At 37.0% G+C, this 144,179-nt stretch overlaps 6 protein-coding genes and 1 non-coding gene across 8 annotated transcripts; 6 read left to right on the top strand and 1 right to left on the bottom strand.

The window, feature by feature from the left end:
* Window positions 1–6,776: 6,776 nt before the first annotated feature.
* Window positions 6,777–24,377, top strand: LOC145787678 (uncharacterized). The gene is made up of 8 exons (XM_082599473.1): window positions 6,777–6,980; window positions 8,689–9,544; window positions 9,877–9,935; window positions 16,470–16,571; window positions 16,738–16,846; window positions 20,667–20,779; window positions 20,925–21,369; window positions 22,349–24,377. The coding sequence occupies exons 1-8, from the start codon at window positions 6,891–6,893 to the stop codon at window positions 22,357–22,359; spliced, it is 1,785 nt and encodes a 594-aa protein (XP_082455599.1). The 5' UTR covers window positions 6,777–6,890; the 3' UTR covers window positions 22,360–24,377.
* A 1,076-nt stretch (window positions 24,378–25,453) lies between these two features.
* LOC145787632 (uncharacterized) lies at window positions 25,454–42,835 on the bottom strand. Of its 2 annotated transcripts, XM_082599412.1 has the most exons (4): window positions 42,363–42,835; window positions 29,865–29,871; window positions 28,560–28,779; window positions 25,454–27,730 (listed from the first exon to the last, which is right to left on the bottom strand). In XM_082599412.1, exons 1-4 carry the CDS (start codon window positions 42,790–42,792, stop codon window positions 27,530–27,532), a joined length of 858 nt encoding a protein of 285 aa, XP_082455538.1. In that variant the 5' UTR covers window positions 42,793–42,835; the 3' UTR covers window positions 25,454–27,529. The 2 variants fall into 2 exon arrangements, with proteins under 2 accessions (XP_082455538.1, XP_082455537.1); XM_082599411.1 differs by lacking the exon at window positions 29,865–29,871 and having other exon boundaries at window positions 28,560–28,789.
* Window positions 35,456–35,557, top strand: LOC145788018 (U6 spliceosomal RNA). Its single transcript, XR_014291479.1, has one exon. It is a non-coding gene; the product is annotated as a U6 spliceosomal RNA (small nuclear RNA).
* An 11,133-nt stretch (window positions 42,836–53,968) lies between the features above and the next one.
* Window positions 53,969–59,422, top strand: LOC145787932 (uncharacterized). Its single transcript, XM_082599770.1, has 3 exons — window positions 53,969–54,809; window positions 57,179–57,292; window positions 57,729–59,422. Exons 1-3 carry the CDS (start codon window positions 53,969–53,971, stop codon window positions 58,085–58,087), a joined length of 1,314 nt encoding a protein of 437 aa, XP_082455896.1. The 3' UTR covers window positions 58,088–59,422.
* A 12,054-nt stretch (window positions 59,423–71,476) lies between these two features.
* LOC145787933 (uncharacterized) lies at window positions 71,477–75,526 on the top strand. Its single transcript, XM_082599771.1, has 3 exons — window positions 71,477–71,564; window positions 72,165–72,258; window positions 73,199–75,526. The coding sequence occupies exons 1-3, from the start codon at window positions 71,477–71,479 to the stop codon at window positions 75,138–75,140; spliced, it is 2,124 nt and encodes a 707-aa protein (XP_082455897.1). The 3' UTR covers window positions 75,141–75,526.
* A 14,526-nt stretch (window positions 75,527–90,052) lies between these two features.
* Window positions 90,053–108,767, top strand: LOC145787319 (proton-coupled zinc antiporter SLC30A2-like). Its single transcript, XM_082599041.1, has 10 exons — window positions 90,053–90,272; window positions 92,078–92,679; window positions 93,307–93,456; window positions 98,380–98,526; window positions 99,391–99,544; window positions 100,301–100,425; window positions 101,158–101,264; window positions 102,388–102,493; window positions 103,291–103,425; window positions 104,327–108,767. Exons 1-10 carry the CDS (start codon window positions 90,166–90,168, stop codon window positions 104,464–104,466), a joined length of 1,773 nt encoding a protein of 590 aa, XP_082455167.1. The 5' UTR covers window positions 90,053–90,165; the 3' UTR covers window positions 104,467–108,767.
* A 19,459-nt stretch (window positions 108,768–128,226) lies between these two features.
* LOC145787934 (G-protein coupled receptor 84-like) lies at window positions 128,227–129,755 on the top strand. The gene is made up of 4 exons (XM_082599772.1): window positions 128,227–128,335; window positions 128,547–128,598; window positions 128,874–128,983; window positions 129,608–129,755. The coding sequence occupies exons 2-4, from the start codon at window positions 128,575–128,577 to the stop codon at window positions 129,753–129,755; spliced, it is 282 nt and encodes a 93-aa protein (XP_082455898.1). The 5' UTR covers window positions 128,227–128,335; window positions 128,547–128,574.
* The last annotated feature ends 14,424 nt before the right edge of the window (window positions 129,756–144,179 follow it).

Raw genomic sequence — 144,179 nt, forward strand, 5'->3', positions numbered from 1 at the left:
TGACCTGGCTTTCCATAATCTGCCATGAAATTTGAACAATCTATTGAAAACGAAAAAAGAAGATAATTTTTCTATCACATCGGTGTTTAACACGCAGTTTGGTTTGAGGCTATACGATTGGTTAAATGGTTATACTGTACAATGAGTGTACATGGTATTCATAATACCATTAAATGCGAACTTCACACTTCTACAAACATGTTGCGAAATTTCTTTTGCTTGATTTTGATGCTAATGATTTCTGCAATTTCCCTTGTGAGGTCCCATGATAGGTCTGAGCTGCAGTGGTAAAACCATGGCTAACAAAGCCAAATATATTTTCTGAGTCACTTGTCCTTTATGAAAAGCTTTGCAGTTGACTTTGAAAATATTAGCAGTGATTCAAAATCCTTAAGTTTGTAGTTTTTGCTGAAAAGCTTGTAATGTTCAAAATAAATTCTTTTGGTTGCAAAAAGTAAAAAAGAACCGATCTGCTTGCTGGGATTGCTTCATCAAAGGTCTTATTTAAATTAATGAAGAAATTAAAAAACACTGCAACAAGTGTAAGTCAGTTGGAACAAGACTTTTATTTGTAAGAAATAAAAATATAAGTCTTCTTTTGTAAGCTTGGGATGGTTTAAGTGAGATTGAGTTGGTAGCAAGATGTTTACAACCACTAACAGTCGAAGTCGGAACAAACTTATCTTACGCAACCTTGACTCCGTAATTTTCTAACAATCCTCAACACAACACGAGCCATTTTCTTCCCGACACCAACACTCTGAAAATCAAGGTTCAAAGCAGGGGTTCCCAACCTGGGGGCCATGGCCCCCTAGTGGGCCATGAGTCTTTATCAAAGGGGCCATGGAAAAATTTGAAAAACAAGCTCAACCATCACATTAACTGCATAGTGCATATGTAATAGCTAATTAATGTACTATCATGTTTAATGTGTGTTGTATTTATATCATTTTATCATTCTAACCACCGGTTACTGCACAAAGTTAAACAAGTTTTTTAATTAAAATGACGTTTCTTAATTTTTTCAAAAGGTTGAAAAAATAGGGGGGCAATTGATTTTTCAAAATTTTCAAAGGGTGTCACGATGTAAAAAAGGTTGGGAACCCCTGATTTAAAGGCTACAGGAAGCTGCATAATCTTTTCAAAATAATGAAATATCTAACAAAAGAGAAGGTGAATCTGTTAATTGAGTCACAACTCCCGATAGAGTAAAGGCAAAGAACTCATAGCGATGTGTACAATTTCGAAAAGTCTGTTGTAGCCTAATTTAGTCCAACGTTTAACTAACAATCTAGAACATGACTCATTCAAGTAAAAAGATCGATGAAGCGTTGAATAATTACATTTGCTAAAATATCTTCTTTTTAATGGAATGGCTGGTGTAGTTCTCATTTACGCATTTTTATAATTCAATCATTTTTGTGGGATGCGTTATCTTCGAAAACAACAACAAATATTCATGCCTGTGCTTTTTGAAGGACAATGGATCTTCAGAAATGTAATTTTAAATGATATGTACAACTGTGCAGTACTCAGAAGCTTTGGCAAGGGGTTCAAGGGGTACTTTTGAACTCGGGCCCGGGGTGATTTTAGCAGGCTGGGAACTCGAAAAAAAACACAGCATATTTTGGTGCTATGGTGCGTCATGGGTGCGTTTACATCTAATCTATTTTGTCTTTGATAACATTTTTGCTTTTTCGTAGAAAACTATCTCTTTTTTCAATGCACCAACTAATATTTTTGTGGTTTTTCTTCCTGACAAAGGTATTGTTTTTTCTTCTTTTAAAGGTGTTTTGTTTGATGCCATGAGGTTGGTGAAAATCTTACTGGTACCTGACCGAAAATATCCTCTCAACGGGCTGGCAATAGCCAAGTAATAACCTTGGCGACTGCTTGGAAAATATAAACAACAACAAAGAACTCTTTGAAGCACACTTTTCAATATACTGTGTTGTTGTTGTAGTTCGAATAGAGGCAACAGGGATTAATTCAATTCCAAATTTTTCTCACAGCAATAGCAAACATGTGACAAACCTCGGTTGTCGAGCGTTGTTGTTGTAATATTTATGATTGTTTCAACGTAACCAAGCATGTAATCTACAGTTTTAAAACAATTTGTACATAAACAGACACAAGAACAGTTTCCTTTATCATGCTTAATGTTCTCTCAAGTGAAAAAAACACACCAGACACCACTCTGGTCCAGTTTTGATGACTCAATCACTTGAGTTTTGAAGAATGTTGGCTATTAGGCAATCGACTAATCTGAATCAAGTAATTTGCTGACTAAAAATGTTATATGTCAACAGTTTTTATGGGGTGGGCGTCTTTCATATTGAATGGTTAATGTACTTAGCAACCTTTCATTGCGGTGATTTAAACTGAGTTACTACTCGTACTTGACCAATACTGTGGTCAAAGTCAATTAAAACCGTAGTGCTCGAGTTATTCAGGGTTTCGAAGTGATTGGATTTCGCGACAGTTATCTTATAACGCAGTCAGGCGTGCCCTTTGTCCATTGATAAATTTTACATCTAAGATGGTCTGTGAACCACTCAAGATTTAAAGCGAATGCAAACCATAAATTGTAAAAGAATAGCAAACATACAGCGAAAGCATCGTTCGTAGTGAAAGCGAGAGAGACAATGAATACAGCATAGGCTTGCCGACGGCTATACTCTAATAATAATTTCCGAAAGTTATAAACACTCTGTTGTTTGTGCTTTAAACCTTTAGCGCTTGGCTCCGTGGTCTCAGAGAATCTTGCAAGTAAATATGTGTGGAATGCAACAAGTTTGACGTTGGGCTCTTTTCTCGTAGGGAAACGCTAAATGGCAAAATCCTGATGGATTTGTGGCTGCCACATCAAGCAAGCAAGCAACTTCTGAGAAAGCTAGAAGAAAAAAGGCAATTCGATGCCCAATTGGAAGCTAAAAAGAAACAATTAATCGATGGTGCAGTGAAATGCACTCAGGGCGGGGCTTGTTGTTGATGATGCTGACGGCATCAGATGAGGAGTCAACTACTACAAAAGCATATTGCGTAACAACAGCATTTCTGTAATTAAACAGGGCAATAAAAAGGAACAGTGAGCGTGCTGCACAAATTTTGTGACAGCCGCCACCACAGTTAAGCGTAGTCCTCGGCAGAATCCTCAGTTTGACGATAAAAAAATGATCAGAACATTAATATGTTGTTTTCTTCAAGGAATTTTCGACATTCAGTTAAATTCAGTTATGATCAAGGTAGTTTCTATTCATTTGATGCTTGCGTTTGTGCCCGAAAAGATTAAATGTATTGGAAGATATAAAGTCCACAGCAAGAATTTGTGATCTCATACAAAGACTTGTTGTGTATTTGTAGTGAAACTTTGTTTTTCATCACCCACGGTAGCTTGTAGAATGCATGCGAGTTGAGAAAGAGAATGGATTGGTCTTGGTAGCAATGAATTATTATGAAAAACCCTTTTTGTAAAATTATTGCTGAATCGACAAGATCACCCAAAACCGTGATACGAATGCTAAGAGTTTGTGTAGAAGTATGATAAATTGCAGACAACCTATCCTTCGGTTGATAGTGCAAAAACTTCAGGCTTCCTTTAATTCAACATAATACTTGGCTTTATTGCATTAGTAGCGTTAAAACGGTGTAAAAAAAACTTTTCTGGTTCCGATGATCCGTTGGTTTGGCTGTGTCTTTGACAGGATACTTTAATGGTATGTCTGAAGGTGGACTGGTTGACTTTCTTTTTCCTTCACTTAATCCAAACCTTCAACTAAACATCACAAGATGTATACAGTGACAATCTGCTTTTATTTCGACTTTTCGTCAATCAGACACGACTGACTTTTTCAAGGGGCTAGACCAGGTAGTGACTAGGTCGTGTCTGATTGACGAAACGTCGGAATAAAAGCAGATTGTCACTATATACATCTTTTAATAGTTTAGCTTAATTTGCACCAGTAGAACATCTCATATTATTTAATTTAATGCCTGGTGAACAGCCTCATTTAAGTTTCAACAATTATATTGATATGTTAAGTATCTTTGTTTCATCTCTTATTTGTACTCCAATAGGTACCAGAAGCAAAATCTGTCATTTTCAGACGTTGAATCAATGTAAAAAGGACGGATTTTGCTTTCAAGGTGGGACTGCTTGAATTCAGTGCAGATAAATCAACCACATTATTGAAGCGCTCTCACTTTCAGAATGCAAATTCTGTTTTTTACGCAGATTCAGCGTCTAAAGATGTACAATACAATCAATATGAAAGAGCCTGGTTTTCTGTTTGAGGTTTAACTTATCTGATGTCTTCAGTAAAGTTTTCATAAAGCTCAATTGTAGATCAGCTTAGAAGCAGAAGTACAGTAGTTTTTTGTAGCACTTTTATTGGAGTTTCAACTGTCGGATTCCGTGTTATCCGGCACAGATTTCTACATTCACGCTAGCAAAATTGTTTTTTGCATTGATTCAACGTCCATGTGTTGGGTACACATGCTTTTTTGCTTTTCCATTCTTTTTCGATGGGTACCTCGCATACTCTCGCTAAACCGACCTTATTTGACAAAGCGATTTAGGTCGGATTATCTAGGTTTGATTGTGTAGAATTGGATGACGTCAGCGGCAAAACTATATACAAAGCAGATTTACAATGACGTTATAATCGGCGACTTCACACAGCAAATCCGTCATTTTTACATTGATTTAACGTCTGCAGACGAAATGCAACACAATTCAAATGATTTTGCTGTCGGAGCTGTTAAATCATGTCCTTGCATCAGATTTTGTTAGCTTTCTCCTTAGTTTGCAAATGTTAACCAGATTATGATGTAATGTTTTAATCATATGCGTAGTAGCTGTGCGTAATGCGCTTGCGGTTCGTCTATTTTACGTATTTTTGAAATCTTCAACATGGCGGCTTTTGCAGTGGGGCAAGCGTTTTTGATGCGTCTCAGTGTATTGGGTAATTCATGATCAGATACAGTTGCAATTTTTAAGGAAGGCTTTTGTTAGCCAGGTATTTTATTGTTTGTGTAAGCTTACGATTGGTGGATTCCATTGCATGCTCTAGGACAGGTCTAGGGCAGCACCGATCCTTCTGCAGTTTAAATCCAATTAAGATTTGGGAAGCACTGATTTTTCTATTACCTGCAGTCTTGTAGAGCATGTGGTCTACTTAGTTTTGAACATTAGATGAGCAAAATGTGGATACGAGGCTGTTTGCTGTTGTGGTTAATCGAATCTGCAAGTGTGTAAAACTGGGTTTTCTTTTTGGTTTCATTAAGGTTAAACATTATCAATAAGTGTGGCTAGTGAAACCGTTTTCGTATGTTTTTGACAAACTTGCGTTTGATCCACTTCTGTTATGACCCCCATCAGCAAGTGGCCTGCTTTGTTGGCTAGGACTTTGGCTTGTTTTGCAGTTTAGCAATGAAAATTAAAAACAAGTGCACAATTCCGTCATTTCACGTTGCTTTCCCTGATTCGACCTTCCAAAGAAGTTCAATGGTTATAAGATTGTACGGCACAATATTGATATACAACTAGAAAGAATGCGATATCTTGTCAACATGTTAGACACTGACTAACTGAATTACTTTCATAGCCTTGGTATGCCGTTCAGTTGCAAAGCATGTGAAGCCGAAGTAAGCTTCCGCAAATTAGCGCAAAAACCACGCCCACACAACTCTCTACGAAGATATTTTCATGACGTAACTTTCAATGAATCAGGCCGCATTGCCCAATGCCTGATTCATTACTGTTTCTTTCTTTGCAAGAAATTGTCTTGTATTGCCAGATAGCGATGATAGATAAATAACTAGAATTTTTTTTGGTTGTGTTGTTGCAAATTGTCCACTAAGCGTGTTTCTGTTTGCAACATGAAGAAATTTCTGCGTGATTCACTGCGATCACTTGACAAGTGTAAGCCTAATTTGGTTTAGATACAGTATTACAAATTTTGCGTCGTCACAAAATCTGCAAAGGCAAGCATAAATTGCTCACGTGACTTAATTTTTTGTGGTATACTCCTTGGGCTTCAATTACGTCATCGTTGTTATTCAGTTAGCCGTGTAATTGCTATTGATTTTTGCTTGCTTTTAGTACGCTCTATGCCATGGATATTGTTGCCTAGTTGAATGTCTAGCTTAAAACTTGATTAAGATAGACTTCCTCAGTTGCCAGAAGTCGTTTACAGATCTTGGTCTATTTATGTTGTAATTATCATACAGAGATATTTTCTTACTCTCAGTCGTTTCCGTATAGCTTGCTGAGCGCAGTTTGATATCTCGTCGTGCGATGTTGTAGCAACGTAGCATTCTTTTGTATTGTATTAGTAAGACAAGGGCGGTGTGATCAAAGAAGTGTTGGAATTTTTTCAACAAATTTGAAATTCCTTTTCGTTTTCTTGATTGGAAGTTAATAGGCTTGTCAAGTTGGACAAACACGAAGCATTAAAATATTAATGCCATTCTTCTGTTTCAGACTATACTGTTTCTTGAAATGGATGGTACAGATCGATTTCTGGATTCGATTCAGAGATTCTCAGCCAGAAGATCGGTTCTTTTCACATGGATTCAATGTCCACAGACGTTGAATCCATATGAAAAAGGTCTTATTTGCGGCTGGGTAGCTTCAATTAAAAGGCTGTACACCAGTGATTTAATATTTTTCAAATGTTAAGCCGCTTCTCAGCCAGCAAGAGTTGAAAGTCGTTTCGAGCATGGCTCAATCCAACAGAAATTTGTATTTCTTTTACAATGTTTTTCAGCTTTTATGTCGAGCACCGCAATATTTCTTAGCAATAAAAAAGAAACATTTTGCCTTGTTGGACGGCTTATTTGTGTTTATTAATTTGCAACAGTTTTTAGTTTTGTAATACACACACACCATGGGAAATATTTCTAGCAAGAGAGCTCATTATGACGTCAATGAATCAGTAAAAGAAGCCCCTTCCAATGAAGCTCAGATCACAGCAATTGTAAGTATGCTATCGATTTCGGTAACTATATTTCTTGTATGTAAACATGGCACAACTGCTTCAGTTACCTTTGGTGACCCTGTGTATTGGACACAGCAACACATTTCATGAAGCCACTTTTGTGGTCTTTCATGTGGCTTGAAATACCACTTCAGGTATTAAATATCAAAAGTAATTCCATTAAACGAGATCAATCGATTTTAATGGGCTATAAATTACTTATTGGCTTGCATCCGATTATTGCGCTTCGAGAATCGAAGAATTGAAAACCCAATACTCAACAAAAGAGGTCAACCCACGAAAGCAATTGATCAAAATTATCCAAGTTAGTTTGATAGACAACACACATACACATCGGCGGTCACTAATGAGATAGCAGCGTCAGGTTTCACAATATCGTCAAACCTACGACTTCAACCATAAGAAAATAGCCAAAATTTAATCAATGCAATTTGAGTACAAACTTTGCCAACAATTGCATGTTATGGAGAATGGTATGATAGGGTAAAATTTGGGCAGAATCGTAGCTAAGAAGTTAGGTGAATGATAACCATATGGAAGAGTAACAGTGGTTACAGACCGGTTAGGGAACTACGTCTTGGATAGAAAAATAGTATTTCTAGATTGTATCAGCTTCGCCTCAATGGCATTCCGACCACAAGCAGTGGCCAGTGTTGTCTAATTATTTTACTTCACTTGCCCTCCCCCCTGGCCCACCATTGCTTTCGGTACTGTCGGTAGGTTGACCTGCTACAAAGTTAAGATTTGGTTTTACACATTGCGTCTGTGCTTTTATTAAACCTTATGACGCTGAAAATGAGGTTTAGTATATACTGTACACTTACCACAAATAAAGTGACTGCGTTCTTCTGGTGACTAGAGGCTGCTAGGTTACCTCCTGATATGGGTAATGCATTGCTTTTATTACCGACGTTTCGTCAGTCAGCACGACTGTCTTCAGTCAGAACGACTATCACCCTTAACATCACGAGGTAATCTACTAACTAGCTTATAGTCACTAGAAGAACGCAAGTCACTTTATTTATCAGATGCCTGGTGAACAGTTGCACTCTGTTTTTACACTTACTATATTGGTGTGCTGGGCATGCAAATATTTCCCACTAATTGTTGAGTGTTGAGAAAATTACCACTTTTCGTGAGTGGTGTTGGGAAAAACCACATAGTAATTAAGACAACTTGAAGCGAAAATTTTCATTGAATTGAACTAAAATTCTAATGTGCAAAGACGCTTTGAGATACTCCCATAGCTATTGCGCATATCAAGCCAAGCCTTTGTGGTTAGTGGAGATATGTTTCTATCATTTTTAGTTTCAAAAAGGGGACACCAGATTATTTTAGTCAACACTAATACACACCTAAGTAAAGGCATTTACCGGATAATATTTCCTCGCTGCACGTAGGGACACTTTTTACGTAACCAATATGCAGTAGAGCTTGCACCATTGCAAAAAATGAAGTTTTCTAAAGGAGAGTATTCAACATGCACATTAGAAGCATAAAATTTCTTGTTTAGGCGTTGCCTAATTTTCCCCCAGTTTGCCTTACCAAGAAGCCCTTAGTACACTACAGCAGACCAAGTATTTCCCACTTTTATATTTCTTGCGTATTCTGCTTATGACTTGCATACTGAGGGGTTTTGTATCACGCGTAGACCACGATATAAAACTAAATAACATTTTATTTTCAGGAAAAACCTAATGGCGATCTGACGGATAGCGGAGAAAACGGAAAACCAGTGGAGGTGGAAGTTGTCAATGAAAACGGAACAAGTCCTCAACACGACGAATCGAAAAAGACAAAAGTTTTCTCCAAATTTAAGTTCCCAAGCTTTCCCCTTGGAAAAAAAGCTGCTACCAAAACTCCTCCAGCTGAAGAAAGTGCTAAAAATAAGGTTGAGGAAGAGAAAACTGATGCGGCTGCCGACAAAGAAGAGCCACAGAAAGACACTGAATCTGCACCTGATCAAGCTTCTGAAAAACAGGAGGAAGATACTTCAGAAATTCCAAAAGAAACAACCGAAGAAACGATGAATACGGAAGAAAACAAAGACACTGCAGCTGAACCAGAAACGACAGAGGAACCAGTCCAAGACGAAGACGAAATCAAAGAAGCTCCAACTGAAGAAGCTAAGGAAGAAGTCAAATCAGATGAAGATAAAGACGAAGCCCAAGCTCCCGCTGAAGAAGAAAGTAGTCCAAGGAAGTTCGGTAAGAATTTAAAGAGAATGTTTTCCGGCACGATCGCTAACATCAAGAGAAAGACATCTGGTAAAAAAACAAATAAAGATGAATCCGAGGAAAAAGTCGAAGAAACCCAAGAAGCAAGTCAAGAAAGCCTCGAGAAGAGCGGTGAAAATGAAGAGGCCGCAGCAAAACTGGAAAGTCCCACCGACGAAGTAACGGAGGACCCAGCAGAGAAACCTGAAGAAGAGCAGAAAACTCCCGATGCAGAAGAATCCCCGGCCGAGTCTAATCAGGAGAAACAAGAGGAAGATGCCAAACCTGCCGATAAAGAACCTTCAAAAGAAGCTCCAACAGAGGAAGGTAAATAAAATTTAAACTTGTATGAACGGAAAAGGCAGCGATTGCTTAAAATCTCCGCCATTTATTTGTAATAAGTTAGATTTTAATTCCATGACAGTCCACGTCGCAAATTGGTGACTTTGTTACCTTATCAAGGTTTTCATCTGTGTTGAGGTGATGTGGTGTGAATCAACTTGAGCTGAGTAGATGGCGTTGGACTAACATTTTTATGTTAAAAAACGAGCTTTATTTAGAAAGAGCAAAATTATTTCGTTTTCTTGTCAATAACCTACAGAACTTTACAATAATATATACATTTTACATTTAATTTCATTACGAAATTTTGTTTACAGAGAAGCCTGGATTCTTTGTTTCTCTAAAAAACATCTTTAGACGAAAGAGCACCAAAAAAGTGAGTGACTTTCACATACGCTTGTAAGGTTACCTAGTTTCGAAAATTCGCCTCACACACATTAGCGTTTTCACAAGGTAAATTTAGTATTAGGTAAATTATCCTGAGACAAATATCTTACTTTCGTACAAGGTACTGTGCACTTTAATGGGTTAGTGGTAGTGGGGTATGTCTACAAGTTGGTTGGCTGAATGGCTGACAAGTTGCATTTGTGGTACAGTACTGAGATTTTGCCATTAGTACGCTATGTTTACCAAGAGTCATTTGTTCATCTGTCAGCTTTCTCGGTAATGAAAGAATTCAATTTGATGGTCAGGCGTGGTTAGTATTTGCTGGAAAAAAGTACTTACGTTGCTTCAGCGTAAAGTACTTCAAATTTAAAGGCAAACTTGCAAACGTTGTCATGACGGCTTTATCTTGTCCCGCGAGAGGCGGACATTCCTTCGCACTGGTTTGTCGTTTGGAGTGATGGGACTGCCTGCACGTCCGCAACAACGAAAACAAACTACATGTTTTCCAATCTAACTGCATTCAAACCGTGTTGCAAGAGCCCACATAACATTGAAAGTAATCATTTTACCACACCACAATCATGGTTTGTCACTAATAGGAAAAGCGTTTCTTTGCCAACAATTTTGGCATACCATTCTTACATCAAGCCGGTGGCAGCGATATCCTTTTATAGTGACGTGATTTCTTTGAATGATCCGTCATAGGATTACGCACGAATGGTAGCCTATTAGCATATTTACTTTTTACGTCTGATTACACGTGACTTCATATTTGCGGCCAGGATGAAGTCATCAAGTTGGCTTAGGTCTAATCCGCCATGTAATTTTATTTACTTCGCCAGTTGTGGTTGAGACTTCAAAATTCAGTACACTTGCGCTCTTGTTGTTCAATGGTAGGCTACTGTTGCTCGACACTGACATCCAAGTTGTAAATCAATTTATATTTCATTTACTTGAACGGGTTACAAACTTGAATAAAGTCAGATGTTAGGTTTAAAGTTAAAGTTTAAATGATATGTTCAAACTTCTAAGTCTGATTTTAGCACGGCGTTTGCTTTTGGCTTGTGTTTTGTGACATCTTTCACACTTACCATTTAGAAATTCAATTCAAATCGGTGGTTCGCAAAAGAAAGAAGGTCATGAACCCTCTTGAAATCTTGTAGAGAAATTTATCATGTTCATATGCTTGCACAACATTAACCTGATATACATTTTAGATTTTTCGTTGCGGTGTATCGTTTCAATTGCCACTCAAACTAATGTGTTTAGCCGCTCTATTACAGGGATGGCACAACTCCATTTATACAACTCCATTACACAATTAAACCACAATTCAACTAATCCGCTGGCGTGTCTATTACATTGTGGTTTGGCTAAATTAAATGGCACCGCGACCTGCTGTGACTTGCTATTCCCTTGGTTTCAAAGCAGTAGCGATTGTATTGTCCAGAACCTTGACAACGATACTGCTGTCATCAGGTCATTGCCATTGTGCTCCACTGAGCAGGGTTGTCAGACAGGTTTTGAGAAAAAGAGCCAAACAATGTCAAAAAAAGGGCCAAACTGGGTAAAAAACAGCCAAATTGTTCAATAACGTTGTCATTAACGTTATAATACATAATAACGTTAACAACGTCAATAACGTTACAACATTACAACAACACAGTCTACATGCTACAAGAACAATTCCAAATCTTCATCTTCTACAGTGTTTCCACTCGAATCTTTGGCATTGGCATAAACATTGTCAGCTAAACACTGTCTAAAAAATCGTAATAACACTTAACACTTTTCAGTCCCAATTTCCGAAAGAGATTTATTTAAAAAGCTAGTTTGATAGTATGTGCCAACTGCTTCCAAAAAGATCCAAATATTGAAAACAAAGGGCCAAGGGGCCAAACAATTTTTTTTGCGCCAACTACCTCTAAAAAGGGCCAAATTTGTGAAATTTGGCCCCAAAAGGGCCAATCTGGCAAGCCTGCCACTTAGATCAAACTTGAAATTAAGTTTGAGGATAACTGTTCATTTGTTCTTGTTGATTGTTTGTCTGAAAAATCAATTCTTTGAGGTGCTGCCAAAAAGCAGATCATTATTGAGTTCTTTCAACGTCGCAATTCAATTTTTAAAATCACATTTAATTTTTGTAATCCGCCACATTGCTACCGTGTGCGGTAGCTCGACGACTGCACAACGTGGGAAAGTTTATAATTTACTACAGTTGTGTTATCATCCAAGACATTCCAAAGTGATCTTTTTCTAAACACGTTTCCTATTCTCCTTAAAATAATAACAAATTGAGTCGACCATCCACACACACCCTGCTAGATGTCATTGTTTACATTTTTTTAACGTTAGCAGCTGTTGAATAAATACAAAAAATGACTGACTTACTGGGTAGGTCTGGGTTTGAAGCAATTTTGCACAAGCAAAATTGATCGCAATAAAAGGGAAATAAAACAGAATGCCCGTCTCGATTTGGATGCTAATTGACTACGTGAAGAAACTGCTTGAACCGCAGTCATCAGTCTTGTCACACTAAACAAACTGACTTTTTGACTGGCAGCACTTAAATAAAATGTCAGTGCACAAATAGTGATAAATTTTTCTTGACGGTTTAAGACTTTAAGTGAAAGCTATCAAAGGCAACAAAAAAAACAAGAAAATTTATGTTCGCATGCAAATAGTTAATTTAACGTTGTAAAAGAGTTAAGGTGCTTGCAAATTCAACTGACACATCGATTGGGACAATACGTTTATGCCTGCAGAGTTCTGTTTTGTATCAAAATCATTCGGTTTTGGGTTTAATTGACAAAGCCAGTAGACCACCGATTCCACCGGTCGTTATATAGCTAACCGTAACAATTTATAGCAACTAAATACGACTTAATTTGGTTGGAAACTGCAAAGGCTGATCAAATGATTGTTATTCGATACATGCAATTATTCAAACTACCATTCTTCTTCACCAACCAAAGTCGCTATTGCATCGTTTTAAGCTTTTCAGACGTTGAAAAGTTTAGTTACAATTTGACTGGTTCGGTAGATACCTCGTAATTACCAAAGCTTCTGAAGTAGCAATTAACTCCATGTTCCTGAGCAGTCCATGCTATCTACTGTACTCTTGCCGGGATAACATTGAATGCCCACTTTCGTTTAAATACTGTCATTGATCTGGAAGTGTGTCGTCAGAACAAATTTAGCAGTGGTCCCCATCCTTGTGTCTATTTCAGTGACATCACTAAATTTCAACATTTTAATGTTGCTTGACAAGTCCGGGTCTGTATACATATCTCCTCTTGCAGGAAAGTATGCTGCTTATTTACATATCAAAGTTTTCAGATGAAGACAAAAGATCTAAATTCGTGTTTTTCACATTAAACTTCTATTCAGTTAAAACTATTACGAAAATTTCTTCAATTCACTTGCCATTGCTGACACAAAATGTGCATAACTGGTACCGTTGTTTTTTATATTTCTTTGCTAAAACTTGACGGGGATACTAATCCAAGAAAAAATGAGTAAAGCCACTGGCCAAGTTGTCATAGTTAAATACCGGTGCTTTGAAAGATTTCAATTTGCACAAGTGTGCTCCATATGAAAACGGAGCGGTCATCGATTTTTAATGCAGTTTGACATCTTTGATGCAGCTGGCGACGAAATGCGAATAACTTGTTTGCATAAACGGGTACACATTGCTTCTGCTTCAATGACCGAAATCTGGTTAACACATCGAAAAATTATAAGAAACAAAACAAAACTGAGTTAAAACTTGATGTCAAACACATTAGCTCAATGTGTGTTAAATGTTGCATCTTAACAAAAGACTCACGTTGCGCGACGTTTACGCGATGTTGACGACTGTAGGTGAACTTGAGCTTCGATATTTGCTGTCAAACATTAGAATTTCGCTTTTCAGTAGGCTAGTCTGCAGGAGTTAATTACGAATCGGAACCAAGCGGCGTTTGTGGAATGTGCAGCACGGAATGTGCAAGCCACTTCGTGCCATTGAACATCTTTTTGACGTTAAATGTACGACAGTATGGGTTGCGCAATTCAAGTTTAGAGTTTTCACAACTTTGAGAGTTGTATTTGCTCAACAGTTTCAAGCGGAAGCTACAAACTAAGGCGTTTTACAAACGTTGCAATCGATTTTTTAGTCCCCAAGATGGCTATAGTGTGTTGTGAGTGGTTTCTCCAGGTTTGCGGAATTGTTGAATTTAAGACATCCAGGAGTTTTGTAGTGGAGTGCTATAAAATCCCTAGACATTAAACTTCTGCATAAAATTGATGTACGGTAGCAAGTGCTACGCTCGCTTAACTTTGCTGTAGAGGAGATCATGCTATCGGCAATTTTGTATTTATCATCAGCACTAACTTGTTGCAGTGGAAATGACTGATTAAGCCATACGCGATTTAAAAGGTGCTTTTAAAGGGCCTTATCAACTACTGCTTCAACGTATTCATTTTCTGATATGTTGACGTTTAGAGATTGACTCGGGAGATTTCTTTTCTGGTTTCAAGCAGCGCCTCAATTAGACTTCCTTGCGTACTGACAGGTCAGCTTAAAACTTGACTATGCGGTTATTAACATCTCGAGTGTAAGTGACCAAACGTTTTTTAATCGCATTTTTATCGCCAAAACAGTTGCAGGTCGCACGTAAGCCACGTTTGAAGTCGACCACTTGGCTGCATATCTTTGCGTGACACATTTTATCTTTTCCTAACGTTATATTTCAGTAAAACAGCGGCTGTCAGATGGAAACGTGCGGCAAAGTAGGTCAGATAGTAGGAAATTGTATTTAGACCTAGTGTGGTGCTTTTAAAACTGGAATTTTAATCTATGTGTGACATAGCTGTGGTTGAGCACTTATGACGTAGATGAATATGATCAGGCAATAATTTTTGACAGCTTCTGCTGCACTGGCAAAAAGTTTACTTCACTGCACACAACAATATGAAATCACAAATATTAGTGTCGGCCGCGATTTACACCACAAACAGGAAAACACACCTACAAAAGTTTTTTGGAGCAATTGCTGCAATTTCTCTTACCGGGAGAAAGACTCTCTTTTTGTTGCTTCACCACAATGTGTAGTATTTTAATTCACCGCAAAAACAAACCACGATTTAAATGCTTTTGGTAATCCTATGCCTGCTTGATATGCTCCACTAATTCTAAAGGGTGTTTCGGCTTGGGTATGACATCTTTTTCGAATTCTTAATTTTAACTTTACGGCATAAGTTATCGCAAGATCTATAACAACAAAACAATTTTGTCCATCAACGAAGCGCTGCAGGGCTTTTAAAAATGAACTTAAGTGAAAACCTAGTTATTTGGTGGCTCAACAAAGTTCCCTCGTTGTGCACAAGTATGCATGTGTGAACTCCCAAAACTGAGCAAACATTGAAGCATACACAGCTCTGCAATTGTCGCAACCTTTCTCTTCTGAGAACCTTGCTTGTGTCACTTTGTTTTTGAAGTTGTAAACTAATTTCAGTGAGTTTATAATCGACCCACGCATTGTTTTCTGTGAAAGCAGATGCTTTTCAATAGCTTACTTAGTCGGTGCAGCATTGGAAGAGTTTTAAACAATCTTTAAGTGGTAAATGCATCTTTGATTTTAATGGCGGCCTGATGTAAACTTCACTTTTTTAATTTTTTCCCTCTATGAAAGGAGGTTATTTACAATATAACACACGTTTCGTTTTGAAAGTTAGAAAATTTTGTTTTGCCGTGGCTTTCAAATGAAGCTATTTGATTTTCGCTAAGACTTACGTCTGTTGAGCACATATGTTTTGAGCGATTTTCCTGATTTCAGCTTTCGATCTTAAAAAAAAAAGGTTTAAACACCAAGGTTTCAAAGTTTCAAAAGTACAGATTTGTAATAGGACTTTGGACGTCCAAAACGCTATTGCAATGCGATTCTTGACAGAACAAAATTAGAAAAAGGTTCCTTTTGTTAAAGCGCCTTGGGTCTGGGCCTGCATCATGCATACGCGCACATTCTTTGCTCAAAATATGTCAAGAATTTTTTCTGTTTCTTTGTCATCAGTTTTAAAATGTGACGTAACTACAGTGTTCGGGTAGGCATTACGTCATTCAGAGGCTAAGAATGTGGGTTAAATTCTTTTGTGACTCACAATTGAACGGTCTTTGTTTAGGCGTTTAAAATTTTAGTTTTTGCATGGTTTTTGAAAAGTAATCTTGGGATGTTTCAAACATTGTTTTATCAAAATCTTTGAAAAATTTAGCCTATTCTGAACGGTTTTAAAATCCTCATTAAAGTGAGTGATATTAGATCTGCACATCTCAACGATAGAATGTATGTTGAATTGAATTCATCGTACAATGCACACGAATGTTTCTTAAGAGGCAGAGGATGGCGCAGCGGATAAGCACTCGCTTTTCAATAAATAAATGATCTTAGTTCTACCATCGACTTAATGCTGGTTGTTCCTGCGAATGACAAAACTTCAAGTAATAACGAAAATCTTAAACTTAGTGATTTTATATTTCATTCAGGAAGAAGAGAAACCATCAGAGGAAACAGTTCAAGAAGAGCCTGCCAAGGAAGAGGTTGCAGAAGAAGAATCCTCTCAAGCTAAGGAAGAAACGCCAAATGAGGTACCGGTATTTCACTTTTTGGATTGCCTTTGCTTACGAAGAAATCTAGCAACGCCTAGTTATGCAGTTTCTAAATTCAACCCTCGCTTTTTGATCATTGCCTGTCAACAACTGATTGTCGCTGTAGCCTAACCGGTATGTTTGATAAAAAAAAACTCTGTTACAGGAGACTAAAGATGAAGAGCCTACTGAAGATGATGCTCCAAAAGATGAAGGAACATCTGCAGTGCCAGTTGTCGTCGAAACTGAAGAACAAACTGAAGAAGCACCTGCAGGTAAAGCAAATGCCTGACATTCACTAAAAACCTTCAGCATTCAGTCATTTGGTTCTATTTTACGTCAGCGTCATCGGTGGCGTATGCACGGAGGGAGATAACATTAAGCCATGTCACACCCCCTCTTCCCAGAGTATGAATCTTATATCTGTAATTTACTGTGTTAACCGTAAAACAGCGACATAATCAGGTAAAAACATCGAAAGTTCATATTGCGCCAATCGATAGGTTACCTTAAAACTTGCGCAGGTCATGAGATTAAAGTATTGCTATTTTTAAAATTATCAATTGCATGTGATACTCCCCTCCCACCTCCGTAACAAAAGCTTGCGTATGCCTGTGGTTGTATCAGTGTTTAATTAAGTGATTAACTTTCTGAGCGCTTGTTGATTCGCGTGTTTAAGTTCGTATTCATATTCTATTTACCTAAGACTCATAATGTGCAACATGTTTCAGTGCAAACTAATAAATTAATTGTTTTCAATTTGATTTGGGAAAGGTGTTTGGGCCTAGGTCAAACGTTTGCTGATTGCTGCAATCTAAAAAGCGGTTTTGGTCTAATTTTTAGTGCAGAAATAGTGCTAGCAATCTGGGTTTTTTTTTTCGCCGAGACTTTTTGGTCATTTGTCCGAAATGACTTGAAAAAATTCGGTCAATTTTATTTATTTCGGTCATTTTTAATCATTTTTGGTCATATATAGTCAATTGACTATATATTTTTTTGGACATTTTGACCGAATTGACTAGGCCTATATTTTTTTTCGGACATTTTGCTAAAAAGTCGGTCAATGACCGATAAATGACCGAAAAAAAAAACCCAGCTAGCAATCTTACCTGTGCCATTTTAGTTTTTTAGTTTGAACAAATATTAGCCTGTTTATTTTGAAATTCGTGTTTCGGGTAATATTCGTGGTTAGGTAAATCACTGTACTAGACTAAATTCTTTACTGTTTTGCGGCAGAAGTGGCTGTTTTACCACCAGAAAGCTGAAGTGGGCCAGGTACCCAGAAGGGGGCCCGGTACTTTACCATCTGCCAACTGAAATGGCTGTTTTAACCTCTGGTGGCAATTCCTTTAGATCTGATTATATTAAGATTTAGATAATGTTTGAACTCGCGGGGAATTTTTTAAATCCGGGGCCATTTAAATATTCTGGGCCCGGGTCCAAAAGTACCACCTAGACCCCCCTGTCAACGCCCCTGCTTAAGCCTTTGGTTGTACTGTAGGTTACTGTTAGCTTGTTTTTCGGACAGAAACCGTTTTTTGTGCCACACTATTGTAAATACTATATGATCATTTTTTACCAACCAGCCTGCAAAGCTTTTAAAAGGTGAACACTGAACAGTTTATGGAATCAGAAAAAAACTTTGTCGGGGTTTGGCGCATCTCGTTTTCTAGAAAGTCTTATCGATCATCTGTATTTTGTAAACATACACTGCAGATAGACTGGCGCTCTTGCGTTGAGTAATAAAGGACTTTTAGCCGGCAAACCAGCCCTTCATTGCATTGATAGAACGTCTGCAGACGGACTGATTTGCATGGTATTGGTTAATGAAAGCAAGAGATGGAAAGTTTTGTAAGTTAATAATCTCTTCAGGCTTTACTTATCCTTTCCAGCGCACTTGTGTGGCCTGTTGAAACAAACGCACGTTCTTTTAAGACGAATCTGATTGAAATAAGATTATTTATCACCAAAGTAAAGATACGCTTATGATGGGAATTCAAACTGGACCATTTGGCTATAACTCAATGCGAGAAATAGGCTCTTTGATCTGTTTAGCTTGCCAGAGAAAAGTAGTAAGCCCCAATTCTCCTGTCAGCGACCTCCTGCGACGTAATTAGGATATTTTTTTGGTTTGCTGTAAATGTTGTCGATTTTGGTTCAAGTCGCGAACGTACAACTAACTATAATGAAGTTTTGCGACGTTTGCCCAAGAACAATGAAACAAGAGAATCGTCATTTGCCTCTTGTGATGGCTCTACGATGCATTTGCCTTCGAGCAAAAGTTATAAATTACCAAACATAGCAGGTTTCTCTTGCTGCAGTCAATCCTGGTTTGATCAAGCAAGTTGCAGTTGAAATGCAGTTTGTGTTTGCAACCTGTAATAAGTTTTAGGTGGTTTCCAATCATCGTACACTGACAGTCTGGACATTTTGGAAAGGAAGCCACTTTAACATGAAGAAATTCAGCTGAAACCACGAACCAATCAGAACATGTTATAAGAGGCTACCATCCAAGTGTGATCTTCCTAGCACTCAGCCGGAGAGTTACCGTAGGCTAATTCTTGTTGAGCTTTATTTAGTAGTAACAGAAGAAAAGCCTAATGGTAGGAGTGGTAATCGAACCCATGTCATGGAAATGACCACTTTCTAGCCCTAACCTTTAAGCCAACCAGCTGACAGAGAATTTACCACTCGCGTTGCTTTGGATAATCTTTTCGCCCTTTTTCACGTCAGGGAAAATGTAGCATGTGATAGGTTCATTGGTTCGAGGTTTCAATGACAATGGCTGAATTTTTTAAAGTGGACACTACCTTTAAGAAGGGTCTTCTGTCACATGAAGTTAAATACCAGACACCGCATTGCATGACCAAACATGATCAAGCTCGTTGGGTTTCAAATCAGTTCGTCTTAAGTTCGATTCCCTGTGTTGATGTGTTTTTAGAACAAAACATTTTGCTTTTTCGTTCATATTAATGTTTTGTTTTCGAAAGCAATGTAGTCAAACAGATTGTTAAATGACTGGAAAAGTGACGCAGATTTCGGTAGAGCTAATGCCCGTGAACAAAATGCACATCTTTGCCATTAACCTGAACATTTGTCTTTGTTAGCGCAGAACACCTATGCAACGTCATCACTTTGGTTTACAATTTCATGAAATGAATGTTTCGGGTTTTCAGCATTTCCTAAAAAGTTGCGGTTTACAAACCACCTACTCGTGCAAATGTTTCAGGTGGCAACCTGCAAAAACATTTACATGTTAAGTGGCTTTTAAACACAAGGCAACTCATTGCCCTCCCCGCGTTGTGGAGCCAGATTATGTTCAGCAAGCAAAACATCTCCGATATGGCTATTTAAGCCCCTTTTCTATGACCGGTTACTCGTTTTTAATGGTTATGTATTTTCCAACAACTCATGCTTCATACTAAATCTTTAAACATTTTGTAGATGTCTAAGAATAAAGTATGCCATTAGTACGTATGGGCCAAAAATATTGCAGAGCAAAACCGATGAAATAAACAAACTTCCCGCTTTCCGTATGGTTTTTGCAATTGCAACTTTATGCGGTTATCGCTTTCATTCTTCCAGGAAGTTCGTTTTATTATCGTCAATTCTTGTTTACTGACAAGCTTTGCTTTAACTGGATTACGCAATTTTAACATTGCCTTACGAATTATTCCTCATCTTCCTAGCCTTCGTCAAATGATGAATTGTTTTGTTACCCGCAGAGTTTGTTGAATGTTGTTTTGACTTGCCATCAAGTTCGCTATGCAATCTTGTACTTCAGTTTTCTATTGTATTTTACTGTTTTTTTGTTCGCTTCGGCACACCTATATATCTCCTGGTTAACAAATCAGTTGAAGGCCTGTAGAGTAGACATTAAATCTTCCGATTTGCTTGCAGGGCTAGTAGTTTCCAAGTTGTTATCCATCAAACGTTTTTGCACCAAACAAACGACCAGTACACTAATTTATTGGGGAGATACATTTCAAGTCATGGATTACATAACTATACCGTAGCGTATTTTGTATTGATTTAAAGCTTGGATCTAGCCTTGTGATCGTGATCGCCATCAGTCAATATTTTTACGTGTTACAGCCGCTTTATCAGAAGAAGCCGCTACTCCTGAAGAAGCCGATACTCCTGAAGTCGATACTCCTGAAGCCACTGCTCCTGAAGAAGCCGCTACTCTTGAAGAAGCCCAAGAACCGGTATGTGTATCCTTTCGTCTTTGATGTGTCCGTTGTCCTATGTTGTATTTCATGCTTAATTTTTTTGCATTAGTTGCATGCTCATCTACTTCACGCACGCAAATGCTTGCTATCACAGCTTTGCAAACAAAATAACGTTTTTCAGACCCCTGAAGAAAAGACCGATAACGAATCTGAGCAACAAAGCGCTCCGGAGGTGACCGAAGATTCGGAAAAACCATCTGAAGTTAAGGAGGAACCGGAACAAGCTTTTGCATCTGAACCTGAATCTTCCACTGCGGAAGCACCGAAGGAGACCGTGTCTGAAAACGAACCAAGCCAAGAAGAACAAGAGGTTGAGAAAGTTGCTGATAAACCCGATGCAGAAAAATCCGAGGAGCCGGAACAAAAAGAGGATGCAAATGAGCAAGCTCCAGCTGTTGAAAAGAAGACGTCAGAACCTGAGCAAACCGAAGAATCGATCCAAGCAGATCAACCAAAAGAAGCTGAAGAAGCTACGTTCGAAAAGCAGAGTGAAGAAACTTCAAAAGCAACTGAGCAGACCCAGTCGTCAGATATTGAACAATCCCCGTCTACTGAGCCAACGCAAGGTGAGAGGCAAAGTCAATGATAATGATAATGGTACTGACTGACTACAACCAACTGACAGTAAGAACTTCTTTTCAATTAATGTAAGGCATGATTAGAAAATGAATTGATTATTTCGACGCATGCCTGTATTTTCCTTGACAGCAGATGATTTTTTACAATACTTTGTAAAAAATTGCAAATGCATTGAATTGATTGCAGCATGTATCACCACCAAATAAACTTTATTTAGCCTATGTCGTAGTCACTTTCGATGGTTATGCTATTTTGGCCATGCTCGATTTTCACGGAAAATTTGCTCATCCACGATACGCATAAACAGCTTTCCTGGGGTTCTTTCTTGGATAAATCCCGTCTAGAGACATGTTCGTCTGCTCGAAACTCACATAGTTGGTCCTCTTTATACGCACAGTTTCCGACTATTCCATTTCAAGATAAATTAGAGTTTCGATTCAGGAAAGAATAACATAGACTCGAAGCGTTAAACTTTTAGGTTGTTTATTTACATCAAAAAGTCAAAACTTTAACTGCACCACACTTCACCGTGCCTCGTCACTAATCTCTTGCTTCGCCATCTAGGCTTCAACATAACTTAGTTGCCTACCCAATGCAAAACGGTTTCGGATAGGTGAAAACCATCCTTATTAAAGCACAGTTGTTTTTGATGAAGACAAAAATGTGCATTGATCACAACCTACAGTGTGCTCGACTGTGCAGAATCGAGACCAAGCAGCGCATCATTTTTGGGGTTTCTGCTGACTTGTCGTTGAATGTGTTTTGTGGAAAAAAACTTGGTAGAAACATGTGTGACAGACAATCTGGACCCCTTTGATATATTACACAGCGTATGTATTATTGAGTCAAATGCCCCCAATGGGTCTATTTTTGCCATGTCTTTATTTCACATACCTCGTATTACTCCCATTTCGAGTCCTAGTTTTGCTAATCTTATTATCCATTCATACCATTATGTTTTTGCAGAAACCTCATAACTGAAAGCCTTTGCGTGGATGACAAGGATTAATAGTTGAACAAACTTTATTTTGGAAGACGGAATGGATATGCCTTTCAGTGTTTACATCCGTCTTTTGCGAAAACTGTCAAGATTCTTTCAACTTATCGACTAAATGAACGTGTTAACGATGAGGACAAAAGATTTGCAAAACATCTGAATCAAGGAACACCGTTGGTGTGTGCCCAACATTATTGTTAGAATTGTTTCAAGTTGCTTTAGTGCTTGACACCCGTTATCATGGACGATCTGTTTACGGTTTAAAACGTCGAAGTAAAATCCTTTTCAAGGTACTAACGCACCATGTTGCATATTACTCGTTGTGAAGTTGTGATGTGTGGTCCAGATTTGGACAATGTTTTGGAGGTACCAGATTACTAACTGTTTAATTTTATTGTTTTGGGTCGCTTGTACCGCGCTTTTTATTGGTTGCTTTTCAAGTCCAAATATTCAGAGACTGCCAAGCCTTTCAACTACGTCGTTGTGTTTTGTCCATGTGCTTACGCAAATTCGCCAAGTTGTATATTTTTTCAAAGAGTGCTTTGTATTCTGCAACAGCCGGTATGTGATTTCCAAAGATGCCTTTGATAGACACAACAGCAGTGCCAGTCATCAACAGTCTTTTCTTCGTTTCAACGTTTGCCCATGCGCACTGGGGAACAAAGTGCATTGACCGGAGAGCTTTCTGAATAGAACCTGCGGGGGCTCGGGAGAGTTAAATTTTTGTGTCGTGTTTGCATGAACTTGCTCAGGCAATGGTAAGAAAATTCCAGGAGTGGAGTCGGGCGAAAAATGTACGACTCCAACTCTTTGGTTTACAACTGGTCTACTTTGGTTTCAGTGTTGCCAGATGTTGGAGGGTTGCCAGATTTTTTATTTTTGTTTTTCAGTTTTTAAATTTAATTTCTTAGGTTGTCATTGAAATTGAAACGGCGACTTTCATAAGAAAACATACTTCTGTTTTTCGGTAAAGTTGTAGAACTCAGTACGGAAAACAAATATAATTTTGAAAATATTACAAACAAATCTTATTTATCATTTTGTATCGAGTCGGAGTCGGCCTTTTTTTAACGATCCTGACTCCGGACATGCCAAAATCCTTCCGACTCCGGAGCCCTGGAAAACACAGTTGGATTAATTTGAGGGATCCATTTTTCCGCCTATTGCAAACCCGAAAAATCTTTTCAGTTTACACCATTACATTTCTGCATTTGTAAGTTTTATATCTTCGTTGTGCAAATATGTATAAACTAACGTAACTACTAAAACAGTTATTCGTTTTCTTTTCTGTCAATGCGTTTTGACCAATCTCTTCGGCAACACTTTTTTGATATGTTCTAATTTCAAAACACTGCTCCGATTACGAATTGTATTAGAGTTGCAAGTGATACGTAAATCTGCACGCATTGCAAGTTGCAACTGCTGGTTAACGTGTGAGCCATCGCCTGGTAAAGCCAATTTGTAAGCCTGGTTAATAGTCGTTTGCTGTCGGAATGAAAGCAATTTCTCTTTTTTTGCGTTGTCTTCATCTTGTTTAAATAACATTTGCCTGGTGAATTAACGGTTTTCAATATTTTTTTTTGTATCGTCCATCCTCGTGATCATTTGCTTACTCCTTTTTTTTTAAACCGAGGACCCCAAGAAAGTAGCGAATATTTTAAACAAAGGTCTGCTTTAATTTACCATTGTTTGTCACGTAGTAATGCAAGATCATCTACGCCCACTTACGGCAGTTGAGTTTTTTACAATTTATTTTCGTCGACGCGTTGATGCTGGTGACTAAATTAACATTTGTTGAATTGACTGAAGCAATGCAATTTTCAGGCGTTATTGATTTATTAACAGTACCCTATTGTTTTTTGTAGTGTGTATAGTGTATACTTACATGCATACATACAGCACAATGCAGTTTATGCTGATTCACACGTAATAAAAGATCATTCTGTTAAAATAAGTTTGAAACCACTTGACTTGATAGGATAAGCTTTATTCCTCATGCTGATGGTTTGGTAGATTAACGCATTACTTGCTATCAAAGAAATGAAAGCCAAAGCAGCATTGGTTAAACTCTCCGCGAGTGCACTTGGGAGCAGTGTACCTGCCCAAACAGCAAGACTGGTAATGGCCAGGGCCGGATTTAGCTGATGGGGGGCCCGGGGCACTTAGATCGGGGGGCCCCCGTGCAAAAATTTTTTTCGCGTCTACGGCGCGAAAAACCATCTCGACGTCTACGGTAGCATCAGTCCAGTACTGCACAGCATTTTGCAGAAACTTTAAAGGCCAAAAGGAAAAAAATCACATTTTTTTCCACATAGGGGGCCCTTCAAAAGTCGGGGGGCCCGGGGCAACTGCCCCCTCTGCCCCCCCCCCTAAATCCGAGCCTGGTGATGGCTATCCAGCGGAAATTTGGTCATTTGAAAAAATAAGTCACATTATTGGGTGTGATCCTTGGTAGCTTGACCAGCATCAGTTTCAACAAGTTTGCGTAACAGATTAAGTGTCACAGCTCTCTACCTCTTACATGTAAATGTAGCCTGTCGTGGGGCTACGCATTGATTGCAATCCTCTTTGGTTATGATTAGGATTGACGTTTCAATCAAATGGTTTAGCAAAGATTTTTTGCATTTTTCTTGAATGAATAGACTTCAACCAAGCTTGAAATGTTTTAATTTTGTGCTACTAGGGCCGAGGTTTAATCGTTTTGCAGAATCCTGTACTGAATCCTGTCCAGAATCCTGTACTGCACTGGAAGGCTATTAGAGAGAAGCCAGTCTTAGCTTTCTCAATCTATGACACAGACCTTTCACTCGCTCAGGTGGTGGAACCATTGATATGGTCTGCGATCTGTCCCTCAGCATAACACTCACAAGCATAGCAAGATTTCTTTTTTGATTGGCTGAAAGAATAACTTCCACTGAGCTCACAGAACAATTACAAATATTGGCTCTTTGTTTACTGTCCTGTTTGAGTGATTACTAAGTTATATTCCTAAGCTATCAGCATATGGACATCTCATGTTTGACTGCTGCGTGGATGAGTGGTAAGAACCCAGGTACGACTTTCGACATTGAGAGCGAACTGTATTTGAATGTAATAGCTTACTACTCAGTAACAAGTACGGTACACCAATAAGACATTAAAATGACTTTTGAACTTCCACAATCATGAAACTTCTTAACCGAAGAAAAGTAAGAGATAGTTGCAATAGTTTGATAAACTCAAAACGTAAAGTTTCATGCAGCACTTCTACATTGAAAATATTAATTTGCATGAGATACTTTTACTATAGTTAAAATCTTATTTATTTTTTGAAAGACAACTCCAGATGCAATAAACACATAAAAAAATGATCACAACGGGCAATACATTGAAAGAATATCAAACAATGCAATATATTCGACAAGTAATGTGGTACTTGAAGCTAACATGATTAACAGTAAAATATCGTAGAAATATAAAAAACAGTAAACAGTACCACATTTCTGTCAGTCAAGCATGACTACTATCAACAGTGAAAAGAAACGGGTGTATCGTGTATAATATTCAGTTTAACCACAAAAAGTAATAGCAAACTATGAATAACGTTCTGTGGGCCTTACTAGCCTTTTCAAAAACGTATTTTTCGATGGCACTGTAAACGTAGTAGCCTACGAAAACAGCTGCGTAGCCAGCACAAAATTTCGGGGAGGCAAATAAGTATTTATGCAAATGTGAAGGAGCCCGTAAAGAAGTCACCAAAGTGGGAGAACCCATAGGGGGTGTGGGGAAGATTTTTGGGGAAATTTTGAAAAATACTTTAAAGCTGCGCATTTTGAGTCAGCCTACCGCCCTGAATCAATAATAAAATTTTGCCAAATGATGCTGTAGCAGAGTGTAAAATTTTTATTTGAAATATTTCCGGGGGGTAATTGTCCCCTTTGGCCCCCTGACTACGTCCCTGTAGGCTACGTAGATATATATTGATTGAGAAATTACAGTTTAAAAATTATTTGTTGGCAAATTTTGTTATTTCAATAGCTTTGAAATAATAAAAATAAGTCATTGAAAAGACTCTGTTAGTTTATGTGAGTTATGAAACATTTTAAGAGTGTTTGAAGCCATGTAATTCACGAATTTTTTGCAAGATTGTTGTGTTCAGGTGATATGCTGTAAGACCCACCGAACATTTTTGACTAAATGCAATCCAACAAAAATTGAATCACTATTTAAAATAGCTTCAAAGGCCCACAGGAAAATGACGACTATTAGAAAATTTTTAGAAAAATGACGACTATTAGAATTAGAAACAACTTTCATTTAAGGAAACAGAAACTTCTTGTCTCGTTTAGACATTGAATTCAAGCATGAAAGAATCACGAAGTTGATTTGTTACAGTCATGGTTGGTTGCATACAAACTGAAGAACGCGTTACTGCTCACCTTTTTGAAACACTAGGTGGCGGTGTTGCATGGTAAAGAGTGATTTCTGCTGTTTTAATCAAGTGCAGACAAACACCAAGATAGTTATTTGTTTTTAAAGTACAGCAGTAATCGTTTTTATTCAAAAAATCATTTGTTATTCTGGCAGCACCTTGACTGGTTAACCGCAAGGTTGTTCGGTGCTGCCAGACCTTTCTATTGCTATATTTTGATTTTTATGTAATTTTGTTTCTTTTTCTCGACTACTAGCCTATTAGGAAGGCAAATAAAACAAACTCCTCTCTCTCCCTCTCTTGTGATTAGCTTGGTAACTGCATTTCCTACTATGATCCGCCAAGTCGCTGCCTTACCGGTGGCAGAGACTCGAAGGTTGTTCGATCATCACAAAAGTTGAAAAATTTATCTTCAACATGCAAATTAATTGTTGAACTTATTTTTTCACACAAAATGTTTCTGCTAGGGTCATTCATTGTATCATACGGCGAGGCTGATGCAAAACAATTAAGCTAGTTAGATGTTCGTCCTCATTTGACCTTAAAAATATGAGAGGAGGAAGTCATTTATTAAACTTTTCTTGCCTGAGACCTTTTTGACTTTCTTCCCTCCTGTCAGTCACATAGTTCCCTCTAGAGCTGTCAGTTTGAAAATATGAAGACTTTCAAAATTTCGTCTTGGAACGTTTAAACGTTGTCAGGTATTCTCGGAGAGTCAAACGTCCAACCCTACAGCGACTTACAGAACTGAAATGTGACTAGGTGCAGAAGACAACGACGAAATATTGTGTATTGCGGAGTGGGATAAATTTATTTCCTCTCCTTTCTGGTGTAGCTCACGTGGCATGTGCTGAATTGATGACTGGCTATGTCGGTGACCGAACGAGACTTGAGATTTTATAGGATTTTCTCTCTGACCATTGGCAGTGACATGATGACTCTGAAAGAAACAGGTTTTAAAGTTTTACAAAAAGCTGTTATAATATATTGTTTCAATCTTCAGTCGAATCGTTTTGCAAGTTTACACTAGGTAGCCTAAAAAAGGTCTAACAAAAGGCTCGTGCATCATTATTTGGTTACTAGATCTGGATGTAAATAAGCACTGATCGACTGTAAAATGAAAGTCATGTTTAGAAAAGCTTTAGCCTATATTTATCATTTCTTAGTGTTCCATTTCATTAAACTCATGTTTAACAAGCAAGTATGGTAGGATCAATAATACGGCAATGGCAACAATACAATCCGCCCATTAGCTCAGTGGTTACGCGCCCGGCTCAAGATCACGCGGCGCAAGTTCGACTCTCGTGGCGTGCGCTTGAGCAACGCACTTCAGGCTGATGCTCTCCATTTAGCGGCACCTAGCGAATGGAATAATTCCCCGGCAACAATCGGAACACTTCACTCTGCCAATCTCGGTAACCGATCCTGGGTCAAGAGCCTCAACAAGTATGCGAAACTACCAGGAATAACCTATCAAAGGCTTTATCAGTCCGATAATAAAGATTCAAAACTAAACCAAGCAGTGAATATAGATTTCTAAAAAGTATAAGATATAACATGTTGATAAGCTGCAATTGCATCAGGCTTTGTCTTTCAAAGTTTTGAAATTTAACAACACGCTCAAGGAAACCATATCATTTTTTAAAAACAAATGCTGTGCTTTTGTTTATTTGGAATTTTATGTTTACTTTATCTGTGCCTGGAAAGGAGAGAGATCATCTCTAACTCACAATGTAATGTAAGTTGCATTGCAGGCTATTTGGTCTCACCTGCTGGGAATCTCTAATTTCTCGTTGCTTGATCTTTTTATCTTTTACTCGTCTGTTTTGAAACCAGATTTTCACTTGTCTGTCTGATAACTTCAAATCACGGGCGATAAGTTCTCGCTTTTGTCGAGTGATGAAGTTGCTAGTTCTGTATTCTTGTTCCAAATTGTTGATTTGAGACTTGCTATACGGCTGCCTCTTCTTTCTTGTTCTTTGCATTTGACTCATAGCAACTGTAATTCGTAAAAAAGTATGGTTTATAGAGATTTTTAGGCTTAAACAGAGCGCTGAATTAAAATGTTTTAAAGTACTGGAAAGCAATATCCATGAGGGTGAAACCTAAAGAGAATCTGGCCTAGAAACCGCCTTTCAGGTAAGCTGATTATAAAATTTCATCTTTTTGTTACTTATAGTTTACACCAAAGTATTTATATGCAACAAAATTTATCAGTGGGCCCTTGTCAACTGCATATTTTTCTTCCCTACTGATACCAATCTTTAGTATTATCACTACTTTTCAACGTAAACTTACGCAAAGTGCCATTTATTTTGGTGCGTATGTGTTCAAAGTAGTTTCAATGGCCACATTGAGGTGTCGCAAACAGGCATCTAGAACATAGCCTACCACTGACTCACATGGACAGCTTCTGAGTTTTTCACAATAACCACCACTAGAGTTTTCTATGCAAGACGGTATTGGAAATTAAGTTCAAATCAATGTATTACATCAAAAGTGTTAATACGTAAGGGTGAACCACGCCGTGTTTACAAAATAGCCTACTGGCTATTCAAAATAAAACAAAGTCGCAAGATTGATAGCAGAACATTTCGTTGGTACAGGATGCGAAGGTATAGGATACTTTACAAGCAACAATTTACTTTAATTTTTCAGCAGATGTGCGAACGCAGGCGTCACAAATCTGAATTGGTTGAATTGATGAGAGACTTCTGTCTGTTAACGTCACATCTCTTGGCAAATGCAAATCAAATATTTATGTGATGCGACGACGCTGGAATCACTATCCAGAAAAAAAATCCTTCATTTTTACATTGGTTCAACTTCAACAACTTACCCAGATTTACTGTCTGGGTAAGTTGTCTCCCAACTTAATGAATTACTTTGAACACATCAACGACAGATTTTCTCTAAAGCTACAACATTACAAATGTTTGACACTCCTAGAACATGCCACCAACAAAAGTAAGGAGTGTGCACTTTTAGTTGAGATGTTGCTTAGTTGTCCACAATCTGAGCATTTGTTATGACACCATTTTAAAGTTTCAATGTTGCTCCATTAATAAAACAACTAAAACCCTAGCCTTAAACCAAACGTTAAATCAAATAGAAAAAGTAATGATGAAGTAGTATGGTGTATTCAAAGAGTTGTTTACTAGTTGTCGTTCTGCAACTGCTTAGGTTTTCTGGAGACTTGTTTTAATTTTATATCATATCATGTGCAGTGCATCATGTGCAGTGCATGCACATTGTGCACTATATTATCCTGGTATATCTTTATTGGTTCACGACGCAAAAAAGAACACGATCAGTGCCACAAATAAAGTGTTTGAGGTGATCCGGCTGGAGTCAAACCAAGATCCGTCACTGCACTTGTGTGACTAAATTATAAGCGAGACTATGTTAGCGAGATCGTACACAAAATCGTTCGATGACGCATGAGATTACATAACAAATCAGCACTCAAAAATGTGGGTTAGGGTTTCGCAGAAGGTATTTTTATGCCTGACAAAAAGCCATGTTGTATCTTTTTTGGCTTGTGTACCTTTCAGTTTTGAATAATCAGATGCATGTCCATAAAAATACACAAAAAAACAGAGAAAACACGCTCGAAACTATGTAAGCAAAAATTTTCCGCCAGCCAGTGTGTGCGATGCATAAATCAATTTTAAATGTAACTGTTGAATTTGTGACAAAATTAACACACAATTAGAACATATAAAAATATCAGAAAAAACACCTATCAAAAGCGTCAGGGCACCTGCTGTCCAAACAAGGCTAGAAGTGTACGAAGACATAAACCTTGCCATAAAAATTGAGATCAGAAAAGAGAACACCTGCGCCTTTTGAATGCCCTCTCATAGGTATGGTCGTAACTACGCGATAAAATGGTGCATTCGCGACGGCAAACATCATGAAATTGGAAATTTAATCAAATGGTTAAATCAACTGGAGGAAACAAAGAGGAATTTTATTAAATTTGTTCTTTAGTGCTATAATATGAGTGTAAAATTAAGTCAATCAATTCCATCACTTTATCATTCGCTTTGTTCTTTCTTGTGACATGTCAGCCATGTTTCAGCTAACAACAACTAGCTTACAGTGCCACAAAATTTCAAAGACGCATTTCTAAAGCGACAACTTAACAACAAACTATTTAAAAAATGTTCAACGCTTTTTGATGTTAAAGGTATTTTTGTATAAGTAAATAAAGCTTTCTGCGCGTTTTCGCTGATCTTGAAGTACTGAAAGTGAAAAACACCAGTCGGTTGCAATGAACGTTAATTCCACTGGACTTTTCAAGGTCTCAGAATCAGCATTACCACAATTCACCAAACCAGTTAAAAAATAACTTGCAGCAATAAGTTAGACCAGGGGTCACCAACCTTTTTTGCATGCGGGCCACTTTGGCACTAAGGAGAGCTGTGGCGAGCCGCACTAATAAAATGTTAGGTAGGTTGACTCTTATGCTGGAAAAGAACGCATTTCGTACCCAGTATCCAGCGTTACATGTTGTTCATATTTATGTTAGAATACCGTAGCAACAAAATTAATCGAACAACGCTACTGCCAGGCCAAGCTCCTTTTACAACACTTTTGACTTTTTTAACAATGCCTAATAAATAGAGGCCACTTGTTTTGTGCACTTATAGCGAGGCGAGCGGTTTCATCAGAATATTCATCGCCAAGCAAGAGTGGTGTTGTTACTTCGCTTCGCAAAAGATATCTTACAATTAACAGTTTCAGTAAACAAGAAAATGTTTGACACATCGCAATACAGGCAACAATAGTGACCTGCCAACATATCAGCGAAAAATAGGCTCCAATAACAGGGAAAAAGAAACCAGGTAGGCCTACCATCTTCTCTCGTGTTGTCGCTATATGTCAAGGCATCCGTTGGTTAACCACTGCCTGGTGTCGTCATCGATGGAAACTAGGCCTTCCATACCATGAGGAGGTCTGTACAGCCGGCAATCCTTGATAATGTGTGCTGCCGTCTGCATTTCACCACACTCACAAGCAGCACTCTCTGCCGACGAAAGCAAGTACCGCCACGTGGCCGCACCCGCAAGTACCGACTTTGGGAAACTAAACTTGCTACAACTGTCGCTATAAAGTTATGCGGAAGAACAATCATCAGAATGGCACCAGTGCAGTATGGCAGAATGGCACCAGTCAGTAACATACGAAATTATACAAAATACGTATGCGAAACGAAGCTTGTCAAACAAGAGCTAATGAGACTGTTCAGCGCAGGGTGGGTAGGGAAATGCCCTTTTCAAGGCACGGCAGTGCTCGCACTGTCGAAAAGTACCGACGACCCACCGTACTGCAGCTGAACACCGAGGGCATCACGGCCAGCAAGCTCAACATCATCGAGCACCTGGCCACCAAGCATCAAGCCCTCATCATCCTCCTCCAGGAGACTCACTGTACATCTGTGGATAAGTTGGTAATAACCAACTTCACACTCGCAGGCGCAACATGCAGCAGGAAACACGGCCTCGCCACGTTTGTCCATGACCGGCTGAGCTGGTCCTTGGTTGACCAATCCCAAGCTCAATCGGAGATCGAGTGGCTTTGTGTAGATGTAGCAGGCTACAACATCGTCAATGTCTACAAGCCCCCACCTTCGCGGATAACATCAACAGCCATCCCAGTGTTCCCCCACCCCAGCCTCTACGCTGGCGATTTTAACTGCCACCACACTGACTGGGGCTACAACTCCATCAACAACGACGGAGAAAGTCTGGCCGCTTGGGCAACCAACAACAACCTCGCCCTCTTATACAATCCCAAGGGCGCACCGAGCTTCCACTCCGGTCGTTGGAACACTGGCACGAACCTAGACCTGGCTTTCGCAAGTGATGACCCCGATGATCGCCAGCCGGACAGACGTGTGCTAGAGAAGTTCCCAAGGTCTCAACACCGACCCTCGCTAATCACGGCCCTCTTGCTCGCCACACCTATTCCGAGCAAGCCTGTCAAGCGATGGAACTTCAGAAAGGCCGATTGGGAATACTACAGCTTCCTCACAAACGAAGCTACGCAGTACCTCCCATCCCCACACACCATCAAAGTGGATGAAGCCTACCAGGACTTCTGTGATGCAATCATATCTGCGGCAAAAGACTCCATCCCGCGAGGTCGACGGAAAAACTACATACCTTGCTGGGATGTGGAGTGCGACAGGCTCTACCGCGACTTCCTCCGTTCCCCCCAGGGCACCGCCACCACCAACTCAGCAACAGCCCTGCTGGCAAGACTGGATTCAAAGAGGAAGAAGCGCTGGACAGAAGCCATAGACTCAATCGACTTCACGCACTCCAGCCGCACAGCATGGAGTACACTCAACAACCTCACTGGCAGATCACGTGCCTCTCGTCGCCAATGCCCCATCTCAGCAAATTCCATCGCCTCACAACTTGTGAAAAATGGAGTGCACAGAACGAGAGACCGTAAATTAGACAAGTCCGTCCTCAAGGAAATGACGGACCTCTGGAAGGTCCCAACACCTGTCGAGGGCAACATCTCTGGTGAGTTTACCCCAGAAGAATTTGCCTCCGCCCTCCAGCACCTAAAGCCAGGCAAATCCCCGGGCCTTGACCACCTATGCCCGGAACTAATACTCCAAGCTGCCCCCTCTATGAGGTCCTGGTTAAAAGACTTCCTTTCCTGCTGCTTGCGCCACCTGCGCATCCCAAGAATCTGGAGAAGAGCCCTAGTGGTTGCAGTCCCAAAGCCGAAGAAGCCCCCAGGGGATCCGAAGAGCTACCGCCCCATCTCTCTGCTCTGTATCCCCTTCAAGATACTCGAGAGACTTATCTACGCCCGTGTCGAACCGATAATAGACCCTCAGCTCCCTCGGGAACAAGCCGGCTTTCGCCACGGAAGATCAACCGTAGACCAGGTCACTTTGATGACCCAAGACATCGAGGACAGCTTCTCGGCAAAAAAGAAGGCTGGCGCCGTGTTTGTCGATCTCACGGCTGCCTACGACACTGTATGGCACAGCGGCCTTACCTGCAAACTACTCCGTCTCCTTCCTGACAGGCACATGGTCCATATGATTATGGAACTTGTGCAAAACCGCAGTTTTACCCTTTCCACCGGTAGCGGCCGACGAAGTAGACTTCGTCGACTCAGGAACGGCGTCCCACAGGGCTCTGTCCTGGCTCCCCTCCTCTTTAACACTTACATCTACGACCTGCCTGACACCATCTCCAGGAAGTATGCTTATGCAGACGATCTGGCTCTCCTGCATCCAGCCGGAGATTGGCAGTCAATGGAGAGGAACCTAAGCCAGGACATGTCAACTATATCAACATATCTCCAGAAATGGAAGCTACAGCTCAGCAAGGCAAAGACAGTGTCGGCGGCCTTCCATTTAAACAACAAGGAAGCAAAACGTGAGATCAACGTTACCACCGATGACGAACACCTCCCCTACTGCGCCGAACCTACCTACCTCGGCGTAACCCTGGACAGGTCACTCACGTACCGACGACACCTGGAGTCACTGCGCAAAAAACTATCTGCGCGCGTTGCACTTTTGAGGCGGCTGGCGGGTTCCGGCTGGGGAGCTGATGCGAAAACCCTTCGCACAGCTACCTTGGCCCTCGTCCATTCTACCGCTGAGTACTGCGCACCAGTGTGGTGCCGCAGCTCTCACACCCGCCACATTGACACCGCCATCAATGACGCACTACGCACTGTGACTGGATGCCTGCGTCCCACTCCAACGGACTGCCTTCCCATCCTTGCAGGCATCCAACCTGCTGAGCTTCGCCGCAAAGGAGCCATGATTTCCCTTGCTCGTCGCGCACTGGACCCCGACCACCTCCTCCACAGTACACTCCAGCGCCTACCTGGAGGACAGCAGCGACTGAAATCAAGACGCCCATTTGTGCCCGCCGCACGACAGCTTCTGAACAACGTTGAAGATCTTGGAATAAGTGCGGCACACTGGACGAACTACACATGGAACATGGAGTGGCAAAACAACACCTCCCGACTCCGTGATTTCCTACCCGACATCGATCCCCACCCTCCGGGAATGTCCCTCGCAAGACTTGCGTGGGTCCGGCTTAACCGCCTACGAACCGGCGTCGGTCGCTTTCGTTCAGACATGTGCAGATGGGGTCTGGCTCCCTCACCGCGATGCGAGTGTGGCGCCACAGACCAAACAGTAGATCATGTCGTCCATGACTGCCCAATCCATCAACCACCACATGGAACGCTTGGACTGAAGGCCCTGGATGACGAAACTGTCGAGTGGCTGATGACATCATGCCCAAGCATATAGTCCGGAAGAACAGCTCATACGACGAAGAAGAAGAATGGCACCCCCAGACCAAGCACAGCGCCCTTGTCAGGGCGAACAGCACCAGCTGTTGTAGGTCGACCATTCTGCAACTAAATGTTGAAGGCACCACCAACGCTAAACTAGACATCATCACACCAGGTACCATTGAAACAAACGCTTGTGAAAATCACCGAAAAATCGTAATTTATGAACAGTCTTCCCTCGAAAAAAGCAATGAGTTGGTTTTTCATCCTTTTTTGTGAGAATCTATAAAACCGTCTTTCTTTTATTATAGACAACTGTCACTTGCGGTGCTCATCAGCGTGGCAAGAATTTGTTGATTAACAACATTTTGCAGTACTTGCTTCGGCAGTACATATACTATAATTGGAACGATACAGATTAGCATGGCTCCTGCGCAAGGATGACACGCAAAATCGTGAAGCGTTCCATATTTCTTAAAAAAAAAACGTTTTGCAGTAGGCCTACTAAGCTAAATATTTTCATAATACAATCAGAAAAAGTCTCTAAATTTAAATGTAATATATTGTAAATTTATTATAAATTGAGTTGGCACACCGACCCATTTTGCCAACAAAAACTTGCATAAAGAGAACACTGCTCGTGAAACACAATAACGGTGAAACTCGCACTAGTGTTTACATGACAATTGCAAACTTAAAATAAGCAACCCTATGCTCACAGACAATTTCAAAATTCGAAAACAGACGTTTTAATCAACCGCTGGGACAGTGTGGCTGGACATCGCATTGGAATAACTTTAAGCAACCCCCACCTAGAACTATAATCTGATTGGTCGGTCGGTGGAATCGTATGCAATGCGAAAATATGCTTCCAGGAAAGTATTTTTTGCCTTCGTGCTCTTTAACTCCCTCAAGAAAAGTATTTTTGGTTATGCTTGTACGCTGATACCTTCCGCGGGCCGCAGCGATACAGCGTGGCAGGCCGCATGCGGCCCGCGGGCCGCCATGTGGTGACCCCTGAGTTAGACTTTTCAGAATAAAATTGTATGACCTAAACGTCGGGGATATAAAAAGAGGTAAGATGAGTTTCGCTTACGGAACCTATTGATTCTGCAGAGACAGGGGTGCGTTGAAAATATAGTGTTGCAAATCATAATGCTACTAAATTTTCAGCACAACCTTCTATCGTAACCAATTTCAGCTAATTTTCTAGACAGAAATTTACCTCCTAAAACAAGTTTAAAATAGCACAATTAATCAAAAGCGGTAAATTTTGCATCTTATGCTTCTAGCAATTCCAAACAAAACCTCAATCATTACTAGGAAACAATTGAAGAAATTGTGCATTAGTTCTAGGCAGATGTTTGAAATATTGAAATAGAATATTGGAAGGCATAGTTGTTGCCCAAAACCATAATAACAAGAGAGAACATCTTAAAAAGCCATAAAATAGTTAGCAAATTTGATAGCTTGTTTGAAGTTTTATGACCCCAAGAGAAAGTATTGCGCGTATTTGCTCTTGCAGTTTATGAGCTGTGTCAGACTACATTCCAAGGTCAGGCTTTTGGTTGGTCTGTAGGCTATTTCAAATTATCTCTTATTATTTTTCATTCTGTAACTGCCATACTTTTGAGCTGATTCAGCAAGCAGTTTCTTATGATTCCATCAACGTTTTGGTGCATACTGATATTAAGTTTGATATGCGAAGTATTTTCACACGTTGAATCAAATATAGATTCATTGCTGTAAAAATATATCGCTTTATATATAGCCTTTGCCAACAATGGATAGGTTAGTAATAAGTTTATGACAAAACAAAAAAAGAAATACTTCTTTGCAAGAATACGTACGACACTAATTTATTTTTGTCCTTGTAAAAAGTAACAAAATGGAATTGTTATTCACATGCAGAAATATTTTATTCCTTGGCAGACAAAACATTGTGTCATGTGCGAATATTGTAATGTCACACCTGCAAGTTTGAGCAATGCAAAAACATGAAAACGCCTTAAAATTTTTGGGCAACATTAAAACATAAAAATTTGTTCATATAAACATCAGTTGTGCATAAAGATTCAAACCTTATTTTGTACGAATCGACTTTAGCCGGAAAATCAATCTTATTTCCAACGTCTGAAGTCGTAGACTCTATGTCGCAAAGGACTAATTCACTTGCTGGGACACAGATGAAATTGATCAGAGAGTTTTAATCATTTCGATATCGAAAATGCGTCAAAAATTATGCCGAAAATAATCTTTACATGCAGTCAAACCGCATGACAGTGGAAAGGCTCATAACAAGTTGGTAGCTCAACGACCGCAATAACGTAAATACTCTAGTAACTAAAGATAGAAATTTGGCAAGACCACACACAGCTATTTTGGGCTTTATTGTTCCAATAGCTCATTTATCATAATAAAAAAATTGCTATCATTGTATTTATTGTCGCTTGTCAAGTCTTCATATTATAGCAAAGCATTTCAGGTATAGAAAAGTCCGGAACCGCAACCAAGTATGAAGTGTAGGCTTTGTGAAAAGGCCGATTCGAAACCCTTCCATGTCACAAGTCTTTTAAAATAATCAGTTACCACCAAAAAAACATTTGAATATTTTGATCACCAAATGCAAAAATTTCAAAAACAGCAATGCTTTTAAAATAGTAATTTTTATTTCACCGCTATATCAATTTTCATTATTTAATATCATCTTATTGCAAATTTCTTCTTCATCTTCCTAAAAAGTTTGTCAGTTGTGACGTCCCCAATGAGTCAAGTTACAGGGCGTTTGAATGAGGTTTTGTATTACTCTTAAAAAGATCGTGAAAGTCACAAAATGATTTGAATAAATATTTAATCGAATTCCATTAAATTTTGATCATCGTCCGATTTTTTATTTTGTCGTAAGTTTTTTTTAATTGATCGTAAAACTCAACCACTGCTAAAGCTTAATTCAAAGCTTTTAAAACGATTACAGTACGGTATAAATTAAATAAAATTAGATGGGTAATTGTAGTCTCTGAAGCGTTGAAAATTGCAGAGAAACAGTGGTTTCACGATTTCAATACTGCGACGCAAATGACACAAAATGTTGGACGTGAAAGAGAAGTGTCCACGATTGGAACATTTAAAACTCTTCTCGTCTAGATAGATTTCTGTTGTACAGTGGGTGAAAGTAATTGGTTTGTAAGGCATTACCAATTTGTACCCTTTTAGTGGTTTAAAGTGACCATTAAAGGTTTGTTAAGATGAGCACTTGATACAGTAAAAATGAATTTGTTACTTTTTTGTGATCAATAAAATCAGTTTCAAATGTAGTCTACACTGAAAGGGACATTACGTCATGGAGCGCTCAGCTTTACCTTTCCGACAACGTTAGAAGGGTAATTGGTAATTTCACAATTTTTTTACGTCTCGCTTTTTTACGTCAACAGAAAAACCTTGAATTACTTTAAAACCAACTTCACTGCTCTCATAGAACCCATAAAAAGTAGGCTACATAGTTTTATAAATCAGGACAAAACATAACCCTTCTAATGTGGTGAATAAACAAAAAGCGGATGTAGTTTTGCATTTTCATGATCTAAAATCGTTGCCTGCACAGGCTACACCCCACAGCAAGGTCAAGAGTAATTTGTTGATCCACAAAAAGTTTGTGAAAATTGAGAACATTGATTAGCATTTAACCACACAATCGAAACACAATTATGAATCTTATTAGCGGGTATTTTAGTTTCGGCACATCACATTTGCACAACACAAAAATTTTCATAATGCAGGCTATCTGGGACTGCTGCCTTTATAACAACTAGCATACGGAGTTCCACTTGCACAATGCTGTTAAATCAAACGTGTCGATGTTTTTATTTTGAGTCATTTGCTACACTTCATCCCAAATCAGTCAATGGCAGATCAAGGGGGATCGTCTCCCCCTAAAACACGGTAGAGTAACTTTATTCACGGTGTATTTGTAAAGTCGGATTAACGTAGAAATTACACATCATTGTGTATTGTTAAAATCGCTTCCTTAAAGCTACTTGCTGGGTTCGCCTCTGCAATTTGTGGTGTCCGCATGGTAATCTACATTCTACTCAGCAAAGCTATTAGTGCTCTGAACAAGCAATCTTTGTACGGTTTGTTCAAAGTGCAACGCAGCAGCCATTGTTTTTCTTTCGATACAAGAAGAAACACAACAGTTGATGCTGCTTCATATCCTTAACCACCCATTACCAGTGAATGATCCGGCGTTGTTTAAAAAATAATTATTTTTTGAAAGCGATGTCCTGGCTGACATTATAAGATTTTGGTGCGATGCCAGGTTAAGAGAGATGTTGAAAAAGAGCTTATACCTACTACTCAGTGTGTAACAAAATGGGGCTTGCTAAGTGTAGTTGCTGACGGAAAGATAACCCAGACAAAGAAACGCATTTAATTGTTCTTTCTAGTGACTTACAGTAGGCCAAATACACCAATATTGATTTTGCACAAAAACAAAAAGAAAAACACAAGAAAGTACATCAAAAGTTTTTTTCGTAAAATCTCGGTACTTCATGAAATCCGAAAAATTTGTAGTAATGCTTTTTTTGGTATTAAATTTTAAACATGCGTCACATTAAATCCACTGTTGCTTCTTAGTGTTAGATGTTCCAACATAACGAAAAGACATTGAATTTAGACGATTCTGCAAGATAGGTGAATTGTCTTTGCACGTCTTTTAACAAATTTTCAGTCGCCAGAAAATGGGTGTATTTAATGTTCAACTCCATTAAGGCTGGATGGCAAATAGTAAGATCACATTTCGTCACTGTTTTGGCGCGACAGAGCTATCCATGACGTAATTAAGCCAAGATCCACAGAAAGAAATATCATAAAAGGATATCGTAAAATTTTGTTGATCTAAAATTTTTAAGTTGAAAAATATTTTTTTTAGAGTCATTTGAGCACCATCAAACATTAAATTGACTTAAAATCATAAAGTAGAGTTTCATCAATTGCTTTATTTTTGTAAGTTAAACTGAAGCAAAATCCTTGGGCTTGTTGTTTGATATAATCTATCCTTCGTAATGATAGCCTGCTCACCTCAGAGTTGCATAAGCGTAATTTTTTAACAGCGCCATAGTTGATAAAGTTACAAAATTAAATGTATCGAAAAAGTTAACATTCTTTCTGCAATCATCATGAAGGGTTGTGGCTTTGACCTCATAACTCTCTTTCGTCAGGTATATTTATTTTAGCTTTTTGAAACTGCTGATAGCCCAGGCTAAAACGTGTGATGCTGGTAGTGGTAGACCTACTGTTTTTATGATTTTGGTATTCTATAAATGGTTACAATAAAAAAGAAAAGCTTCATGCTGTAGCTACAAAAATGAAAAGCTTCGTCCATTTTGAGAGGTTATTAGTCTTCTCAAAGAATTGTATAGAATTTTCCTTCCTACAGCAAAGTGCGGCAGAAGCATTAAAATTTACAGTTCTCTTTCTACACTCAGTTGCTCCGCTGTGAAACAGTCTGTAAATGCTTTTTTTCAACAACTAAATCAGCAGCTTTGACTTGTATAAATTTAATACCAGCAAAATTCTCTGGTAATCTTGCGTCACAAAATAAATTTATGACAAATTTTCTTCACATTAAAACGAATTTTCACGGCGTCATAACAAGAAATAGCCTCTATGTGTTGTTAAACATCACAAGAAAATAAGCAATAAATAGGCACTTTTATAACTAGCTAATGAAAAGTGTGTTATTTTCATATCGAAACGTAGTTAACGTAATATATTGCTTCTGTAGTTGTTTAACTGTATAGTTATAAAAATCGTTAACTTTTTGTAGCTTAAAACTGAACCTTCCTATTGACAGCGTGTGAAAATGTGGTTCTAATATATGAATGTAACTCTCAGTCTGAATGTAAGCAGATGTATTTTTAAAGATAAGTTTAAGTACTGAAAAAAAGTTAAATAAATTCAACCGAAATCAAATTAAATTGTTTAACAATAAGCAAAATGACAGCAAAATCTGGCAATATGTAAAAACTCATACAATTCAGTAAAAATATAATATAAGTTCCAAACCACCGCATCAGGCGCGAATCTAAGAGTTTTTTTCGGGGGGGGCCAGAAAATTTGAAAATCAGTTAAAAAGAAAGAAAAAGCTAAACAGATATGAACAATGATACTACGACATATACGATATGCTAGAAAATAGACATTAAAACAACCATTTTCATCAATTGTGATGCCGAGGGACTAATATCAGCTGTTTAGAAGCATATCAAACCATTTGATGCGGAAACGTACAATTTTTCGCAAAATTTTGGGGGGGCCCGGGCCACCTGGCCCCCCCCCATAAATCCGCGCCTGCACCGCATCATTTGATTATCTAGGCAGTTTACTTTTGTACATTTTAGCACTTTTCTATGTTGAAAATGGTGTTGCTCAAGGTGTTGCTCAAGGAAATACACCTAGAGGAAGGGGGTCCGTGAAGCCTCTTCCAAAAAATGCAGAAATAAAACACCTGAAAACTACGCACTGGGAGAGTACTTTCAGCCAAAATCTATAGTAAAACTCTATCAAGTGATGCCGCAACAGAAGGTGAAAAGTAAGCCACTTTCTTTGTTTCAAATAATTTATCAACTTGAAAGCTTTGTGACCACAAAGACAACATCGCTCCCAACATTTTCTATAACGTATGGTTTTGGAACTGAAATTGCCTAAAGATCATAGACATAAACACATTCTACTGAACGGTCCGGGAAAGAGCTCTATTATTTCCAGTTTAAAATATAAAAACAACAAATATATTTTTTATTTTTTTGAAGGTTTTGAGTCAACCAGAAAGCACAAATGCTAAGTCACAAGTAGGGAAAGTAGAGATGAAACTACCTGATATCTTGTCTACTGTAGTACATGCAGTTTAAATTGACATACAAATGTTTGATATACAGTAGAAAGTTCAATGCTGATATTTTTTTGGAAATTTTCATCACAAATTTTTAACGCTTACTGTAGAACGTTTTACAAGTTTCCAATTTCAATCAGTTTACAAGTTTCCAATTTCAATCAGTTTATATAAAAAATTTGAACCAACGTCAAAAGCAGATGCTGCAGGGTGAACTACAAAGCCCCAGCCCGCGTCAAAAACCTCTACAAGAGTGCGAAACAATCAGAAATAACCAATCAAAGCTTTGTCAGTCCGAGGATAAAGATTCAAAACCAACCAACTGTTTTATTTGGAATTTTAACATTTCAAATGGCACAATTTTAGTTGAGTAATACAGTTTCCAACTTACTTTCGCTAGTGCGATCCATATTAAACATAAATGCTGTTGGGTGAAAATTTCCTCTCATTGCTCCAACTTGGTTCCCATGCTCTCCTCCACTCACTGCGTGGTGTCCAAACGTAGGTGGATGATGAGGATTTCCTATAAAGCCATGGGTGACATTCATACCTGGAGGAGTGCTAGATGATGGAGTTGCGACTGTGTGGTACTGATGGTACTGGTTGTGGAAGTTGTACATCTGAGAATTGGCTTGATTGCTCCCCATTACTTGAGATGCAGCTCCTCCGGGAGCAACAGGAAAATGAAGAAAAGAACTTTGTGGTGGAGGATGAGGGATTTGATGTGGAGTTGCTGCACCATGATACCATCCTGAATAAGGATTTGGACCGTGACAAGTACCAGGAAGAACTCTCGCAGCGGAACAAGCACTGGCTTCCATGGGTCTTTTAACAACGCACTTGGTAAACGTTGAAAAATTTCTTATGTTTATTGACTATTTGAAATACAATTGTGTCTACACACTAAAAGAAAACAAACAAAAATATTTACCAATTAGCAATTTGATGATAAATAATGTAGAAGAAATTATAGGAAAATACTTAAATTAGAATCTTACACACACATCGAAATTCTTCAATAGAAAATATGTTAACAGGGTAATGTTGCCGTTGCAACATCATAACAACAACAACAAATTTTTCAACGTAGATACAGAACTTAAGTAGTGAACACTCTTGTTGTTTATTGTCACAACATGATCTTGTTCAAGTACGGTGTAGAGTCTAGAGATCATTCATTGATATATCCTCCCTAATTTTTGAAACTGACAGAATTTAATCGTATTTTATCCTTTGGTATGCAAAGTATTGAGTGGGTGGCTACTTGTTGCTCTGTTATATTTTAAAAAGTTTCAATGGAATCTTTCTTTGATTTTTTAGCTATCTTATCAAATTAAATTTGATTAAAAGCAAGAAAATTATTTTATATTACATGGAGGATTTTTTAGCTTTGCCAATATAATTCCCATTTGGACATGTATTTGAAGAACACTGAACTGTTTTTACATATACAAACAACATCTTTCAACCTCAGAATTTGACCTGTTGTTCAGTTGTTGCATATTTTCTGAATAAAAAACGGCACCAGGAAAATGCTTGTGTTAATTTTAAAATACTGGCAATTGAAGATGAGCTATTTAGGTTTTAGTATGATCCTAGCTGGCTGTATAGTCGAGGGGTGAAAGGCGTGGTTCGATATTTGATAGGGCGCTGGTTCTACACAGCTCTTAAAGCCATGGTCGTCGATTGCGGAGTTGCGTCCCTTCAGCTATAGCTCTTGATTTTTCTCATGATTATGAACAGTGCGCTGCTACAGAGAGAAATACCTACGCTTCTATTTAGCGCTATGGCCAGTGGCCTGCTGAACTGAACTGAAGATAATAATACGATTTATTTTTAACTGATTTTTTACATTACATTGAAAAATGTTGTTGATTATTGATGCACAAGGCCGACTGCTCAGAAAGTTTAATTTGATTGTCCCCGGAAGGAGTTTACAAATAAAAAGAGCGGATGTTCTAAAATAGATCAGTGGTTTTCAAGGTGGGCGACATCGCTCCACCTGGGGTGATTTTAAAATTTATGGGGCAAAAACTCGAAAGAGGTAGCCTAATGGGGGGGGGGGGGGGGGGCAAAAATATTGAAGCACCAGCCGAGTATATTTGATGCTATATTCCTTACCCATGCATTATCTCACTAAGATTATGCCAAATTTCTCAACATTTCCAATTTTTTCGTTTCTAAGAAATTACTGAAATGCAAAACGATAATATTTTTGTTGCTTGACCGTTCAAAGATTCGGTTTGAACATTTTATTTTGATGTAAATGAAGATCAACCAATTAATTAACGTCTTGTTCAGTTGAGCAAATAACTTTAGATACGGTACCTTTCTTTACAAGCAAAAGTAAGTAAAAATAAAGCTGCGGAAAATGGTAGGCTACTTGAATAGTTGAATTATGTATTTTTTAGTATAAATACCTTGCTAAGATTTATTTTGAAATAAATAAATGTATATCAATATAGCACTTTTATCTAATTTAAGATATTTTACAAAATATCAAAATTTCATCTGAAATAGCTTTATTTTTCTACTAACACCCTTGCTACCAATTAGGGTAAAAAAGTTTTGCTGTTAGTTATAAGTTTACTTTACTTAACTGCTTACAATCCAGCCTGATAAAAATTTGTGCTTCTGCCTTCAAGGTCATCGGCGCCTATGCTCGCACTATACTTAAAATGGCGGACTGTTGCCTAAAGCTTCTGTTTCACCTTCCATTGCTAGACTGAGAAGTAACTATTGCTTTGACCGACTGCGTTTGTTACTCTGAACCTGATAATGAAAAAAAACAACATAGTATTTGAGCTAATATTTTTCTCGGTGTGACTTTCAGTAAAAATTAATGGTGACTGCAAAGCGCATTGATTTTCATATGGACACACTTTGATAGCTCTGTGCTGATAAAAGATTTGTAGCATTGTTACTGAAGCTCTAGCAATTATGCGAATTGGAAATCTGTTTTATTTGAAACAGTAGCCTAAAGATTTTACTGGGCCTCTTTGCAAACAACATACGATTTGCCTGTAAGCGGTACCTTTTGAGTTTATGACCCTGCTCTGGTAGTCGCCTGTTTAACGACTATTTTACGGTTTCCTGCTTTTACTAGGACGGCTTGACAATAAAGGTCCCAAATATACGATCAAAACGAGTGCACAGTAAAAATTAAATTTTAAATCTTTGACGTAAAGTGTGCGCAAAAAAAAAACAAAACAAAACTAAAAGCAGAAGCGAATGCGAAAGTGTTACATTTTCTCAGTAATTATTTACAAATTATCTTTTGTCTTTACTTGCTGCTGGGCACCTGCCTCTGTGTTGCGGTGATTGCGACTTTTTAATGACATTTTAATGGAAAAGAATTATCCAAGCTAGGCTACTCTTGCTTAAAATTGATATGGTTAGAAAACAGAATTATTGCGTATAATTTTACTGACATAGCTATCAGCAGCACGAAGCAAAAGCAATCATAGGACAAAACAAATAAAAAATTTTACCCTTTCTAAAAGTTAAAAAAAAAACTATAAGACGAAATTAGAAATTGTTGGGGTGCAAAAGTTCACGCAATAAAACGGCCTTGTATGAACTAGTTATTGAAACAAAGTTTACGAGTTTGTGCTCATGACAGTCCAATAAAGTGCCTACCTCCTAAAAATTGATTTCATCCCAAATATATGAGTAAATCTTTGTTTTGACAAATAACTTAACGGACATTGGTTACAACAGTGTAAACCGTGAAACATCACTATTACAGACCCTAAGATCGAGTAGTCATTCAGTCGTAGAAGATGGGGGTACAGGGGGTACAGGGGGGCAGTCGCACAAAAAAAAACTTTGAGAATTGGGGCAAAAATGTCCAGCAGTTATTATTGGGTTTTTAAAAATATATTTGTAAAGACAAGATTCGGGCAAATTTTGTTTGTATCCCCAAAATATTTTATTCTTCAACGGCTATGAGTAGTCGGATTGTTGTTAAAAAGAAATAAAGTATCATGCTTATGCAGAAAATATTAATCTTTCACCGAAAAGGCCTGCAATGAGATTCATCGACACAAACCAGATCATTGAATTTCAGAATCTGAATTACCCGCTTGCAGTTGCAGTCTTACTGCTGGAAGGCTATTTCCAGCCAAGTTCCATCTATTGTAGATGACATGTCTTTAATTAAAGAGCTGTCCGTGAAGTGCAATGCTCAACCGCAGTGTTCAACATGGTCGGATAATCTTTCCGCTTCTTCATTGGTTCATAGAGTCGGCTGTTTATGAGTTAAGACTTGAGATAACGCGACGACAAACTTACGTAACACAAACGTCGGTTACATAATTATTAAATAGCATTCGAAACAGAAAAGACCACAACTAATCAAACTGACTTCATATTTCATTTGTCCAAGAGGCCAATATTACTTCCAACGTACAGAAAAAAAGGTTTTACAGTACAAGCCTACACCAAGCATAAAAGCAAATAAGCGAAATGTACTTTTAACAAACCGATCTATGAGCTTATGTTTGTTTGTTCATAATGCAAGAGCAAATCTTGACTGTGATTTGTACAACTGAGTCTTTTCTCGTACACCATGCAAGAATGGACAGTAAAAATCTTGTTGTAATAATATACACATCAAACTTAGCAAGGTGTTGAAGGTGAAAAAAGTCTGTATTGAACTAGAATTTCCTGCGCAAAGTCTTGTAAACTTCATTAATAATTTTATTGTTCTTGATTGATTGATTGATTGAATTTTTATCCTCGGACTGGGAAAGCTTCTTGCAGAGCTTAATCCTGGCAGTTTCGCATACTTGTAGAGGCTTTGAATCACTGACGCAGGCCCGGTCACCGAGATTGACAGAGTGAAGTTTCCGATTGTTGAAGTCTTGTTGCCGGGGAACTATTCCATCCATTAGATGCCGCTGAATGGAGAGCAGTCCTTAACGTGCGTTGCTCAAGCGCACACCCCGACAGTCGAACCAGCGCCGCTTGATCTTGAAGCTTCTTCGTTGAAGCTTCTTGTAAGATGGCTTGTTGAAAGTCGCCTGCATGGCCGTGTGGTGAGAGTCCAGGTTCGGCTTTCGAAAGGGCGCCGGTTCGAAACCGCTCAAGAGCAAGGGACTGTGTCGTTGGCAAAACACTTAAACGTACGCCGGAGATTGCTAAGATGGCGCCCTTTCGACGAGAACCATTGATTTCCCTTATGTGTGAACAGTACGCTGCTCTAGAGATGCCTAATATCTTTCTTCGGGCTATGGCCTGCTAAACTAAACTTGTTGAAAATTGTCTATAGGCCTACTATGGCCTACAAAACAAAAAACTCAACATCAAATCAGCAAAAAAATAAAATGGGAGAAATTATTTAAAGTCTATCATTCACCGATTAAGCAAATCGACCAATAAAGAAGTTTAATTGCTGATTACTTTCTCTTTTTTCTCACCAATTGCAATCTGCTGATTAAAATCATCGATTACTGATTCACCGGTAAACTTCAGTAATTACTGATTACTGATCCACCGGTGAACAAACTTTAGTAATTCTAAAATCTAGATGAATTAATCAGATTGTTATCGTAGTCGGTCGCTTAAAAATTCCGCTCTTTCTGCATCTAACCATAAGCTTATAAACTCAATTTTAGAAAAAATAATTTCTTTTTATGCTTCTAAAGCTTTTCTGTACGCAAACAAAACTTTATTAGTACACCTTATTTCGGGAAAATCAAATTAAGTTTTGATCAACAATTTTGCTTTCAAAATATTCTTTGTCGTTCTGTCTCAGATTTGTTTGCCTCAGATGCAATCACAAGTTGATAACAGGATTCTTATTTAATTGAACTTTCTCATCAAAATCATTCAACGCTCAGTTTCAAGCTTTCTATGACGTGCTTGCTTGGTGCTACTTTGTAAAAAATAACATTGTAACTTTTGCATTATTTTACATTACAATGCGTTGCTTTGTGGTTGTAAAAATTGCCAATAAATCCGGGATAACTCTATGACCTCGAAAGAAAGGAGTAAAATGCTACAAAAACAAATTTTTGTCTGGGCGCCAAGTCAAGATCCACCATTGGACTGACAGGCTAGATTTCCTCAGCATTCCTAACTCGGCCTAGGTTAAACTTTTGTTTTTGTTGTTATTTGTTTAGTTAGACTAACGTTAAGTTAGCATAATTATGAGTTGTACGGTAACATGAAAAAGTGCGTTTGACCTGTTCATGAAGTTCATGCAATCTTTATTACCAGTTCGGCACTGAACAAAGATAAAATATTGGGAGAGCATCTCGCCAGATTGCATGATCATTGATTAGTCGTCACACATTTTAAAACAGAGCAACCGCACTGTAAAAGTGTAGCTTTTTTGTTGCTGCAATGTCGACAGGCGTTTTGTGATTGTAGAAACGGACGGTTTGGTTCAAACAAGACAGTTCACAGTCAATCATCTAACGATAACAAGGTTGAATTTGTAATAATTTCACGATTTGAAAACCAGAAGCCGCAAACTGTTTACAAAAAGTATGCAATGGATTGAGTTTCATTTTTAGCAGAGTGATCTTTTGCTTACTTCACAAATGCAGATGCAAACGACCTGTTTTAGCCTGATTCTTCGAGTTCACTGTGGTAGTAGCTGTTTGCACTAGCTTTCGGAACACAGTTTTCTTATTCATGTGGTTTGGTTTGGTTTTCGAATCTTTACCCTCGGACTGACAAACCTTTGATAGGTTATTCCTGGTAGTTTCACATTCTTGTAGAGGCTCTTCGAGAGTCGAACCTGCGCCGCGTGATCTTGAGCGGACACGTAACCACTGAGCTAACGGGGCGGACATAGGCATGTGTTATTGTGTTATGACAGCCATGAAGGAACACTTACTGATATCAATTTGTGATAATTACTTCCAACAAAACTGCGTCATTTAATTTCATATTTCAAGATAACATTTCCTGAAAAGAAAGTCGGAAATTGAATCAATTTGTAATTTGGTAGTAGGCTACGCAATACGCATGCACCCACAATCTCATAGCACTGAACAGACTGATAGCCTACATTTTCATTACGAAGTCTATGCAACAGACCAGCTGCGGAACTTAAAACACAAAAAAACGTTACACTGTATCTGTAATCAATTGAAGGTGACTTTTTTATATAATTTCATATTTAACGGCTTCCAACATCAGCATGGTAGCCTGCGGTGATATAAATCTAAGGTGAACTTGTTCATCTGGGATTGCCGCTGTGTTTACTTGCATCATTGCGAGACTTGACAGCTTATCTCGGCCAATAACTTAATAGTCTGTTAGTCGGTTGCATGTATACAAAATATTTCGGTGGGGGGAATTGCCTCCCCTGACAATGCCTCCGGACACAGTTGAATGAATAAACAAATTGAATTTTTTTTAAAGTTTTTGAGCAGCTGGATAATGTCAATTTGGGCAGTTTCATGTAAAGACTAATATTTGATTGAAACAACTTCATATTATGCGGTTACGCAAATCAACATGTCCCAGTTGTATGAAAAATCAAAATTAATAATTTTTGTTAGTTTTCGAGCAACTGGATTATGAAAATTTATCAGTTGTACGAAAAATCAAAATTAATAGAATTTGTTTGTTTTTGAGCAACTGGATTATGGAAATTTATAAGCATGTCCCAGTTGTATGAAAAAATAAAATTAATACAATGTTGTTGCATTTTGAACAACTGGATGATGTCAATTTGGGTCCATTCATACTGTATAAAGAATAATTTAATTCAATAATTTCATATTTTGCAACATGTCCCAGTTGTTTAAATAATCAAAATTACTTTGTTACTATCCACATCACAGTAATTACTCTGTTACCATGCAAATAACATTATCAGGTGTAAATGAAAATTTTACATTCAGCTACACGCTTTGTGCAAGTTTTGATTTTTCTAATTGAGGCAGTTTACGGCTTTTTATTCAGCATAGTTTGCCCAAGCATTTGTATATTTTTACCCAGATTGGGAGTTTTTTTGACAGTAGGAGATTGGCTGCTCCCCTGCTCCTCTGGATTGTACAGCTATGGTGGTAAGGTAACTTTACTGACGCTTGATACCTGTCCAGGTTTTTAGCCACTGTAATCATGGCAATGTTACATCATATTTTCTCTGTAGCCAAATTACTTCTGAGATTAATTCTCACTACTTCATGCGTAAAAGAACACAAACTTTTGCATTTGTAGCATTAACCGATCTGGAAATCGAACCAGCACCATCCAGCAACATAAGCAAAGACAATAACCGCAACACCAGCGAACTAGTAGATGGCCTGCCTGGACATTGAAAAGCTTTTCATCAAGTAAAGCGAACAAGGAAATATGTCAATTTTTGTGATCGCCTTCATGCATCTTATTTAGTGCTTTGCAAAGACTTATGCATACTGTGGTATGAGTATGTTATTAAACAACAAATTACTGTAATACAAAAAGCGCTAAAATTCAAACAGAGCGAATTGCATCAAATACAGCTACTATTGACTAAAAATTTTAACAGGCTGTAACACTTTTACTGGGATCATGAGGAAGTTCTAATTCAAATAGAACCTAGGCTCTGGAGTGGTTTTGAACCGATGTTCTTCTGATCGTGGCGCAGATGCGCTCACCATTCGGTCACGCTGTCAGCACTTCGATGGTTGAAGCCTTTTTGAAAAGAAAAAAGTGAGATAATGCAGGCTTCTTCTTTTATTGTCGCACTTAATTCCAAGCATTGACTGCCTCTTGCATGAAAAGTTTCCAAGATTCTCTGTTGTTTGCTTTGTGTATTCGGTGTATGTTGATGTTAGTTTTGTCGGTTTGCAGGCTTACTCTTGTAAAATAATGTAAACAATGTCACACCAAATCAGAAAAATTTGATGATAATTTCATTTCTCTACATTTGAATTGATGATATTTTCTATCTGTTTGTTATTGCTGTTTGTACGCCCTTGTCATGGCAATTTTAAGCTTTTAGTTTGTTTATTGTATTAATTGGTGAAAATATTTACATTTTTATCAAGACTTGGTTAAAATTAACGAAGAGCAACGTAGCACCTCGTTGTGGCATGTTTGTGATATTAAGTTGATTTAGAGTTGCAAGTAAAACCTTTATTTGCATGGTAATAGCCGCTCGTAATTTATAACACGTCCCAATTAAAATGCTTCAAACACTGACACTCGCTTATTTGTGTTTGTCTAGGAGTAAATCTATTTGAGTTCACGACACTTATTCCGAAAAACAAAATCTTTTTTTATACCTGATCACCAGTAAGTTGACATCAGTAAGCTTAAGCTGACTTCCGAAGGTGATAAGATGATTTAGGTTTTATTAAGTTTCATGCCACAATGACAACACTGGGAGTGGATGCAGCAAGAAGTTTTATGGGGGAAAGAGGCGATTTCAACACGACACAATGATGTGTAGGTCTACATAAATCTAACCTTGCAAAAACACCGTGAATACAGCTATTTTTCTGTGTTTTAGGAAGGCGATCGCCTCAATTGCCCCCCTGGATCCGCCATTGGATAACACATAGTGACTATGGCCAGATGACTGTGTTCATATACTAGATTTTTATGAATAAAACTTTTCGAGAAATTACTCCCGTTTATGTTGTATAAATAGCATGGAATAATGCTATTCAATAAAAAACATAATTACATAGGCTACCCTTTAACATCTCCGCTCATGAAAAAGAAGACATTTCTCCGCATATGATCAAGTTTGGGAGTTCTAGCTTTCGCTTGAATGCTCTCCCAACTAGTCAAAACATTTCAGCATAGCTTTCTGCTGCGTTTTAACATCTCGCCTGAGTTTTAACATCTCACCTGAGGGTGCGCCATTGTGTGCTTTCCCAGCAGAAATTATCATCATTATTTGTTGGCGTGGAAAACCCAACTAGTCATAGTCACGCAAACCAATCAACAATTTGCAATTGATTCTGTTTGTGTCCGCTTGTCTCAGTATCGCAGCACAATAAAAATGTATTGAAATAATTTGATTTAGGCATATTAGAAACATCTATAACTGATTCAAACAAATGCATGTCATTTTGCTATGCATAGTATATAGTCGGTTCTTGGTAAAAACCTAACAAAAATTGAGCTAAAAACCCTTCATGGTAAAAATTAAATCAACATTATTTGCAGAACCAGTGATTGCCAACAGTTTTGCAAAAGGTAACATCAACTGGTTGCTGTGAAGAGCAGCTGTAGCACTGCCAGCAAAACCGTCCTTTTTTACTTTCATTCAACGTCTGCTGGACAGTCATTCGTCTCTCCTGCTATAAAAAAGTGTACCTGCTCGTCTGCCCGTATAAAGCTTTGTTTTGAAAGCATTAATTGCCGTTTGTTTTGTCCCACTGTGTACCCTATCATAAATTACAGAACCAGCGACGTATCGATAGTCAGATGCTGCTCTTGGAACATCGCTGTATGCTCATGCTCTCAGCTTCAAAAGATGGCAGCAGTGACCGCGTGACAGGGTTAGCGAAAATATTGCTTAGCACAATAACATTAAAAGTTTTAAAAAGCATTTGAAAGCCTGGTTAAAAAATTTGAAGATCACTATGGTTTTTATTTTGTCGCGTTCATAGTAAGTTTACTGGTTAGTCAAACAATACTATAATCGTTTATTGAAATATTATCAGCAATAAAACGATTTATTTTGAAGTAGTATAAGCAAGGCAAAATTTTGTTTTCCGAGTTGTAATTCATATTATTGGCTGTAAGTGGCAAATTTGCAGTTAAATTGAAAACGAGATTGTAAGTGAAGAACTGGTATAACTGTCGTAAAAGTACAATTACCAGTGTTATAGAATGTTAAAACGACAGAGAAACAGCCGGTTTAGAGCTGAAGAAATGTAAGAATTTTTAAAACTGTTTTGTTAGTTTGTTTAGTTGTTTTATATACTTTTAACATCCACATTTACATTCAATCAAAACGAACAACTGAAACTGCCTTTTTGGCAGTGCTGTGTTAAAAATGAAAAACTGCTTTACCAAAACAGTTTTGTAAACAAAATTACAAATAGTATTCCGAGACAGGCAGTGGTGTAACAAACTCAATCACAAAAATTTAAATTATTTTATTATAGGCCTATTGTGTCGTTTGATTATTATTATGAATCATCGATTATGCGTTCAATAGAGGTTGGAGGATTTTTTAAAAACTTTTTAATATTTTATGTAAGCTACTAAATTTTTTTATAATGTCTGCTAAAGAAGGCTACTAGGCACAGTATAGGTCAACAATTTTTTTAATTATTATTTGCGCACTAGGTAAAGGTCCTTCCTCAGCTTCAATTAAACTAGAAGTTGGTTCCAGGTAGGATTAATCCAAAAATTTTAAAAGTTTCAGGGTATCCACTTCTGTCTTGAGTACAACAGTGAGAATGATTGAAATTTTCAAAACCAGCAAAATGGAAAACCATAAAATCATCGAGTCAAAAACGTGAAGTAAAACACTGCAGCAACATTGAAAGTAAAACGTAATGCTTTGGTTGGTAATAAATGTAATAAACAACAGCCTGAAATATTTTATCACCATTAGTTCAAGTCAAGAATTATTACGTATGAATCAAATGAGCGGTTGATAATTTTTTATTGATGCCTCAAAAATATTCAAACATTATAAGCCCTTTGTTGGCACGAGAGACCACATGAATTTTTTATTTCATGGGCGGAGTTGTAACATCGCTATAAAATGTAATTCACAAGACTTTTTATGCTCGAACTGCTTTTATTGCATGAGTTCCTCAAAAAAATCCAGTTGTTTTACAGAAACATTATGAAAAAATTACACTATTACTTAGATCTTGCTAACAGACTAACTCGTTTGTTATATACGATTTCATTGCTTTTTCAGTTGATGTAATTGATGCATGTATGTAAATTTAAATTATTTAAGCTGTTTATTTTTTGCATTTTTAGTTTTTAGGAAATAATTTCATTTTATAGCCACCAAAACCCAACAATCGCATTTCAAAGAGCAGCACTGGAGCTTATCATGAAATCTGTCACAACATGAATTTTCTTGCCAATGAAGTCACTAGCATTCCTTTTGAATCTGGAGCAGAGCATCATCACACTCCAAGTTCAAAGAATCCAATTTATTCAGACATCACCAGTCTTCATCAAACCAAATACTCCCCCAGACAAACCTTTCCGTCTGTCAATCTTAAAGAAAAAACCGGTTTTGAAAATGGTCGGTACAGTTACCTTAATGCAAATTTAGTTTCAGCAGCTGCTGTTGAGGGCAAAGAGTGGAAGCCAAGTCATGTCAATTCTACACAGTCCCATTATTCTCACACTTCAAAAGTGACACAGAATAATGTTTCCGAAAAGAATTGCTCAAATCCCCTGTCTCGCAACGAGTTGCACAAGCAAGACCACTGGAGTAATAGCGTAGCTCAAAACCCTTTCACCACAACATTCCATGATTCTAGCCTTACAAATTTCAATCAAAAACACGATGCATGCGGTGGCTTTGATCTTTCTACTTCGTTTTCAAAATATCAATCTCCCAGCTTTTCATCATCACCGATAACAAGAATTGAAAATGGCCGACCTCTTGAACCATTGAAAGACCGACCCGACTACAGCCAGAAAATGAAGGAAGATATCTCGGCAAACCACGTTTCTAATCTTCGACCGAGGAATGGATTGACATACAATCATTCAAATGCAAATAATCCTTTTTCCACTTCTACAAGTGTTGCATCTTTTGTTCATTTGGCAGTGAATGCAAGTGCCCCAAGCATAAATTCACTTCCTATCAACCAAAGTACATCTTATAATTTTCACAGCGATTCAGACATTCATACTCAGTATGCCTCTTGGTCGGAGAGACCTTTTGTTGGACCAAGTGAGTTCAAATATAGCCCAATCTTAGTTTAATTTAAATGTTTTTCTATTGTATTGAAGATACTGGGAAGTTTCTAGAACAAAAAGTGGGTTTTTACTCAATAGGCTATGATATCCATACAGCTATAGTGTATAAGCTCAATTTAGTTTCAAGTGCTTGGCACATTCGTAGCTGGTTAGCAAAACAAAAATAAATTTCCCAAGTTTAACATTTCATTTTCGCTTAAATTTAGTCATGATGTAATGAATTAGGTGGAGGTGGTTATTGGAAAAACTGCCTACAGAAAGGCATCATTGGCCACTTGACCCTCCTTAGTGCGATGAAAGGTTTACACATGATGTAACTTTATCATTTCTCTCCCTGAGGCTCAGTAACTGAGTATGGGGCCTTGAAATTAACTTTCAATCCACTTTCACTGAACAAGTGGTGCCATGTATCGCGCAAATTTTTTTAATAAAACAAAAGCTTCGAATGCCTTTGGTCTATTAGAATATGTGGAGCAAAGTGGCTTCATGCCGGCAAATCTGTACAATGTCACGGTTTTAGAGGTAAAGAGTAATTGAAATACTTTTCGGGTCCCATTGGACCCATTTGATAAGAATCTGTAAACACCTTGATAAAATATTTCATGCATTTAAGGTTTACAATCAACTGGATGATGATTTTTGTGTTAACAATATCCCCAAACGCAGAAGTCAATTCTAAACTAGTGTTGCCAATATTTTGCAATGTAGGCTACTGTTGCAGGCTAGTGTTGTTATTCGTCATCTATTGTATCATTTCTTGAACATAAAGATGTCAATGAGCTGCTATTATCGGATTTTATTTCTCTTCTTCAATTGCCTTGCATGAACCAGGTATCGACGGCCTCGGATGAATAATTAAACCAAGTATTCCTATGATACGTTGCATGAATGATTGTTTTTGCCTTGTCGGTAAATTGTTTGATGAGTTTGTCTTTGTTAGCCAGGTGCCCGCTCTCCAAAATTATACTATAGTTGTAGAGAGATGCTCCAGTTTTTGCCTTTTTATTACATGGCCGAAAAGTTTATATTGCTTTGTTTTAATATTTTTAAACAAAGATGTGGTTTGGCCACTTTTTGTCAAACTTTTTTGTTTGTCTTCTTTGCAAACCAAAAAATACGTTGCATTTTACGGAAGCACCACATCTCAAAAGCATTAATATTTTCAGCCAATTTTGTTGAAATATTCCTCGTTTCAGAGTTGTATTGAATAACAGGATAAACATAGCAATTTAAAACTCTAAATCTTGTCTTAAGGAGGTATTTTGATTGCAAAGAATTGGTTTCATTTGTTGAAAGCTTGTTTTTTCTTGAACTGTTCTTATGTTGAGTTCTGTTTTGTGCATCTCAATTCACCACAGTACCGAGGTACTTTAAAGTTTTTGCACCTGTTTAAGTATTGTTCCACTAACTGATAAATTATAAATAGTTTTGTTTTCTTTTTTCTTTGTTATGACCATTGTTTCAGTTTTTTTTTCATTTACTTCCATGCCAAACATTTTGCTCTTCGTACACACAATATCCAATATATTCTGCAGTTTTACTTCTGAGTCAGCATATCGCACGTGGTTAATGTTGTTTCTTCATATACCTCTTTCATCTTCAATATGTCTTAAAATTATTTCACTGTGCAATGAGAAAAGGTCGGGTGATGGCACACAGCCCCGTCTTACTTCTTTTTGAAAGGGAGTATAGTCACTGCAATCATCATTTATCCTGATAGCAGCTGATTGTTCGTAATATAAATTTTGAATAATTCTTGGATCGTTGTCGTCAATTCCAATTCGGTCGAGCATGTATAACATTTTGTTGTGCTAGATTTTATCAAAAACTTTTTTTTATAGTCGATGAAGCACAAGTACAAATCTTTTTGCATTTTGATTGATCTTTGATCTAGATTTTTTAGAATGAAGACCGCATTCCTTGTTTCTTTATCAGGCATAAACCCATATGGGAATTTGCTTATTTCTGGGTGTAATTTGTTTCTAATTTACAAATGGGTCACAAAAACTGCCTGGATAGATGAAGTTAACATTGATGAAATTTTTTCATATTTTAGATTAATGATCAACATTCATTAACAAATAACCAAAACAAAAGTCGAGCAAGTTTAAATTAGAATGTAAATTTCATGGAGCTCCTGCAACACTCTAGTGCGGGTATAACGCCTATTAGAAATTTCAGTCGCTGAGGACATATAATACCAGTAGTACCAAAGACCAATCATAACTCGATATGCTTGCGGTTTATGAAGGCTAACAACACCAGCCGCGTATGTTGTAAAATTTTATTTTCTTTGATCAAGTTAAAGTTTTGATTGATCACAACACTTTGTTTTTTTGATAGATCCTTATTCGAATCAAGAAGGACACTATGAATCACGGGGTTATCAGTACTACAACTACCAATCAACTATCGATAGCAATCCTTCCACAGTAAAACTTTTACGGGCCTCCCAAGGTAAGTGCAATACAATAGTTGATTAGTGATAAAATTTAAGGAATAGAAAAAGTTAGAAACGTATTTTTAATAATTGAAACAAACATTTTCACCACGAAACTTAATTTGAAATAATACTAAAACAAATAGTTTGCACAAAAACCAAACTTTATTTTAAAATATGTAGCAAAAATTCGAAAAAAAAAGACAAAAATGTAGTTTTTTATATTACGAAATAAGTTCAAATTGTGAAAATTTGTTTAGGAAACCACCTGAGCTAAAAACTTGACTCCTTTTTAATAAGCCATTTGCCTTCTTCATTCTTTCCTACCATGCTCTTGGAAATCCCTTAATGGCGCTAATAATTTTTACACAATTTTCATTCATTTGCGCCTATTACGAAGGCAGGTATACTTACAAATAATTTTGTGATTATGTGTCTTTGTAACTTTTGCAGTGTCACACGACTTACTTGCTTACCCAAGCACTTACTTCCAAAGTTATCCCGGCGTTTCCAACCTCTCTTATCCATCTGCAGTCGGAAGACTGGGTCATACCAGGCGACGCAGAAGACCTTACAGCAAATGTCAGTTGGCGGAACTGGAGCAAGAATTTGATCGCAATGAGTTCATCAGTCGGGAGATGAGAGAAGATATTTCCAGAAGAGTTCGCCTAAGTGATCGCCAAGTAAAAATATGGTTTCAAAATCGTAGAATGAAAAAGAAAAGAACACAAAGTAAAGAAGAACTGGCTAAGGTGGAAGAAAAAGGACTCGGCAAAGTCGACAAAGATACCAGTTTTTATAAGCGTGACTAAATATAGGTTTCAAGCCATGCATATTGTTTCATGTTGAGGCAGCATATCATCACATTTAGTTATACTGTGATGTTTGCTTTTTGTGTATTTGACATAAAATCAATTCAAAGAGATTATCTGCAGCTATGCTGCCATTAAAGAGGTGTAAAAAAGAGATAGCCTACAACTAAAATTTTCTATAAATGTTTAACCGATTGCCGTTGGGAAGAAAAGTTTTTTTTCACAATCGGAAAAGAGTGTCCGTCCTCAGAGTGGGCACTGAGTTAGACATTAACTTTTTGGCAATGGTAAACATCCATGAGCTCAAAATAACCCGGTAGGTAGGCGATTAATGAGGCCCACGAAGCCTTCTTATTTCTTCTGCAGTCTATTGCGGTGGCGGATCCAGTGGGTGATCAATAAGAGGATCGTCCCCCTAAAACACAGAAAACTAACTTTATTCAAGATGTTTTGCAAGTTCGGGTTAATGTTGTTTTGTTGAAATCGTCCCCTAAGGTACATACTGGGTCCGCCACTGGTTTCATGCCAAGCAGCTTTTTCAATTGAGAGTTTAACGATTGGTTGCGTGTCATGTGATTTAGGTCCTCACGTGACCGCGCATCATGTGATCCATTTTCGCGCGTCTGTTCTAATATGGTTACCAATATCTATTTAAATTTCGACCTCTAAGTTTCCACGATAGCTAGAATGGTGTTAATAGTTATGTGGATGTTTTTTCAATTGCTGATTCTTTATTGTACATTTTGATTCCTCTCTGCAACGTGTCCGTCAGGGGCGCCGGAACGGTTTTTGACTGGGGGGCAGGATTATGAACAAAGGGCACTTTTGTTGCTGAAAGGCTAATTTTTTTAAAGTTTTAAGATAAGGTATAGCAATAATGCTCATCCATCAGCTTATCATCGAGTAATGATACAAGTGTCCGGTATACAAAGAACAATGGCACGGAAGGCATCATGCTACATTATGATGATGTAGGCTAATTACCTTACCTATGTGATAGAGAATTTTGTGTCGTGAATATTATTTTGAGGTAGAAATGAAAGATTATAATTAAGCTAATAGCTAAAATTGTTATATAGTATTGCAAAATGTGCAGTAGCTTACATGATTTTAAAAGGGAAACATTGCCGCCCCCCACCTGCCCCCCATCCACAGAAAAATTGAGGGCACGGGGGCATTCGCCCTCCTGCCCCCCGCTTCCGGCGCCCCTGGTGTCCGTGGTATGACAACTCACATTTGTGCTTTTATTGAAATGTTGCACATGAATACGTTGTGATATATGATGCTTGTACCAAATTGTTTCAGTTGCAAAATGTGTACGATTCTTTGTAAACATGTAGCGCTGTGTTTCCTTTTTAATGTCCAAAAGAAAGCGATACTTATCTCGTAAAACGGCAGTTCTGGTCTGAACAAAAGAACAGTGTCATCCGGTTTTAGAGCGCAATTGGTGCAATTTGCCTACAGTTGTCGAATTCAAGATGACTGGATAAAAGACCGGTAGTAACAACAGAAAATTACTCAAAAGCTCAACCTTGGAGGTCATATAAATAACTTGCAAACATAGTTCCGACATTGTTTTCCAACCAGTAAATCAGTCCTTTTTTGCATTGATTCAACGACTCCAGGCGTTGAACCAATAAAAAAAAGAGACTGATTTGCTGGCTGGATTGTTGTTTGGATGTCTTCTCTCAGCAATGTTTGCTACATGATGAGTTGTAGAGAACGAGTAATGTAGATGTTGTCGATCGTGAGTACCGTCTCATGCAGCCAATGTGAGCTACTTACATTAAGTTGTAGAAAAATCCAGGCAGCGCAAGCAATACAAATTTTAATCGCTTGTACTACCTTGAAAAAGGTAAGTCACCGCTTAAGACAGCCACGACAATCCATTGTGCTTCAAGTAAACTGGAGTCAAACTATTCTTTCACTACTGTCTCATTGTAAAGTAATTTTATCAATCTAGCAACACTTTTGTAGCTTGGTATCTCTTTTTTTATCGGCCAGTTCTGCGTAATTGCATAGGACCTTGCACATCTTTAGCTCCACCTAACGGTTGAATTAAGCTAGGTGGTTTTGCAAAACAACCAACATAATATATGTACACAAGCTTTTCAATAAAATTGATTGTGTCAATGTTATTGCTGACCGAACTGCTCGACAGTTACGAGCTCGACATTACGAGCCTAGGCCGTGATGGAGCCAATCCATGGTGAGCGTTGCATGTCCAGTTTCGTTTTTTCAACTGTTTTATTTTTTTATTTTAGTGCTACATAAATCCCTTTGAAAGTAGCGCGCTATCGCTACAGCTACAATATGCCAAAAAAGCGGCACTACCGTTACTTGCTACCAATCGATGAAAAGCAACGCGCTACCGTTTCCGCTACTCGGACAAAAAAGCGCGTGCTACCGCAACTTCTACTCGCTACTTTTGTCTTAAACTAACACTGGAAAGTGCTATTCAAGTACCTTGTGAAATCAAAATAACCTCGTAAAGACGTAAACGAATGACACCTTTCAGTACCACAGTTGTTTACATTGCCATTTTAACATTGTTATGAACAACGAGTTCTACGGGAAATTTTTTTCTCATGCTCCAGTGTTTTCATCAAAAATCTCTAAAAACGAATCGCTTTTTCTACTTTGAATTGAAAAGTCGCAATAGTGGAAGTGCGACTGAAGCAAGTGTAGGGCTTCTACGCAATCGCAACATCGGGAAAAAATAGTGTCGCTACTGCAGCCGCTACTCTAGAAAAAATGTACCCAGTCCCAGAGAGCAAAATATGTCATTCTTACATTGGTTCAACGTCTGCAGACGTTGAATCAAAGTAAAATTGACATATTTTGTTGCCTGGGTAGCGCAGCTATAGTTATCGCTACCAAAAAATTAGCACTGCAGTCTCTGGATATAGGCTTATTAATACAATAGTCCTGTATTACCACACGTGACGATGTATGACCAAATGTGAAAATGCCTTTCTTCTTAATTATTCCATTATTCAACACATTTGCTTTAAGTCATATAATAATGTAAAACAATTTTTTAAAAGCAAAAAAAATGTCGCGCGCACGTCAATGCCAAGTAGAAAATGCGTCACACAAAACAAGTATCGAAGAAAACAGAAACTGTGGACAGGATAAATAAGGCAAAGACTTGTACAAAATAACAATGTGATGACAGGATTTAATCAAGGAAAAAGTTTGATTCCATTTTTGACGTTTATTGGCTTAATTTCACCGTAGAAATAACGTTGCATTGTTGCATGTATGTCTCTTGCCTCCGGCAGTTTTCGTTCTGGTGAAGACGAAGATTTAACTTATTTTATTACGAATTATAACGCATGGTTATGTACAAACAACGGTAAAAAAACTTACAATATCTTTACAAGCATCGACACTGCAAAAGATAATGTTTTAGAAAACATTTCAAAAAATTTTGAAGGAAGACAAACATCCAAATTACTTGGTTTCTTAACTATAACGTATGTTAATGTGGAAGCAACGGTGAAAAACATTAATAACATTTCTATCATGGACTTCTAAATAGTAGTCCATGATACTATTTAGAAGTCCATGATTCCTATAAGCGACGATACAGCAAATGATGAGATGGATGCAATATTCTGTAAACACAATTTGAAGGAAACGAGCTTCTGTTTTCATTGGAATAGCATTAACACTGCTATGTAAATAAAACAAAAATTTTCTATCTGGCGCACAAGTTTATCTTACACCAAATCAAGATTGTCACCGAAACTATGATATTCTGGACTGCAATGATTGCTTTTGAACCAGTGATAAAGGGAGTGGGAAACATACATTCCTACAAGTAACAGCACAAGTACTGGAATAAGTATTACTAATCCTAACATCCAAGAGGACATATTATTAGTGTTTTTCTCACAATTTTCAAAATTTATAGGAGCCATATAGCGTATTCGTTGGAAATTTCCCCAAACCTGAATTGAATAAGAATCCTCCAAAGAATATTTTTCTGGTAGTTTGACTTGCAAAGTTCCGTTTAGCGGAATGTTTTTTAAAAATGAAATACCTTTGGAACAAAAATCACTTTTCGGCGAAGGAGGTTTGCATAACAAAACAAACGCAAAATTTCCGTACTCTTTTGGAACGTTATAAATGAGTTTTTTAGTTCGATCAGAGCACGAAGAACCGTCAACAGCCACTTTTACTTGCTGTTGAATTTTGCACTCTTGTACCTGCTTCATTGTTGGTTCGCGGCATCCAGGGACATCAAGCCCAACTCGTGATTCTTCTTGATATTCTTCATTCTGGCATCTAGTGATAACAATCATATATCTTTGGCCAGGCGTGACAGAAAAGTGATCAGATCTTCCAAAGTTATCGTAATAAAACATTACTGGAACGTTGTTTGCACGTTCAAAAGACTGATTTAGTCTGCAGTAAATATTTGTAAAAAAGTTTTCAGTATAAAACGATAAGCGATATCCATGTGGAAGATTGCTGGATGTAAATTGTTGTTTCAAGTTCCAGGTGATGTTTAAACCAACAGCGGTTCTTCCATCCGTACTGTCTTTGTACAAATACAGTTTTGCGTTGTTGGTTTGTAGAGCCCTGTTGATGGGAATCGATTGCTGATACTTCTGCTGGAATGGTCGAGCACCACAAAGAAGAAGAGGATTTTTGTGTCCTTCTGCATCAGCTACATCACTTAGAGGAAAGTATTCATTGAAAGCAAGAGTTCGATAGCGATGACAAACAAAACATACAACAAGAAACAAGCTAATCTTTCTATAAATCATTTTCACAAAATAGTAATCGCTAGGAAAAAAAAATTCATGTTATTAACTCGTAGAAACTTACATGCCCTGCTCCTGCTGTAGCAATTTTCTTTCAGTGTTAACCTTGTCCTGTGATTAGTCTACTCCATTTTATCTTTATGGAAATACAGCTAACAAGTATTTCCATCCACCACTGCCTAACCCACCGGCCTCCACACGGTGCGCATGGTCTGAGGGTCCTGGACGACGAGACTGCTGAGTGGCTGAAGATTTCCTGCTCTCCAATCTAGCCTGGAAAGATCGCTCATACGCCATCAGCTAACAAGTGCGCATGCACTGTAGGTACCCATAATGTAGCTGTAGCCTATTGTAGCGCCAAACACAAACTTATCTTTGTACAGTAACCAAGCACTTTTTGCCAACTTCTGTCTAGTTACGTCCCAAGAATGCTTTTTGTTATGTACGGATGTACACGGGAGAAAAATATTAGCCTCAAGCTCTTCGTTAGTTTCGTTCTTGGTGGTGTGACGTGATAAAAGCTTCAATCAGGCTTTGTTGCACTTATTAAACAACAACATATTTCAGCCATTTCGGTTAGGAAAGATTTGTTTTTACCAGCACGCTACTGTTTAAACATTTGAATGTTATAATCTTACAAACCCACAAAGCATTGAATACGTTTTGCTTTTGATTTTCACAACAAATGCAAGAATGCCATTCATTTGTTTTCACTAACAATTTACTTACTTAACAGTAAAACTGAACATAATTGTATTTTTTTTTAAATCCCAATGTCTTAGACCTGTTTTGTTTCAATTCAAATTAAGTTTTCTTAGTAAAGAATCAAGTGAATACTGAAAAGCTTGGGTGTTCATCAGGACAATTATTGTTTCTTGCACTGGTTGCAACGTTCATCTGATGAAAGTGAAAGCAACAATAAACAGGATGGTTTATTGCTTCACTGACGTTTCGCGCACCATGACATAATGTGTGAGCGGTGAGCGGTTACTTTCCACGTTAAATTACGTAAAAACTTCGTCTCGAATTTATGTTGGTCTTCACTGCTTTTAATTTATGTTTATTATTAGAAGTTTTTACGTAATTTACCGTGACAAGTAACCGCTCACACATCATTGGCCAATCTTTAAAATATTGTGTGTTTTATTTTTTCTTGCCTTCAATCGCATTGCATAATAAACTGTATATAACTTTGTAATATTTTATTTTGTGTGTTATTTGCTCTGAGGATGCGCATTGTCATGGTGTGCGAAACGTCAGTGAAGCAATAAACCATCGTGTTTATTGTTGCTTTTACTTTCAATTTCATCAGATGAACGTTGCAACTAGTGCAAGAGACGAAAGAATCAGGTGTTGTTTCATTTCGAAATCAATGCAGTTTCGTTTTATTGATAACACAAAAAGAAAACAGAACACAAGGGAATATCCGTCAGCAAAATGCGTATTGCGACTTCAAGTAGGTGGGCTTGAGCCATGGCGACCTCTGCTATTGCAGTGACGTAGCTTGAAAGAAAATTTTAGGGCGGACAAAAGTAACTGTTGCATGGGTAGACGTCATTCATCATAAATTAGAATAGTATTAAAACGTTGTAAATTGTAATACAGTAGAATTCGCCTATAACGGCTTCGTTTATAACGTCAATTCGCCTATTACGTCACATTTCGCTCGGTCCCGGCAGAATTCCTATCTTTTACGTACATTGTAGTTCGGCTACAACAGCATCGCCTGTAACGTCAATTCGCATGTAACAGCACCCTTTATTGGTCCCCAGACGTCTTTTGTTCGTTTATAACGTCACTTTAAGCCATCACCTTTACCACGAATGGTCAGTCTTTTAATCCAGTTAGCGCTGCTGCTTGCAAAATGTCTTCCCTTTATTTTGCTGCGTCGTTCGCAGCAGGGACTTTAATTAACTGAATAAACTTTTTTCCCGCGTGAAAAATCTCGAAAGTGATGCAAACGTCATAACTCGTGAAACAGTAACAGAGAGCGACATTTTGCATGACATACATGTACAAACTGCCGCAGAAGATGTCGTACATGAGGAGGCCGATGATGATGGTGATGGCGACGATCCTGTAGAACCTGACTGGATTATACACCTCTTTCTTTAATCAAAAGACAGTTTGGAATAGTTTGTGGTAGTTCGTCTATAACGTCAATTCGGCTATAACGTCAGTTTTTGCAAATCCCCTAGAGGTGCCGTTATAGGCGAATTGTACTGTAGTATTACAAAGTATACTTTTTTAGGTAGGCAAAATTTTAGGGGGTGATTGCTTTCTAAGCTCACCCCCGTAGCTACATTCCAGTGCTGCTGAGTGCCGACATCAATTGAAAAAGATGTCTCTTTACTTTTTCCATATGACTTGATTGGGAAACTTATTTTGGAAAGAACAAGGTTTCACGAGCCTAAATATTTTGAGGCACTCCACTGCTGCCAGCCAATTCAAATCGATTGAACTCTTTTCAAATTCTATGTCCTGATCAAAACACTATGCGAAGTTTGATAAATTTAGAACTCTTGCGAAAACAACAAGACTGAAGTGCCACACTTAGCCAGAGCTTACAATAGACAAAAATGAGGCAAGTGTTAGAGTAAAGAGAAATGGCTTGATTAATTGGCTTCTTCATTATCAAGTGTTTTAAAACATTCTGTTGTTTCAATGTCTGGCAAGAATTACCGCATAAACGATAGTAGCCTACCACTGAGATGTGCTTGGTGCATGGTGCAACTTTACTATTAAGGTTGCCAGTTTGTTGAAGGATGCACAAGATTTATGTACAGGTATGCGTTAGTTTTATAGCGTTAGATTTAGACAACTAGATACTTTTGCTTGAGAATTTTTAAGGTTAAGCTTTGTAAAGTCACAATTTCCACTTTCCAATTCAAAGTATGAAGTTGCTGGTTGTATGTTTGTTTGAATTAATTTACCACCTCTAGATTAGATTTATGTTTTTGATTTGATTCATAATGATTGTAACAAACTGGAAACTATAGCCTACACACCTTGAACATAGGCAAACAACAAAGAGTGAAAATTGTAAAAAAAAGAGTTGTAACCGGTAGCGGATTTAAGACACACTCCGTCTTTAATTAATTTTTTTTTCATTTAATCCTGAAACTGATCACAGCAAGCAAGTGCGAATGCATTGCAGCCCAGAACATAGACCTATTCTAGAACAATAACTTTACACTTGTTGCCAACTTTTGTCTAGTATACGTCCAAAAATGCTGTTTGTAGTATACGGGTTTAGAAGAAAGAAACACATTTCTCAGATTTGCCTCAAGCTCTTTTAGTTTGTTTTGAATCTTTATCCTCGGACTGACAAAGCCTTGATAGGTTATTCCTGGTAGTTTCGCATCTTGCAGAGGTTTTTGACGCAGGGCCGGTTACCTTTGTTAATTTCACTCTTGGTGGTGTGACGTGATAAAATCTCAAATCTATCTATTTCCACTTGCTATTCAAAACGAGAAAAACGTTAAGTTTTTCTCGTTTTTTGCTTTTTTTTTTTGCTAGCTACGTTGGCGTATTCTCATTAATTGACCCAACCGGCGATATTGAGCATTCATGTTTTTAACAGTAGATTTAAGAGGTTGGATTTTTTTATTTCTCTTCAAAAGCTAAGTTAACTTTTAAAAAGCAAAACTATTTAAAAAGTAAACGCGTTGTTCACTCAACTGGTTAACGATTCAATTTACTTATTCTGGTGTATTAATAGAAGCACAAGCACGAGGTGACATCCTACTTTATATTGTGACTGGCTGGTAACTGACTGGTAAAGCGGCGGTCGAATATGTTTGTGGCAAGAATACGGTGCGATACTGATGAGCCCAGCCTCATGAGCGAAACACGTGTCTATCGCTGTCAATTCTTGCTACAAAATCGGCTGCCGAGAAACATATACTTTATATATTATGAGAAAGCATTGCCACAACGAGGACAAGTGTTTCCAAATTTTTACTGAAAGACTACCGTACACAACACTACAAAAACGTTTGTACACAAATAAATAATTCAAATCGTTCTTGGTCGTCACAAAAGATATTTGAAATGTAACTTCAATTTTGAATCAAAGCTTTCAGCTTGTATTCAAAATTGAAGTTGTTCCACGAGTCACGGCTTTGAACCAGCTCGCTCAGTGTTGCCAAATTGAGTTCGGTCTATGCCTGGATGTTGTCATGCCGTCGCCTTGGTGGTCTGCCTCGTTTTCTCTTTCCGTTGACTTTACCTTCCATGCAGATTTTGCTGATTCCGTATTTTGCAGCTCAACTTCCCCAAAAACCAAGTTTTAATTTGAGGATTGTGATCAAATACAAAGTGTAGCCTACGCCTAGCAAAGAAAACTTATTGCATCTAAAAATACACAAAAAGCGACCAAAACAAGGCAAAATGTATAAAATTTGTTTTGGAGGTATGTCCTTAGAATCCCACAAACCAATTTCTTTTTTTCGGAACTCAAAATTTATATTACAGTATATATTTTTATTAAAATTTTTGCTGCGTTGAAGCTCTGGTGCCCTTCATCTTTTTTTGGTCTATCCGCTGCTGGTTGTACTTACAAGGTTCTGTGGGATTGGACCATAATCAAGAGAGAGAACCACAGAAGATAAAAGCTGACTCACATAATCGTCCAGCTAGAAGAACAAATATTTCGTTAACTTACATCATATCAACGTATTGCTTGACTTTTTCAATTTATTAGTAACAAACTGCTGCAGGTTACATTTCGAATATTCTTTCAAATTTCAGTTTAGGGATCTTAATTTTCAAATTTGGCTTCAAGTTTCCAAACCTGGTTTATCGTGACACAAAAGCCGAAATAAGCTTTCTTTTCAATGTTTGTAGGTTACCGGTAGCTTTTATGATCATTCCGTGACGACCATATCAATAGACTTGTTTTTTCAAGAAGAACATTACCGATATTCTGATGTTAAACTTGGGCTATTGTAAAGTAGCATTAAGATACGGTTAGCCTACGGATATAGAAAGTGAGGGATTTTTGGGAACCAGAATGCCTTAGTTAGTGGGTTTAAGTTTATTGCCAAGATAATCTATGAATGATTTCGTATTGCGCGTTCACAGCAAAAAGTGTAAAACTTGAGAAAAGTGTAAAAAATAATCGTAATATGATGTTTTGTTAAATACAAAGTTAGAAATTTAACTTTCAGTTGGTAACTTTTCTAAACTAGTCTCAATGTTGCTTTGTGAAGCTAAATAATCTCCCTATCTCGTAGCACAATTTTTATTTATTTATTCTTTTAGTATCTCCTACAATCAGAGTGTTTTGTGGATTAGGTTTATAAGGTGTTTCGGCATGGCCATGAGCTTGATCTGGGTGCAAACACGTTGTTTTATTATGTTGATCGCTTTCAACCTGCAAAACCATGATGTTTTTGTTTAGAGTAATATCTCTAGCTCTCTGCGTACATGGCGTATAAATTGCAAATGCGCCAGCAACATACATCTTTGGAAATACTTTCAATGGTAATTTAATTCCACTTATGCTGCTGTTAGCAGCCTATTGGAGTAATGTTGGTCATGTTTAAATGAACTCAAGCAAAGAATATGAAACCTTAACTGCAAAAAATACTTACTACAATCAAGTTTTATGAGCTAATTTTTTGCCCTAATTTATCAACTTTTCGATTAATCAAAACACCAATAAGCGCGTCTAAAATAGATAGGCCTAGATATATAAGTTAAATTGCTGACTTGCTGATAAGAAAAAGGATACCGTTTTTAATTTAAATTTAAACCAACAATCACAGTCAAGTACCGCTTTGTGTTTTGAACCAAAGAAGCCTAATCTTTTTGTGTTGTTTGTTTAGTGTTAGAATCGATTCAAGAAGTTCCAATTGAACTATTGGAAAGTCGCTGAATTACATAGAACGTAAGGTCTTTGACACTTCAGGCCACTGATGTTGACATTGTTCACATGACTTAATAAACACGTTTTTATTGTAAAGCAGCGAACTTTGTAAGATTAGCGACCATTGAAAAGAGGCAAACACGTATTTGTGATACAGTTCTACTAGTCATGACACAGTAACATTTATGCTTTCTGTGCTTTAAGAATGTATTTGTTTGGTTATATTAAAAAACATCGCTTTAAGTTTAATAGCCAATCATAACTTACTGGTACATTTCACCAATGTACGGTCATGAAATTCTCATTGTAAGTAACTGATCAGAAAAAGGAAATACTGAAGCATTTCTTTTTAAAAAATGTCCTAAGATAAAAACAAATTTGGTTAACAAATCTATCAGAAATCAAAAGTTTTTTTTGAATCTCCAAAACAACGATAAATTATTATACTAATAAAAAATAAAAATACAAACTTCAAAATTTCTTTTTTTCTTTACCCCAAATAAAACACAAAAGATGACATTTCTTTACCAACTCACTTTTGAGTTACAGCCTTGGTTATGGATTATGACTTTTTCTTTTTACCGAATATCATGTTTTGTTGTTATGTGTACCTTCAAAACTATAAAGCAGAATACTGAGCACTCTAACTCAAATGTTTTGGTAGCCTACAGTGTATGGCCGTATCAATGCTACCATAGGTTTGGATTTCCTTTTGTAAATCAGTCTTTAGACTAATACAAAGATAACAACAGCTTTTACAGGTCGAATGATTCGGTCGACCCACGAAGAATAAGTAATGTCAACAGCATTCTGTCAGTCACATATTGTGAAGAATAATTTTGTTCTTCGACTTTTAGGACATCCGGTTGAGAATTTGAATAACTTTAATGAAAGATGCAGATAAGCTTTCCTTTCGTATATTTTTTGTAACAAGTGCTTATGACCATTGATAGCTAACTAGAAGATGTTTTAATTTGAAGGATTTTTAAAGCTTTGTTTACCCTGATTGTTGGTACAGCTTAACCTGCAGGCAAAGTATATTGTTTTTTTAAGTATTTATTGTCATTGTCACTCACTATTTATTTAATTAATAGCATTTTTAATGCCTAATACGAGTATTTTCGTCAGTGTCTAGTTTCAGTAGCCAATGGTTTGACTACAAACTACAAAGGCACCCTGTTGGCAAGCGTAGCCTGCCTGACATGACCTCATTCTTGATGCAAATAATTTGTTTGGCATCTGACTACACAAAAAGCTTAGTCGCTACCTTTCGCTTGCATCAGTGTCTTTTCATCAGTGTCTTTTTCAAGACAGCAAAATCCGTCATTTGTGCACTGATTCAACGTCTGCAGAAATACAGGATTTTGCTGTTTGGGTTACAATCTTTTATATTCTTATAGTAGCCCATGGATAGCCTTTTGTAGTGCTTTCAACAACAAATTGATGACAGAAATACAGTATATTGATAAACAACGTTGATGTAGTTATTTTGAAAATGTCAAATAACTGAATGTGGCGCATAGTGGTTGAGGATATTGAAAATTGTTAAGAGCAACATTCATTAAGAAAAACCACTAACGAATGGTATTTAGTGCGCTCAGTCTCGTTCAATCGATTTTCTCACGTGTTGAAGCGTTTGATTTTATCGATTTTAAAGCACTATGTACAAATGAGCGGATGGCATTTGTGAGATATTTTCGGTGTGTTACGCTATACTATGTTATCTTGAAAATTCTCTCTTTTCTAGTATGCTACAAAGCTACGAAAGAATATGGTTTGCTATTAAACGTAAACTCAATAAAGCTTTCACCAATTGAAAGTGCATAGGGGTGAAAAACTGTTTGTTACTGAAGTATTTAGAGGTTTCTTGTTCTGTAACGCAACTTTGATTGAAATATTAAAGTTTTCATGTCTGATACGTCACAGCATATAACATATGGCAAGCAGACAGATGGCAGAGTATAACATGTGGAGCCTACAAGGTGACCGAAAGATGATTAAATATTCATATTATTTGCAAGTAGCCTATATGTTGTCTTGTTCAAGGTTTTTTTTTTGCTTTGAGAGTAGGCCTACGGCTAAGCTAAAATAAGATTGAGTGTTAGAATATTTGCAGCTGTAAGCCTATGGTAACCAAAAAATTAACAAAAAAAATCGAACAACATGTTAAAAGTGTGATAAGCACTAGAGCAGCTTCCTACCACACTGCAAGTTAAGTAGGCCTGAAGTGCTGTCAGAAATTATGTATTCTGAGAAAAATATACGTTTGTTTTAATGACTATGATGGTAGGTTTTGTAGTAAACTCTTTGTTGAAAATCTAATTGCCAAAGGTGATATGCAGTCTGGGTGTAGCTGCATTTGAAATAATACATTATTGTGTTTGTTGTGAAATTATTTTGAAATCCATGAGATGGATAACTTGCTTTGTAACATGCTTATTATTTTCATATGTGGCCTATTGAGACCCTACAAAATGTCATAAAGTAACTTCAGATTTGCTTTAGCATTCTGTAATTGGCATAGGAATTTAGTATACTTCTTCTTTTTACTGATAATATAACTTTTCAGGAAAAAGTTACCATACATATTTTATATTTTTTGCTGGATTAGTTTGTATATGCACCAACACAGTAATTTCATTCTACTATTTTTAGTCACTTCATAAAGTTAACCAAAATGTTGTAAAATAATGCTATTTTCAAAAACTAAATGAGATCTCACTGGAGCACTAAGCTGCCGTTATGAATGCAACAGACACCACCCCACCTTCAGACCAATTGACAAGCAATGCTATCGTCTATCTACTTGTTACCACTGACAAACCCGAGGGTAAGTTTTAAGCTTAATTTTCATGCCATATATGCATTTCAAAAAAGAAAAAAGATAATTTTAGTTAAAGATTAGTTTTAAAAATTGCAGCAGACGCATTTAAAGAATTGAGCTTTTAATTTGTATGGTATATTATAATCTTTAAAAAATTATATCAATTTTTGTATCAAACAAAGCAACAAAGTTGTATCATGAACATTTACGACACGCTTTCAACATCGTTGGAAAGTCTGTACATCATAAAATTAAGACATAGCCTAGTTTATTTTCTGGCATTTAGTTTAGCACTAGAAAGAATTAAATTGTATTCCTTATTTTACATTTTGAAATACTAGAGTTTTTTGAAAATTTGATGCAGTTTTTGCGATGTACTGTATTAGCAATATATTGACTATTAACTCAGAATTACCTTTACAAGTTAAGGGTTAGAGACTTGATGATTTCTCATAACGGTCTGTGCACTGACCACTAAAAAATTAGGAAACACTGTCTCATAGTATTCGTAACGCTTCATAAGCAAAATAAAAGTAAGCTGTTTTTGTTGGTAGACCTGTATCAGAATATGTCAGACAACTCACAGCATACTTCAAATATTTTCAGACAACTCTGGAGAAGGGACAAGCATTGTAATTCCAATTGTAGTGACATCAACTGTTGTTATTCTTCTGGCAGGGATATTCATCACTTGCGTTTGGTAAGAATAAAAATAAGTCTACTACACTGACAATGTTAGATTTTGTCAAACAACCAACCCAGGTAGGCTACTTCCCAGCCATCAAATGAGCCATTTTTACCGTAGCCTAATTCAACCTCTGCAAATGTTGAATCAGTGTAAAAATGGACTGATTTGCTGGCCGGGTAAGCTGGCTCAACGACTCAGATTGTACTGTTGTCTCTGACTTTGCTAATTTTAATGAACTCTTTTTGATGTAAAATCTGGTGCCCATTAAAATTAAATTTTTTTTTATTTTTGAGTCGAACTTTTGGAGTTGAACGTTGAACGTATATGCCTAAGATTAAGATTAATTAGAATTTTTGCTAATATGAAGTATAATCTAAGAAATGCATCTGTACATATTTATGAACAGTTATAGCTTATTTGTTTTAAATCCATGCTTCAGTTTATATGATTACCAACGTCCAACAGCAATGAACTAAAAGTAAATATGTTTGTTTGAGAAACGGATCTTTTTTGAAAAAAACAACGACCTCATATACACAATTGCACTGCTGCTTCACAATAGAAAAAAATAAAACAATTTTTATGATGATACTACTTTAAAAGCTAAAAAATCTGGTGATGGTGGGTGTCTAATAAAGACGGTATAGTTTGATGGTGGATGGTTAACGTAGTGGGGTATTTGTTCGTAATATGCCAAAGCACCCTTGATGCGTTGTTTGATATGCTTTTAGAAAGAAGTAGTCTTTAATTTGAAGCAAAACCAGAAACAGTTTGCCAACAATATTCTTGAAACGTTTTATAAACTGCACTTGTTGCTGCATTTTTTTCCAAAACTGGCTCATTTTGCTTGTTTTTTTATGTCGGTGGAATTGTTGACATCGATTTCATTGCTATCGTACAAAATGCACACTTTTGTTATCATCTATGATTAATTTAATGTATTTTTATTTAGGCTGTATCGTCGAAAAACTGGCCAATGGCCTAAATTGCTCCGAAGATCACGTTCTTCTGCGAATCGCCATACAACAGAAAGACATGAAAACGGGCATCCAAGAATAAACACTCACATGGCTGACTATAGAGAACCTGCTATGTATGACAACAAAAGTTTCCTTTCCACTTCTGGAAATATTAGTGAAAATTTAAGTGAAGCTGAGAGGGAGATCAACTGTAAACATCATACCACTGCCCCCTGCTCAACGTCCTTTTCAAATGACTTTGTTTCTATTCAAAATGAGCAAACAAAACAAAGCTCAAGTTTTAAACAAAAATCACTCACTGGTACCGTTTGCCTTAAGAACACTGTTCCTGATAATCTTAACAAACATGTCGGAGCAAAACAGAAAATTGTTACACTCGGAGGCATCTCTCCGAGGTGTTCGAGCTTTACAACTCCCGATTCCATGAAATACGCTACGGATCCAAGTTTGCAAAAATTACGGAGACACAGTTCTTGCAAAATAGCTATAAAAAACAATTGTGGCTCCGCTTCAAGTAAGAAGAAATACAAAACTGTTGATAAAAATGCAGAGTCATTGTTTCATTCCAAACGCAAACCGTACCATATAGGATGTGAGGCTGCTTCACCAAGAAAAAAAAATTGGAAAAATCAACAAAGTTCTCTAAACTCACAGCCACACGTGTTGGAAGGCACTTCTGTACTTCAAGAATTTGCTGTTGCAACAAAAAAACAATATAGATTTAAGAAAGACAACAAGCAGCTTGGCCACGCTTTACCTACTGATGCTGTTTCCTTTGCAGTTCTTCGTTCCGAACTTAGTCAAGATAAAATCATCTTTAATCTGAAAAGAAACCAAAGCAAAATCGATCACAATTTGTGTGATGATCGAACGGAGTCCCAACAGAGCACGATGAGACCTGAGATATTTCAAGAATTCATTGATGGAAAAATATCTGAAGAAGAAGCCTCGGGGTTCGAAGGTCAAAGCAGTGACACTGAGAGCATGGCAGATTCTAATTATTCTGTTGATGTGGAAAATGTAAAAACGACACTATCGAAACGACGCCGATATTGCAGTGAAGGGGAGTTTAAACCTTTTGGGAGTGTCGGCCGCAAACCAATTCGGTCAAGAAAACAATGCAAACGAACTTGTAGCGCCGGAAGATTACCCGTACCAATGGTGGGTAACTCGAGAAAGTACAAACGTAACCGAAAACATCGCCAAAGATATCATCAACAGAATCTGGAATTAAACGTGTCGAAGTCAACGAAAATACACCATATTTTTCACTCCCTTCCAAAAAAAGAGATTAACAATGAATCTGAATTTTTAAACACTGTGAAAAGTCACCACTATTGCAAAGAAGAAATTGATACTTCTCATGAACCTATGGGAATGACGTTTTGCCAATCTGCATCTTTAAAATCTCCACTTGGAGGAACTGTGCTAGAAATGCCAATTTATTCCCAAGCTACTTGGTCTGGTCCGGAACTTAAAGGCCAGAAAGTTATAAAACACCGGCCTAAGATATGGGAACAACGTCCCCATTCTGAAAACATTTCCAAGCCAAGACGGCCACATCTTCGAAAAAACAACAAAAGAAACACAAAACCTGACCGCACACTAAGCATAGGTGGAGATGGGCGTTACTTTTGTGAGTATGGCTCGTTGCCTGTAGATCTTAGCAAATTACCAAAAAGCTTAATAGCTAAACTTGGAGGAAGACCTGACAAATTGCTGGAACCAATTGACCAGTTGAATTTTGAGCAGCTATGTCGCCCTCTGCCGGCGTTAGGAAAGACTGAACGCGAGACGAGTGCCCGTCGCTTGATGGCAGAAAAACTTGACTTACCACCTGATCATCGTGATCGTGAGATTCTATCAAACACGTATGAATACGAAGACACGGGACTCGTGATGACTGATCTGTGAAAGTTTAACGTCATGAAATATGTTTTCCCAATTGTTACGTAAACGTTGTCGTGTGTTGCGTACTTTGTGTACTGAAGAGTGATCTGATTATGACCATTACAAAGCAGTTTGTTCTGGTTTCTGAGTCAAGCATACAATGCAAATAAAAACGACAAATGTCTTTAAATCTGTAATTGCCATACAAATTTAAATCTTTTCTCTAAATTACAATTTGTATTTTGTAACCTGTTTTGATGGTCAAATATAATGTTTTTAGCTTGGCTGCAGTGTTAGTCTGCTTGTCTTTTAAACGTTAAAGGTGTCGTTATAATGTGATGTTATATTAAATTATAGCCTACTGTGTCAACTTTTTTTATTTTTTAATACAACCTGTAAAACATTTAATTACTGCCTAATAAAATGCTCATTCTTCTTTTCTCGTGAGAAACATGCAAATTTTCCAAAACTTTACGAAGTGGTGGTCGGACAAAAGGCCCAGATGGGTGTACAGGCCTTTAACGATAGGGGATCAAACTGCCGTCGACTGTGCCTAGCAATAACTTTTAACATGATTCGAGAAAAAATGACATGCATGAAACATACACAGGCTACATGCTACAGCCTACAAGTAAGTAAAACTGCCGATATCAAGCTTGCAAAGAAGCTTTCTCAGGCCAAGGATAAAGATTTCCACATACGATCAATTAAATTAAAAAACATAAAATCACTTAACCACTCCGTGGTTGAGTTTTCTGGTAGCAACAATCTTCACAGAGATGAAACAACGTCAAAAGATGAAATAAATGTTTCATTTGCAAGCAGTTGAATAGGTATCACCAGATTGACCGGTAGGAAATTTATTCTCCAGATAATGAAATTCCTTGTTTTACATTTTTTTAATATCTGACTACGTTGAATCAATATACAAAAGAACAGATTTTGCTGGATGGACCTCCAGTGCTCACCACGTTTGTGCAGCACTGAAAGATTGCAAACCGGAAACAGAGTGCAAAATGCGTGCAAATCAAAGTATTTCATGAAATATTGCATTTGGCCGCCGTTCACTGCTGTGATGGTGCGAGTTGGAGTGCTTCGGTATGTTAGTTCTGTTGACCTAGACTCAGGTATTGTTGTTTAGTGGCGTGAGCTGATATGGCGGAAGAGAGTAGTTCCACGATAATGAATAAACTTGATTTTATTTTCGACATTTTAAAGAAGTTTAAAAAGTTGTAAGTTAGACATATCCTGCTAAATAATAAAACACAACCATCAAGTAAAAAAAAATACTTAAGCTAAGTTTACTTTCTTACACTAAAGTGGCTGAAACAACACTCGGTAGGCCCGTGGTCATGGTAGGCTCAATGCTTTGCAGATTTTGAAATGGCTGCTGACTAGATGATCGCTTGGTCTTTTCCCAGTCTCCTCGTCATATGACACACAACAGATTATTGGATATTTTGTATTTTTTCGTGTTTGCGTTTGTGATAAATAAATAAACTGATCGATAGACGAGCGAATACATAATAAGCATAGTTAGTAAACCGATTGTGTAGGCGTAGTATCTGATGTTCAGGATTAAAGTTGTTGTAAGCTGCCAATAAAATTGTGGTTTAATTTTTAATTTTAATTCATGGCAACCAGTTCAATTCAGTTCATTTTGTTTTGTTGGCGAATGAACAAAAATATACAAAACACAATAAACACAAATAATTCGCACAACAAGAGTAGCAACGAATACTGAAAAGTTTGGGTGTTCATCAGGAAAGTTATCGTTTCTAGCACTAGTTGCTACGTTCATCTGATGAAATTGAAAGTAAAATTAACAACAAACAAGATGGTTTATTGCTTCACTGGCGTTTCGCGCACCATGACAATGCGCATCCTCAAAGCGAAAGAGGAACAAGAGTAGCAACGAAAGACCAAGAGTCGAGAAGGAGCGATCTTCCTGGCGTTAGAACCATGTGGCAATAACTAGTGGTGCGTTACTGTTGAGCCCAGCCTCATGGGCGAATCACGTGTCTATCGCTGAGTTCTTGCTACACTCGACTGCAGAGAAAAACCAAAAGGTCAACCAGAATAACGTAAATAAAGTTTGTTTAAGATGTAACCGTGTCCCTTTATAACTACCAGCAGCGGAGCTAGAAAATAAATTGGGGGGTCACCAGAGTTTCAACAAACTAAAAAAATAACTAAAAGAAAATAAACAATATGTGTATAGAGATTTGAAGAAGAAAATAATTTTTGTAAGGGTCTAATAGTTTTTGAAAACCGCTGTAGCGTGTCATTGCTGAAAACATGGGTGCCAAATGCCTCTGGTTAGACAGATGAAATCTAATTGAGCGAAAAAAGCAAATGAGAAATGCAAAAATGGGCATGTTTTTTTTTGTGGGAGGAAGGGTCACGTGACCAACTACCTCCTAGATCTGCTGCTGGTATAGACTTTAATCCTATGCTTCAACATATTAAAAGATAATTTATCCAAAAGCTTTATTATCAACAATACATTCTTTCGACCAACCCTTTACAATTACAACATGAAGAGTGCTGTATTTTTATCCTATTTCAAGCGGTTGTCTGATCGTAAGACATATGCATTTTTTGAAATCGTCTTCCTGGTCTTACCATTATTAAAAGAGTGCTTTTCCCATTCTTTGTAAAAGTGTAAGGTGTGTACATTTATTGCAATCGTAACAGGGGCTTTTGAAAGCTTGAAAACAACTCTAAGATAAGCATTGATCTATAACGATTTCCAACAATTTATAAATGCAGTACAAATAAGTCCAGAAAGGAAAAGTTAGCAATTATCCAATCATAAACTAACTATTATATCAAAGGTACCATCAGCAAAACGCTATATCTGAACACAATCAAGAATAATGAAGCAGAATTTAACTGTCTAAGTTTTGTCAGAAACCATTTTTAAAGGATTAAAACCCCTTTTAGTCAGTGCCAGATTGAGCAAAACGCTATGCATCAATTGGATGGCTCAATTTTTCTATTAGCATTGGCCCGGGGCGATGAAAAGAAGCAAAAGCTCACTGACAGAATAAAAGAATGAGTTACAGTTTGCACTCGGCACAATTCATAGGTATGGAGTGCAAAATAACTTCTTTTATCATGACTGGAAGTTTTTAGGAAGTTAGTTGTAAACTATCAACTTTAACGTTATTGTAACGTTAACATTTATATCAATTCAGTATCAGCCACTCTTTGAGTGGGCAAGGTGTGAGGATGGAGCCGTCTCGTTTGCCGTAATCAAAAATTTTTAGATGGCTACTTTGGATCTTAAATGAATGAGTAAAACAGTTTTATAGAAAAACAAAGATCAAAATCGTATATGCAAATTATAGGCTATTATCGACAAGAGTTTGTTTCCTGTAATGTTGTTTCAATTCTAACTTTCGAAGTGGCTACATATGCGATATCAACAGGTCTCAGCGTTTACAAACTATTCCAGAAGAGCAGGGTAACATATGGAGACTTGTTGAGCAATTTTTGGTGAGTCTGGATTGATGTTGCTGAACAAACAAGAGGAAAAAATATTTCACTTCAGTTTAGAATACTCAAGTATTATCTACATACTGGAAGAAATGTGCTTAGAGAGTCTTGTAAAGATTAAAAAATATATACGCAAGATTCCAACAAAGTTTTCTTTAAAATGTAGCAATATTAAAATAAGTAGTTCAACAGCAAGAATTTTTTGTGGTACAAATATCGTTTGGAGTATTGATTTCTGACTTTGCAGATGTACAGTTGTCAGAAAGAAACTAGAAAAGTCGTGCCAAAAATCGACTATTCTGAGGATGCAAGCATTTTTTTAAACCTAAAAAGTTTTTATATCACCCGCATGGTCGTTTTGCGTGAATGTTGTATCTAGTGGTGAGGTTTGTATTCGTTGGTTTTAATTGGTCCTTAACTCAAGTGTGTTTATGGTAATTTATAAAGCTGAATTCACCAAAAATATGTGTTGCTTACACCGCTATACGTTATCGACAGCTCAAAATGTAGCCACAACAGAGTCTGGGCAGTCGAAAATGTACTGTAACTCAGTAAGAAAGGGTTAGGACAAGCGACTACCGTAACTCAACGAAAAGATAAACTCCTCGTAAGTAAAGCTAGTAAGGTACTCTTGTGAAAATGATACCTATCATTTTTTGAACTCCTTTTTATAACTCTACAGGCTTCTACAGGCTTCCACTAACTCTACAGACTATCAACCAAATAAAGTTTGAATGTAATCTTGATATAATAGCAACTTTTTACAGAAAAGTCATCAAAACGAAGCGAAGAACAATACATTTTTAAAACTATTATGTAACTCGCATCTAACCAAACAAAATTAAAGGCAATAGCTCTTGTTTAAGGATTTAGAAAATTTAATAGATCGATGAGCAGAAAAATACGATTTAAACCTACAGTTTTGTGGATAATGTCTTCATCTAATAAACTTTAAAATGTCACAAATCTTAAAAAAAAAATCTAGTTTTAATTATAGAAAATTGCGCGATTACAAAAATCGATTTTTTGGTGCAATAAGATGGTTTTTTAGAAAAAAATGAGCAGGTTTTGACTTTAATGAACATTAATAATATCCCATGAGAAATTTTCCTAAACGACTTTCTCATTGTCTTATTCCAGCGCTTTTTCGTTTGAAAAGTTTGATAAATTTGCATTGACCCAACATTACACAGAGCAATGAGACATTTAATCGATTAAAAAAGGAAAATCTTTAAACTTGAAAGCAGCATCATTATTTGCAGTAGCCACAGTTCCATTAATAATTGATAATAATTATTTCCCATAGGTGTTAGTTCACATTATCGGCTACCTTACATTTTGATTAGAGTAATACCGATATACCTAACGAAGCGGTTAAATCATTTCGGTTTCCATATTCATTAAACTTAATGCATACTTAAGGACGATGTAGTTAAGACGACCTCCCTTAGGAGCAGCCCAAAACGGTGACAACTTATTTGACGTAGTCTTTTTTTCATAACTAATAACTTATTTTTATGACTTTATTTTCTTGTGTATATCTTTTAGACCAAAACATTTTCATGCCATACACTTGTCTTTTGTATAAGTGCAGTATTTGATATGTGCAGTGTTGTCTCTGTCGTGGCTATTCTTACTTTGCAACATGAGATGCTTTATATTTACTGTATACGAAGTTGTTTGATGGTCAGCAGATATACTTCAACTAAACAGGGCAAAGGATCGACTGAGAAAGCTATTCTTATGCGTTAAACTAAACGTTGTCAAAATGCTACCATTGCAAAGCGACATGTAGTCTCTCTCTTTTTCTCATTCTCCATTTTGCTTCAAAGAAGCCTGGTCTTCCTTCCAGTTCCTTTTTGTCAGATTGTTTTTCACGGTGTCTTCCTATGTTTTCTTTGATTTTCCTTTTCTCATTTTACCAACCACTAGAATATTCCAAACTCGTCTTATGAAATTATTCTCACAAGTTCGTTCAAGATGTCTATCCCATTTCAGAGGGTGTCCACGCAAGTAGGCTACTCCTTAATGTTATGACGTGACATTATTTGACAATTATTACGGGCAATCATTATTTAAAAGCCAACTTGCTTACTGTAGAATGGACGAATGAAATGTACTTGAACTTGAACTCCATTGTCTCCGTAGCTGTCAATTTTTGCTACAAGCGGCTCTCGAAAAATAAATGTAGGCAATTTGGAGTTACAAAATCTTCTCAACCAGTATTGCTACTGCAGGTTGGCTTCAAGTGATGCAGTGCACTGACCACGTTTTCAATGCAAGGCTATGATAACGCAAACTAAGCTTCAAGAGAAAGTGAAAGATTAGTAGGCTTAGTTTAATCCATAAACAAATAACACTGAGATAAAAATAAATTTTTACCACAGCGTTACTGTGTATAAATATACGAGAAAGATACTTTGCGACAGAGCTAAGAAACCTTGAATGGAACTGCAATTAAAAATGAAAACTTGAAATGAAAACTGCTAATGAAACTTGCTACTTTATTAGCCACAAAGTGACAATAAAGTAACGGCATGTTCAACGCATACAAACAACTTATCTCGATCTTGCTATCAATCATTCATGTTGCTTTCTTATTTCCACAGGTTAAAAAGCAAAGGGACAAAACCGCAATTTCATTTACTAACAAGAATGTAGTTAGTTAAAAACCACTTTTACAGATCACGAGAGATCTTTAGCCTAAAAATTAGCTGAACAGTTGCTTGTAAATTGTTTTAACCAATTGGTGGGGGGAACAGTAATCGTCTTTGTCCCCAAAACAAGCTGCACTTGTCAAAACTCCTACAGTTGTTTTTTGATCTTTTTGCTTCACTGTCCAGATAGCACAACACATTCTTTTTACATTGTTTTAACGTCTGCAGACCTTCAATCAATGCATAAAGTAGCCAACGGGTTTTAGCCTTTTCTTTACCAAATCAGCCGTCGACGTAGACGGAAGATTCTATAAGATCGCCAATATAACAAATAAACGATCAATTACCGTTAATCAGTATTTCATTATCTCAACCTGATTTAATGCATTTAAAGTCGGGTTTGGTTTTCAGTCAATACAGATGACACAAGCAGAGGATTATACTGTACAACACCTCAAACGAAATGTTTTCAGTTGTTTATTTTGGACGTTAGTTGAACGTATTTTATAAAGTAGTTTCAAATACTTTATTTTCAAATTAAATCAAGACAATCTTTGATTTAGTATCGTAAAATTGCGAGCTTCCGTGGTTTTCTACAGTTCGGTTGGGTGTAGCATTCGACACGATGGCAGCGCAACCATTTATTAATGACACTAAGGCAGTTGCACCTCATCATATATACAATGTTGTAAACTACACACGATTGTTCAGCAATGCGGTTGTGGAAAAAGTGGTTGCGATGATGTGTACTGATTGTGCTGCACAAGGTTAGATCGGTTTCTGAAGAAAGAGATATGTTTTCTTGTTCATTGTGATCAACAAAACGAACAGAACAATTGAGATGCTATACAACAAGTACGGAATGTCGCAATAACGGCTTTCACAGAAATGGCAGCACCGTTTTTAACGTCAAATAAGTAAAAATATACTTTAGCGATGTTTACACTATATAGTGTAAAAATAGCCTCAATAGCGTTGCCACACAAAGAATTCTGCCCTAATTTGGCTATTGAAAACAAAAACTTGTATTTTGGAAATGTTTTTAGTCCTGGGCAAAGATCAAACCCCTAACGTTATTCCTAACTCCAACCCTTACTTTAACCCTTCCTAACTCTGGCAACACCTGATTGTAACCATGGCAACAAGTGTGTAAAAATAACCACTTCGAAAAAATATAATACAGTACAGATAAAAATGCAGTTACAAACAAGAACAGAATAGGCCTTTGAGAGCAAGCAACATAGAAAAAAAGAGACATGAATGTACTTGTACACGTATAGTGGAAATAAACAAAGAAGTTAGTCAACTGTGTTTGATCACTCATTTTAATCATTCAGTGGCATTTGTGGGAGCATGGCCACCTAAAGATATGGCCTGATTTGTCACATTTTGCAGAAATTTCCAGGTTTTTCTAACTTTAAGCAAACGTTTAAATGATTTTTTCTAAAAATTATATTCTTACGCTTTCTTTATTCTTTTCCCCAGATGACACAATAAGTTTTAACATTCTCACATGTTGAAAAACAAAGAAAATTTGATTTCGAAGATTTTAGTCAGACTGTTAATTCTTCAATAACAGTCTGATTTTGCGTTTTTCAACTTACTTTTTCTCATTTGCTATTGCTTCCCCAAGGCAACAAAAAAGTTTTTTGTCATTAGTAAACCGCAAAAAGTAACAACATCTCAAAAAATGTCAGTCAAGCACTAGCAGTAGCTGTAATCAAAATCTGCAAAATGTGACAAATCAGGCCGCATCTCCAGGTGGCCATGGTGGGAGGAACGTTTACTTTTCTAATAGAATAATACTCCAGTGGTGGAATCTTTACAAAACCTTCGTGTTTTGCACACGTCTGACCAACCATGAAATTTATTGTGATTTTTATTGTTGGCGGCAGCTGAGATTAGCTATAGGGGGCGTTCAGAGAGTATAAATTTCTTTAAAACTTTCAAGTCATTTTAATCAGTCAATGCAAAGCCTCAGAAGGCAGTTGTTTTTAGTTAGCGATTGTAGCAAAAAGTGCTAAGGGCGCAAGTAGTAAGTTACGAAATGAAGGGCAAAAGATTCTTCGCTCTCTATCGTATGAGTCATATGTTAACTCAGGGGTGCAAATTAGATCGATTTTTATTGAGTTTACGCTCGTGTGCAACTGTACAAAATATTTGAAATCATAATGTCATGTACAAGGTTTTGTTTTTCTTTTAGTGGAATTTGCTATTTTTTTTCCCAATTTATTTGTCTTCGAAAAAAGGAAAGTTTGGAAAATGACAATATGAAATTAACGCTTTAGCGTAACCCCAAGTTTCTGCTTTAATTCCCACTTTCTTAATGCTTTGTTGCATTTTATCTGTAGCAGATCGAAAATATCACATTCCTTTTTAAATTACCGAATCAGAAAACTAAGCTTAGTCAATTTTGTTTTTCTAGTTTAAGTTTGGCAAAAAGACGACATACTTTTACATAAAAAACTTTAGCTTCGATAAATTCCCATTCTTGTCTTCCATTTGCCTCAAGACAAGAAATGAGCACGGAGGAAAGAGCGACTCTTATCTGCAAAGCAACTCCGAAGTTTGAATGAGCTAATAAAATGACAATGGAGAAAAAAGATATCGGCACCGTGAGACAATCGTGGCAGGGAAACAGCTGGTAAGGTGGTACGCCGTAGTGCATAAACGGAAATAAGAGGGTTATTTAAGAAAGAGCTAACTTGCTTAAACCATAAAGGTTACTTTATAGTGCAAGCTTTAGACAAGGCTGTTCTCTGTAGTGAAATGAAATGCTGTTTGAAGACGCAAAATTAACTAGATGGGATCAGTTTATGTTAGCTGAGTGAACAGTGTTTTTGAATATAATTACTTTCCAGAAACTGATAAAGTAATATTTCAACACTCCAAGCAATCAACAAAAATGTTTCGAAAATATTTAAAAAATTTGGAAGATTCGAAGCAGAAATTTATTTTGGTTTTGGTTCACAAGAGGAAGGATTTCGTTTTGTCGTGAACTCGAAATAAAAACGAAGTTCAGATCAAAGTTTGGACAGTTACTCAAGCTAATGGGTGTTCAGCATGAAAGTATTTAGGATTTTGAAGCATGATCTTTTGGTTCACTTGAAGTTCTTTTTCTTAATTTCATAATGTTTGGAGTTACAATATTCTTACGCGTGAGTAGATTGCGTCATGCCAGCAAACGTTACCAGAGTGTTAAAGATAGCGATATAGTTTACGCGGAAACAACTGCTTTTTTCGACAAATTTCAGAAAAAGCTTCTCCTTTTGGTTTTTTTTTTTTTTGCTATATTTTAATGGTCTGGTTTTTATCAGTTCTTTACATTCCAACAAGAGTTTTACCTGACGTTATTTTTGGCTTTCCTGGGAAGGAAATCTCATGAAATCTACTGCAAATGAACATAAAAACTGGTAGCCTAACCTACAATTTCTGGTTCTGCGGTTGGTAAAATTCGCCTCCATTCGAACCAATCATGTTAGATTGCAAGCATATGGCAGGTTACACACTAGTACTACAAACATATGACTTAAAACATCCGATACATGAAGTTCGAATATCATTTTTACGCGTAACGTGTCACTTGATATAGACGGGTTTGTTTGGTTTGAGATTGTATACATACCACTACCAGTAGGCTACTATTGGTAAAGAATCAACAGCTGATAGGTATTGTCTGAATTACTGCCTCATAAGCAAGAAGAAGGTATAAAATCGCGGAAATCTTTGCTGATAAAGAATGAAAGATAGTCTTTGGCATAAAACGAACCTTTACTGCTCATTGTTGTAGGCCCTGACAGTGGCGCCGCCAGACCTTCAACATTGGGGGGGCAAAATATTGACAGTGTTAGACAGTAGCGTAGTCAAAAATTATGAAAGGAGGGGTGTTGACAGCCGACGGGCAAAGCTCGATGGCGTGTTCGCCAAAGGCGACACTTAGCGGTGGGGGTCTGGGGGGCCTCCCCAAGAAAATTTTGAAAAATTACTTTCAGTTTGGTGCATTCTGAGAGCATTTTCAACAAAATTGTGGGTATGAATATTTCTGTAAAGTGGTGCTGTCCGGTGGCATAGCAAAAGGATAAGATCACGTTTTCTTCGGCATTTTTCGGAAATAAAGAAGTCTCTATGTTTTCTTGTTGCTAATTCCAGACTGAGATATTTGAATGTTTGGTATTGGCAAAACTCGCTCTTTTAATGCAGTTTCGTTTAAAATTAGGCAAACTTTGTTTTAGAGACATAGGTTGATTGCTTTTTTTTGCGAGATTATTACAGTTTTATTATTTATCAATTTTCTCCTTGGTTGATTCAAAAAGCGATCTTATTCCGGTAAGTCACTAACTTTTATGCTCTGAAGTCAACCCAAAGTTTAGAAAATGTAACGTCATAGAGGTCATACATCTTGATGAGTGTCAAACAAAAAGCTTTGAGACAATGAAGTTACTTTAGGTTATTTCTGATATATTCAAGTTTTGTATAACGAATAGCTGTTTAGATGTTAATCTAGATCGAACAAGCAATCTCAGCAGTTGCAGATGGCTTGCATCCTTGCACAGTTTGACGAGAAATTACATCATAGACTAAAGCTTTTCTTGTAAACAATGTATTAACATTCGTAAATTCAATTTGAAAGGTTGAAACCCCCGAACCCCCCTCCCTTGGCTACGCCACTGGTGCAAGACAGTGGCACATTATTTAATTTCTCTTGTTTTCTACCAGGGTTGAAAAAATGTTTAGATTCCCGGGAATCTGTTTTTTAGAGAAAAAAATTCCCGCGGCTTACAATCACGATAATGAGAACCTTATATTTTACTGATCTCCGGAGCTGACGTAAACCTTAAAAGTCATGTCGACTTATTCTTGATGCCCCCCTTATCGAAAATTGTTCTTTGTAATACCGCTTTGAAGGAGGATTACGACTATGAACAAAAGAATAAATTTTAAACTTCATTTTGAATTGAAAAGACATGACGTAATGTCTTCCAACCTTAGTTATATATTTTTTCATTACGTAACGTCTTGTAGGAATAAATTGAAAATCAGTATGATCACTCAAAATGAAAGCAATTGGACTACGAATCCTCACTAAACCAATCAATCAATGGTCTTGTTGCACCGAAGATGACAACCTTATATTTTACTGATCTCCGGAGCTGACATAAACCTTAAGGCAGTAGTTCTCAAACTGTGCGTCGCGACGCCCTGGTGCGTCGTTTCACTTTTCCAAGAGCGTCGCAAAATAGTTCCGTTTCTTGGCTGAACTCAGTTTAAGATTATAAAAATGAGGTTAACCCTTTGAGGACCGCTGGAACACATGTGTCCAATGCACTTAGCCGATTAGCCTACACCGCAATTAACTAAAAAATTTGCCACTATGCTGATACCCTAACGTAGTATTGGATGTCTATCCTTCAAAAAAAAATTGGAAACTCTGAATCATTTTCCTTGGTGTTATTTCAGTTTGAAAATAGTGAAGAGTTGAGGTTGCAAGTGCGTTTTCTTCTCTTCAAATTTGCGAAGCATATTTATTTACATTTGCCCAAGCTCGAGTCGAAATTTTCAAAATACTTCCCGGAAAAATTTTCAAACTACGAATGAATTCGTGATCCTTTCATAGAAGGAAATCCGGCAAATTTTTGGATTCAATAAATGACGATTATCCAGGTTTGGTGAAAGAAAGCACTGCGAATTATTATCCCATTCGCTACGTCGTATTTATGTAAAGCAAAATTTTCTGCCTTGGCGGTGATCAAACCAAATATCGATCACGAATAAACACTAAACAGTGAAAGAGAAATGCGGGTGGCAAGTTCAAAAATTCTCTCAAGATTCAATGAACTTTGTGACAATAAACAAGCCCACGCGTCACATTAAATAATATGCATTGCTTTTTGTTGTATCAATAAACAAAACTTTAATCATAAGTTTCTTCATTTACTTTTATTTGCTGGTGCGTCGCAAGTCCAGAAAACTTTTCCAGAGGCGTCGCAACAAAAAAAAGTTTGAGAACCACTGCCTTAAGGCATAGATCTGTTGACTCAATGCAAACCCTTTGAAGATTGGGGGGGGGGGGGGGGGGGCTGTCAATTCAACTTTTTTGTATCAACAGTTGTATCTCTAAAACCACTGAGGCTGCGACTACGAGATTTCTTGACTTTTCCTAACTGTTATTCCCCTCTATTGAGCTGAAATGTTGAGCGAATAAAGATTATAAATTGAAAGATATAAGGCATTTCTCAGCACATCTTCTGAAATATTTCATATTCTATTGTGAAACATTTTCCCACCAGCTGGATGAAAGTAATTAATTTGGCCCATGTCTGGTTAATCCTAACTGTTTCACAGCGTGAAGGGCATTGGCTGTATGCAAAATAAAAAAATTAATCACAACATTACAATGCACGTTCTTCATTACTCTACCAAAAAATAATGTGTAAACTCACGCTACAAATTACACTCATAAGTGACCTCAACATTTCAACGTATATGAGCAGTTCTAAAATTCACATAGTTTTAATTTTCGGATATGCTCAGCGTGAATAATTTTACAAAGTGAATCCCAAATTTTGAAATCGTGCCAAAATAACAGATATCACTCCTAAAGCATAAGAAGAATCGACAGCCCCCCCCCCCCCCAAACTGAGCCAGACTCCAGGAGCCCAACCTTCCAAGGGTTCAAAGTCATGTCGACTTATTCTTGATGCCCCCATTATCGAAAATTGTTCTTTGTAGTACCGCTTTGAAGGTGGATTACGACTATGAACAAAAGAATAAATTTTAAACTTCAATTTGTATTGAAAATACATGACGTAATGTCTTCCAACCTTATCACATTTTTTTCATTACGTAATATTTACCACCACCAAACCACTTTTGACGATCGAATTTGTTAATTTATTATTCGGTAAAATGTTTAGATGATGTCACGTCATTACGGCGATTTGAGATATAATTTCATTCATGACGTCGTATGGATGAAAAACTTTTACAAGTTTTATACTTAACTGAGATTAAAGAAGAAACATAAATGATAAATATTGGAGAAATTGAGTCTCCTTTACAACTTAAAAATCGAACAACTCAAAACTGCTGAAACAAAACGTTTTGTTTAAGTGAAAGAATCACTGCAAGCAACCAATGCCAAAATGCGCGCGGAAGAAGTCATGGGAGTGTGAGGTATCAAAAATTTAACAGGTAGTTATTTTTCTCCATCACTGTGACGTTGGTTAAAACTTTAAAAAGTCTATATATTTGCTTCTGTAGAAAACCTTTTTATCACTGTACAATTTAGTCATCAAGGTTTTCCATACTTTTTTTTAAAGAGAGAGCTTTTACCCCCCCCTTTGCAACTTGAGTTGACTTACTTGAGGTTGGGATCCAAATATTAAAAAAATAATATTAATATGTATTAATAAAAAAAAAAGAAAAAAAGATGATGCCCAAAACATTGGGGGGGCAGCTGCCCCGCCTGCCCCCCCCCCCTGTCGGCGCCACTGGGCCCTGAGTTTCTTTGTGATATGTTTCACAAGTTCAAGCAATGGGCGTTTTGATTACTTTCTCACTACTGTTGCCCCTTTCAAATACAGAATAAAAGACTGGGGCGACATAACAATTGCCACTGTTTGGCCATGTCAAACCCATGTGTGCTGTAGTACAGCTTCCCTTTCTCAATAGGATATTGCAAAATTAGCCAACGCCTATCAAGTTTAGCGACTACAAAACGTACCTTAAATTGCAAGACAAACTCGGTTAATTTGTCCTGCTGTGTGAACCTTTTCTGAAAAAATGAACGCAGAAGTTTTATATTATGAAAAATAGAGATTTTTTGTCTTATGTAACCGACAAGTGTGGTATGACAGTTGATGAGAATCATACTCTCAAGGTATCAGTCTGTCGCATCTTTTATTGGCTGCGTAATGAGGCTGATAAAGTTAAATAAAGCAGATTAGAAGAGGAATACAACATGACCAAAGCTTCCAACTAGAAATCCAACGGCTGTATGCGCACATCTGAAAAAAAGGCATAATCGTATTTGAATTGTACAGAAGGTTGAAAGCAGAAAACACAAAGCACAGAATCGCTGTACTTCCAGCATCGGCAGGGCTATACCGTACTTAGAAGTTTGTGCAATAAGGGCAAGCATAACTAACAAGGTAACACTATCCATACTTTTGACATACAAGCAACTTTACCTAACTTGAAAACCTAATTTTAACATTCAACTTAAAGGGAGACGATTCATAACATAATCTTCCTCTTGGTTAAGCCTATGAATTTCTTTAGATGGCAAAGGCTAAGAAGTCATTCTTCGAAGCTGAGACAGTAGGCTATCTAGACTGGAATCACGCAATGTAGTTGGGCACTGTTATATTGACTTTTTGTATACAGTATTGTACTGTACAGTATTTAACTATTTCAACTTATGTTCAAAAGACAAATAAAATTAACTCTCTTTGACAATCAACTGTCAATCAGTCTTAAGTAGTAATTAATGTAGCAAGAATAACAGACAGCATATGGGTCAAAATAACCACAAAGTGGGCTCCAAGGGGTGTGAACAAAACTCAAGGGAAGCCAAAAAGAAGATGGTGAGATGACATTGAAGAAAATATTGGTGTCATCTAAATAAGAATAGCAAAAACCAAAACGGTGTGGAACCGTAAGCAATGTGGATACTATCTACCAGCAGTGGCATGATTGGTTGATGATGATAGGTATTTAACTGCTAATGAGATTTATTATTCACTCTTTCAAGCTAAGTTCTGTTTCAGACATAGGACCTTACAGCTTCTTGGCCGACATTAGACTTTTTTAAAGACAAAACCACATGCCGTAAATAAAATCATAGCATTTCTAAATTTGTAAACGTAAATCAAAGAGCATCGGTTAATATCATGGCCTTTCCAAAGCCGGAATATATTCAAAACTTTTTGGATGAAAAGTTGAAGAAAGGCAAGAAAGGAGAAAAGACTTCCCTCTTGAATGATGATGGTTTAAACCGGTAAGTGATGCAAGTAGCCTATTGCACATAACATAAAATGACTAGCAGGCTGTCTGGAACTTTTGGTAGAATCGTTTTCAAGCTTAAGCGGAAACTTAAAGTATTCAGAAAAAAAATTTCAAATTTCTATTCGTTCTGTCTAAATTGTTTGTAGACGTACGTCATTGTCGGTGTAAAAACATCATACATAACATTGAATTTTGTTGAGCAAACTGCTAGGAAACCTTCATGATAACTTGTGTTACCGCATGCAAACGATTAGCAAACGAACGAGTGTGAGCGTGAGCGTGAGCACTACGAAAGAGCGTGAGCACGACGCCCGTTCACTTCTATCGACAGTGTAGAGTAGACTATAGAGTTAGGCTATGTCTTGGAAAGACATTAATGACATAATTGAAGGTAGACACGGAGTTTGGTTTCCTTGTCCTCCTGTCCGCTTAATGTATGAAGTTATTTGACCACAACTTTTAAAACGTTTCCTTTTTTTTGGTCGAAATCTAGCTTTTAGCCTTTTTTAGGTTTTTCATGCAATACTTGCATATTTTCAGCCAAAATCTTCTATTGGTAAACCCAGCTTGTTTGAGTTGGTTTGGATGATTACCAACCTGATGTCAGTGTATCTCACAGCCGAAGCTGTTCAGCTAAACTTTGTACCTCATGTTTAGGTTAAGGAAATTGCTTTTTGTGTTTGCTATTGCCGCGATATTAAGCTGACACGGAACGCAAAATCTTCCTTGAGCAGCAATTGCGTGTTTGCGAATCAGGTTACAATTGGTTTGGTCTGTTTTGATTCTGTTCTCCTCACTCAATTATTTTTATACAATAAAACTTCATGAGTTTACATTTGGAAAAACACATTAAACTTACCATCAGTATTTTAATTTTTAGTTGATCTGATGACTTCTCTTTGTTGTGCTATACCTTTTGCCTGATGCTTAAGCTTGTTAAAAATCGCGCTGTCGCTTTTAACTGATCAATGCAATAAACAATTGGTTTAGGAGTGTAGGACTTTAACCTATACTGGTTTAGTTGCCACTTTATTCAAAATTCTACCCGATTCCTTGATACCTCGCCTTCACGAGTCAGGGTGAAAATGGTTGTTTTCTTTGTTTTAACAAGCTAACGCCCCGCGGTTAAAGATTTAGTTTAAGTACAGTAGACGGGGCCGATCCCATGTCTAACTTCAGGCATGCCTTCTTCATACTCGCCAAAGACACAGCCGCATGGTTTTGAGTGGTGTAATTGAGCCGGCGCTCTTTTGAGTGTCGTATCAAGGCACTTACCACTCGGTTGTACGACCTTCCCAATTCACGATACTTCTTGGTGAACGTTTAACAAAATGACTTTGCAATGGATAAAAAGCAATTGAGTAGTAAACATTTTACAATTTGGGTAGAGAGGTAACTCTTTTAAACCATAAACAGACATAACTAAGCAACAACACTACATTTAACATTATAAAAACAAAAAACAACAAGCGAACGTTTTCGGCTAGTCATATAGCCCTTTTCAAGCCTATAAGAAAAATACATTATTGAAAGAAATGCTAAAGAATCATATAGTATCACAGCAAAAATATGGTCTATGTTTAGATTTGACCATATTTTTGCTGTGATACTATATGATTCTTTAGCATTTCTTTCAATAATGTATTTTTCTTGTAGGCTTGAAAAGGGCTATATGACTAGCCGAAAACGTTCGCTTGTTGTTTTTTGTTTTTATAATGTTAAATGTAGTGTTGTTGCTTAGTTATGTCTGTTTATGGAGTAGTAAACAATCGCCTAAAAGTTACTTTGGTATTCCAGAGATCATGATCAAGCTCTTGAAGAATCGCATTACGACAGATTGGTTCTTGGACAACATAAGAATACTCCTGGTACATCACCTTCGTCTTCCGTGTTCTCAGAATCAGATGACGCAGGTCGGAACAGAGAGTACTCACTTACAGAAGCTGAAAAACACAAACATCTTCGTCCGAAGTCAGTTGCTAGTGATGCTGATTGTGAGACTGATGACAGCACCGACTTACATCGACGTCGAACTGCAGCTGCTCTGACTGGCTCGCCATCTCGCAAGAGCAAAAGAGGCAAAGATACAAAAGTACCGTTAAAACCAAACGGTGTCTCCAATTTGACCTATGGTGGAACTGCAGAGATTGAATTAGACTGCGCAGAAGCTTTAGCTACCTACAACCCAAAGGACACCAAAGGAATTCGAAAGGCAGGAAACAACACATCAACAAACAATAAAAGTTACCAAAACATGTCGAAAGCCGGTAATGGTGAATCTAGTATGAGTTTCTTGAGACCCAACAAAGAAAAGGAAAGTCAAGAAGAACGCATAGAAGGCAAACCATACAAATATAAGCACAAACACAACAGCGACAGCAGTAGTGATTTTGGTTCAAGTAAGTCTCATACAGTAAATAAACCACCAATACTTTTTCTATATACATCCAGGGTTTTTCCTGGTAAGCTAAGCAAAGATCTAGATTAAGTGGATAAGAAGATAAACAAGCCAATTTTACGTTCACGCCTAGCACTATCATCAATCATATGTCTTTTTAAAAGACAGCAAGGGGTTTTCTGTGAGCGTTGAACCGACGTGCGTGAAAACCATTAGTTAGATTTGTGTTATAAGACCATTTTGCCAACACCATCTGTAGTCCTAGGCTATGTGATATTGGTTAACTTTCAGTTAGAAAAATTATCACTTTAACATCATTTTAACGTCTATCGATGGTATATACATTATTTTTTTATCAAGCACACGGACGTAGTGTGTGTGCTTGGGGTATTGCAACGTTAGGCTAATTAAGAAAATCCTCGAATGCCTTTCAGTAGAAAATCTTAACCATGCAGAAGCAAACTTGCCTTCTACTTGTTGCTGCTTCTAGTTGGTTGTGGGAACAGTGAAGGTTGTGCAGAAAACGTATGAGGTTATTTTGACAGTCTTAATTCTGCTTTAGTTTTAAGAATATGCCTTCAAAACGCGATTTGTCGGACACATATCACGTTTGTTGATAACTTTAAAGGGTCAAGGCGTTCTAGTATGGAGTCAGAACACTGCCACGACTCATCAGATGAAAGGTCAGAAAAGGATAAAAAGAAAAGAAGAAAAGCAATGAAGAAACTCATGATAGCAACTGCTTTGAGTTTCCTGTTCATGGTTGGAGAAGTTGTGGGTGTGTAAACGTGTTTAAACATTGAACTATCGCTAGTGTTGCAAATAAAAATAGCATTCCTATTTTTGTATATCCACAATGGAAAAGTCTACGTATCAACTGCACACACAGATGTAATACGTAATACAGTATTACAGTAATTAAGGTTTGGTGCGGCCACCTGAGTAAATATCATTTAACAGATAGGAAAAAAACAGTAACAAATGAAGTGAATAATAAATTGTAACACAGCATTGCTTAAAAACTTAACTTAAACTGAAGGGAAACAATTAATAAACTTATTTCAATTTCTCGTCACCAGCCCATGAATATTTAAGACCATGCAGCGATTTTTCTGTCATTGCATCTGGATTTATTTCATATTTCATAATTTTTTTGCATCCAGTTTTTGCATTCATTTATTTCTAGAAAAACTGGAATAAAATCGTGTGACAAACAATGGTTTGAAGCAAGGCTCACTGCTCATTAATGTCAATGCATTTCCATTAGGGTGGAGTGAAAAAATTTTTTTTTCTCAAATCAAAAAAGAGGGGTTCTAAAACTTGTCATTTGACCCAAAATCACCATTAAAATTGATTTTGGGGCGTGGCACTTTTAATTGGCCGTGCCACCCGACCCTAGGGGTCGCGACGAGGTCAAACTTCATGAAATCCGCATAACTTTACAACCGTACATGCTAGAAACTTGAAATTGGTCTTAAAAGATTCAGAAGCAACATGTTTCTATCTGCTCTAAGAGCAATTTTTACCCTAAGTGCAACAGAAAACGTTTTATCAAAAGAAAACTGATATTTGTATTAAACAAGCATCAAGCATTGTGAGTCGATGAAATGCATGCTAAAAAAGTACTTTTAGAAATAGGAGAGTGGGAATTAAACAAATTTCTTGACCTAACGTTGTAAATGAATGTATAGCCCAGTCAAGAATATAGAACACAGCCATTTGACACTTCAGGCATGTTGATGAACTGAAATTCAAAGCCATAAACAGACATAACTCAGCAACAACACTACATTTAACATTATAAAAAACAAAAAGCAAAAAGAAAATTTTCTGAACAATTAATTAATTTTACCTCTCAAATACTTGACCCGTTGTGCTGTGTAATTTTAAGTTATCAATTTGTGTGAGCGAGGCAGTTTCTCAAATGTTTAGATTTGACCATATTTTTGCTGTGATGCTGTATGATTCTTTAGCATTTCTTTTAAAATGTATTTTTCTTATAGGCTTGAAAAGGGCTGTATGACTGGCCGAAAACGTTCGCTTTTTGTTTTTTTATAATGTTAAATGTAATGTTGTTGCTGAGTTATGTCTATTTATGGTTTAAAAGAGTTACATCTCTACCCAAATTGTATGAAACTCAAAGGTACAGCAACAATAAGTAACTCTGTATGGTCACTGCTCAGTATTCTATGCCTGTTCAATGTTCATGAAGCAATTGTTTCTCTGTGTCAAAGCGTTTCATCAGACGTCTAGATTTAATTTTCTATCTGATCAAACTGTCACGCCTGTCATACCTTGCTACAGAGGATGATGCATCTGTCACCAACTTAATGTGCCGTTCAACTCTTTGATTGTGGCAAGGATGCAAGGATGCTGAAGTCGCAATGGACTATCTCAAATCTCCTCAAGTGTGGATCGACTTAGAGCTTTGATCAGTGAAGGTTCACAAATCCCAGGGTCATTTAGATTGATAAGCTTGTAAATGTAATACTCCTTCGCCTTGATGTTGATTTTAGGAACAAGAAACCAACGCACACTGGAACTAACATTTGTACCAGTCTTCTCATCTGATTGTTCCAGGTCACCTCCTTCAAAGTTGTCATTCGGTGAAATGTTGACTCCATGTTGCTGTAAACATCCTCTCATCGCCAATATTTTGTTCACAGCAATTCTGCAAATTTCTTCACTGTCGTCCCACCAGAATATTCTCCGGATGTGCAAAGAATGCATTTCTTTGCACAACCTTTAACAAAATTCCCCTCACTTTTTTGGACGGGAACTGGACGATTCAACTCTGGACAAGATCGAACAGAGTCTTTGGCCCATCAGATATTTTATCTTTGTGCTTGATTTGAAACCATGTAGAAGTATATATATATACATTTAAGCAAAATTCAGCCAAAGTATGCCGGTTTGCGGACGGCTTTGATATTGAAGTATAATACCGCAGGATTCTGCATGCAAGTGTGAGCCACCTCGAGTGGAAAATTGGCCCTATCTCCAACATTGCTAAATCATCATCCACATGACCAAGGAGAGTTTTCCAACAAATCCTGTAAGCATAATGCTGGTCTATGCTGAGGTTAGCGACAACCTTATTGGGCAGTAGTGGAAAGTTCTGGTTTGAAATTGGTTTCATCATAATCATCATAATCCATCGTTGGTTTGTTCCCCACTAGTGGGGGTGGCCGATTGTTTCCGCGCAGCAATTGTTTTAATCCCTTTTCTCCATATCACCCTGTCCCTTGCATCGTTCTCCTTCAGTCCGACTTTTTTAAATTCATCCTTCACTTGTTGTTTCCACGTTCTTCTTGGACGACCGCGTTTCCTCTTCCCATCCACCTTTAGATCTAGTGCCTTTCTAAGAAAACTTCCTTCCTCCCTCCTTATCACATGTCCATACCATCTTACTCCATTTGCCCTTGCCAGTTGGTCTATGGTCTTTCTCATCTCCAGCATATCCAACAATTCTTCAGTCCTTTTTTCCTTCTCGTTTTCACCTCACACGTTGCTCTCACTATTGACCTTTCCGTTCTTCTCAGGATTGCCAGGTTTGAATTTTTGAATTGGCCAATCCGAAACACAACCACTTAGTTTTGATCCAATCTTTCCTTGGAAAGTATTATGTGTTGTCCCATCTATAGCTACAAGCACATGTCGCAATGGCAGTTCATTGCAGTGTAGAAGGCATATCAGTATCACCCACTGCAATGGATGTTCTACCTTCTTTTCCAATGCTCTGATTAAGCCATTGTATGATCCGGTCATTGCTGCCGTGCCATCAGTTCCTACAACTACAAGTTTGTCGCCCAGTTCAGTGTACTTTATGGCATCATTGACGGTATTTGCAGTTGTTCTTCCTTTCCCATCTTCAGGTGTGACATGGGTCAAATAATACTCGCCTGGTACTCCAACAATGACATAGTGCATTAGTGCTCTTCCAGGATTGATTGTGATTGTGAATGGATTTTGAAATATAGTCTATTAATGTTGTTCCTCTATGTAATAGATTCTAAAATGGACGATTCCACAATGCACACAGTACATACTTATTATGGTTGAGAGCGAAATGATAAAATATCAATTTTTTTCATTTAAATCATTTTCTGTTGCATTTATGGTTAAAATTGCTTTTAGAGCAGATAGAAACATGTAGCTTCTGAATCTTTTAAGACCAATTTCAAGTTTCTAGCATGTACGGTTGTAAAGTTATGCGGATTTCATGAAATTTAACCTCGTCGCGACCCCTAGGGTAGGGTGGCACGGCCAATTAAAAGTGCCATACCCTAAAATCAATTTTAATGGTAATTTTGGGTCAAATGACAAGTTTTTAGAACCCCTCTTTTTTGATTTGAGAGAAAAAAAAATTTTCACTCCACCCTAATTTCCATCGCAAAGCAAGCATTTTGTTGGTTGCAACTTTCTGTAAAACACACACGCAGTGAAAATAATTCTTCTTTTTTCGGCCATTTTACTTCATCTAAAGACGCATTGCGTTTGATATCTCATTGTACGAGATCGATATTTCTACAGCAACGATACAAGGCCTAAATCAATGGTTCAAAATAAAGAAGCTAAATTGGGCCAGATTCAAAAATATCAAAAAAATACATGTGTGACCTTTTCTCTTATTTTTATGGAATTTGATGTTTTTTACTTGAACTGATTGATTTTAGAAAACTTAGGTAAGCTTACCATAGTACAATTATTTCATCAAATTCTACAGCTAAACTTGTGAGTTGTCTGCAGGGATCAGACGCATTTAGCTTTACATTTCTCCCTCACAATTCACTCAATTTTAGTTTTGTTTCAATTCGTATTTTAAAAATAAAATTTCATTTACACGTAATAACGAAAAGTTCATCCTGTCAAAAAGATCATTAGAAAGTCTTAGCTATATCAAACATTAATATGAGTCACCTGGCTATTGATTTGTGAGTGGGCTAGTGGGCTGATGACACCAACATACAAGCTGCAATTGAAGTGTATTCAAATTCCTTGCTGGGTTTTTTAAAATCGTTTAGGATACGTTTTGGACATTTCTAGGTAGGCGTAAAAAATTAGCAAATGTTTTGCCTGAATTTTGAAAGGGATCGACAGCTACTTATTTCATATTAAAAAAGGTTTTGGAACGGATAATACTGTATGTGCTTTGGCAATGCACCACCAGTTGCAATTTGCAACAGAACTGAATTTCAAAGCACAAACAATTAAGCTCCGTTATAAAAGTATCGAAATCAATGTTAGAAATGATCACCGATGCTTCCTTTAAAAAAAGAAAAAGTGTTTCAGGGTTATTCCCTAAATGGTAGAATGCTACTTAAAGGAAAATTCTACTAGCTCTCTAGAAAAAATACTGTAAAGTGTATGAAAGCTTAGGGGCTCCCATTGAGAATCCATGACGTAGATGGTATTTTTATCTAATGTAGGTTTGGAATTATGAGATGTTTTCTTTTTTTGCAATTGAGGGCGTAGAGTTTTCCGTATACGTTTGAGTTCATATGTAGACTATTGAATTGTGTTGTTTCAATAATTTGAATCGTTACTTATCTATCTTTTGCATTGCAAAATTGAAATATTTAAAAAGATTACTTTCTGATAAATGCAAATTGTTTTTTCATCTACTTTGGTCAGTGGTCCATGCTTTACCATCAGCAATGCAATCAATTCAAATTTTAATCTTTGTTATGGTCACTTGCAGGGGGCTACCTAGCGAACAGCCTTGCTGTTATGACAGACGCCAGCCACCTACTCACTGACGTCAGCAGCTTTTTAATCAGCATTATTGCACTAAAGATGGCGTCCAGGCCAATCACAAAAAAGATGACCTTTGGTTGGCACAGGGCAGGTAATGCAGCAACTTATCTCGAAACTTGAAGGTGCATGTCAAAATCATGATGGAAACGTGGCATTGTCATAAAGACAATTATAATTGTTTGTACTTTGAGACTAGATTTCTATCCTTCAATAAGTGAAAGATCTTCTATGGTTTCATCTTAAAAGCCTGGGTTTTATCGAGGTATTAGTCGTGTCAAGAGAAGACATTGAATAAAGGTAAAGGTGAGTCCCATACTTGAATCCAAGCATCGGGGGATGAAAAGATAAGGTTTTTATTATACTAAGTCTTCGGCACTAACGAGAGTAGGGTGGCCAGTTCCTTTCTCTCGGCCGCCTTTACTTCAGCAACTCCGCCCACCCAATTTATTACACCCTGGGTAGAGGTGAGCGGTGTTTTGTCAACCAGCATAGGCGGGAGTCGAACCAGGGTTACATAATTGGAAAGCGAGCGCCTTACCCGCTGCGCTATCCCACCGACATTGAATAGTTTGCCAAAATATTAGAAGCCGTTAATTCGATAAGCAATGAGCATGCACGTACGTCCTTTGCTGCTTTCACTTGTCTGTTCTGTTGCATTATTATAGTAGTGTTTGACAGGAGAGTCCTGAGGGTGATTTTGGACTTGGGCTCGAAATGATTTGAGGCCTGGAAACTTTAAAAAAATACTCCTGACTCTTTGGACACAGTGTGTTTTTATTGACAGTGTCGTGATTGTAGGCCCAAGAATCCCATTGGTACTGGGCTCAAACTATCCTCTCAACGGCCCTGGTTGCATCTGTGATTGCAGTGCACTCACGTTGTCGAAAAAACACAAAATAAAACATGGTTATTACTATTACTGCAAAATTACATAACGTACATGCTTGTTTTGCAGAGGTGATTGGAGCAATTATCAGTGTGCTAGCTATCTGGGTGGTGACCGGAGTCCTTGTATACCTTGCTATCATGAGACTAGTGACAAATGATTATGAAGTTAATGGAAAGAACATGCTTATAACAGCCGCCCTTGCTGTTGGATTTAATATTGTGTAAGTTACACAACCCAATTTGCATCTCCATAAATAAATAAAATAGATGTCCACCGGCAATTTGCAGTGAACAGAAAATACGGTTTGCTGTTACCTTTCGTCTGGAAATGGTAGCCTACATTGTCCACCATTTCTCAGCACATATTGTTTTTGCTATCATATTATGTAAAAAAAGCTAGAAGGACGTAAATGGAACGGATGTTCTTTAACCATTTGGTTCCTTTTCCTTTTTGTGCTATGGGTATTTTCGCCTTGTAAGACTTTACAGTAGTTTATTGACTGACGTTTTGAACCAATATTTTCTGGATTTGCTTTGGTGTCGATTTTTTATAAAACTCTGTTCTCAATGATGATATTTGATTTTGGATGAGCGTTAATGGTCCAAACATAAACCTGGATGCTAATTTTACTTCAGATTTTATTATAAGAGGTTGTATTGTATGAATGCTTGCAGATCTTTCATCGTTTCATAACGTAATTCAATCTGACAAATCTCTTTGTGAGGGTTACCAAGTACGATTCCCAAAATTATTTTACCTTCTGTCAGTTTTTCGGTATTTGGATTCGTTTCTGATGATTGCGCCAGTTATAGTTCTAAAGTTAAACTGTTAGAGATGTCGCTATTATAAAATATAAAATGACCACCTATTGCACTCAGGAGGCCTGAAGGCCGAAATGGTGTGCCACTGTCTGCAGTGATAAATGATATAAATAAAGTATGAAGTATAATTGAATTGATACTTTTTTTTGTACCAGGATGGGTCTGGTTCTTCACGAGCATGGCCATCTGCATGGACACTCTCACGGACACTCACACGGAGAAAGCAACCATGATCATGATCACGAAGCTGGAAGCACTGCTTCTGGACGTTCGGACGATGGTAATAAAAAGTTAAAAATGTTATCTGACGAGATCTTTCTTAAACCTGTATAACGACTCTCAGTTTTATCTTCCCTGTGTTGATATAAAAAGACGAGATTGTAGCTACCAAGGGATATTTTTTGGATGAACGAGCATGCTACTTCAATGCACAAGTCAACTTAAAAAATAAAGGCACAGCTACGAAGTTCTTAAGGAATTCCACACAAAATTTATTCTGATGTTCAAACGTGATATTTTTCAAACCAATAAAACTTTACAAACTTCTCGGTACATTTTCTTCAGCAATCAGAAGTTATTAGTTCAAAAATCCCTCCATCATTTTTGGCTACCACCATTACTATACACATAAAACTGGTAAATGCTTCTACATTCGATGAAAGACTGATGTATAAATTTGATTAGCCACTACAGCCTGATAAAAGGTAGCTGTCTCAAAGAAAGCTTTAACATAATTTTTTAAATCAAAAATTGCTTTAAGTAATCGAAGCAGTCCATCTTTTCATATAGTTTTATGTAGTTTAATCTATTGTTTGGCGTAGAAATCCTTCATGATTACTTCTTGTCAAAATTTTAAGTAAAGCACTAATGATTATTTAAATGGGCCACTGCATTAACCTCAAATTGAATAAAATCCCTGATAAATTTTTAATGTTGATTCTAACTACACTGAAAAGAGTAGCAATGCCCTTTTAAAGAACTGCATTGAAAACGTTTCTTTTTTTGTTCACAGACAATGAAAGTGGTAACGTTAATGTCCGAGCCGCTTTCATTCATGTAATTGGAGATTTACTACAAAGTCTTGGAGTGCTCACAGCTGCATTCATAATATATTTCAAAGTAAGAGTCATTGTTTTATGTATACCCTATGGTTCGAAACGTTAACAAATAGCTTTCAGTTCAGTTCAGTTGTTCAGTTCTTTAGCTTTCGTAGTCAAAATTAGCTGCATTGTCTAACTTAAATAAAAATAATTAGAATGTTGCCGGTTTACTGCATTTTTCTTTGACTCGTGCGAACAACTATATAAATAATTTATATTTGTCAATACGCTGTAAACAGATGTACAATGCTGATATCCCCAAGTCTGAAACGCACTATAAAACTTTCAGTAAGCAATCTGCTTAAACCTTAAACTAAGCTTCTTAACTACAACAATCCTACAAATTGCATCCTAGAAATCACACGTGTTTTGTTTTTTGTCACAAAGACAAAGGGCATCTTTCAGTAAATAGTGTTATCTATTATCTATATTACTGTGCTGAAAGACTTTGTGTTTCTATCCATTTTGCTTCCAGAAATTGAATGTTTACTCTCTTGTGGCTAGTGACTAGGCCTGAGCTTCCAAAAAATCGTAATCTGGAAAGTGAGAATAAATTTTAAATCCAAATCAATGGATTTCAATTATTTGTCGTTGTCGTGAAACCATAAAGTTTGCAAAACGTAAAAGTTCGACCAGATTTGTAAAAGGAACATGAAGACCTTGAAATCTGATACGAATGATATCAAACTTGTTTTCAGATCACTTCCATATTTTAAACACAAAACAAAAGGTCACTTTTATCAAGACATTCTTGATATGTGTTTGATATTTGCACCAGTTTTATACTATTGATAAACACCGTTTGTTTAACTCATGTGAGACCTGAATATAAAATTCAAATAAAAAATACTACCAAAAGACCTTGAAATTACTGAAATAAATAAACGACCAAATTTTGATTGCAGGATTTCTAATTTAGCTCGAAACACCAAAATTGAACTTCGTTCATAAAAAAAATTAAATGCTCTGTCGGGGTTGCAAAAAAATATTCTACGTCGTAACCCACTTTATAGCCATTATGAGACTTTGTAACACGCTTGACCTTAATTGCAAAAAATCTTAATTAAATTTACAACTTCTGTGCACTATAGCTTTTAAATATTTAATGAGCTTAATATGAATTGATCTATTTGTACTTACAGCCAGAGTACAAGATAGCAGACCCGATTTGCACCTTTGTTTTTTCTGTCCTTGTTCTCATCACAACTATCACAATTTTACGAGACACGGTGGTTATTATAATGGAAGGTAAGCGAGCATCCCAGCTAATAAACTTCGAACTTTTTGCATTGATTTAACCTCTACAGACGTTGAATGAACGTGAAAAGGACGAATTTTGTAGTCACGAAGTTTGACAACTCATTTTAATACTTGCCACATTGGTAACGCTTTTGGCTGTTGGCCTGTTGCATAGATAGAAAGTAGTCGGAACGCTTTGGTGTCATATTTGAATTATTTATATATATTTGTCAATGTTTAAACAAACGATGTTGATACAGTATTGGGCTTCAGTCAACTTTTCACCTACTTACTTACCTTCTCACATATACTCATCTTCTCACCCATTTTCTCACCCATTACCTTCTCAATTTCCCAACGTCTCATCCAGTTTCTCACTTGCCCACTTTCTCAATCATTTTTTTTTCTCACTTGCTCATTTTCTCACTTTATTACTCCCTCAAACATTCATTTCTCATTCTCTTACTCACTCACTTACCCACGGACTCACTCATTCATCGGTTTACTTACTTACGTACCTACGTACCCAGTTAGGTTATTCCCTACTATGTGGGTTGCAAAGTATTTTTAGGAGCTCACAAACATATCGTATTTTTAATAAACTGCTTTTCATTTTATTGTTCATGGCTACAACATGCTAATACACTTAATGCGCTAATCACAAGATAATACTGTAGTTGAGTACACATTTTCAATTTTGCTTGAACCTTTTGGCCAACCCAATGTCTTAAAAACTAAAGAATTAAAATAGATCAGAGTAGAATTTTTGAAATTCCAACGATGCCATTTAAGCAGTGATTTTGCAGGTTCTCCGGTCAATATAAAATACAATGTGGTTAAAGAGAAACTACTTGAGGTAGACGGGGTCACTGCAGTCCACGACCTGCGCATTTGGTCCCTCACTCTCAATCAGACTGTCATGTCTGCCCATCTAGCCATAGGTAAGCATATTACGTGTTAATTGAGAGATATTTGCAAACATTGTGGAGTACTCACATCGGTATTAGCTAAAATAACGATGAAAATAGTTTTATTTGAGCCTGAGGCTAACAGTAGTTCTTTTCTTGCTTACATAATTTACGAGTAGCCTATATTTTGGTGTTGAAGGCAATGTTTAGTAAACTGCAGTAGCAGCGCTTGGTTGCAGGGCTTATAGTTTTTCTTCACATTGATTCTTTCGGGATGCGTAAAATAAGTAGAGAACAAAGAAAAGCTAAATAGCAGTCACAGATCAATATTACTTTTGGATTCGTACTCGTACTGGCGGCAACCGACATGATGTGAACCAAATGACGTTTGTCATTCATGACCTAAAGATGTGTCATCACACTGTCAATTGATTTTCTGCTCTACAAAATCCAAGTATTTTTTTTGATTTAATCAATTTGTAGTGGAAATTTTATGTGGTAAATGTGTAAAAAAAGTTGTTTTGAGGGGATTTCCGAAAGTAGGAGCAGTTCCAAAAGATTACATTTTCTCTAAACTTCTGCTTTACAGTCAACTACATATCTCGCTTGCAAAGTATTTTCCTTTCACATTTCACGATGACGCCCGGGAGATCTTGTGTCGCGCATCTGCGACTAATCATACTTGTGCTACATTGCATAAAACTTTTGCTTTCGTGGGCAAAACCGATTTGCTTTTTTTGGCACGCAGCCTAATAAAGTGATATATGGATGATTAAGTTAAGCATTTTTCTCAACTGTGCACAAGTTATGGACAAATCCAATTACGCGATATTTTATTGACAATTTCATGTTGCACGAGGCTCAGTCTGACCACCCAACCAACCAATTGTTTGGAATACTGATATGAATTGTAACTTGCATCTTTCTTTTGCAGATAAATATGCTGACCCAAGCACTATTTTAAAGCGAGCTACCAGGCGTTTGAAGGGTCTTTATGAATTTCATTCCTTAACGTTACAAGTCGAGTATTATTCAGATGATATGGACTCTTGTAAAAAATGTCAACCGGCATAAGAATGTTTGTGATTATTAAAATATTTTCCGTTGAAACATTTTTTACTAACCGTATGATTAATATCTATTGCTGAAATTGTTACTTGTTTTCGTGCACAGATAGCAAAATAAGTGTGGGTGTGACTGCCAAACGTAATGTCTCTCGAAATAAGGTTGCAGAATGACTGATAAAGGCAGGTACAAGTGCTTTTGATACCTGTACAATGACGAAGCAAATGCACAAAAAATGAAATAAGCTACTTCGGTTCTGATAAATTCCATTTCAGCAGCTTGCTACGAGCAACCTCATAAATTTTATTGATAGATATTGCGTGTAGTTAGTAAAACCATTTTATGAAGGGGTTGACATATTTCACCAAGCATGGCAGTGCATCATGTATTTGGTGATAATGAAGGGATAATGCACCCAATTATCTTATGATGATGGCGAGAATGCATTTCACCATTATCATCATTCTTACGCTACTATCGGAATCCTATGCAGAAATGTACATTTGTTTCGGCCAAGACTTATACTTTTGCAGAAACGGCACGGTAAAAACGTTAAAAACTCAACTAAACGTATTGCGGTCCATAATGTTTCTGGTAGAGTTCATGGAACATAAGGTCCATTGTTGCAAGGTACCTTAGATTTCTGCCGACAAAGTATTAATATTTTTTTTGCTGATTCAAATATACCATATGGCACGTTCAGCTTGATATTGCCTATAACAAAACACCTTATTGAACTCAAAAAAATAAACTATGCCTCTAAGTTATGTTATTTGTACTTTGCGGGTAACGAAAATTAACTATATCAACGTAAATGTTTTATTGTTTATTTATTTCAAAATAATTTTTCAGCAAAACTATAACAACAGTTCTGTGAATAGTTACAAATAAATACGTTTTTTTGGAAAACGATTGGAAACTGCTCGAGCGGTGGCTTGGTATAAGGAGGCTGAAGCGTTTAATCTAGATTATGCAAATCCAACTGGTTGAAACTACTCTATATATTAGTCTCGAATCTCCCCCAATCCCAAACATTGGTATAGAGGTCGAAATAGGTCAAAATTGTGATTTTGTGAATAAATCAAACCAAGGCCACGCCATTTTGTGGGCGATGCTTTGCTTTCCATGGGATGAATTTCACTTTGCATACATATGCAATAGATTTGTCAAATAAACTGAAACTGTGATAAAATTACGTCAAAACTAGAGGGTAGTTTTAAATTTAGGCAAGAAAAGTCCAGCTCAACTTACATTTTTGAGACAAGTTCTTGTGTAAGCAAATGTGATATTTCACAATAGCAGCCATTTCAAAGGTCGTAGAAATGACGTTACAAAAAGTTTTCTTACATATTCCGTGACTGTCCAATCAAATTGAATTTTGGTTGTGTGCAAGAATTTCCGATGACCAGGTGCCGTGTGCAACGTACTAGACAGTTTGCTGTAACTTGATGAGGGCTTTCTGCTCATGCCAAGCAAATTTCCGTTTAAACAAATGTATATCACGCATAGTGATTAACATCTGTCATTTGATTTCTGAATGGCCTTCATAACGTGCTACATGCGTACATCAGTCCAATACGATTATACGTTGTAAACAAGCAGCTTGTAAATTTTTAAATGTACGTCTGTCGTTATATCTTTCCCGGACTTTTCCATGCTTTTACAGAACGTCCAGTTCAGCGGAAGTGTAACTGGTTGAGCGCAAAAAACTGCTCCCAGACGGAGGCTTGTCTTGCCGCTGCAAGTCGTTAAATGCCGCATTGAAAACTTGGTTAACACCCTGACCGTTTTCTTTAAATTAATAGTGTCCAAGTCGCAGCAACGTACTGGGACAGTTTCGATCAGTTTTCGCCATTTAAATAGTTTGTGTAAGATTGTAGGGAATTTAAACTTTAACCGTTTTTGTGACAGATCTGTGTAATAACTTAACTTTGTTGCTACAATGCGTCAAAAATATTTTTAGTTTGTGGATTAAAAACAAAATGACAACGTTCAATCGTTCAAAAAAAAATGTGTTATTTTGGAAAAAAGGAGGTTCTCCATTTCTCATCAAATAAAATTTGCTGAAATAGACTTTAGGCGATTTGTACATAAAATGTTATTCGTTGGACATATTTGTTCAAATATGGCTCTTGTCTCCGAAAAAAAAAAGTTTTTTAATAATTTAGTAAGAAAACTTTTATTTTATTTTATTTAGGTTTTTCAGGATTTTGTGCTTGTTTGTTCATTCTTCTAATTCTAATGGTACAAGTTTTGTTAAATGCATTTTTTCGTATTTTTGAAGATTACGCTTTTTTGAATTTGTGCAAAGATAACTAACTTCATCAATTTTTGAGGAATAGTTAATTATTTGAATCGCATTTATTCAGTTTTCTTTGTATTCTTTAAAACTCAAACCCTTTCAGTCAAGTGAACATCTAAAACTTGTTTCTACATTAACGTTAATATATGTTGTTGTACTAATCTTATTTGCATTGAAATGATTGAAACATTTGAACCTTGTCAATGAAAACATGATCATAATTTTACATGTCCCAAACACAACAAAATGTAAGTTTACAAAGAAAATGTTCAATTAGCATCGTAAACACAAAGTAAGGCATGGTGATTCTCTAAATTTAAGAACCTACCTTCAGTGCTTCTCAAGCTATGTGCGATACTTTTTCTGTGTTGGCCTTGTTGACCTAGAAAAGTTTGGTTAGTTTTAGACTAATCCTAAACAAATTTAGGGGAATAAAAATATTGAATTTTGAACATTATAGAAAACCAACAAAACGCCTTTTGAAACCTATCATTGAACATTTTCAAGGATTTTTTCAACTTCAGTCGGTCGTAAATTAACCAGATACTTATGATCCCCTGGCATCCAAGTTGTTTTCATTGTTGTGCTTGTAATTCCTGGCTACGTTTACCAACTTGATGACGTTTGTGTGATTGTGTTCGTCGGTTGTAGATGTCTAAATATTTTCTTGCTGTTTATATTTACCATTTTACATTAATTCAACATTAGACAACATCACCCTTATACTTTGTGTCACACTTGTTGTGTCATTTGAAGCATACCAAAACTTCATATTGTTGTCACATAATAGCAACTCTTTGTTTTGTAAGATTGTGCTTTTAGTTTTACGGTATTTACTATTGGCGACTGCTTTCTCATTGTGCTGTCGTGCAGTGATAGAAACTCTTCAGGTTTTCTATCGATGGCTCTTGGTCGCCCTGTTGGCAGTATTAGAATATTGCTAATCTGAACCTCCTCAAACTGCCAATAATTTACAACCGTCTTTTCAGTTTTCAGTAGATTATACTGACAAATTTTTCATTAGCCGCATTATACGAAGGGATGTATCTGACAAGTTGGGGACAAACTGATCTTCTGGCAAACTAAATGTAAAAAAAACTGGGCATTCTCTTCGTCTATATTTTACGTCAAAATATTCACTTACTTTAAATTTTGACAATTGCGGCCATTTTAGTTATGTTAATACCCTGGTTCAAACCTGCCGTAACGCCGCTGACTGTACTGTAAACATGGAGCTGGTGGTTCGTGACGCAGTGGTGTGGTGCGTAGACACTTGCCCCAAGTAACCTACAATTTTAGCAAGGAAACCTTTTCAGAATGAAAAGACGTTGCGACGCAGCCTTACAAATTAAAAAAACGAGGTGTTTTAGGACAAACTCAAATTTTTTTGCTTCTGTCATGATTGCCAACCTTGTCTAGGATGAAGTGATATTCGATAAAAAGATTGTAGATAAAGAGCTTTATTTTTATGCTGTGGAGTTGCTACTCTATTAGGGATCAACGGAAGCTAGGCAACTTGACGGAATTAATTGTGTATACATATTACATATACAACCTACATTCGACGTAAAATACAAAAAAGTATGAAACTCAGTTTTAAAGTTTTGATTTGTTAAGTGAACTTTTTGATCCTCTACTCGCTGCCAAGTGTACCTCCAATGGTAGTACGTTACCTGTATTACTGCTGTCTTCTCGTCTGCACGCACTATTGCAAACTTTAACACGCGTGCAATAAATGGCAACGTAAATAAAGTTTGTGTGTTTATTCTATGTGAAAGCATTCTCTCAACTAAAGTTTCCCAACACCCACCCATTGAGGACAGTAGATTGTTTTTAAACAATTACAAACAATTACTATTTTCGTCACTAAGAAAATGATTAAATGCTCAATTGCAGCAAACTGTTAGGGAACGTTCTAATATTACGTAACGCTTTTTTCCGAATTTTTGACCCCCCCTCCCCCAGGTAACGCCAACGTAACGCTTTTTTCAATTCCCCCTCCCCCATGTAACGCTTTTTCACTAGGAATTCAGCACAAAAAACTACCATTCCGTACTCGAAAGCGTTACGTAACGTTTTGCTTGAACCCCCTCCCCCCCGATGTGACGCTAACGTAACGCTTTGCATAAACCCCCCCTCCCCCTCGAAGGCGTTACGTAATATTTGAACGTTCCCTTATGTAGGCTACACAAAGCTCAGTTGGCAAACTTTGATGTAATTTACTTCTCTGCCTCTGTGGCAGCGGTATTTCCAGTTATTTCGATAAAAAAAAGAAGCGACCAGTTCTCATTGTAAATGACACGACTAAAATAATGCCTATAAAACTAGGTTGACGGTTGAGTTCAAATCTAAGACTCGGTTATTTCAACGTATTTAGACGTTGACTCTCAATGCAAAAACCATTGAATTTCTGGCTATTATTGAGAAAATAAATTGAAACACTTTGGATCCTTTGCAGCGGAGTGTCTATTGATCGCGAGGCGCAAAAGAAGTCAGACAAACGATTTAACGTTAAGAAAGTTCCTGTTTTTTACGTTTCTTTTTAGTTTATTAAACCATATATTTTTTTTATGATAAAGTTATTATAGAAAATGATCTTTTTTGAAATCGTAAATATTTTGTGATATCGAACTTAGAAATAGGAAAACATGGAACATGTTTATTCTGTTAGCGCTTCTAGTCTACTGCAGCCTTCTATTGTGGAGGTTTTAGCAGATTTTCCTTAAAAACACATCTTAACTTTGGTTCAGTGAATTGAAAACGTATCACTCAACAGTCGGCATCCACTGTAGGCCTATTGTGTACACGATCGTTTCGTATACCATACGTTGGTTTAATGTGTTTCTTACTATCACTGTTCCAACGCAAATAGTGCATGTCTAACGATTGCAGAAATAAAGTTACAAAAATATTTTACAAGTCAGTAGGCTACACGAGCGTTAATGGTAAGCTACTTGAAGAATCAAGTTGTAAATGCAAGTGGCTGGTGGTAAAATTCCAAAACTTTCTCCTTTAAATTGTATGTACAAAACAAAACAATCATTTTCTGATCATCAGTCGTTTGCGAGCTCTAGGCGCCATGATGTCTTTGTTTGAAATTTCGTAGATTTCACATGGAACAGCCTGAGAGTCTTCGACGTCTTCTTCGTTTTCAGAAACATCTTTTGAACTTGAAAAGTTCTCTTCGACTTTCTTCCCATTAGTCTCGTCGTTCAAAAAGCCATTTACTCTTTCTTGAAGGTTTGTTTGTGCAGATTTTTCTGTATACAAACATCAAATTGAACCACACTCTTAAAACTTTGCCTCAAAAAATTTTGGCGGTTGCTTTCTCCATAAAGCAACACAATGCATCAGAAAACTTTTATCTTTCAGGAAAGTATGGTATGATTTGAACTACCAGAGATGATAACTCTACATAAAAAAGATATTTGTTGCTAAGTATTCATATGTTACCTATTTCCAACGCTTTTTCAACGTCTTTTTGTTTTGCGAGAGAGTTATAGACAGTTGGAGATAACTTTCTGCGCGAAGTTAAAACAGTGTTGCCATCAGTGATTGGTTCTGAAGGTGAAGAATACTTTTGAAGTTTTATTAAGTTTTGGAAGGAAGTCGGCCCATCATCTGCCTCTGTCGAATGTTTCCACAACGGTTCTGGTTTCAGTTTTGGTACTTTTAGTTTCTTTAAGTCTAAACATACATTCATAGACCTGATGCTGCTGCAAAAGTGCAATAGTCTGAGTTATAATAAAACTAAAGTAACGGTTTACAGTACGTTTTTGGTTGAAAACATTAAATTTTATCTTGAACAATTTATTAATTATCTTAACTTATTTTTTTGTTGATGAATTTATTTATCAATAAAATTTAGCTTTAGCGCTATGGTTTATGGATATAATTTCCTAGAAACACATTCACAATTAAACCTCAAAACATAAAATAGCCTATAACAGTACGCTTACTCTTATTAACAAACACAAATTTCCAAATCTATTTTAAAACATTGGCTTAGCAGTTTTCGCTTTTATCAATAGCTTTTAATAGTTACATTAGGTTACACAGTTTTAGCTGTCTGCAAATGCTATTAAAGATACGTGATTGTGTTTTAAGTGAACATTTCAAGTTTATAGTTTTAGTACGTCAACAATCAACATAGGCTACTGTTAAAATATAAGCCTGATGTTTTGGTGAGAATTGCATGTTTGTTATCATACCACTTGGTTGTCAAAAGATATCGATAAATTTGTCAAATAAAACATCTTAACAACGGCGACATATACAGTAGAACCTGTATTCTGTGTGTCAGATCCGATGTTGAAGTCTCCCAAACTTGATATCACGCTGTTGCAGGCAACATTTTCTGGATCAAAGTTTTTCTGGGAATTTTTCTTTTGAAAATTCTTTTCCACTGCATCCTGAATAACTTGATTTTCGTTTTCCTTCTCTCCTGCTGCTTTTCTTCTTGAAACTTTATATCGGATGCTGTGCTTTTGCAAGCCCTCTGATTTGGGCTCTTTGTTGTGAAAAAAATAAATATTTGATATTTCGCATCACTTTTACTTTATTTAAGCAAAAGCAACAAGCATATTTTTCAAATAAATTTTAAACCGGAGTAGAAATATGTAAGCCTAAGCTACTTCGTCGACATTTTTTAATGGCCACAGCAATGTCAATATTATCTTCTTTTCAATACTCACTTCTAGTCTATGCAGATACATGTTACATGTTCTTTTTCAAAATCCTGTTATTTTCGGATATTACTTTAATATTGCTAAATACATTTTTAAGCATCATAGGTGGTGTAATTTAGAAATCATAGTCAGTTGCAATCAGGACGGAAATCCAATATAACATTAAGAACGCAGTTAATTTACATGTGGCAAATTAATTTTAGAGGTCTTCCCCCTCTCATCTTTGTCTGTTTACGACCTTTGATGCAACCGGTACTTGCCTTCTCTCATCGATGTAGAGTTGTCTGTGAGTTTAACCGGAGGATAAGATTTGGAGATTGCAAGATCTTTTATGTTTTTGCCTGAGGAAGTCTTATTTTGTAAGTTGCTTTCGTCAGCGTCGTAAAAGTTCGCTTCATAATCATCACTGCGTAAGTACATAAAAACACAATAAACAATTATTTTAACTGAAAAAAAACAAAACACCTGTAAAGCCGAGGCCATACTATGCTATTAAGTAGGCTACCTTTCTTTGTGTCCAGCTTAGCATCTATACCATGTCTGACGTTTGTGTAAAAAATTTTAATTAAACAAACAAAAAAAAATTTAGTACCGGAAGCAAAATAGTCAATTTCCAAAATATTGTACCGGTATTTGAAAACAGATCAGTTCATTTGCACTATAGCTTACATCAGCTTTGTTTGTATATTCTGTTAAGGCTATACGGTATTAAAAATATTTTGGACATTGGTAAGCTAATCTTCGGGGGCAATTTATGTGGTTTTGCACAAGTGATACTAGTAATAAGCACGTAAAGTAGCATCGGGAAATGGAAATCGATCAACCGCTGAGTACCCACAAAAATTTCCTTTTTTTCAAATAATTAACTTAAAATTGACTGAAGCTGTTCACCAGGCATTTAGTTAAATAACATGATATGAGTTCTTCTGGTGCAAACTAAGCTGAACTATCACAAGATGTATAAGGTGATTATCTGTTTTTATTCCGACATTTCGTCAATCAGACACGACTGATTTCTTCAAGGGGCTAGGTCAGATAGTGACTACCTGTCTGGCATGGTATAGCTAGCATTGTCCAGCTAGCATTGGTCCTGTATTTTGTCATGCTAGACAGGTAGTCACTACCTGACCCAGTCTCCTGAAGAAGTCAGTCGTGTCTGATTGACGAAACATCCGAATAAAAGCAGATTACCACCTTATACATCTTGTGATAGTTCAGCTTAGTTTGCACCAGAAGAACGTATATCATGTTATTTCGTTAATTTTCGTTGAAATAACTTTAATGTATTTGAAAAATAAAGAAGTTCCGTTACGATAAAAGTTTTACCTTCTGTTAATTTTCGGGCTTGATAAATGTCGTTTGCACGCTTGACTAATCTTCTTCGATGAACCAGAAAACTCCCGATTGTGAAATTGCCTTCTACTACTAGCATCATCAGGAGAAGCTTTTTTCCAAACGCTACGGACTGGAGAAGATGGAGTTCTCTTGTACTGATGAATAAATCCACGGCGCCATCTCGTAGCAAAATCGGCGCTTCGCAAAGAAGTACAATCAACAAAATCAGAGCACTCTTCCCCGCGTATCATTGCGCACACTGGTGAGATTTCGTTATTTACCATCGGTTGTTGTATATCTTGTACTTCGGTCGGTTGGGGCTCTATAAACTGCGCTGGGACGTATTTTCGTCTACTTTGCGTCACGTACTTATTCGCCAAGTTTGTTTCTCGATGGAAGACATTGTCAGCCATAAGATCCGATTCAATTCGGCTCATTGGTCTGAACGGTTTGTGTTGTATTTCTGGAGAGGTTTCCTTTTTATACACTTTTGTATTTGAACCATCAGCTTGCGACAATTCAGACATCTCTTCTATTTCAAAAGGACGCGTGAATGTGAACTTCTGGAAGGATGGCTGGTCTGCTTTTGTGCTGCTGGTGCAGTTACTTTTTTGAGGCGTAACTGAATGAGAGGTTGACTTTTCTTCAGAAATGGTGCACAATTCAACGTGGAAAACGGGATTATTACTATCAGGTTGAAGAATAGGAACAAGCCTTGCTGATTTTGGTTTGCAGTTTGGTATGTGATATATAGGTCTCCAAACAGAAGGTACGCGAATGTGGTTATCAACATCAAAACTTTCTTCAGTTTGAGTCACGCCAACCATGCTGTGTTTTTCTAATTCCGACGTAATAGGGTTATTAAACCGAGGTGATTCTTGTTGGCGGTCAACAGGAGTTTCATTTGCAAATTTGAGAAGGGTAGATTCTGCTGAGGTTGTTTTTGGTGATAACGATCTTGCTTTCTTTTTGAGCAATTGAAGAGAAGGAGTGGTTCCAACTCCAATGTCATGTTTTGCCATCTCTTCTCTGTCTGTTTGTGTTTCAGCAATACTTTGTCTCAGAAATGAAACTTGGGCACTTCTATTTATGCATTTCGGTGGAGAAGGTTCTCTTTGATGCATTTGAACTACTTCTTTCTTCCATTCGGCTGGAGTTTGTGTGCTCATAATAGCGCTCTGCTGACAAATGTGACATCCTGTTGATTGCGCAGATGTCGAATGATTTGAATTTCGTGACCGGTCGCGAGAATTTGAAGATGAAACAGATGAAAGTCGAAGTGCATCATTTGGTTCGATGCTCCTGCTCTGTGCGTCATGAATGTGCTTACGCGTGTCTACGTAATCTGTCTTGGAGCAACTGCTGCACAACGCTTTATCAGCAGATGTGCTGCCTTTCAAATGGCCTCTTATTGGATATGAAACATGCTTTTTACGCTGATCACTATGTATTCTGTCACTGCAATTGCGATTCTTTTCCATGTACCGACTTTTGGGACGATGACTGTTGCGATAATAACACGAGCACGTTTCCTCTACCGACTCATCTGTTGATGTTATAAAGATTTGGTTGTTTCGTCTTCCTGATGGTGTGGAGTTGTTGAACCCTGACAATGCAGAGTCGTAGGACGATAGAGTAGACATAAAAGATGCCTCGGGAAAGGAAGAGCATCTGGCGCAATATTGAGGCTTATCTGCATGAAAACAGCGGATGCTAAATGTTTTAATTTGAGATGTAACACAATTTTATGTCATCAAAAGCTTTTGTAGACTTTGTAAAGCAGTAGAATTCTAAGATCAGGACCGTCATGTTGAACAATGCTCATGACTTTTTTCCGGCTTTTGCTGTTTGTGCTTGAGCAAAGCATGTCAGGACAGCTCTCCATTCAGTGGTACCTAGTAGATGGAATAATTCACAAGCAACACTTCGACAATAGGAAACTTCAATCAGCCAATGTCGGTAGCATAGCCTGAGTCAGCGGTTCAAAGCCTCTAAAACAGTGCGAAACTGGCAGTCCTAGCTTTTTTGTTTTTCGGGTTTGTATGTTTGAGTTACAGATGGGCATACGATTTAGCAAAACAAAAGATATGCGGGACATGTTTTGAGAGGATCGGAAGGACAGCTACATCTATCAGCTATTGAAGGTATGGTGGAAGGAAAGAGGTGCAGAGGAAGAAGAGGACGGGCTTAGGTAAATGATGTAAAACAGTGGACTGACTTGTCAAACATCGGAGAAGCAAAAAAGGAGCAAAATAACGTGACGTGTGGAAGCAATTGACAGCCAACTCTCGTCTCAGAGACGGCACATGGTGATGAACTGATGATGTTCAAGTGTGATACTAAACCTTAAAGCAAACTTGCTGTTGTTTCACTGTTGGATGTTAAATAGATTTTTTTTTACTTCGGATAGATGCACCTGGTATAAGAAGGTTGAAAACATGGCCATGGAATTAAAATCAGAAGCATTTTAGCAATTGTGGGTTTACATGTCAGTTCTTCATGAATTGCAAACTCGCTTAATTTTGGTCCAACTCCACAGTCCTTATTGGAAACCACTGCTGTAAAATGTAACTATAATAAGAGCAGTATAAACTGCACCTAGCCTAAGTTAAATAAAAAGTACAGTAAGCAGCCACATGGTTACTTACAATGGTTGTCTTTTTGCTTCAGTTGTACTACGCCATGGTGGGGCAATTTTTCATCATTATAATGTGACTTCAGCTTAGTGTTTGCATACATTTCATAATCGTTTTCTTGCTGGGTGTCCTTACGGATATAGGATGTATTCATGCCAGTGTCTGTTGTTCGCTTTTTGAGACTTTCGTCCGGGGAATATGTGGAATCGGTTTGAACTGGTTTACTGTTAGGAGAAAACCAACTTGGCCACATCTCTTTTGGAGTTGAAGAAGAAGAAGGGGTTTCTTCAACCACGTACTTGTCTTCAAACTGAGTTGCATTATCTCTGAGCCTTATTGTTCTGGAGGCTTTTCTGTGCGATAACGTTTTGTTTGACCCTGAAACAGGAACTAAAGCGACTGAACTTTGATGACTTGCGGCTCGCTCACCCGAGAGTGGTGAGGTGCTTTTGTTTGCAAGTTCAGAGGTCATTTGTTGTTGACTGATGAGCTTTAACAAACCAAGGTATTCTCCACAAGTTTTGGCAATGTTTTCGCTTAATGATGGTTCTGGTGACTTGGCAACAGCTGGTTTATGTTCCGATGATGGTTTTGATAGTTCGTTGGAAAATGATTGACAGGTCGGAATTATGACGCGTTCCGGTAAATCGGCCTGATGTTGTTGGTCTGAAAAACATATTAACAATTTTTTATAAAATTTTACAATGGCCAATTGGTATCATTAAACTTTGAATGCTTCCAAGTTTTGAAACGCTTTTTCGCAATGTGCGATTTGACGCTTTAGGCCGATGCTCAAAAACAGTCTAACTAGAACAAGGGTTCTTAAACTTTTTTTTAACACGGACTCCTTAAAAAAAATTTGGTTTGCGTGGACCCCCTTTGTGGCCTAGTCCGAGAAACTTTTTGATCAGCGTGAATTGGACATAGCGCAATAAAATTAAAATGAATTGTTAACAAAATTTGTGTTTTATTAAATTAAGAAATAGCGAATGCAGATTGTTTTTCAATATCTTCGATTTAATTTCATTAATGTGAAGGATGCTGCTGTTTGTTTTCAACAAGAATATGATATTGTGGCTTCGTCTTTGATGAGGCAAGGGCAACACGCATGTCATCCTTTGCATCCAACTGGTTTCGACTCTTTGCTTTGATAGTTACCAAGGATGAGAATCCTGACTCACGTAAATATGTAGTCGCAAAAGGGATTAAAGCAGCCATGGCTCTTTTTACCAAAAGAGGATATACGCTTGCGTCAACGAACTTCAAAAATCGCCAATACTTTTCGAATTTATAGTTCTGGAGAGTTTGCTTTTTTGTACCATAGACAGGCAAGACACAATAATACAAAACAAGGTTGAGCATTACAACAATTTTCGAATTGAAGGACATTCTTAATGATTCCATTGCCCTTATTTCAATGAACACATCTTTTGCAAGGTCCTCATCACTGATAGATTCCAGTTCAACGAGGAAAAGGTAACGTATTCATGCTGTATTTTTAATATCCTCCGCGGCTAAGCAGTAATCTCTGAAAAAGTTTTGCAATGCTTCCAAATGTCTGCACATGTCTGTGTGCGGACAAGATGGTAGAGCATTACAAACTGCAGTTCCATTTTGAACCATAAATTCTTCCAACGTTGAGAAATTAGAATAGTTGGTATTGTTAGTCTCCGATCTCCTTTTCCACAGAGATGACTTGTCCTGAAAAGCTTTAAGTTTTTCAGAAGCGTCCATAGTTGTAACGGCAGGGCCTTGAATAGAACGATTTACCTAATTCATATCAGTAAAAACATCCGCCAAGTAAGCTAACCCTTGAATAAACTCTTCACTGTTAAACTGCTTTGAGGGTTCAATATTTTTGTCTCTTAGAAAAAAATGAACTTCCATTCGAAGTTCAAATAAGCGCTTCAAAACTTGCCCCCTTGACAGCCAGCGAACGTCTGTATGATAGAGGAGAACTTCATGTTCCGCTCCAATTTTTTGACATGTAACCTCTTGAATATTCGATTGTTCAACGCACGAGCTCTGATAAAATTAACGATTTTCACACTACTAGACAAAATTTCTTTCAAATTTATTGGGAGAGTTTTCGATGCTAATGCATGGCAATGTAAAAAGCAATGAGTAACGATGACCTGAGGAAAATCATCAGCGTTGTTTAAACTTAATCTTTTTTTCTTTTGAAAAATTTATTCCATTTTTACAATTATAGGCTACACTAAAATTTCCATTGGGCCTTTATGAACCCCCTAAAACTAGTCCGCGTACCCCTAGGGGGTTCACTGACCCCAGTTTAAGAACCCCTAAACTAGAACCTGTTTCCAATTATAACGCTGAACGTAAAAAGAAAAGTTGCCGAAAGATTAACTGTAAAAAAATAATGATAATGTATCGTGTGGTCATCTTCCTTGTGACTATGCCTTTGGGTGATTAAATGTCAGCACATTAATTCATAAGAAGTAGAAGTTCTATTTGATCTCATAATGTTTCTGTCAATTCGCGATGAGTCAAGACCAAGTTGTTAGCTTGCAAACTACAGCTGGTTCGACAAAAAGTTTGATATTAATCTATCAGAAATCAACCAGCAACAACCAACCAAGCAACTCCCTCTCAGAAGTCACCAACCCCTATGAAACTAACGTCACAGCATGCTGGCGTCGATTTTGGTGGATTAGTTGTATCACGTGAGCATTTGTTAATCAGCTGACGTCAGTCACGTCAATTATTATAAAAGGCCACCTTCAAAGCTGCCTCTTGATGGAAAGCGAAGGACCACTTTATAAATGAAATGTAGGCTACTTGTTTTGATGTTATCAAACAATAAAGTCTAATTTATGTTAAAAAATATAGAAATAGGTTACTTTTAAACTTGCTATGAGATTTAAAAATGTTTCCTTTCAACTATGGCTAATCACGTATCTTCATTTAAATAGTTGAAAATTATAAAACTTGTTTTCTAAACATTCACCATAATCTTTTTACAGACAATTAGCTACTACCACAAATCAAGTTTTTAAACATTTTATGGAAAGGCTGGTATTAATACTTTAACATGCTATCGGTGGTTTTCAACTATTTTGGTGGAACGGAACCCAATGAAATATTCCAAAAGCTCGAGGAACCCCTGTTCAATAATTCAATTGCGTTATGCAAAAAACATCGTTTGATTAATAAAATTAAAATACTCATGTTCAGATTTATTTATGTACAATAAAAATACAAACTGTAAAAAATTACATTTATTCTCATACAAAATTCAATGAGAAACTTGAGCCTGGTGTTTCTTGCACAAGTCTTTGATATTGGGTTGTGTATTTTTAAATATAATATTATATAAAAACAAACCTAATACTGGCAAAACAAAATGATCTCTAACACGTTCACGGCGATTTGACCCACCAGTGTACAAACGATTAAACTGTTTGAAAGAAGTAAAGGACGCCTTGAAGCAAAGAAAACATGTCGACAAAATTTGGCGGGAAAGCAGAAACATAAAGTTAATCGCATCACAAGAAAACAACAAAAATTCGGGATCGCAGCGAACGTATTAAAGTGTAGCAAATTCATTAATAGTGGCAAACCTAATCAATACTTGATTATATTTAAACAATATGCATATAATAATAAAATAGACTTTCGGATTTGAATGTAAACTTGCGGAATCCCTAGACTTACTGGCGGAACCTTAGGGTTCCGCGGAACCCTGGTTGAAAACCACTGTGCTATAGGCTATGTTTTTTGCCTTCAAACTCTGGCAAACCGTTGTCGGTGCTTTCGATCACTAAGTAACCTAAAAACAAATACAGTAGCGGCAGTTGTTAAAAATGTGTAACACAGCAGCACTTTGTAGCACAATAATCAATCGCTGGTTTGAGATACAATTGAATAACCTTTTGTGAGGCTGTTTCTTTCAAAGGCAGAAGTTGTACTCGCTCTGGTTTGCCGTGAGGACGACCGCAGGATGGAATCTTGTGTCCGTTCAGTTTTCACGACATTTTTCTCCATTTCAACGTTATGTTTGTGTCGAGATGATGAATACGATTTCGAAGAACTCATTCGGGTCGTAACTAAGTAAAAAGTATTAATGACATTGCACAAATAATATAAATAGTTATAACTAGGTTGATATTAGAAAATACAGTTATAATAATAATTTATTTTACACTAGTTATGTCAATATAAAGTTATACAAATACAATGCAAAATAGTGTAAGTACAAAGTTTCCATAATTGGCGATTTTCAGAACTGTCTTTGTTCTTTCAGGCTATATGCTCTGTTAAGGATCGAACATTTCCCATGAAAGTTTGTGCTAGTCTTCCTTGGTTTCGTTTGCCTTTGATAGGCTTTAATATTAACAAACCAAAAGTGAAAATATGTTGAACTGTTTTCTAGAAATTTGTTTGAATATTTCCTACTCTGATGGTTCTTTCTCTTCTATGTTTTCCACTGGCCAACCAAACTCAAAAAGAGACAAATACCAATAAAATGATAAAAATTTGCTATTGAACTAAAAAACATTAAAACATTAGCGTTTACTCACCAATTCGTAATGGTGGAGACTGAATGGCTGATGCAGGGCGAGAAAAGGTAACGGTCTGACACGGCGTTGTTCTTTGGCTGTTGTTTATAATGACTGGCTCCTTTACTTCACTTTCTTCGATCCTAAGCTCCGTTTCTTGTACAAGAGCACTAAAACAACAGAATCTTCGGGTGAGGTTCTTTGGCATTTATTTCACTTGATAAGTTTACTGATTTTTATTTATCGCATTTTTAAGAAGAATTGCAACTTTTAATCAATTTTACATCATAATCTGAAATATAAAACACAATGATGCACTACTCAGGGCCTCACGAACTTTTTTATTGTGTGACCCTGGTTCAGAAAAATATTTTTCTATGCGACCTCTTGTTGGGCAGTTTACAGTGTGAACTGCCCTCTGAAGCCCTACTTTCAATCTGTTTCGTGACCCAAAATTTACTCTTTGCTACCCCATTTTGGTCCGCGACCCATCGTTTGAGAAGCTCTGCACTACTGTACCAAACAGCTGAATAGCTCGTTTATTTATAAGTGCTTAAAAACATTGTGAAATAACGTAAGTCAATAATAACTTTGAAACCCTCCGTACGTTTTGTTTTGTTGCTTCCAAGGTTTTTTCTTCAATTTCATCTTAATCGTGCTTTTTATTTTTCCAAATCTTTTCAACACAACATCTTCGTTTTCGATAGGTGGTAACAATTTATCCAAGTTTGTTCCTATGTTACTGGTCAAAGAACGAACAGGGATAGTTTCCAGATCTTTTCTGTATCTTCTCATTTCATTTTCCAAATCTCGAAGAGCTTTTTTCTCTTTAGCACGCAAGGCTGTCAGAGCGCTCTCCAACATTTGAACTTGCATGACATTGCGCCGTACAGCTAACTTAGCAGCCGGGCTGTCAATGTACTCAACCCCTTTCATTTCTGATTTATTTCTTGAAGATTTCGGCTCACTGCTTTTCTTGTAGTCTTTCAGAAAAGATGGCGTCCGGGGTCTTCCCATGCAGGACACTCTATTTGTGTTTGTCATACGCGGCATCATCGATGGCTTGGGACGAAAACTAGATATGTACTGTCTTGACATTTTGTTTTTGGGACAACTACATTTGGTGTATCGAAACTACTTTAAAAAGGACAAAAATTATCGACACAACTTAAATGGTAGCCTACGTTTTGCACAGTGAAGACTATTAAAAGTAAAAGTTTACTTTGAGTGTACAAGAGAATGAGTAACTATAAAGGTAGGCCTACGAAAGTTTCATCTAATTATTTATTTTCACTATTCTGTACTTTTGCGTGCGGGGGAATAATCCAAGCAGTAAACATAAAAATAGGATGAACCTACCACAGTTTCTTTTCCAAGTAATCATTATAATAAATGATAAAGACAGAAGAAAAGAGCCAGTCGTATGAGTGATAAGCTGTACCTACATTGAAGGTCTGGGAGCTAAAATTGAATTAACTGATTTGAAAGACAGAGTTTCGGAATTTTGATTTCTTTGATCTCGAAGACAACTACTAAAAGAAAAAATGAACGGCAATCGAAATAGGGGCAGACCACCAAGAATTTAGACTAATGATATTGAAGACTGGTCAGGACTTAACTAGAAACCTGCACGAAAAAATCTCACAACAGAGAAACTTGGCGCCTCATTGCCTCCAACCATCGACGAGAGGAAGGAGCTTAATAATGATGATGATTAAGGAGAAATGGTGGCCACTTGACCAATTGTTTTTTTCCTCCATAAGTCTTCTTCTAGATCTCCCTTTTCTGTTTTTTGGAATTCTCAAAATGCACGCACAGACGAAAATAGTTGACCAAGATACTTAAGCAAAAAAACATTTTTTTGATTATGTTTCAACGTTTGCAAACGTTGAAAAAAACTGATTTGCTGACTCGGTACCTTCTGTAGTCTTATGCTTCGTAGTTTTTAGTTGGCACTTTCTTTTTTGCTCCCAGCATCGGGTTATTGACAAAAAATCAAGTCATAAATAAAAGTTATCTATTTTATCTTTGTTAAGTTATTAAAATTTGACTGAAAATTGTTGAAATAACTTATTGTTTTCTGGATTCTGATCCTGAAAACCTATGTGTCTTCTTTAACTCATAGTGTGACAAAGGTTTTCTGCTAATTTCATGATGATATTTAGCCGTATTTCGAAACAAATCAATTACATTTTCTCAGCAATGCGATGTCCTAATATTTTGAATTTCCTCTTAACTTTTATCGAAGTTTTGGGTTTTGGTTCCTTGTTTCTTCTACTAAACACCACTTGCTTTCTCCGCGTGTCGTCAACATGTTGCTGTTGGTAGCCCTTTAGCTCATGCGCCATGACCAACATCTTACGCCTCTTCATATTCGATATTGGATAAAATGATATTGGATATAGCTTGGAAGTGCTTGAACTGGCTTATGTCATTTTTATCTGAAGTGGACATGAAACGATATTGTATCCCGGATCTTTATTTCATTTCTTGTTTATTAATTAAAAATCACAGCTTGGTGCAAATACACTTCATATTGTCATGAGAGCTATAAGATAATTGGCAATTTAATTTTATAGTGACGCATTGCCATAGCAAACAATTTAAACAATCAATAGCTACTCAAAACAAAAGAAATATTTGAAAAGGTAATACTGAAATCAATATGAATTTGTTTCTGTGAATTGAATGCTTAAAAAGTTTTTTAAATTTTTATTTAAAAAATGTTATGACTATTTTATGGGACACATTCATAAATCAGCCATCTTGCTTTGCAAATGAAGAATCGTCAAGTGAGATTATGCAATGATGATCCAACTCTATTGCTGTCGAGAAAATGAGCTTCAAATGATTGCTATCCATTCAGCGACAACAAGTGAATGCAGCAGTTTCAAAACGAGAAGACATTAATAAATAGAAACTTCACTTTATCAACAGCGATAACCGGGCCTTTTTCAGTGATTTAAAACTATGCAAAACTGTCAGCATTGAGCTTTTAAAGAAGCTTTTTCAATGTGAAACCAAAAACTTACACTATTCATTAACTTAAGCTCCTGGTATAAGTTCAAGGGTACCTTGGTGTCGATCTGGAGTGCAAAGACTTCAAGACAAGCAGTCCTACAAAGAGATCAGATGACCGCCATATCAATACGTGTACAAAATACACAAGTTATGCTCGAAAATTGACATAAAGCAACACGGAACTAAAATCGCATAAATGGGTTGCCTTGTTACTGGATATAACTTTGTTTCGAACACTCTGTTGGACACATTTATGCTAGAAGTGTGTAGGCATGGAGTTATGTGTGACAAGCCCACGGTAAGGTGTCTCCAAAGGAAATGTTTATTGTTGTGGGTTTTATTACTGTGAACGTGGGATTGCTCCATATACTGTACATACATTCAGAAAGAAAGATTGCTACAGGCATATTTTTACAGCATTTATGGCCCTGAAATTGGCTCTAAAAGGCAAAATGCCAGTACTGAAAATGTGTTTGTTTCTGCAGATATGAAAAAATAGAAATATATATGAACTAGGACGAAAGTTTTTGTATTAAATACAAAGTTAGTATATGCTTATGTACGGTAAGATACGTGGTAAATATAGCTAAATATGAAATCCAATGTAGCCTGTTAAACAGAAGTAGGCTACAGTACAATTTAATGTTTGAAAATGATCATAAAGTTACCAGTTTTCTTTTTAAAGTCGTACTGCGGTATTTATTTTAAAGCACTTAAATATATCGTCTTCATAATCAGCTGATATAAAAGTATTCTTCAAAACTTACTGCTTAATATTATCATGACAATAACGTTTTGTTTTCAAACTGACAGAATTATGTTTATGAATGCGTTATTATGATATGTAAAAACATAAGCTTTTGTTTGACAACTCTTGGTTGCACTTTGTTAATACGACTCATGAGACTTTGAGTAGGCCGTTATGATGCAGACAAATGAAGCGTTTCGCCTTCTCGGTATTGTTTTAGGAATTATCATCAGCATAACAGGTAAAGTGTTTGGAAGCTATTACGTTTATTCAATGTTAAGTATCGTCATGGCCTTGGCTGATGTATTGCAATGTGTAGAACTTTTTTTGCTCCCGATGGCCAGTATTAAGAGGCTATTGAAACACAGGCTTGCAAAATATCTTACTTTTTTGTGTTTGTGGAAAGCGTTTTTTAAGTCTAGAGTTAAAAAAAATCGTTTCAGATAAAAAAAAACAACAAAAAAAACAACAAATTTATAGTAGAATTGTATGGTGTGCACATTTCATATACGTTTTTTGGTGTTTCAACCAATGCTTGAATATGTCGCCACATGTATGTATTGATTCATATTCGCCGTAGCTTTTGATGGTTGGGCGATCCTTGATCAGGTGACCGACGTCCTGAAAACCATTCAGGGCTGCAGATTTTCGACTTGTATGTATGATATCAATACTCACCATGTAATATAAACTCGTTGTACTGAGTGGTTGAACTAAGCAATGTTTAACGCTTTAATTTTTTTTATATCTGATGTCAACACATTGTGCTACTAAACTATTCTTCTAAATAAGATGCATTTTACTGAAGAAGCCTACTCGTGCCCAGTAGACCTTGGGAGTCATCTATTTTTGTAGACAATTTTTCACACTGTGCTGAACCTATTTACCAGGGCCCGATTAACCATGAGGCACACGAGGCACAGGCCTCTGGCCCCTTGGTTTTGGGGGCCCCCATTTTTTTTACATTAGTAGGCTACCGTAGGCGTAGGCAGTGAAAGTTGTTGTGCCAGTGTGTGCACAGTTGTTATTTTTGTGTAGCGATTTCAAATTGTGTAACGATTTTGCAGTAAAAGTTGAGCACTGCTGCTCTGCATCGAAAGCGATTGCCAATAGCGGCCCCTAAACTTAGCTGTGCCTCGGGCTCCCGTGAGCCTTAATCAGGCCCTGCTTTTTGCTCTGCACAAAATGCGTTCTGGGCTACAGTTGTGATGGATGCAGCGCTACAAAAACTCACTACAGTTGTTATCAAATTTATTATTGTAGTATCCCTACTACTATAAGCGATCTCGTTTACAAAATAATTAGCTTCAAACTATGGATCATTTATGAAGTACATAAAAAGTTGGATAATGCACTATTTTGTTCTACTTTAGGAGCAGCTGGGAATCTATGCGCGATTATAGTCTACTTCTCAAATACGCAAATGAGAACAACCTTTAATTTCCTTGTGATCAATCTTGCAACTGTCGATTTAGTTTTATCTTCAATACTTATTCCTATTATTGTTTATGGTAAGATGCATTGGGGCTAATTTGGTATGTGATTTACATGGTCGTATATGCATTCAAGAGTTTTGGATTAAATCTTGTTATGTGATTTACACAATACTTTATACAATTTGCATGTACACTACAGGTAGACTATATCAGTTTAAGACAAGGTAAAGTAAAGCTGAGTCCCATACTTGAATCCAAGCATCAGGGGATGAGAAGATAAGGTTCTCATTATACTAAGCCTTCGGCACTAACGAGAAAGAGTGGCCAGTTCCTTTCTCTCGGCCGCCATTTCTTCATCAACTACGCCCACCCAATTTATTACACCCTGGGTAGAGGTGAGCGGTGTTTGTCAACAACCAGCTTAAGCTGGGAGTCGAATCAGGATTGCATGATTGAAAAGCGAGCGCCTTACCCGCTGCGCCACCCCACCGCGCAAAAGTTATGGTTAATTAAGATAAGAGTAATGATTAATGGGGTTTTATAAGTTAGAGTCCATCGCTAACCAATTTAACCCAAAACTGAACCTAACATACTAAACGTTTGTTCAAATAAATTATGCTAGACGAGTAAGCGAGATTACATTCCGCTAGTAAAAGCAACCTTTTTACAGGATACTTTAACACAACTTCTCCTTTTCCTTCCATGGTTTGCAGTTTGTTTTCATATTTCTATTTTGCATCTTACTATACATCCGCACTATTTCTAGTTTTGATTTCACTTAACAGGTAAGCAAGATGATAACTTTTTCTCAGTCGATTAAAAAGTGTCTCCGCAATTTGTTGCACAGTCTCTACAATAATATTATTGTTTCTATAATTAAAAAGTGTTGAAAATGTTTCCATGGGCTTGCATTCTTACTATTGAAATGTGTGTGATTTTGAAACACAAAGATGAAATCCGCAAAGAAATGAAGTTCAGAAACCATTAAGGCCATGGTAACTTTTTAAAAAGGGAGCACTTCTTGTGAACACTGTTACTTCCTTAGGCTATACTTATTTGCTCACTCATTAACTAATTCTGCTCACTTACACACTCACACTCACACACTCACACTCACTCACTTACTCATTTAAACAAATATATTGCAGGTACCTGTACGTTGCACGATCAGGCACAATCTACAGAGTTGTATTTTCAGTAAAACGTGGTCGATTAATTTCAACTTTTGCTTGGATTTTAAGCCCTGTTTGCTTGCTTCCCTTGCTATTAACGGAAGGGTTCAACTGGCAGACAGATACACTAATGTGCAGTTTTTCAAGGTAGCACCTAAGCTAGAGTTTTTTTTCCTGAATTGTTGTTTGTAACATGTTATTGGTTCATTTAATCATTTTAAAGAAAGATACGCAAACTTTTCACCCATTCGTTTAGTGGTTTGGGACTGTAGAACTACAATCAGTGTAGGAGAGCCTAGCTGCCAGATTTTTGAAATTATGCTTCTATTACAGCTCATACCTTGAAATAGTTTTGTTGAACTGTTTAAAGATTAGGCCCAAACTGCATGCATTAATTTTTTTTTTTCAGAAGTAGTCCTTTTACAAAAGTCTACTCAATGGTCATAAGATTACTTTTTCAACTTCTTCCGCTTTTGTGCATTGTAGCTTTGTATGCGTTGATATTTCACACTGTGAAGAAAAGTCATTCTAAAGTCGACAAACCTAAAATTACTGGTATGTTTGATTGATTGATTGAATCTTTATCCTCGGACTGACGATTGATTGATTGATTGAATCTTTATCCTCGGACTAGGAAAGATTCTTGCAGAGCTTAATCCTGGCAGTTTCGCATACTTGTAGAGGCTTTGAATCACTGACGCAGGCCCGGTCACCGAGATTGACAAAGTGAAGTTTCCGATTGTTGAAGTCTTGTTGCGAGGAATTATTCCATCCATTAGATGCCGCTGAATGGAGAGCAATCCATAACGTTGTTGAAATTAGAAAAGTTAACAAATATGAACAGGCGCGTTACGCAAGGTAATGCTCTTTCAGATTCAATGCAGCGTACAAAGCCCACACAGAATCTGCATAATAAATGTGTAGTTGTGTAGTTCTTTCTGTGATCTTTATCAGTAAAATGAAAACTCAAATGTATTTTTAGTAAAACCTCAGCACATGTTTTTCTTACTCCGTTGGACTGTTCAAGTTTTCATTGCGTCATTAGTTTGCAATCATTTAGCTTTATTTGTGACTGCTTTCACGTTTGATAAACTTTAACCCAAAGTCATGTAGCTTTCTCTACTATACAACCTATAGTTCAACAAGTGCACTAGATGAGACTTTTAATAAAACACTTAGGCTATGCTTGAAAAAGCTTGCTTTCAAAAATTTTTACATCAAGTAACACACTTTTATCGTCATAAGAAAATGACTTATGTATTGTTGTAATAATTTTTACAGCAAATGGATGTGGGAGTTGCACATACTTCACTGCCAGTGAAACTCCTACCAAACTGTATAGGCGTTCTCCAAGGCATAGCAACCGTAGCAAGTCACTCTGCAAACAACAGCAAAGCTACATACCACCATCACCTTTGACAAAAAGCACAGCTGTGAAGAAACATGGAGCAGATAGAGATATCATTTGGAAATTCAATTTTCGAGTTATGAATAAAACTAATTTTCAAAACTCACTAAAAGTCATTGAAGTACACCACACAAACGCAGTTGAACAAGAAGTACACCACACAAACGCAGTTGAACAAGACAATAGTAATTTCGAGATTGTCTTGCTCCGAAAAAGGATTGTTCATATCCGTTATGCTAAAATATGCAAAGCTCCTACTGCAGCAAACACGCCAGAGTTGCGGCAATTTCCGAAAAAAATATCAACTTGTAACATTAACACATTTTTTCAATCGATGACATTTTCTTTCCCAGCTGTTCCAAATGTGAACAGCGTTTCAACGCAATTGAGTAATTGTAGGGCACTGGATGAGGCAAAAAAGAGTCAGTATTTCAAAAACTTGAGACTTTTTGAAAACAAAGAAAAAGTGAAAAATTTTGCCCTAAACTTGTATATTCCACAACGCTCGCGTTTATTAACTGCATGCCATGGGCGTCCAAGAAGTTCAACTTTACATTGCCGAGCTGAAACAAGAAAAAGATCATACACAGCGACTCTGCCTAATTCTGGAAGGTTGTAAGATATTGAAATATACTGTATAAATATAATTCACAATGTAATAGATCACTGTTAATCTACTTTGGCTTACCAAATTCGTCCGATATGAAAGTCATGTACATACAGCACAAGGTGCTTCGTTTTTTTTAAATGCTAAAAGTTTTTAATTTTTTAATTATTTATTTAGTTATTAAAGTTATTAACCTTCCGAAAAATTGTTATTTAGAAGAAAGATATCTTCATCTTTTGGAAACATGATGGATTATGTTTTGCAACAGGTAAAATTTGGTTAATTAAAAAATAACTGTAACGCTTTAAAATGACAAACGCAACTGGTGATGCATCTTGCTTGCATAGACGTACGTTTAAGTTTTCAAGCTTATGCAATGGTTCACGCGTCTTTCGAAATTCCCCTCAAAGAAAATCTTCTTTCGTGAACACATTCTTATGGAAGCTTTCTGAGTCCAAAGAAAAATATTCAATCAATCAAAGATTATGTGCATACACCATGCAGACTTAGTAATATTGAATATGTACTGTTTTACATTTTTAGAAAAATAAGCGAAGTCGAAGGAAGTCTTTTCAGCATGCCAAAGCTCAACGGAGGCTCTTGTATATGTGTGTTGCCATTTGCTTCGCATTTGCGTTTTGTTCACTGCCCAGGTATGCAAATCAGTTTTTAAAGCAGGTTTTGTGCGTATTTTTACAACTTAAGATAAAAATAGTCCCACAATTGATTCCAAGTGTAGGGGGTAAAAAGATAAGGTGCCTTTGGCGCAAAGCAGAGTAGGGTGGCCAGTTTCTTTCTCTCGGCCGCCTTTCCTTCAGTAATTACGCCCACCCAACATATTGCACTTGTACCTGCCCAGACAGCAACATCCGTCGTTTTTACATTGATTCTACGTCTGTCTGGGTAAGTGGAGATAAGCAGCGTTTTTAACAACCAGCTTAAGACGGGAGTTGTACAACTTAGCCTATAAAGATAAAATTCCTTGATAATAAAGTATAGATACTGTAGGTAACTAAAAGTTTTTGTTCATTTTCGCATTGCCGTGACATCTATGTAAACGTTTTTAGTAACCTACCAAGCATCTCAAAAGAACTTCTTTATTTACTTGTACCGTTGTAGATACTATTTAATGGTTTTGATAAAATAATTTTGATGGTAGTATGGATTAATAAGTACAGTAGTTAGTGAACAAAACAATAATAAAATATCGATTTATTGATTACTATTTGTATTTTAAACAACGTTAAATACAATGAATTTCTGCTTTGTATTTACAGTTTAATTTTAAACCTTTTGGAGGATTATTATACCATACCATCAGCATTCCACATGGTATCAATCAACATTAGTTGGCTGACAATCACGCTCAATCCAATAGTATATACTGCAATGAACCATCAATTCAGAAGAGAATATCTGAGGTAAAAAATTACACGATTAGTGTTTGGTTAAGATTTGCAAAAAAAGAAGCAAAAGAAGACAGGAAAAGCAACATAAACTGGCTATTGTGATTACACGCTTGCTGTGATTACACGCCAATACAATGATCTAATTGTGCTATAAATGTACATTATTACAGTATCGCAGTGCTTTTGTCATCACCCTTTACAACTATGGTTTGGTTTATTCTTATTGAAACGAAAATGCATTTAATTCGATTGATATAATGGTGCTTTTGAATGAGAATATTGTTAGTCATCTTGATAAATTACAATAGATTGACAACTGTCTTATGGTTGGAGCATGGTTTGCGCCGCTTTTTATTAAGCACCAGAGGCACTTTGTGCATTTTAAACACATATATGTTCCAGCATATTCTATTATGAAGAGAAGTGTTTCTCCATGATAAAATGTCTATCGTCACAAGAGTATTTTTCTTCTCGACAGGTTAGCACACAAACTGATAGATTGTTTTTTTCGACGTCATAAAAGAAAAAAGTAATCCTTCCTAACGAATAGTCTTCTGAAGATACGACCACGCTCCTGAAGACTCCATAAAGAGAAGGAAGACATGTATTTGCAAAAAAAGAAAAAAAAAACAGTAACAGAGGCTCAAAAAACTTATAATTTTGAAATATATAAAACCAGTAACTGCTGCTTAGTCTTACATGCGACCTATATATTAAGATGAGCAGTGAATTGAAACATAACGCTGTCATGCACATCCTTACAATAACGTGTCAGAAAGAGTTTCATTACTTTATTTATATTTTACAAATGCATCAATAAAATTCTTCTGACATTTTTTTGCCACTTTTATTGTGAGTATTGACCGTTGAAGTTCAACCCTAACATGAAATTCCAGCTGTGTTGGGTGAAAAGTGTTGTGGCTACACTGAATCAACTACATCGGTTTGGGTAAGCTATATGTCATTAAACGTGAGTTGTACTTTATCCTAACAGTGTGATTTAGCAATTAAACATCTAATCAACTTTAATAGTTCTATAATATGTTGTCTGATTTTGTAAGATTGAGTAACTTGAACATGAAGTTGAAAGAGGCTAATGGTAATAAACTCCAAACTAAATTTCGTTCATCAAACATACCTTATTACCTTACTATTTGTAGACAATTGTGCTTTCGTTGTGGTCGAATAACTTCATTAAACGACATTACAGTAAACACTGTCTTAGGCTAAGTTGTTTTTAAAGTTACATACGGCTATTTAGATTAATGATCACTATACTTTGAGTCAGAATTCCTCCAGAAACCAACAATTATTTTGCTCAGATTTCCTAATTGCAAAGATAATAGGATACTGATTGTTCGTTTATTTAAGTGGAGAAACTGCAGCTTCTTATTGAAACAAGTAATTTAAGTTTTCAGTTGCCCTTTTACTTCCGTGCTCTGTTTTGACTTATTTACTTTGGAAGGAAAGATGTCATTGCGCAGTTACAGAAAGGAGCGTTTGTTCAAGCAGCGATTTTCACAACCATCTAAAATGTAAAACTTTGCTTTGATATCTCTTTGGTTTAGTTTTTGAATCTTTATTATCGGACTGACAAAGCCTTAGTAGGTTTTTCCTGGTAGTTTTGCACACTTGTAAAGGTTTTTGACGCAGGGCCGGTTACCGAGATTGACAGAGTGAAGTTTCCGATTGTTGAAGTCTTGTTGCCGGGGAATTATTCCATTTATTCGCTGCCACTGAATGTGAATGTCTTTTTGATTTAGATGAGAGTACTGCTCCTTGACGGTTTGAAAAAGTGTTCCATGGATTGTGCACTTTATTGAAAATTACAGGAAAGGAAAAGAAGTTCGTAGGCTAGACTTGGGTCATTTATGTCAATAAAACGAATGCAAATTACAGCAAACGACGGAAACTTTCAGAAAAGCTTTTCAGTTCTCTTTTTTTTACGAAATTTAGCAACTTCTAGCACGGACATACAGGATTACAGGTCCCTAGGGTTAAGTCAGATACAACTTATAAAACATGATCATTCTCATTGTTTACACCCCTGCGTTTAAGCTTGAGCAAAACATTTACTGCAACAGGCCACACCGATAACAAAGCCATTGTTTCTTCGATATGGTTCCTGCTGTGGTGGGATATATCGTAGGCTACCTGTCAAGCAGTTGCTTTCTTGTACTGTATTCAGGCTAATGTGTGATGGTTTAAAAAATTAAAATTGAGACGGGAAAAAAATCAAACTAATTTCAATGTTCATCTTCGTGCATGTCATTAAGTGTCTTTTCAAGACCAAAGCAAGTGCTTTTATTTGGTGTCAAGCCCACACCCTTTCAATTGTCGTGGAGATATTTACTGTATAGTCTACCTCTCGTCTAAGTAACTTTCAAACTTTCGTATAATATTGTACACCAACTATTGCTAGATATATATCACAGCTATAAGTCTTCAGTCAGGACATTCATATTCTCATTGACTCATTGTCCGTGGCAAAATCCGTACCAGTGAAACGACAACAAATTTAAATTCTGTTTATGAAAATTTGCAAGAGCAAAACACATCAAAAGAAGAAAGATTAGGTTACCTAGTCAAAGTTTGCGCGGAAGCTTTATCCATGGGCTATGTGGTATGAGTGATCAATGGTTTGGCTTGTAGTATCGCTACTTTCACAAATTTAAACTGATTGTTCTATTTCGGTTTCAAGCATGTTATAGGGCTAGGTTAACGTTCGCGTTTTGTCACTTCTACCCTTTTTAGACATTTGCTATGTTTGGCATAGGCTATGTATTGTTTTTGCTGTGTGGTCAGAAATAATAAAACTGAACCAAGTAGGCTATGCCGACATGAACTATTCCACATTGCTCATTGCGTTTGAAACCTATTTATGCAACTGCCCTTATACTTTAGCCTACTTTTCTAGTCTATAGGTTAACTTGTTTTTGTTTTTTTATGGCAGACCATGTTAAAAATAACTTCAATAAAATAAACTATAATGATTGAAATGGTGACTTTTAAATTTCTGTATCTTTGAACTGAACCATCTTTCCAAATGACATCAACATCATCAGCAGGATGTGAAAAGAATGTATCAACTGTGACACTTGGCTACACAACTTCTAACCAGTCTGTGCACAACAGTTCTATTCCATTCAACGCTTCTGCGAATATAGGAAGAAACTGGCAGCTAGATATTGCATTGGCATGGAGTTTAACACTTCTATCAGTTTATTTAGTAATATCGTTGAGTATCAATGAACACAGACGGTTCAATAAACCCATCACGTGGTCAGGGTACTCATTCAGTCAGCAAGTTATCCGTTTTCTCTCTCAAGGAACACTCTGCTTGATTTCCGCTACATTGATCTTAGTTCGATGCTTGGCGGAGCAGATAGACTTGTGGAGAGGCTATGACTCTGACTTATGGTGTCTGGTGTATCAACACCTTTCGGTGTGTTTGTTTGAACTGGCAGCCTTGCCGGTGTATATTTTGCTATGGGCTCGGCAAAAGAAAATTTACAAGAATCCGGGAAGCTCTCATCTCATTACCGTTCTCACAAGATTCATCAGCACAAGCTCAGTCATTGGCATTACTGTTTGCGGTATAACATCCATCGCATTTGGGGTTTATTTCTTTGACCTTTCCAGTTCGGTTGTTGGTTGTGTTTACAATCACAAGGTCTGGAAGGAAAAGGGTGATGCAGAAATACCCATATTCATATCAACAGCCACTAATTTTTTTTTCAAAGTCTTGCTGCTCTTTCTCTTTGTTTATCCCCTTTTTAAAGAAATAAAAGAGTCTTGCCATCAGCGAACCAAGTCAATGAAACGAAATCCGAGCCGAAAGCACGTGAGCCACACCATGCGACGTTTGTGCATAAGTATTGCAGTTTGTATCGCATTAGACCTTATAACGTCTATTTCCTTTGCCATGATTTATGACTTTACAAATTCGGTATTAATTTGGTCGCTGATGTACAATGTCAATTCAATGCTACGGTTGCTGGCTGTAATTGGTTCGTTTTCCGATTGGAAACTTTATTTGTTTCCTTTCGGTTTCAAACCAGCTCCAAGACGACGCAAACGAGTGAACTCAGCAGTCTCTTCAAATTTTGTATGATGACGTATGATTTACGCATCCAGACGGCTTTTCTGCTTTCACTACAAATACCCAATCAAAATTTTATTAAAGTGTAAGCTTCATGCTCTCTCGAAGCTCAGCCCAATGAATCACAGTATTTTCGATCCACTTTCAGAGACATTGTAAACTCCAAGGATGACTGTTGAAAATCAAACAACCAAAGGTCACAAAAGAAAATATTTCCAGAGACAATTTAAAAAACAGTTTTGTTTATGCAAGCAATTTCCAATCAAATCGAACGTCACATCGATAACCTCTTTGCGCATGTAAAGTTGAAAGTGGAGTTTCAATCAGGCTATTAAGTTCACAATTCGATATTTCCAAATTGCATTATCAGCCAACTGGTTCTGAAAGATGAAGCATTTTTTTTCCATTTATCGCTTTGCTTTGTGCTTCAGTTTCGATGCCATTACATTTGTTGAATGCTTCAAGTAAAAGTTAGATACGTGTCACAGTCCGTATAGCCTACGCCCTCCAAGGATCGTTTAAGCAGCAAGCTGCCTTTGCCACACGCTTATGTTCTCGCAGCTACATTTGGGAAAAAAAAAAAAAGTTTTTGCCATTCTTAGTCCATGCCAATGGTACTTTAGAAAACTCTGTGTTGTCGTTATATAAATGCGCTGAGCTCTACATTTTTACAGTAAGCATTCTGCCACGAGGCTATATGGTCATTGACTAAAGGTAGCAGCGCGAAATTACAGTAGCCTACTTTAAATTAGTAGCCAGTGATTCGTACCCTAAGGTTAGACCTGCTTTACGATTAAAATGACTTTATTACCGCTTTTGAAATCAGACGACAATCGTTCTGCTTTATTGCTATTAATAATAAATTGTTATACAAAATCTGCAAAAATTTGTTGTTTGTAGATAGATCATGAAAATTCCAACACGTGCGAGCAGGTAGGTCTAACTACGAGCAAGCTTTCAAAACAATAAATTTTTTCACCTTAAAGCAAGTTTGTTTTAACTTCAGTTCGACTTGTTACTTATTTGACGTCGTTGCGTACAGTGGCGGATGGTGAATCCTAGAAATAGGGGTGCTGCAGACGGGCGAAGCCTGGCCACGTATCCGCCGAAGGCGAATACAACAGCGGGTGGTCTACGTGAGAAAAAATACATTTGATTTGGTGCATTCTGAGCATATTTTAGCTCTAAATTGTGATAAAAGTTTAAGGAAAACTTGGCTTATTTAAGAGTATTATTTTGTTTTTGTGTAATATTTTGAAGGGGACGATCAACAAACATATGTGAATAACACGTTCTAAATCAGCGGTCGGCAACCTGTGGCTCTGGAGCCGCATGTGGCTATTTTATCTTTTCGCTCTGGCTCACGTGATACTTTTTTGTATTAGTTCGTGTCACAATTAAACCATTGTGGTGACCATGAATCGATTAGTTGTGTTTCCCAGTCATGTTAAGAGTTGACAGCTGTTGAAATAATAACTATAAATCAGTTCTACAGGGTGCGGCCGAATAACTCGAACAAAAGACTTTCCTATAAGCGTTAGGTTTTTGCTGTAAGCAGTCAATTAGATGGTGCGGCTCAGAGCAGGTTTTAGTTTGATGGAGACGAGACCAGGGGCGCCGGAACGATTTTTGACTGGGGGGGCAAGATTACGAAAAAAGGGCACTTTTGTTTACTAACAGGCCAATTTTTTTTCAAGTTTTAAGATAAGATATAGCGACAATGCTCATCTATCAGCTCACTATTGAGTAATGATAGCCTACAAGTGTCCGGTATACAAAGAAGGGCATCATGCTATGTTATAATGATATCACCCAGTGGCGTATCCTGGTTGGTTGAGCAAGGGAAGCAATAAAACTCGTGGGGGAATAGAGCGTGCCGAAGGCACGTGTTTTCTAGGGGGGTCCGGGGGCATGCTCCCCCGGAAAAATTTTGCAAAATTACACTCAAATAATGAATTATACTGCTTTCTGGAAACACTTTTAGGGTAATTTTTGTATGAAATTTATTAGCAGATAAACAGCTATTAACTTATTAAAGGTAGCTCTTACACACGAACGGGCAAAGGGCAAAAATGCGACTATAATTAGAGAACACTAAAAACTCAGCTACAAAGTCAAGTCTAGCTTAGACCTCACATATCCTGTCTTATTCCAAAGTCTATCCAGCCAGGATAACAGTGTAAAGCCAACATTTGGCTCAAACTTTTGCTTACAAGGCCGATATTATAACCATAGCAGTGCCCTAGATTTTCTCATTACATAGCTCACTGGCACAACTTCCAACAGAGCAAAGTTGCCAGACTATGAAAAAGTCTTAAAGCCAAAATAATACAAAGAAAAGGCCAAAACAAGGAAAATATTAGACAAAAAAAGCCAAATGGATATATTTACCTGTTTCTATCAAAAATAATAAAATTTACATATATATTTTATAACTTGTAGTGGATTTTAATAAATTGTAGCAAAAATAATTCTGAAAGTAGCCCAAAAAATAGCAAGTTAGCCTAAAAAAGTAGCGGATGAGTTTTGATCCGCCACATTACGAGTATTAAACAAGTATAGAACCTGTATTGAACAATTTTGAATATGGTTTCATCTGGTAAGGTTACAATATTAGAGAAATATTGATTATTGTGCATTTTGAAAAGTTATTTAAAAAAAAACTAATTCGCTGAATTTGGCTAATCTGGCAACCCCGCGACTGGAAGCAATTTTCAAATCGCTTCCAGTGATTAGTTAAAAGAAACGTAAATTGCGAAAACTTTGCGCTGCTTTTTTCCTTTCTTTCAAACTTGTTTCTTCTTATTGCAAAAACGAGAGCAACGGATGCAATACGAATCTTCGCTTCCGTTGGCTTCCAACTTTTTTTAAATTAAAACCGAGTTAATATCATACGGGGGCATGAGTTAAAAACCGTTCTAAATCGCATTTAGGTAAAGAAATTACGAAATCGTTTTACTGAAAAATATCAGCTTCTCTTTTTTCAATTTTGACAGGGGAAGCAATGCTTCCCTTGCTTCCATTGAGGATACGCCCCTGATATCACCTACTGTCAAGCCTTAAATCACCTACTGTCAAGCCTTTAGCGCTTGAATGACCGCTGGTGCTACCTCTTCAATCGGCCAAGTTTGGCCGCCGGTCTCTTCTAGCCAATTCTTTAATTTCGCAATAGAATGATCGTGGATTAACTGTCGAAAATATGTAGTATCAAAGAGTGACGCAAAATTAGGTCAGCGCGTCATAATCGCCACTGTTGCATTGTGCAGGAATATTTGTTATTGATGGAATATATCCATCTGCGATCACCAGCGCTTTAAGTCTTGTTTGTAATTCCCGACGTTTATTTTAACAAAGTCTTAATCCGAAGTGCTAATTTACATCGGCTGGCAATATTTTCGTTTTTATGTCGATTCGATGTTGTCGGACATTAAAAAGGCGAACTAGGTTAATTAGAAAGGAGAACTAGGTTAGTTGACATCCGAGGAGAAAACATTTTTTGATCATATTTTCCAAAAATTATGCTTCTTTTAGTAATGTCTTTCACATCACTGAAATACTTATTTTATTACCTTGCCGTCATCGTCAACACATGTCGAACGTTATTTTTCGTTGCTAAAGAGAATTCTAGGGGAGTGGCGAACTTCTTTAAAATTAGCCACATTGGAGACACTCATGCGAGTGGTTAGATAGTCCCGCTGTATTGGATTACAATCCCGATAAAGCAGTTATTGCGTGGTGCAACGATTCTATTGTAGGACGTCGCCCAGGCCCAGACTTCAACAACGCTAAATGATCATTTTTGCATTATTTCAAGTTTAATTCTATTTACTTGTGCTATCGTTATTTTTATTTTGACCTCCAAGCACGCAGATTTGGCCGCCGAGAAGGAGCTCCCGGTAGGCTACGATGGCTGCCGAAAAAAAAACGAGTTTTAAGGCCTGTACTCTGTTGCAAAATTTTGTGCCGTAGGCTATATATTATTTTGAGGCAAAAATGAATGATTATAATTAGGCTAAAAGCAAATAGCAGAAATTGTTATATTGCAAAATGTGCAGTAGCTTACACATAAATTAAAAAAGGAACCTTTGCCCCCCCTGCCCTTCCATCAGCAAAAAATTGAGGGCAGGGGGGCGGCCGCCCCCCCTGCCCCCCCGCTTCCGGCGCCCCTGGACGAGACCAAATGGCTCTTTCAATGCTGAAGGTTGCCGACCCGTGATCTAAATGATAAAACGCTTGTTTTTTTTCATTACCTACTCCGCAAAAATTCTCCCGTGGCCTATGTCACTTTACATTTTGGATGTATTGTAAATACGTTGCTTATAGCAGGGGTTCTCAACCTTTTTTGCTGCTCGTACCCCTTTGTCAGGTCAGAGCATTCTTCGTATCCCCAAAAAAATTCTAATTGAATTTTTCAGGAATATAACTATATATTGCCAAATTAAATTGCTTTTATAGCTCAATCAAACGTTAAACCGATATTTTACACAAAAATGCAAAAGTTACCAAAAGAAATTAAATGTCAGTTATTTTGTTTATCACTTCTCAGTGAGATATTTGTTGCTGCTTCATTGATAAAATTCGCTCAAACGATGGTTCGATTTTACTCGAGGCAGCACGTATATCATCTTCCAGTTGCAGACGACTTCTGTACCTATTCTTGATAAACATCATGGTCGAAAAGCCACTTTCACAGTAATAAGTTGTTGAGAAGGGTATTAACACTGTCATGGCGTCCATAGCAAGACTTGGGAAGGCTTTCATAGCAACACGCCAAAAATCTTCTAACTTTGATTTGTCAAATAGCAGTTTCAATTTTGACAGCTTTTCATTTCAATGATGTTTTTCTTCAAATTTTTGTTAAATCAAAAAGAAATGGATTTATAATCCAATGCTGGAAACAATTCAATTCACCAGCAAAAAAGTAATCATCGAAAGAATCAACTAGCATTTTTAACACTTTGCTCCTCAAAGGGAGGCCAGATTTGGCCCCCCCCTCATATTTCCTTTAATTATTTGAAGCACAGTAACGCCATGCACTTGGTTTTTCTTGACTTTTCCTAAAATTGCCAGGCGGATCTGATGATATTAAATTTGATGCTAAAAGTTGTGTAGTTTTCTTGTAAATTCAAGATTTTGGTGAATTTTTGCTATTTCTAGCTAACTTCCAGCAAAGCGTGAAATGGATTACATTGCGATGACAAGCCATAAGCTCATAATTGCTTCGTGCATCGATATGCGCGAGCAGAGAGAAGCACCCTCTTGCTTTCTTTTGTTTGGTTTGACCTCAATAATACAAAGCGCGTTATTTCTTATGCTACAAAGAAAAGCCAGTGATCGCAAAGCTGTTAATTAGAAACAATAATAGCAAGCTTTTTTGCGTTATCAGCTCTACAAAGAAGAATAGCAATCTACGATCAAAATAGTAGGCTATGGAGGCCACAAACTATTCAAAACAGTTGTTTCAAGCAGATAATATTCATTGACGAATAAAAAACGTTACAATAAGAAATCTTCTCTTGGATAAAGACACGAAAACCTGGTTTCGAAATAAACGTTCTATGGAAATGCTCTCATTGACAAAACTTGCAATTGAGGAAATGTATCACTGCAAATGCTTTTGGGAGAAGCCGGAGAAATAGCGTTTTTGCAAACAGTAATTGTGAGATACACTCAAAATTATGAGATAGGCTCCATTTACACGTAGCAGCTAACTCGATGGCGTCCCTTCACTGCTTTATCTCGCCTACTTGTTGTTATGTCCTGTATTTTTGTTTCACAGTGCACTGTGTTTTGTTCCAAAGAGCGCAAAATAAAGATGATAATGCCTCATCTACATTACAAAATATTTTGTAATGTAGGCCTACAAACAAAATGTACAATGTACACAATGTACATTACAAAATATTTTGTACTGTAGACGAGGCATAAATTTAGGCGTCACATAAGACAAACAACAAATCAGCTTTCTTCATCATTGATTCAACATCTGAATACGTTGCGCCAATGTATAAGAGGCCGGCTATTGTGAAGACCCACCATTTATAAACGATCCGATTATACCAAAAGTGGGACAAACTAGTGGATCAAAGAATGAATAAATAATGCTGAGAAAACTAAATCTAGGTGACGAACAATACCGATGTCTTCATTTATCTTGGAAAAATGCTGCCTAAACTTATCAACAAAAAATACAGTAAATAACGGCAAGGATCCCGAAAGCAGAATTTGCTCGACTTTGGCATGAATTTAGTCAGACATCTACAGTAATAATTCCACACATACAATAACGGGCTCTCAACTGCTGTAAGATACATAATAATCAACCTGGTTCTGGGCGATTTGTGTAACAGTTTAGGGGAAGACACTACTTGAAATGATGCACCACACAAAAGATTTTCAATGAAGACTGAGTCTAAAAACCGATGTGGATAGTGCTGCACAATAACTTCAAGTTTAGGACAGAAGAGGCACAAAATATCACGATAAAAATAAAGACCTTGTGGGAAATTTTCGAGAATCATAACACGATGCAAATACCATAAACGCTTAGTTTGCATGCTGCTCTAAGCTGGCCGGCAACCACAAAGGTAGACAATAGCCTACAGGCAGTTTATAATTCGATAACAGCGCAATAAACATTATAAATACGTAAACCGACAATTTTCTTTTACAAACGTTTTACGTCTAATAGTAAATTTTCCCCCAACAATTTTTTGTGAAGCACTTGCAAACCACGGTTTTGTAAAATAATTCATCATTATTATTTTTTACTTCTCGGATATTGTAAAACGTCATCAGCAAAATCACAAAAAAAATTTCATTCCTTCAATGTAGTAGGCCTAAGAATTTTTTATAGAATTGTAGCCACGTTGTTTCAACAAAGAAGCCATTTTTAGCAATGTAAAGTTATAGAAAATAATTTGCAATCATGCAAATGGTTGGAAAGAATCTAGGAAGTCTTCTCACAATCTGGCACAAAATGATTATGTTTATTGTATCTCAGTAAAATGTTTTACGACAAACTTTGAAGCTTCGTTATAATCATTTTTATCTTTGAAGTCAAACGTTATTTTTTTTTTGGCCAGAAACATAATCACTGCCTTGCTGACGTTGTCGCTTTTACGCGTATTTTTAGTGCTTCAAACAATAAGGACCCAGTCAGCAATCCAGTCCTTTTACATTGATTCAACATTTGTAAACGTTAAATTTATGTAGATTTGCTGACTGTGGGTTATTTCACATTTCCTTTGTTTACGCATGTTCCTCAATTCGCTGTTGCATTATTTCGACGCTGGCTGACTAAAAATGTATTTTCAAATTGATTGACACAATCTTCAATAAAAAGTGAGCTTCGAACTTAGCTTTGTTGATGTAAATGCTGTATTTTTTGTGGATGTAATTTATGAGTCATGTTTATAAACACCCGTAAGCGAAGTGACTTATGATGTGGCCTGCATGATATTTGTGATGCGACTTGACACAAATCCACAATTTCAAAAGCACCTAATTTGAACTTAGAAATTTCAGATTATTTCAACAACTTGTTCAATTGTCTACTCTCTACTAAAAATATTCATACTACAAACTCAATTGTAGACCTAAAATACACAAACGAAGATGTAAACAGCTATTCAAGCAGGCTAAGGTGTTACTTATGAGAAATTTGGTTCCATAAAACTAGAAGCTAGCCATGAGTTTCGGAATGCATTAGTTTAGGATAAAAATGTAAGACAACAAACACAGTTTTGTTTTTTTCAAATTCGTGTAACAATATTACTCTGATTGTAACTATTTTAGAATCAGTGAGTAGCTTACAATAAGATTTGCTCGCAAGTCGTAAATTCTAATCAATGCAATGATTCGGCACACCGCACACACACTTCGTGCGTTCGATCGAGCTCTTTGTTATTTAAAAGTTTGCATGAAATCGGATTAGCACGGTTAATTAAAGGCGGCAAGTTAACACTTTGCTCCTCAAAGGGAGGCCAGATTTGGCCCCCCCCTCATATTTCCTTTAATTATTTGAAGCACAGTAACGCCATGCACTTGGTTTTTCTTGACTTTTCCTAAAATTGCCAGGCGGATCTGATGATATTAAATTTGATGCTAAAAGTTGTGTAGTTTTCTTGTAAATTCAAGATTTTGGTGAATTTTTGCTATTTCTAGCTAACTTCCAGCAAAGCGTGAAATGGATTACATTGCGATGACAAGCCATAAGCTCATAATTGCTTCGTGCATCGATATGCGCGAGCAGAGAGAAGCATCCTCTTGCTTTCTTTTGTTTGGTTTGACCTCAATAATACAAAGCGCGTTATTTCTTATGCTACAAAGAAAAGCCAGTGATCGCAAAGCTGTTAATTAGAAACAATAATAGCAAGCTTTTTTGCGTTATCAGCTCTACAAAGAAGAATAGCAATCCACGATCAAAATAGTAGGCTATGGAGGCCACAAACTATTCAAAACAGTTGTTTCAAGCAGATAATATTCATTGACGAATAAAAAACGTTACAATAAGAAATCTTCTCTTGGATAAAGACACGAAAACCTGGTTTCGAAATAAACGTTCTATGGAAATGCTCTCATTGACAAAACTTGCAATTGAGGAAATGTATCACTGCAAATGCTTTTGGGAGAAGCCTGAGAAATAGCGTTTTTGCAAACAGTAATTGTGAGATACACTCAAAATTATGAGATAGGCTCCATTTACACGTAGCAGCTAACTCGATGGCGTCCCTTCACTGCTTTATGTCGCCTACTTGTTGTTATGTCCTGTATTTTTGTTTCACAGTGCACTGTGTTTTGTTCCAAAGAGCGCAAAATAAAGATGATAATGCCTCATCTACATTACAAAATATTTTGTAATGTAGGCCTACAAACAAAATGTACAATGTACATTACAAAATATTTTGTACTGTAGACGAGGCATAAATTTAGGCGTCACATAAGACAAACAACAAATCAGCTTTCTTCATCATTGATTCAACATCTGAATACGTTGCGCCAATGTATAAGAGGCCGGCTATTGTGAAGACCCGCCATTTATAAACGATCCGATTATACCAAAAGTGGGACAAACTAGTGGATCAAAGAATGAATAAATAATGCTGAGAAAACTAAATCTAAGTGACGAACAATACCGATGTCTTCATTTATCTTGGAAAAATGCTGCCTAAACTTATCAACAAAAAATACAGTAAATAACGGCAAGGATCCCGAAAGCAGAATTTGCTCGACTTTGGCATGAATTTAGTCAGACATCTACAGTAATAATTCCACACATACAATAACGGGCTCTCAACTGCTGTAAGATACATAATAATCAACCTGGTTCTGGGCGATTTGTGTAACAGTTTAGGGGAAGACACTACTTGAAATGATGCACCACACAAAAAATTTTCAATGAAGACTGAGTCTAAAAACCGATGTGGATAGTGCTGCACAATAACTTTAAGTTTAGGACAGAAGAGGCACAAAATATCACGATAAAAATAAAGACCTTGTGGGAAATTTTCGAGAATCATAACACGATGTAAATACCATAAACGCTTAGTTTGCATGCTGCTCTAAGCTGGCCGGCAACCACAAAGGTAGACAATAGCTTACAGGCAGTTTATAATTCGATAACAGCGCAATAAACATTATAAATACGTAAACCGACAATTTTCTTTTACAAACGTTTTACGTCTAATAGTAAATTTAGACGTAAAACAATTTTTTGTGAAGCACTTGCAAACCACGGTTTTGTAAAATAATTCATCATTATTATTTTTTACTTCTCGGATATTGTAAAACGTCATCAGCAAAATCACAAAAAAAAAATTCATTACTTCAATGTAGTAGGCCTAAGAATTTTTTATAGAATTGTAGCCACGTTGTTTCAACAAAGAAGCCATTTTTAGCAATGTAAAGTTATAGAAAATAATTTGCAATCATGCAAATGGTTGCAAAGAATCTAGGAAGTCTTCTCACAATCTGGCACAAAATGATTATGTTTATTGTATCTCAGTAAAATGTTTTACGATAAACTTTGAAGCTTCGTTATAATCATTTTTATCTTTGAAGTCAAACGTTATTTTTTTTTGGCCAGAAACATAATCACTGCCTTGCTGACGTTGTCGCTTTTACGCGTATTTTTAGTGCTTCAAACAATAAGGACCCAGTCAGCAATCCAGTCCTTTTACATTGATTCAACATTTGTAAACGTTAAATTTATGTAGGTTTGCTGACTGTGGGTTGTTTCACATTTCTTTTGTTTACGCATGTTCCTCAATTCGCTGTTGCATTATTTCGACGCTGGCTGACTAAAAATGTATTTTCAAATTGATTGACACAATCTTC

The sequence above is a fragment of the Aplidium turbinatum genome, chromosome 18 (assembly GCF_918807975.1).
Source record: "Aplidium turbinatum chromosome 18, kaAplTurb1.1, whole genome shotgun sequence".
NCBI lineage: Eukaryota > Metazoa > Chordata > Ascidiacea > Aplousobranchia > Polyclinidae > Aplidium > Aplidium turbinatum.

Bases quoted from the DNA above. Each gene is read 5' to 3' on its own strand.
- LOC145787678 (XM_082599473.1), top strand. From the start codon at position 6,891: ATGGGAAATATTTCTAGCAAGAGAGCTCATTATGACGTCAATGAATCA. The intron at 9,545-9,876 runs GTAAATAAAATT...TTTTGTTTACAG, and splicing joins AGAAGCTCCAACAGAGGAAG to AGAAGCCTGGATTCTTTGTT. The intron at 16,847-20,666 runs GTAAAGCAAATG...TACGTGTTACAG, and splicing joins AACTGAAGAAGCACCTGCAG to CCGCTTTATCAGAAGAAGCC.
- LOC145787632 (XM_082599411.1), bottom strand. From the start codon at position 42,792: ATGGAAGCCAGTGCTTGTTCCGCTGCGAGAGTTCTTCCTGGTACTTGT. The intron at 28,790-42,362 runs GTAAGTTGGAAA...TACGAATTACAG, and splicing joins TATGGATCGCACTAGCGAAA to TTGCTATGAGTCAAATGCAA. The intron at 27,731-28,559 runs GTGAGACCAAAT...TGTTTCTTTCAG, and splicing joins AAATTAGAGATTCCCAGCAG to AGTCATCATGTCACTGCCAA.
- LOC145787932 (XM_082599770.1), top strand. From the start codon at position 53,969: ATGAATTTTCTTGCCAATGAAGTCACTAGCATTCCTTTTGAATCTGGA. The intron at 54,810-57,178 runs GTGAGTTCAAAT...TTTTTTTGATAG, and splicing joins GAGACCTTTTGTTGGACCAA to ATCCTTATTCGAATCAAGAA. The intron at 57,293-57,728 runs GTAAGTGCAATA...TAACTTTTGCAG, and splicing joins ACTTTTACGGGCCTCCCAAG to TGTCACACGACTTACTTGCT.
- LOC145787933 (XM_082599771.1), top strand. From the start codon at position 71,477: ATGAATGCAACAGACACCACCCCACCTTCAGACCAATTGACAAGCAAT. The intron at 71,565-72,164 runs GTAAGTTTTAAG...AAATATTTTCAG, and splicing joins TACCACTGACAAACCCGAGG to ACAACTCTGGAGAAGGGACA. The intron at 72,259-73,198 runs GTAAGAATAAAA...ATTTTTATTTAG, and splicing joins ATATTCATCACTTGCGTTTG to GCTGTATCGTCGAAAAACTG.
- LOC145787319 (XM_082599041.1), top strand. From the start codon at position 90,166: ATGGCCTTTCCAAAGCCGGAATATATTCAAAACTTTTTGGATGAAAAG. The intron at 100,426-101,157 runs GTAATAAAAAGT...TTTTGTTCACAG, and splicing joins TTCTGGACGTTCGGACGATG to ACAATGAAAGTGGTAACGTT. The intron at 102,494-103,290 runs GTAAGCGAGCAT...GTGATTTTGCAG, and splicing joins GGTGGTTATTATAATGGAAG to GTTCTCCGGTCAATATAAAA.
- LOC145787934 (XM_082599772.1), top strand. From the start codon at position 128,575: ATGATGGATTATGTTTTGCAACAG. The intron at 128,599-128,873 runs GTAAAATTTGGT...TTACATTTTTAG, and splicing joins TGGATTATGTTTTGCAACAG to AAAAATAAGCGAAGTCGAAG. The intron at 128,984-129,607 runs GTATGCAAATCA...TTGTATTTACAG, and splicing joins GCGTTTTGTTCACTGCCCAG to TTTAATTTTAAACCTTTTGG.